Genomic DNA, 144,179 nt, shown 5'->3' with positions numbered 1-144,179 from the left:
TCCTCTTCTTCTCTCTCTGCTTTGTGTAGCTATGAAGCTACATGCCATAAGACTCCTTCATGTAAAAATTGCTTCAAGAACAATCTCCTAAGAGCGGTGAGAAGTTTAAGCGTTCCTCGACCATAATTGTTCTATTCCAATCCCCAGCCTTATCGTCTAATGTTAGACTAAAGACATTAGTCTTGGCAACCTCATTTCATTCTCTTAGGGCCTCACACACTTGATCAAATGCCTCCATATGTCTCCTAGGATCACCATTTCCAATAAATCTCTAAGTTATCTTGGCTATTTGGGTCACCTTTCCATAGCTATATCGAACCCCATCTCTTATAACAGGCACTATGCTCTCAGCTACCGCTCTTCCCAGGGCTTGTACAAAAGCAATTGGTTCTATGGGTGGAGTTTGGCATGACAAGTGCAATAGAGGTGCTGAAGCATCACATAGCAGTGCATAAGAATACATTGGTCCAAATCCAAGTGGAGTTGCATACACAGCATAAGGCGTGTGTCGCACTAGTGCCCCAATAGGTGTTGCTACCAAGTTAAGACACTTTGAGAAAGAAACTCTAATTTCTCAACATAAAAATTAGAGCATAACATATACTTACATAAATTAAAAGCATAAACCTTAATAAATAAAATTAAAAAATTAAAAGAGAGATAGAGTAGAGGTCACCATCGACACAAGAGTGGGTTAAATCTCCCCTGGGGTAGTAGAGTGTGGCCCTTATACCACTCTCCCATATTTATATTTATTTAAAAAATCACTTTCTTTCCAAAACAATAATTCCAAAAACAAAGCCCAAGTGCTTTTGATTTTATGAGCATGCAAGCTCTACAAAAATATAGCAAGAAAAAGTCTTGGGCCTACCAAAAGTATAAAATACTATTTGGTATGTAATAAGGTATGAGGCCTTAACCCTACAAAAATATAGATGTCTGAATATGAAACCATAAAAGGTATTCACATATGTCTTCCCTTACCATAGACTATCTCAAATGGTGCTTTCTTTATACCAGTGTGAGGACAATTAGTATATGTAAATTGTAAAATATATAAATATTTATCCCTTTTCTTAGGCTGAGATGAGACATAAGATCTAAGCAAATTAAGTATTGTGCTATTTGTTACTTCAATTTTTCCATTAGATTTAGGATGAAAAGCAGTAGAGAAATCAAGTTTTGTTCCAAGATTATCAAACAATGTAGTCCAAAAATCACTACAAAACTTTTCTGAAACAATTATCTTTGGTAAATCATGATGTACAAACACATGTTTAATGAACAAATGTGTAGCTTGATATGCAGTCAATGTCTTTTTACAAGCAATAAAGTAAGCATGTTTGCTAGTCCAAATCACATCATTTTTACAAGAAATATAATCCAAATCATATCATTTTTGTTAAAAGTCAAAGAAAATCCAGTTATAAAATCCATACTTATTTGTTCCCATGGTTCATTTTAGGAATGGGCAAAGGAATAAGCAAACCAAACTTCTTTCCTTTATGAATCTTAATCTTTTGGTAAACAACACATTCAAAAACAGACTTAGCAACATCTTTATGCATAGTAGGCCAAAAGAAATCTCTAGCAACTATTTGCAAAGTAGATGATGCTCCTCCATGACCAATGAAAGGAGGTTGATGAGATTAGTCAATAATAGTTTGCCTAAATGATTTAGTAATCCATAATCTCTTTTGGAAGAAAAGAAAACCATCATCAAAATAATAATCAAAATGTGGTAACCAATCATTATCTTTCAATTTGTTATATGCATCAAAAAAATCAAAATCAAAATCATATGTTTTCTTACTATTATCAAAAGAGATGCCTTCAAATGTAGATATATTATTAATGGTAGGTCTCCTACTCAAAGCATCAGCAAAAATTACATTTTCACGTTTAGGTGTATATTGGATAGCAGGCTGAAAACATTAAATAAAAGATGCCCACTTAATGTGTCTATCTAATATTAAAGGTTGTGAAATCAAATGTTTAATACTTTGTTGATCAGCTTTAATGATAAACTCAAAACCCATAAGATAATGTTTCCAAATCTTTAATGCATAAACAATATCAATTAACTCTTTATCACAGGTACTATATTTAAGTTTAGATGGCTTCAATTTTCTACTTTCAAAAGCAATTGGGTGATTATCTTACATAAGCATAGCACCAATACCGTGTCCACCAACATCATTCACTACCACAAAGAATGATCTAAGGAAATCTAGTGTTAATATATAGGCGCATGGATAAGTGTGTACTTAAGTGCATTGAAAGATTTTTCATGCATGTCAGTCCAAAAAAAACTTGTCTTTTTCAATAATTCAATCAAATGATGTGCTTTATAAGCAAAGTTTTTCATAAATCTTCTATAGAAGAAACATAAACCAAGAAAAGATCACAACTCATGAATATCCTTTGGTCTAGGCTATGATCTAATGGTCTCTATCTTTTTGGGATTAACATGAATTCCTTTGGCAAACACAATATGTCCAAGGTATTCAATTTGATTTTAAAATAATTCACTCTTGTCTGGGTTGGCATAGAGTTGATTTTCTTTCAAAAGGTTGAATACTATCTCTAGATTTTTCTTATGTTCATCTTCATCTTTGCCAAAAACTAATATGTCATCAAAGAAAACAACTACAAAATTTTGGTGCTTCAGGAATATACGGTTCATCATAAGACTAAATGTAGCCGGTACATTTGTAGGTCCAAAATATGGAGAAGGATAATCTCATTGCTCTTGGCAAAATTTTGGTATTGTGTGGACTTTTCCACATACACACTTCATCACTTTGTGGGCATCTCATATGTAGTTCACTTCAATCCATAGCTGCTTTGGAACACATTGTCATTATTATGAGGAGTTTTAAAAGAAGATGGTGATACCAATGGGGCATGCAAAGGAGATTCTATGCATGCCATTGTGGCTAAAAAAGAACTTGTGCACAGCCATGACTCTTCAAGTGAAGATGAAGTCGAAGAGGAGCAAAGTAGAAGTCTCTCTTGTGGGGAGTGAGGGGTCCAATCAAAAAAGTGAGAAATGCGGAGCTCTCGTCCGTGCCATAAGCTACCAAGAGAATATCATGCTTGGTAATAAACACTCCTAGGCATTGCAAGGAATAGGGTGAAGGATTGAGGTAAGCCACTCCAGAGGAATGGCAAGGTAAAGGATCGAGGTCAGCCACTCTAGAGGAATGGCAAAGTCGATGTCAAGGCTAAGTCTATCTCTTCCCTAGATCCCAGTCAGGCCTCTCTCTTGAGCCATTGGAGGAAGCTATCTAAATGCAACTGATATCCGAGGGACTTAGTAGGCCTTGTGCTCAAAGCTCCCTAGGATACATGAGGCAAATCCCCAAGCATGTGACCACTAGGTAAGTAGATCAAGGGGTTCAAAATCAAGGGCTATCGAAGACGCTCCTTAGAGGCTATCTACCAGAATAGACTACTAGCCTGAGGTGGTCCCAAGCTCGTAATAAGTTGGCTTAAAATCTATCCTCAAAATATGGGCTAAAGCCATGGGCCCTCATCTTTATGAAGATCCATCTAGTGCTCTGCAACAACAAAGGGCCCCCCGGGCTCGGTGTATCCTAGCTAGGAGGAAATCCTTCCATGCCTCGCCACCCCATCTGGAAGAAGTCCTCTAACATCAGCTTGCCCAACAGGGCACGGCTCTGAATGGCAGGGTTGATGATGCCCAAGCCCCCTCTAGGGTGCGGCTGTATGATCACTCCCTAAGCCACTTTAGACTAAGTAGGCCTCTCGTTCTGCTAGCCCCATAGAAAGTTGTGAATCTGCCACAACATGGTGGCAAGAAGAACTTGGTTTGCCCACCACCACTTGGTCAGCTAAAACAAAAGCCTCGCTGAACTCTAGTATAGAAGCTTCTTACAAATTCTTAGAAGAAGAGGGGCTAACTGTTTGCTGCTCTAGGGAGGTATCAATGCCCACTTGTTTTTTTTTGGCATCCAAGATAATAGACTAGAATGCCCCTCTAGAAAGCCACAAACTAGATGCCAGGTGGTCAGAGAGCCAAACCAAAATTTACACGACTTGTGCCCAGTTGATATGCGCTTGTGATGCACAACAAAAGATCTCTATCACCTCTGCAAATTTCTGAAGATTCCCTACATCTCCGAATAAGTATGTTGTGTCATCTGTGAACCCCTAGATCCTAGTCTCCTGAGCTTAGTCTCTTGAGCTAAGAGAAAACTACTCATGGCATCGATAACAAATAGAAAGAGATAGGGTGCTAGAGGGTAGCCCTGTCAGACCCGGGCAAGAAAGGGGAAATCTTTCACCTCTAGCTCCATGAATGAGAACCTGACTCTGAGAGGCCAAGTAAAGTCCAAAAAAACTACTCATGGCCTTGACAACAAATATAAATAGATAGGGTGCTAGAGGGAAACCCTATCGGACCAAATGAGAAAGGGGAATCTATCACTTTTGGCTCCCCAAATGAGAACTTGCTTGTGAGAGGCCAATTAAAGTGTGGAAACACCACGGATCCACTCCTCTGGAAAACCCATCTGGCACATTATGCCCTCCAAAAAGACCCAACAAACTCTATCATAGGCTTTCTTGAAATCCAAAAGAACAATGAGATCATGATGCCGCATCCAGCCCAATCCAAGCAAAAGGCTAGAGAAGGCTAAGCAAATCATTTAGATGATGAGAGAGCTCGACTTCGTGTCTTCTCCTTCCATCGACGAGGAGAAGCACGAAGATATTTTGGCCATAGTGGAGAAAAGGTGGAAGTGGATGCAAAGACCTATCTAAGGTCTAGCCGCCTTCTTACATCCAGCCTACAAATTACCGACCCTCTTTAGCGACGTGGACCGCAATGCTTTCGGCATTCTTACATCTAGCCTACAAATTACCGACCCCCTTTAGCAACATGGACCGCAATGCTTTCTTGCCGAAAGCATTGCCAAAGGAGCATCATGGGAAGTTCCTAGAGGAACTCCTTAGCTACAAAGACCAAAGAGGGGGAGCTGCACTTGCATCTCCCACATGCTGGAAGAGGGAATCAATGGTGAAGCCTCTCTTTTAGTAGCGGGAGACATTTGGGTATGTGCATAGCCACCTCCAAAAGGTGGCTTTGAGGGTCTTAGCATCACAGGATTGATCTTCGGGTGCATGTGAGAGGAGCTGGAGTTTCTACTCACTTATACACACAAAGATATGCAATAGCTTGAGCATGTGATAGTTTGAGTGGCTAGTGTATTACTATAGCTTACGCATGATGCATGCCATGCACAATATGGAATCACCAAGGCAAGTATAAGGCTTGTCAAGTTGTAACTTGTCATGTGTATAATCATTAATGCAATTCACTGACTATGTAATTTGTAAATTATAGGTCAATATGGATGCATTCAAGCTGACAAGGGACACTCTAAAGACACTCTAAAGAGTGTCTATAAAGAGCAAGTTGATGCATCCATATACTCTTAAAACACTCAAAAACACTAATTTTGACCTCTTCCATGATCAAATTTGACCCCGAAAAAAACATTTTCTAATTTTTTTTGCCTCTTGAACTGGATTAATCACCCCTTAATGATAAAAACCAGTCAATTAAGAAAGATTAATCGATTTCAAGGGTTTTTTAATATTTTTTTAAAAATTAAATAATTAAGTTACTCCTAATACTTGCTAACACTCTAATGCATACAAATCAAACAAAAAACATATAAATCAAACAAAAATTAATAATCTTAGTTCTATGTTTGACTTTAAAAGAGAGCTAAAAATCACTAAAATTTGCATTCTATTGCGCTTTTTGATGCAATGGAAGCAAACAAAGCCTAATACACTCTATGTGCTCACTTAACAAACACTTAAAACAACACATTTAAGCCAAAAAAAACATCCTTTCAAAAGACAAAAAAGAGAGCTATTTCTCACAAAATCACACACATCTCCATCAAAACCACATCTTTTTCATGGAAGCCACTAATCAAGACAATGGGCAATGGTAAATACATAGATTTAAAAAAAATGATAGAAAAAGCTAAGGGATGATTCCCTAGGCACCAAAAATGTTATGGCTCACCCAAACTCCCTTCAAAACACATCCAACAAGGAGATTACCTGGTGAACCGCAACTGTCGTGAAGATCTTTCCATTGGCCGAGCTCATAACCCTTGAGGTCTCCAAGCTCTAAAACTCCTTGAGAAGCAATTCCATCGTAGCCTCCCGCAAGCGTTGTCACACAGCCGCAATAAAACTTTGCCCTGAATGCCCTGGCAAATGTACAGCCTGAATGATTTGGTTGAAGGTCGTTTTATGCACGTGTTCTTTTGTTGGGAGAAAATGCTGAAAATCTAGAGCTTTATAGCAATTGTGTGGTGTGCCGGTGGTTGCTAAAAGTAGAGCACCGAGACTGGGAATTTGATGGCTTGGTAGTTCTGAAGTTGATGATTATGGTTGTGAGCAACCCTAGCATTGTATTGGAGTGTTGTATGCACCATATACTTAGGTGAAACTAGTAGTAAGTGGTGTAGTGTCCGTTAGTGTGGTTTGGGGAAAGAAGTTTTAAAAAAATATATAAAATAAGTGGCCAGCTTGAAGAGATACGTGGAGGCAAAAAAGGGCTGCCAGCTTGCTTCGAGAAGATGGTGAAGGGCTGGAAGGCGTGAAAGAAGCCGAGGCGGCCGTTTGGAAAGAAGAAGGCGCAGAAGGCTGGCTGGCGAAGAGGAGGAGTACCAAGGAAAGGTCGCTTTGCTCTGGAGGCTCTGTGGGCGGCTGCAAGAGAGAGAAAAAGAGAGGCTGGGGCTCTGATCGAACAAAAAAAGCGCAGCTGCAAGATACGTGTGGAAAAAGGAGGAGACTCTCGGGTAGCAGAGGAAGGCAGCCGCCTTGGTAGATGAAGGGTGCGCTAGTGATCCTGCGGAGACAGCGGAAAGGGAAGTCGCCTTGTGCTGGAGGTCACGCTGGAGTGATCGTGTAGAGCAAAGGGGCTGGAGCGCAACCGTAGGCCTAGAGGGAAGCGCTTGCTGCAGTGAAGGCCGCCTGGCAGTCAAGAGCAGCTGGCGGTGAGTATATAAAAGCCAGGGGTCGACCAGAGGGGCTCTAGAGTGCAGAGGAGAGCTGGTCGCAAGGTGAGTGTGTCGCCTGGAGGATGGTAAGTGCCGAGAAGAGACGGAGGGTGATTCGGGGAAGCAGCAAGTGAAGAGTGGCCAGAAAAAAAAGAAAGAGTTGGGGTTGTCTCGTGGAAAAGGAGAAAAACGCCTGGTGTGTGAGGCGCTGAAAAAAGAAAAAGACACCAGGGAAAGCATGGCGCTGGAAGAAATGGTCAAATCCGAAAGCTTGTGAGAAGGGAGCCGTGGGTGAAATGCCTTACTGAAGTGTTGCAGATATTAGAGGCACTACAGCTATTACAAACGAAAGGAAGAGACACAAGCCGCCTGGTACAGAGGGAACCGACTTCCTGGGGAGCTGGCGACTTCAAAAAAAAGAGCTGCAGAGACGAAGAGAGCAGGTGAAGTGAGGAACAGGCTGGATAATAGCAAAGGCGGAGAAGCGGCCCAAGGATTAACAGTCGTGTAGGAGGCTGCATGGGGTGCCGCCTCAGAGGTGACTAGTATTGGTGCAGCTCGCTGGCTTTCTATTGGGAGAGGGCTGTTTGTTCGAGGCCTCTGGTGTGAGACCAAGAGAAGATGTGGACAGTGTGTGTGTGAGCTATGAGAGGGAGTGTGTGATGTGTTATTAACGAAAGTGGTGGCAGTTGTGAACTTGTCTTTGTGTGATTGCTCGTCTGCTGATGGATCAGGCTGGAGCTCGACAAGTTTCTATCACTATTTTCTGTGTTTGTGTTTGAAAAATTGTAAGTTTCCCTCTGTACTCCGCTGATTGAATTGCAGATTAAACAATAGAGGTGTCTTGCTTTCTGTTTTGAGCCTGTGGTGTATGATGTGGTGGATGGATGAGGGTAAAGAAGTAGGGATATGAGAATAGGTCTGGTCTGTGACTGATTTTCCTTCCAGCTAGAGAAGCTGGTGGTGCCCCTTGTGCTTGTGAGTGTTCTGAAGGTGGTGAGTCGGCGAGCTATAGTGGCCTTCTTGTGTTTCTGAGCTGCCTCACATCTTTCTGGTGCCCCCACTGAGGAGTGGCTCTGGTATTTCCTTCAGTTATTAGGGTGTGTGCCCTAGGTGTGGAGAGTTTCAGAGAAGGTGCTTTCTTGGGATCTGAGGTGAAGTTTGGAGGGTGAAAATGATGTCTTATCCAGAGTTTTATGGTAGCCCTAATGAGGATGTGGCAGACTTTTTGGAAAGGATGGAGGTTGCATGCATCAGCAACCATATTAATGAGTCGGTACAGGTGTTGCGGCTTCTGAGCATCTGTTTGAAAGGGGATGCAAGGACCTGGTACAGGACTTATGAAGAATCATTGAGGGCTGCTGTTCCACATCTTGATATGACTGAAAATGGATTAAAGACAGCACTCAGCAACAGGTTCAAGAAGGTGGAAGACCCCGACAAGGTTTGGCATGAGGTGCAAGCTCTGACACAAGGTGAGTTTGAATCATTAGATGATTATATGAAGAAATTTTCTTTGCTTTGGGAAACTCTATGCAGGGCTTTAGGGGAAGACCAGGTGCCACCTGATATGATGAAAAAGAATAAGTTTGTAGCCGGGCTTAAGAGGAGTATTCGCTGGAAAGTGGAATTGAAAAAGCCCAGGTCTTTTGAAGATGCAGTAGAAATTGCTAAGTCAAAAGATTGGAAGCTGCAACGAATGAATCAGCTGGGGATGATTCCAGTTGTAGCACAGCCAGAGATTCGTAGAGTGGAGGCTACACCCATGAGTACAGTGATCGAGAGGATGAAGCCCACTGAAGCCCAAGCTATGCAGATGATGCCTCAAGCTAGTCAAGGAGTACCTATGGTTCCTGCAGGTTCTGATGAGGGATTGCGGCAGGATATGAAACAGATGGTTGATCTTATGAAGAATTTGAGCTTAAATTTAATGGGAAGTGCAGGTGATGGACGCGGTAGAGGCCGTGGCCACAATCATGAGGGGGGAGATGGACAAACAGGGTATGGACGTGGTCGCGGTAGGGGCCGTCGTTTCATCCCTACATGCTGGAACTGTGGTGAGCTTGGTCATCTGAGTACGGATTGTGATAAGCCTCAGCGTATGGGTGGTGATATGTACCCACTACCTTCACAGTTACCTGATAGGTCAAAAGATTATGGTATTGATATCAGGGATCAAGCAGGCCCCAGTGGAATCACAGCTGAGGAGAAGGGGAAGGCAAAGGTTATGAATGTTGTCACACTGGAGAATGTTCAGGTGAGAGAAGAAGGGGATGTGATGCCTGTTGGCAAGCGCACCACAGATGAAAGAGAAGGAAAAGGGGTGGCTGGACCCAGCCGTAAGAAGGGGAAGCAACAGGAAGGAGAAGATGTGAAAGCCAAAAGGAAACGGAAGCCTCGTAGAAAGTTCCAGGTGTCAGACTTCCCACTGGGGGATGGGCAAACCAGCTATGACTTGAAATCTGATTTGGTGAACAGGAAGGCAAACATCACCTTTGGGCAGTTGGTGGAGATGGTGCCAAAATTGAGAAGACAATGGAAGAGACTAGTGAATCCAATGGAAAAGGAGTCAGAGAAGAGGTCAGTCAAGGTACTATCTTTAGAGGAGCTTCCAGATATTTGCCCTATTGTGGAGGTGTGGAGTAAGGGTAAAAACCTTGGTGAGGCCTATATAGATGGAGGGGCTCAAATCTGTGTGATTACCCAGTCATGTGTGGAGCAGTCAGGCTTGAGGGTGTCTGGGGTTTCTGGGTTTCGAATCAGGATGGCTAATCATCAAAAGGTAAAATGTCTTGGTATGATAAAGGAATTGGAAATTGAAGCTTTTAATGTCAAAGCTACTGTAGATTTCCATGTGATGCCTGCGGGTCTTGGTGCTTTTCCAATTATCCTTGGACGACCCTGGTTGCGAGTGGTGGGTGCAGTACAGGATTGGAGGTATGGGACCATTTCTTTACATAATAAGCAGGGTAATAAAAAATCTTTTGAGATGCATAGTAGGAGATCTTTAAATGATGTATGGGAGAGGCCACAGGATTCAAGTGAAGAGGAAACTACCACCACTACTTCTGAATCAGAGACGGATTCATCGACCACTGCTTCTAGTGGAGAAGGGGCAGATGTGGCTTTTCTTTTATCAGAGCAACAAAGTAATGAAGATAAAGAAGTGCATGAAGTGGGTGCTGAGGGAGAAGATACTATGGGGTCATATGAAGTAATCGAGGAATTACTGCAGCCAAAGATAGAAGTGAAGAAGAAGCAAGAGCTGATTGAAGGAATGCTGAGTCCGGATCTCTCAAGTGGAGAAAAGGTTAGATATGTTAATATGCTTTCTCATTTTCCAGAATTGTTCATCACTTCTTATAGAGAGATTCGAGGATTTAAAGGGTCGGACCTGAGGATTGAATTGAAGGAGGGTGTAAAAGCAGTTAGGCAGAAGCTTCGTAGGATGGGACGAGAACAAATGCAGGCCCTGAGAGAGGAAGTTGATAAGCTGTTGAGTGCAGGTTTCATCACACCAGTGGATACAGCTGAGTGGGTAAGTCCTACGGTGGTGAGTCCAAAGAAGGATGGCAGGTGGCGTATATGTGTGGATTTCAAGCCTTTGAATGCTGCTACGAAGAAGGATTCTTACCCTCTACCCTTTTTGGATGAAATCTTGGATACTGTAGCTGGATATGAAAGGTATAGTGTTTGTGATGGATATTCAGGTTATTTCCAGTTAAAGATTGCAGAAGAAGATCAGTGCAAGACGACTTTCATTACACCGTGGGGATGTTTCTGCTACAAAGTTCTTCCTTTTGGATTGATGAATGGACCAGCCTACTATCAAAGAAGGGCAAATTGGGTATTATCTCCTTTTTTGAATAAGTTTGTGAAGGATTTTATTGATGATTTTTGTATATACAGCTCCAGGCAAGAACATTGTGATAAGCTGGCTACAGTCTTTCAGCGTTATGATGAGTGTGGTGGTCAATTAAATCCAAAAAAGTGCTTTTTAGCTCAACCGAGGGTGAAGCTTTTGGGCCATGTTATTTCAGAGAATGGTATTGATCCAGATCCTGATAAAGTCAAGTCTCTTCTTCTTCTTCCTACACCAAAGAATACAAGGCAACTGGCTACTTTTGTGCAAAAGGTGAAGTATATGGCTCGATTCATTTCTTTATCTTCACAGTTGTTATATCCTTTGCAGCAAGCAGCACAGCATGATCCTTTGCATTGGACGGAAGAGTGTAAAGTGGCTTTCCAGAAAGTGAAAGAGGTGTTGGGAGCTATTCCTACAATGCAGGCACCTAATTGGGAACAGGTATTTTATGTCAATCTTTCAGTAGGTGAGGATGCTATTGGAGCTATGCTGTTACAGAAGGGGAAAGAATCACATTACATGCAACCAGTCTACTGTGCTAGCAGAGTAAAACTTGCCAGAGAGAGGTTACTATCAGAGGTGGAACTTGTTATGGTCAGTGTACTTTATGCATGTAGGCGGTTCCGCCATTACTTATTGCCTCGCCCCTTTGTGTTTTTGACAAGCTACACTTTTTTGCCTCAGTTGATAAATGGTACAAATTTATCTAAGGCTATGATGAAGTGGGTGATTGAGCTGCAGGAATTTACTTTTTCATTCTTGGTGGAAGAGAGTACCAGGGCTACCTTAGCGGATCTACTGACATATAAGGAGAGTCCTCTTCTTATAAAGGAGGAAACCATCAAGAAGTCAGTTGAGGATGCGGCTGAGTTGGTGAATGCTCACTTATTATATTTTGATGGTTCTTACAGGAAAAGCCATGATGCAGCCTCAGGAGGTTTGGTGCTTTATGATCCACAGGGTTGCCTGGTTTTTAAAAAGGGTGTTAAAGTGGATGCACATAGCAACAATGAAGCGGAGTATCTGACTCTGGAAGTTGGATTGCAAATATGCTTGAAGCATGGTGTACACAGGATTCGCATTCGAGGAGATGCATTGCTGGTGGTAAAACAGGTATTGGGAGTTTGGAAGTCAAAGAATTTGTTACTCAAAGAAATGTGTTTCAAGATTAAGGGTCTACTGAAGGGATTTGAAGCTTGGAGCCTGAAGCATGTGGATCGAGGCCATAATGAGGAGGCTCATGAAGCAGCCCAGGGAATGATTGGTGAAGTATTTGTTCTTAAAGCTCATGCATCATTTTATTGTGGCAGGGAGAACTTACAGGATGTGGAAAAGTTTTTGTTAACCGGGATGATTCCCAATGGTATTGACAGATCAAAAAAATATGGTTTCATCAGGAAAGCTACAAGGTATGTGATGATTGGTGATGCTTTGTATTTGAAAGGAATTGATTTGATAATGCGACGGGTACCTTGGAAGGAAGAAATCTACAAAATTCTCAAGGAAAACCATGAAGGAGCATGCGGTGGACATTTTGCATCAAAGATTACCTTGCATAAGGTATTACAGGAAGGTTATGTGTGGCCAAGTGTGCATAAGGATATTAATCATTGGTGCAGGTCATGCAAACAATGCCAAGCTCACAGTAAACGGATATTAAAGCCTGAGATGAGGAAGACAATTCTTGCTTATGATGTTTTTGAAAAATGGGGAATTGATGCTGTGGGACCATTGCCTATTACCAGCCGAGGGAAGTGTTACATCTTAACTGCAGTTGATTACCTTTCTAGATGGGCGGAAGCAAAGGCAGTAAAACAAATTACTGCTAAGGAGGTAGCAAAATTTGTATATCAAGATATCTGCTGTAAATTTGGTGTGCCATTGGAATTGCTTTCTGATCAGGGTCCAGGTTTCAGAGCAGAGCTTATGGATTATTTGTGTACAAAAATGAAGATCAGCCGCCGCAGCTTTACTACACCTTACTATCCACAGTGTAATGGCCTGAATGAGCGGTTCAATGGTGAGTTGATCAAGATCTTATCTAAGGTGACAGAGCAACAGGGGAAGAATTGGGATCTGGAGTTGCCTGCTGCCTTGTGGGCATACCGAACAGCCATTAAAACTGGTACGGGTTTCACTCCATTTTGTCTTGTTTTTGGAAAGGAAGCCTTATTGCCTATTGAGGTGGAGATACCAGCTATTAAAATGTTGGGAAAGCTTTTGGAAAAACCTGAAGATGCCTTTAAAGAGCGGCTGTTATATTTACAAGAAGCACAGCTGAACAGAGATAATGCTTTGAAGCATTATGAAGATATGCAGGCAAGGACGCTGGAGAAGTTCAACAAGAAGATTAAAAGCAAAGGAATTATGAAGAATGATCTGGTGTTACGCTATAATAGCAGACTGGATAATGCCTTTCATAAAAAGTTTCAAATTAAGTGGGAAGGACCTTTCTTGGTGATGCAAGGATTTACAAATGGCACTTATCAATTGGCAGATTTAGATGGGACTTTACATGCTTCCAGGGTAAATGGATACAGGCTGAAGAAGTATTATGCACGTCTGATGGTAATTGTGCAGGATGCAGTGTCTGAAGATGTTATTCCAGATGAAGGGCAGTTTTTGGATATGGATTTAAGTCTGGAAATGCTTTTTGCTGCTGATCATGAATGATTCAGCAGGCTGGGGGTTGGGCAAAGTATGTCAGGCTTTTTCTGTAAAGCTGTTTTGAGTCAGTGTACATATGGTGTGGATGGTGTGCAATAAAACTTTGCCCTGAATGCCCTGGCAAATGTACAGCCTGAATGATTTGGTTGAAGGTCGTTTTATGCACGTGTTCTTTTGTTGGGAGAAAATGCTGAAAATCTAGAGCTTTATAGCAATTGTGTGGTGTGCCGGTGGTTGCTAAAAGCAGAGCACCGAGACTGGGAATTTGATGGCTTGGTAGTTTTGAAGTTGATGATTATGGTTGTGAGCAACCCTAGCATTGTATTGGAGTGTTGTATGCACCATATACTTAGGTGAAACTAGTAGTAAGTGGTGTAGTGGCCGTTAGTGTGGTTTGGGGAAAGAAGTTTTAAAAAAATATATAAAATAAGTGGCCAGCTTGAAGAGATACGTGGAGGCAAAAAAGGGCTGCCAGCTTGCTTCGAGAAGATGGTGAAGGGCTGGAAGGCGTGAAAGAAGCCGAGGCGGCCGTTTGGAAAGAAGAAGGCGCAGAAGGCTGGCTGGCGAAGAGGAGGAGTACCAAGGAAAGGTCGCTTTGCTCTGGAGGCTCTGTGGGCGGCTGCAAGAGAGAGAAAAAGAGAGGCTGGGGCTCTGATCGAACAAAAAAAGCGCAGCTGCAAGATACGTGTGGAAAAAGGAGGAGACTCTCGGGTAGCAGAGGAAGGCAGCCGCCTTGGTAGATGAAGGGTGCGCTAGTGATCCTGCGGAGGCTGCATGGGGTGCCGCCTCAGAGGTGACTAGTATTGGTGCAGCTCGCTGGCTTTCTATTGGGAGAGGGCTGTTTGTTCGAGGCCTCTGGTGTGAGACCAAGAGAAGATGTGGACAGTGTGTGTGTGAGCTATGAGAGGGAGTGTGTGATGTGTTATTAACGAAAGTGGTGGCAGTTGTGAACTTGTCTTTGTGTGATTGCTCGTCTGCTGATGGATCAGGCTGGAGCTCGACAAGTTTCTATCACTATTTTCTGTGTTTGTGTTTGAAAAATTGTAAGTTTCCCTCTGTACTCCGCTGATTGAATTGCAGATTAAACAATAGAGGTGTCTTGCTTTCTGTTTTGAGCCTGTGGTGTATGATGTGGTGGATGGATGAGGGTAAAGAAGTAGGGATATGAGAATAGGTCTGGTCTGTGACTGATTTTCCTTCCAGCTAGAGAAGCTGGTGGTGCCCCTTGTGCTTGTGAGTGTTCTGAAGGTGGTGAGTCGGCGAGCTATAGTGGCCTTCTTGTGTTTCTGAGCTGCCTCACACCAAGCACAAGGTGCTTGCTTCAACCCATATAATGCTTTCTTTAATCTACATACATGAGTGGGGTACCTCGGTGTACATATCCTTCTGGCTGTGCCATATAAACTTTCTCTTGTAAATCACCATTTAGAAATGCATTTTTCATATCCATTTGATGCATTTCCCAACCATTTGCTGCAGCCATAGCAATGACTGCTCTCACTGTTCCCATCTTTGCAACTGGACTAAATGTTTCATCATAGTCCAAGCCTTGGGTTTGTGCATAACCCTTAGCTACCAACCGCGCTTTATGGCGCTCAATGGAACCATCTGATTTGCATTTCACCTTATAAACCCATTTGCAACCAATAACATTTTTGCCTTGTGGTGGTAAGGCAACCAAATCCCAAGTTTCATTATGGACCAATGCATCCATCTCAACATCCATTGCCTTCTCCCATACATTCTTCCCAATAGCTTCTATATAGCATGTAGGTTCCACATGCTTCACCAAAGAGGTCATATATGCGTAATGCATAGCAAAGTCACAATATGTCAACCTGTCAACTAGATACCTAACCCTTTGGGATCTCCACAATGCATGCAGATCACTCTGAACACCTATCACTCTAGCATGTGGAGGCACATATCTATCCTGCCTTGCACCTGGTGTGTGTAAAACTGGTATGCCAAGTTCCTCATCCAAACTTTTTGAACTTGACGTCTCATAACCTGTAATGCCAATTTCTTCAACCTTCTTTTTCCCTTTATCCATAGCACTACTCCCAGTGCTGACACTCTAATGTCTCAAGCATCCTGACCATGGACGTATAGTGCTACTCTCAGACTCTGCTGGCCCAGACATAGAAATAGAACTTGTTTGTGGCAAGTACACATGCACATCAGCATATCAACAGAATCAATGACAGCCTCATCCTTTACCTTCTTGTACCAACTATCAAGTTCATCAAACACCACATCTCGTGAGATAACCACTTGCCTAGTATGTGGATTGTAACATTTATATGCCTTGCGATCCTGTGCATACCCAACAAAAATGCACTTTTCTACCTTAGGATCTAACTTCTTCCTTCTCTCATCTGGCACATGCACATAAGCTATGCTACCAAACAGTTTGAGGTGTCCAATGTCTGGCCTAAAACCTGTAAGAAGACACATCTCTGGCATACTTTCATGTATGGCTGTTGTGGGTGTCTTATTAATAAGTACATACACCGCTGTGGCACACACTTCTGCCCAATAATAGTATGGCATGCTCTTTTCATTGAGCATTGCCCTAGCCACATCACCAACAATGACTCTATTTTTCCTCTCAACAACACCATTTTACTGAGGTGTGTACCTGCAAGTTAGCTAACTTCTTATGCCATGCTTTCTCAAGAAATTCTCAAAAGCATGTGAGGTGTATTCACCACCTCCATCTGTCCAAACATTTTATCCAAGAGCCATATTGCTTCTCTGCAAAAGCTTTGAAGTCCATAAACTTTCCCAACACTTCACTCTTCTCTCTAAGAAAGTAAATCCAAGTCATTCTGCTGAAATCATCGATGAATGTCACATAATACAAGCTACCTTTAATGGATGGGTTTTGAGCAGGACCCCATACATCACTATGAACTATTTCAAGTGGCATGCTACTCATGTTGCCTTCTTTAGGAAATGGCAACCTTGCTTGCTTTCCAAACTGGCAAGCATCACAGACATGCATATTCCCATCATACTTAAATCTAGGCAGCCCACCAACAATGCCTCTTGCTTGCATGTTCACCTTTGTATGTTCACATGTCCAGTCTTTTTACGCCACATGTCAATGTCCTGTACCACATTTTGGATTTTAGAGAACATGGCCGGTTTCAACTCAGGGATCCCAGCATCCAACTTAAATAACATGCCTTCTTTCTTGCCTTTGGCAATGACTCTACATCCATTTTTGAAATCCTCAACAAAGCAACCATGCTCGTTGAAACAAACCTGTAAACCTTGTTCAACCATTTGACCAACTGAGGCCAAACTTTTTGTAATAGAAGGTACATACAAGACATCTGCTCATAGACTTTGTTTCACCATTGTGCATCACCAATGGTACACTTCCAACATGAGTGATAGCATGTTGGGAATCATCACCTGTCTCCACATAACCTTTCACATCCATTGGCTTCATATGTTCAAACCATTTGCCATGACAAGTCATATGGTTTGATACTCCAGAGTCCATATACCAAGTGTCATCACTGTCACCATTTGTCATCATAGATCCCACGACATGTTTCATGGTGGCAAACAAGTTATTTGCACTACCATATGACTGCTTGATGCAAAATTTTCACCATTTGCATAATTTCCGCTATGTTTTGCAAAATGTCCATCATGTTGTGCTCTACCCCCTCTCAAATCATTTTGTTTGCGATAACAATCACGTGCCATATAACCAAGCTTTCCACAGTAATGGCATTCCACATTTTGCATAGATGCTTGTTGGCCTTGCCAACGTCCTCTTCCACGAGGATTACCTTTGCCTCTCTAAAGTGTATATCCATGAGACCACCTCTAGCACCATATGAAGGCTGAAAATTCTGTTGCGGTGACCTATCCTGCCATCCACGACCATTACCACGACCTCGTGATGCAAATCTCCCCCTGCCTCTAAATCCCCTCAATAAGCAAGAGTGAAACCAACTCATCAAAATCTGGTAAACCTGTACACTCTGAACAGAGATAGATGTATCAAAAGACTTGTACTCCTTGCCAAGACCACGCAAGGCAATGTCTACCAAATCATCATCAGACATGGGGACACTGATAGTTGCCAATGCATCTGCATACTTCTTTATCTCTTGTACATAATCATGAATACTCCTTCCTTTCTGCTTCACATTATGAATCTGTTGTCTCAACTGAGACTTACGAGCACTAGTATCTGTATCAAACAACTTTACCAACATATCTCATGCATCCTTGGGATTCTCAATATCATGTATATGTATGAGTATAGCATCCGAGATACATATAGACAAGTAATGCAAAACTTTGTATGCTCTCTCTGACCATTGCTTATGAGCTACAACTTGTTGTTGTGTAGGTTGTCGGGATAGATCTGCCGACTCTGGCTCCGCACCTATAACAAGATTCCAAAATCCTTTTCCTTTCAGAAAGCTTTTAATCATGTACTTCCATGCCTAGAAGTTCTTTCTATCCAGCTTCTCACCTACAATCTGTACTGGATTGTCTGACATATTTACTCACAATATGCAAATGCACCTTCTACACACGTCCAATTTTGTAAATGAGCCTTCCTCAGCTCAACCACACTCTAATAAGTGTTCCAGATACTCCAAAGTACTCAACAAACTTCATTGTTGATGTTGAAAATCACTCTGATTACATTCAAATTGAACTGGCATACGCAGTCCAAAGTACCCTATTTTGACGCGCATTCCAAGGCTTTAAATTGTAATGTAGTGGTTCAATCAAGTGTGGATAACTTGCATTGACACCTAAACAAGCTCAATGTTGCATATTAACACCAACCAAGGTGCATACATACCAAAAATATCAAATCCCCTTCTCTGTTTTGAGAAAAACCCGTAAAACCAATAAAAACCAATAGGAAAAGTGCTCTAATTTCTTCAATTCTTATCCAAATTGGGAGACCAGGCATTCATTAGCTTAGCAATGATGTCTACTAACTCCACAAAAAAGGAATTAGACCAATTGTAAAAGTTCAGAGAGTAATTAGCCAATTAATGACTCTCTGTTTCACTAATCAGCTATTTACAGCCTGTTTAATCAGCTCATAATTAGCTCCAAAATACATAATTGCTCCAACCAACCACATAGCAACCTTCTCATCTATGTGTATCACAAAATTGCTAAGAAAATTTTGAAGTTAATCAATCACCAGGCTTGAATTTGGCCTCCACTTTGCAAGACTTCCAAAAAACTGCCTTATTTTTGGCCTTCAGTCTGTGCCGCCTGCTGTGTTTAGAGAGTTAATTGTGGCTATTGAAGATACATGAAGGTTCCCAACACTCCTAGGCATGCACACAATCCACCAATGTGTTGATTTTTGCAAAAGACCAGCTTCAATTTCATCAAAAATGGGCCTCTATTCTCTGTTTTTGTAAGGGCTTCAAAATAGTAATTTTTCAATCACTCCAATGCATCAAACTTGCTCCAAATTCATTGTAGGGCTTGCACATGAGTTGCCAAAACATTCCCATTTTCTAGATACATGATTCTTTGTTAGATTTGCAACAATCATTTGCCTCATACATTCACCACACTCAAGCTTCAATGGAGAGCTTGCAAAACAGATATTTTTTCTTTGCTTTGGGCAACTCAAATATGATGTTGTTTGTGTTTTTACACTTGCAATCCGCTCAAGGATGTTTAGTATTCCTTACTTAGTAGGCCAAGCTCTCAGATTTGATGAAAATCGATAAGCTCCAAGCTTCATAGCTCCAATGGCAAGCTCCACATCTTTTCTTCACAGCTTCTTCTCCCTCTTCTCTCACTCACTCATAAACTGTAATAGAGTGCACCAAGCTCTGATACCATGATGAAAAACAGGTAGAGGGAAAGGCACACACACAGGAGCAAACCCTAATGTATTAATCAAACCCTAACCATAGAGGGAAGCCATGTCCCTTCTCACACAATGCATAAAAGCCATAATCCATAAGCTACAATACACTACATGTGTTGTGTCCACACACAGCTAACCCTAGCTACTGTCCACACACTATGACCAGCTGGATGCGGTCATTTATGTCTCACACATGTTACTACCTAACATGCCAGCACATAGTGCAACTGGCACAAGCTGACATCAAGCTTGAATCTCAACACTCTAAAGCACTTTTGTTGTTGTGGCTAGTCACAAACTGTTGCACAACATAAAATTCGACCAACCCTAATCATATTTGTGCATTTCCTTCATCCAGCAAGATCTAGCTCTTCCCTTGAAATAAGAAGTCACTTTCTTCACTTTGTCAAGCTCACCACAAGGAAAGGCATAAAAATAGGCATCTCGATTACGAATCCAATCCTTGAGTCCCATGTAAGTGACTCTTTACCATCAAATGCAAAAAATGTTTGTGCAAATTGCTCTCCCTCTTTTGAACCATAAACTACCCACTTGAATAGACACCATATTCTCAAGAAATCTTGCACTTTCATTGGTTTCAACAACCTTGTATACATAAGTCCATACATCGTGGTAAACCTAAATGTTGCTTTTGCATCCACAACCTTTTGACTTCGAACAACATTGCCACCATAATGTTCTATACTTCTTGTGTCTTCAAAAGCATATCGTCCTTTGGAGAGAGAGAGAGAGAGAGAGAGAGAGAGAGAGAGAGAGAGAATTCCTACATGTGAAAAAGTGTATGTGGGGGGAGAGAGTGTGTGTTTGCATCTATGCATGTGTGGGTGTATACATGTATGTGTGTGTATATCTCGCTCTCTCCCCTCGCTCTCACACACACACACATGTATGCGAATACATGTGTGTGTGTGTGAGAGAGCGAGGGGAGATATATATATATATATATATATATATATATACATACATATACATACATACATACATACACATACATACATACATACATACATACATACATACATACATACATATATATATATATATATATATATATATATATATATATATATATATATAGTCTCCGGTTGGCCTTGCTTGAGAGAAGTATGGTCCTTATATACCATACATGCTTAAAGAAGGTTGCTTAGTATAAACATTACTTCTTGCTTGCATAGCATCAAAACCCTCTTCATCGTTATCCTCATCAATTGAGTCTGTAAGATCACTCTCAAGGGTGTTGAGTTGAGATTCAACTCCACTTTCTTTATTCCAATCACCATTGCTATGAGTGACCTTGTCTTTGGCATGCTTCAAAGTATAAATTGAGTTCCCATGATGTGATAAAGGTTTGAATTTTTGCATTTTGGAGTAATATTATAAGAATTGAGAGAAATCCTTGTACTCCCACTTGATAAAATTAGGTAGTTCTATCCATCTATCATGTGCATATCCCATTGCCTCTCTATAAAGGACATATGATCCCAATCTTGTGTGTCATGCATGACCTCTTCTTCATCCCAATACATCTTCTCTTCTGCCATCATAGATTGATTGGCTTTTGCAAGGTAAACACCCTCTTAGTATCCTCATAAGATGTATCCAAAGGTTTAAATGGTACTAGTGGTGATTTCCCATTCGATTAAGATGAACCAGCATGGAATGAAGTTGGTCCCACAACCTTTTGACTTTGAACATTGCCACCATAATGTTCTATACTTCTTGTGTCTTCAAAAGCATATTGTCCTTTGTAGAGAGAGAGAGAGAGAGAGAGAGAGAGAGAGAGAGAGAGAGATTTCCTACATGTGAAAAAGTGTATGTGGGGGGAGAGAGTGTGTGTTTGCATCTATGCATGTGTAGGTGTATACATGTATGTGTGTGTATGCGTGTACATGTGTGTGTGTGTGTGTGTGTGTGTGAGCGAGGGGAGATATATATATATATATATATATATATATATATATATATATATATATATATATATATATACATACATACATACATACATACATACATACATACATATACATACATACATACATACATACATACATACATACATACATACATACACATACATACATACATACATACATACATACATACATACATACATACATATATATATATATATATATATATATATATATATATATATATATATATAGTCTCCGGTTGGCCTTGCTTGAGAGAAGTATGGTCCTTATATACCATACATGCTTAAAGAAGGTTGCTTAGTATAAACATTACTTCTTGCTTGCATAGCATCAAAACCCTCTTCATCGTTATCCTCATCAATTGAGTCTGTAAGATCACTCTCAAGGGTGTTGAGTTGAGATTCAACTCCACTTTCTTTATTCCAATCACCATTGCTATGAGTGACCTTGTCTTTGGCATGCTTCAAAGTATAAATTGAGTTCCCATGATGTGATAAAGGTTTGAATTTCTGCATGTTGGAGTAATATTATACGAATTGAGAGAAACCCTTGTACTCCCGCTTGATAAAATTAGGTAGTTCTATCCATCTATCATGTGCATATCCCATTGCCTCTCTATAAAGGACATATGATCCCAATCTTGTGTGTCATGCATGACCTCTTATTCATCCCAATACATCTTCTCTTCTACCATCATAGATTGATTGGCTTTTGCTAAGTAAACACCCTCTTAGTATCCTCATAAGATGTATCCAAAGGTTTAAATGGTACTAGTCGTGATTTCCCATTCAATTAAGATGAACCAGCATGGAATGAAGTTGGTCCCACATCCTTTAAGAGTGGTCTTCAAGCATCCATCATGAATCTGGTTGAGGGAGCCTTAATGTTGAAATCACTTGTAGCCTTCAAGGAAGCCTCTTATCTAGTTGCTTTCCTTCCCTATGGCTTTGAACATATGTTTCTTGGAAGGTTTGCTTGCCAATGCCAACTTTATGCCCACCACTCCTTCCTTCATGATTACCTAGTTGAGGTTGACTCGTGGGTTGGATCAACCTTTCCTCCATAACTCTCATCTTTGTGACCATGGTGCCAAACTTGGAGTTCAAAGTGTAGTTGATAGAATCAAACTTCTCCATGAAAGGTTTGAAGTCAAAATGATCCACTAGTAGTTAAAAGAGAGCATCATTCGATAAGGGTTTGCGCGAGGCTTGAGGGTTCGACTTACGAGCACTCCCCACATTCAACTCCTCTTCAACCTCCCTTAAGGCTTGACCCATAGTGTCCTCCATATTGTGCATAGTGTCATGATTATTCATATCCTTATGTATTCAAAAGCATATTGTCCTTTGTCGAGAGAGAGAGAGAGAGAGAGAGAGAGAGAGAGAGAGAGAGAGAGAGAATTCCTACGTGTGAAAAAGTGTTTATGGGGGGAGAGAGTGTGTGTTTGCATCAATGCATGTGTAGGTGTATACATGTATGTGTGTGTATGTGCATGCATATGTGCACGGGATATATATATATATATATATATATATATATATATATATATATATATATATAAGCATTTCTAGCCCTTTCCCTTGAAGATAAAAAGTCTCCGGTTGGCTTTGCTTGAGAGAAGTCTCGTCCTTGTATACCATACATGCTTAAAGAAGGTTGCTTAGAATAAACATTGCTTCTTGCTTGCATAGCATCAAAACCCTCTTCATCGTTATCCTCATCAATTGAGTCTGTAAGATCACTCTCAATGGTGTTGAGTTGAGATTCAAGTCCACTTTCTTTATTCCAATCACCATTGCTATGAGTGACCTTGTCTTTGGCATGCTTCGAAGTATAAATTGAGTTCCCATGATGTGATAAAGGTTTGAATTTCTGCATTTTGGAGTAATATTGTAAGAATTGAGAGAAATCCTTGTACTCTTGCTTGATAAAATTAGGTAGTTCTATCCATCTATCATGTGCATCCCATTTCCTCTCTATGAAGGACATATGATCCCAATCTTGTGTGTCATGCATGACCTCTTCTTCATCTCAATACATCTCCTCTTCTACCATGATAGATTGATCTGGCTTTTGCTAGGTAAACACCCTCTTAGCATCCTCATAAGATGTATCCAAAGGTTTAAATGGTACTAGTGGTGATTTCCCATTCGATTGAGATGAACCAGCATGGAATGAAGTTGGTCCCATATCCTTTAAGAGTGGTCTTCTAGCATCCATCATGAATCTGGTTGAGGGAGCCTTAATGTTGAAATCACGGGTAGCCTTTAAGGAAGCCTCTTGTCTGGTTGCTTTCCTTCCCTATGGCTTTGAACATATGTTTCTTGGAAGGTTTTCTTGCCAATTCCAACTTTATGCCCACCACTCCTCCCTTCATGATTACCTAGTTGAGGTTGACTCGTGGGTTGGATCAACCTTTCCTCCATAACTCTCATCTTTATGACCATGGTGTCAAACCTGGAGTTCAAAGTGTAGTTGATAGAATCAAACTTTTCCATGAAAGGTTTGAAGTCAAAATGATCCACTAGTAGTTAAAGGAGAGCATCATTCGATGTGGGTTGCGAGGCTTGAGGGTTTGGCTTTATGAGCACTCCCCACATTCAACTCCTCTTCAACCTCCCTTAAGGCTTGACCCATAGTGTCCTCCATATTGTCCATAGTGTCATGATTATTCATATTTTCACGTAGCTTGTAACAACACATGGGAGCTTGACCGGATACGGAGTCCATATGCCGAAGCACGGACGGTGGGTGCATCCATGGTCTAAGGGTGAGAGTGCCCAAGTCGGAGCACTTGGGCGGCCAGGCCCCTATAAATGCCCGGGAGTGTGGTGTTATCCACATTCTCCTCTATGGTGGGTGGTGACTAAAGATCTTGGCCCTCTTTGGCTATGATGGTGGCTACGGTGATGTAACACATATCCCCTCCATCCATTTCTTCAATGGCCAATGACAACTTCCTCAGTCTCTCTTTTGGCTTATCGGCCATGAAAATATAATTTTTCCAAAAGTTGATGATAAAATAGAGTAGAGATTTCGGAATGAGGTGATCTAAGGCTTGTTAGAAAGCTCTTAAGATTCCCTATCCATCTATGGAAAAACAATCAAAATTGGATGTGCCTTAGTATTCTGTGTTTTAGGTTTAACAAGGATATAGTTAAAAAGGAAGATTTGCTCATAAAATCCTCAAAACTTATCAAAATTAAAAGTTTCTTGGCTCTTGAGAATTATAGGAGTGTACTAAACAATGGTATAAGGGGCTTTGACCTTGGTCAATGTGCAACCATTCTCTATTTTGACTTTTTGGTCAAAGTCAACCCTAGAGATTTGACCATCCAAATGACATCAGAATTGGGTGTACTTTGGTGGCTTGTTGGAGAGCTCTAAGATTGTGTAATCATCCCATAATGTCAAATGCCTTTAAATAACTTGTTGTTTTTTATTGCACCAAAGTTTGCCTTTCAGTGAAGTTTAGCAATTTGGAAAGTCAAATGGTGCCTGATTTGACTAGTTGATAGCTTGATGGGAAGATCTAAGGGAATACTTTGAGATTATCTAAATGTCCAAACCTCAATCCAAATGTGAACAGACTGAATTAGGGTTTTCTATTTTTGTAGAAATTATCAAAGTGACTTCAAGTAGATTCTAATTGTCTTCCAATTGCATTAGGTTATCCTCCCTTGCATCATTAGCATAATGAGCATTCTAAAGCACATCATAAACACCATATTTTGCCTTAAATCTCTTATGTGAAAAGAATTTTGAGAAAATATTGACATGGTCTCCTTTGCAATTGGAGCAAAATCTCAATTTTCCTATTACATCCAATCAATCACTTGCACTTGACCACATGGCATGCATCATGTGGCTTCACTTAATGAAAACTCTTTGAACAATTCATGTGTCAATGTGTCCATAAATGGGCCCATTGTCCGTATGCAAGTATCCTTTGAAGTCTTCAAGTATGGAAGAAGCACATTGATGCTTGGTGATCTCCCAACCGAGCAATTCCCACCCTCTTACCAAGTTTATGTCCAAGGCAAGAGTTAGGGCCAAATCTTCACACCAATGTACCTAATCCCCTCCCATACCGCTTTACCAAAGCACTCACAACACAGTTAGTTCAAAACATGCTCCCCTTGGCCTCTCCAAAGTATCCCAAGGTACCCTCACAAATCACTAATATGCTAGGAAGAGTAATGTGTGAGTACAATGTGTAGTGTTGGTGTAGATAAATCCCAATTATAGGAGTAAAGATGCTTACAATAAGTTTAGCATAGCATGAACTCATGTCACAATTTCTTACCACTAACCAACTTAGCATGGACTCATGCTTCCTTCCATTTTCCATAGTAGAGCTCTCCCAAACATCAAAACCACAACCAACAACCACAACTCATGCCAAGTATGAGCACATTGCCATTAATTCTTCATGAATATAATCCTAATAGAATTCCAAGGCATCAAATGAGTTTAGAAGCTTTGATAAATTCCATCTCAGCTCAATGAAACCACAATGGCATGTAGATGGCCATGAATAATCTCATAAGCATGTAAATGGCTTCAATATGCAATCCAAAGCATCAATGTTTGCATACTCTTCTCCTCTTTCAATCCATGGTTTATTTATATGTGTAGGGTAAAATGATTGGAAAAATATGTGGGAATGATAAAGAGCAAGTAGAGGTTCAAAGCAATGCAAGCTATATGTAAGGGAATGATGAGAATCCAAGGATATGCAAGAATTTTTCCCTAAACCCTGTTTTTTCCCAAAACCCTAATTCCCTTGGCCAAATTGATCAAGCAATACATGATTGTGTAGAGGAGATCAAGGAAATAAGGATTATGGATTGAAAACTCAAGAAATCCCACCATAAACCCTAATTTTAAAGGCGATTTCCAAAACCTTGTTTCTCTCAAGAAACCCTAAAATTGTGATCATTATTGCAAATCAATGATATGAGAGAGTAGAGGAGAGATAGGGGAAGAGAACTAACACTCTCGATCTCAAAACTTCTAAGTAGAAATCCTAATTTTAGCAAGAACCCCAAATCCTAAAGTGGCCAATAACCCTTAATTTCTTATCAAGAATGCAACAAGGGTGGAATCTATGGGTAGAGGAGAGTTTAAGGAAGAGTAGAGCAATGTCAATTTCATAAAAATGTGTGGAGAGAACCTAATTTTAAGAGAACCCCCAAATCATTCAAGAGGGCCAAGAAACCATAAATCTTGGTTGGAATCAAGCATTGAAGGTATGAATGGGTAGAGGGAAGTGAGTAGAGAATGAATCATTTTTCCAAAGATGAAATCTCAAGAAAGAGGCTCAAATCTTACCCAAGAAGCTTGCAAACTCCTCCAAAGTAGGAGATAAAGGAAAGAAGGATTATGGATTGAAGGCAATTTCCAAAAACCATAGATGAAATCTCAAGAAAGAGGCTCAAATCTTACCCAAGAAGCTTGCAAACTCCTCCAAAGTCTCCAATGACTTGATTAGTAGCAAACCACCACTTGTTTTGGAGCATGAGAATCATCAAATCATCACCTCCTCTCCACAAAAACACATGCAACTTTCGTAGCCTTACGTGCAGAAATTGATGTTCTTTACTCCACGAAATGCCTTCTTCATGTTGCTTAGACTATGCCCTAACTTAACCCCAAGTTTTGGCAAGTAAAATAGGCAATAATGAAGAACTATGGCTATGGAGAGATCAAGCCACAAAGAGGGATAAGAGGGAAAACGTTTAGATGCAAAAAAATTTCCCAATTTTGATCCACAACTTCCCAAAAATTGGTCCTTGTCCCAAATTTGGTCCAAAAATTACCAAATTTAATGCAAATCTTGCCCACATGCTCCAAACCTTTGCAAATGGATGAAATAAAGCAAAATTTCACCATCTCACCATCTCCCCTATGAACATCAAGAAAATTCAAGAAATAAAGCTTGTGGAAATCAAGAAAATCACTAAAATCACATGTAGATACCTAGTTTCTTACAAATTCCTTGCCCAAATGCATAAGAAAGCACCCAAAATCAAAATCAAGGCTCTGATACCAATTGAAATTGAGAAGCACTAATGCAACATTAGAAGCTAAGATATGGGACAAATCATCATGTAGATTAGCATGCAATTAGCAAGAATCACACATGATGCCTAAGTGATTTAGCCTTTCACTAGAAGCTAAGATATGAGACAAATCATCATGTAGATTAGCATGCAATTATCAAGAATCACACACAAATCACACACGATGATGCGTAAATGATTTAGCCTTTCACCAAAGGATGGAAATAGTGGTCCATGAGCCCATGACCATGGTCCTAGACCTAATCTAAAGTTGTTGCTTCATTACAGAGGAGGTTCTCCCTGAAGATATTGGTGAGATGATCGATTGAAAGGTAACCAAAGCATTGCTGCATAGCCCAAAGGAAATCTTGTTATAAGTGTAGGTAACCCATTGGGTGATGAAGGCTATCAAGGCTATCTCTGGGCGATCATCTAGGTGGATGGAAACCTGGTTGTATGTACTAAATTCATCCATGAAGTTGTACATGGCATGACATCAACATCTTCTAAAACCCAATCCATTAATGGTGGGAGTGGACATCTGTCCTTGATAGTTGTTTTGTTGTGGAACCACAAGTCTACACAAACATGGATCTTGTTGATCTTATTCTTAGGAGAGATGATCATGGGGGAAATCCATTTGGAGTGTTCCATCATGGAGATGATGTGGGATTCCTCCTTTTTGAGCTCCACTTCAACTACTCCTACATACTTTGGGTTAAGCTTGTAGGCTCGCTCACCACAAAACTGGTCGAGTTCCTTCCTAGAGTGGTATGGTGTGAACACGAATTTCGGGACTAGAACACCATCCAAGTCTTTGTATATATCCATGCAAAGACATCCTTATAAGATTAGAAGAAGGTGACGGCTAGGGTTGGGTGGTCCCATAGCCAAGAGGCTAATAGGATGGGATGAGGCTCCTGTCTAGTGCTGAGGTTGAATTCTTGGAAAGGGTCTTGGTGAGAGGGAAGGGAGAGGGGTTTCCATGTCTCAGTAATTTGGAGAGGAGGGTAGGCTTGTGAGGCAACTAGGGATAGATTGGAAAGGTGTCGTAGTGTTCTTGTATCCATTAATTACTATTTAGGACACTCCCCTAGGGGGATTACTGGTTCTTCTGTGAGCACTTGTGTTGATGCTCTATGCTAGTGCAATGGGGGATCAGTTGGGCCCATGTTTGGATTCTTGTTGACCTTATTTGAGAGGGGTTTGCACATCCTATGCCCTCTGTGGTGGGTCCACGATGATAGGTTCCCTTAGGGGGATTGTTGTTTCTTACATGAGCACTTGTATTGATGCTCTATGCTGGTGCAATAGGGGATCAATTGGGCCCATGGTTAGATTCTTGTCGACCTTACTTGAGAGGGGTTTGACCATCCTACGCCCTCTGTGATAGGTTCCCCTAGCCCTATGGCCTCATAGTGCTCTAAGGGAAGGTTGGTGGAGTTGTTTGGCTTGTCCACCATGTAGGATGTTAGGCCTTCCGTTGCTTGGAGCTAGTCAAGTAGTTTTGACTCATCACCATGGGGAACAAGGCCTTCTTCAATCATATGGGTCAAGGTGAATTCCTTTGAGGGGTGGAAGGATGAAGTCGGGGCTACTGTGGCCACGATCCCTTGGTTGAGACCATCCTTCGATTTCAACTCTCCTATGGGGGACCGTGCTCATGGGAAATCCATAAATGGTCAGAACCCAGTCGTGTAGTACACCAACAATGAGTAATGAGTAGGCCCCCTGACTTCAGGGAGCCAGATTACCACAAAGTCAAGTAAGAATGGGATTCCTTGGATTAGTACAGTGACACCTTCCACTAGCCCTATGGAGGTCACCTCCTGTTGGTTAGCCATACAAACATAAAAATTGGTTGGTCTCGTTACCTTGAGACCTAACCTACTACATGGAGTGCAAATCCTGGCATTAGGTTTATCCCAAAGCCACCATCAACAATTGCCTCTAAAAGTGGGGTGCCATGAATTTCAAAGAGGCAGGGACTTTGATAGTCAGTGAGGGAGGGGTTGATGCAACTGATACCCATACAACTAGCAATGCATAACCCTGTAGGGAGTGGGAACCCACAATATTGCCCACCACTAGAATTGGTTGGCATACCGGTGGCAAGCTACTCTAGTAGTGTATTGAGGCATTGTTGAATATTGGGGCTAATATGGAGAAGATCGAAGAGGTTCACTATACCGTCTTATTATCCTTGCGTAGATCTTCCATGGAGAAGGGTGAAAGCTGTGGTTTGGAATGTGGGAGGGAGGGGGTATGTGGTTCATCTGACATAGAGGGGTGGTTGTGGAGGTCCTTGAAGGCTTGTAAGAAGCACTAGTCTATGACTATGCAGGAAGGTGGAAGAGTGGTATCATTGGGCTCATCCCCTCCCTGGGTTAGCTCTTCAAGCATGGCCTTCTTTTGTGATTGGGTGACCACTATGGCTGATGGTGGATCCTCATAAATGGTTGGTGTGGTTGTGAGACAGACACACCAAGGGTGGGGGACGAAGGGGAACAAGTGGGCTGTGGATGTCCTACTAAAAGCAACTGGGTGGTCGGGACTAGTTGGAATGTGAAATCACTTGGGGCAATCCCAAGAATAGTGATCCTTAGATTTTGGACATTACGTCTACAAGACGGTGCACCTTCAAGGAGGGGCAACCGACTTTGGTAGTGGCCATATTCCCCACATGTGTAGCATAGGATGAGGTGATTGTTTACAGGGTGGAGGAGGGCGACTAGGATGATTCATGGTGGGGGCTTCTACCATAATAGTTGGTGAACGAGGATTGAAAATGAACGATGGAAGGCAGGTCACCTGAGGAGTAGGTTAACAAAGGGGAGGTGTAGTAGTGCGGAAGGTTGGCAGCACAGTAAGAGAGGTGGTGGCATAATGGGCAGGGTTGTTGTGGCATGGTGAGGGGCTTGTTGTTGCTGATGAAGTTGATGGAGTTAGATACTATATTATACTAATACTCTTTTATACTATACTATATATACATACATACATGTATATATATACATATACTACTATATAAATATAATTTGAGAGCTAAAGAGTTAGAGAGTGAGAGGGTTAGAGAGACAGAGTTAAAGGGTTAGAGAGTGAGAAGGTTAAAGAGAGTTAGAGAGAGTGAGGTCGAGAGAGAGTGAGAATGAGTTGGAGAAAGGTAAAGAGAGAGAGATATTGTTAGAGAGAGTTGACCAATTTGACACAAATGGAGAGTTAGAGAAAGTAAGAGAGTTTGAGAGAGTTAAAAAGAGAGAGAGAGTTAGTGAGAGAGTGAGTGTTAAAGAGAGATAGAGAGTTAGAGAAAGTGTGTTAGAGAGAGGGTTGGCCAGTTCGAGATGAATAGAGAGAGTTAGAGAAAGAAAGAGAGATTGGGAGTCAGAGAGAGTTGGTAAGAGTGAGATAAAGAGAGAGCTAGATAATTTAGGCTAATTCGATAGAAATAGAGAGAGTTAGAGAAAGAGAGTGAGTGTTAGAGAGAGAGAGAGAGAGAGGGTAAGAGAGATTGAGAGACTTAAAGAGAGAGAGTGTGAGTCTAAGGGAGAGAGTGTGTTACAGAGAGATAAAGAGAGTTGGCTAGTTCAAGAGAAATAGAGAGAGTTAGACAAAGTAAGAGAGAGAGAGAGAGAGAGAGAGAGAGAGAGAGAGAGAGAGAGAGAGAGAGAGAGAGTTAAAGAAAGAGTGATTGACTGAGGTAGAGCGAGAGAGAGAGAGAGAGAGAGAGAGAGAGAGAGAGAGGTAGAGAGAGAAAATTAGAGAGTTAGTTAGAGAAAGGTAAAGAGAGCGAGCGAGAGAGAGAGAGAGAGAGAGAGAGAGAGAGAGAGAGATAGCTAATTTGAGAGAAATAGAGAGTTAGAGAAAGAGAGATTCAGAGAGTTAAAGAGAGAGAGAGTTAGAGAAAGAGTTGGCCAGTTCGAAAGAAATAGAGACATGTAGAGAGATTAAGAGAGATTAAGAGAGAGTGAGAGAGAGTGAGAGAGTGAGAGAAGTATAGAGAGTTAGAGAGATAAAGAGAGAGAAAGAGATCGTAAGAGAGAATTGAGAGAGAGAGAGAGAGAGAGAGAGAGAGAGAGAGAGAGAGAATTTTTTTAAAAGGTATTTTGCTTTGTTTTAAATGGGAAAGATAAAAATGAGACTGTTTTAAAGGGGGGGAACAGAGAGGAGAAGGGAGTGAGTGAGAGAGAGAGAAAGCAGAATTAGTTTTTAAAAATGTTTTTTTTAAGGGGGAAAAATAAAAAAGAGCCAAAGAGAAAACGCCTCCACTCCCCCTTCTAATTCTCCTCCTTACCACTTTCCCACGGCACATGGCAAGGAGAATTCATGGAAAACATTCCCCCATGACTCCTATTCACCTCTAGTCATGGGTACTCTTACCACAACGCAGATTCTAGGAATTGAATTGTGGGTACAAGTGAATTGAGTGTGTAACTTGCTTGAAATGATTGGATGGGATCCACTTACAGTTTCGATGCATGTGCTCATGCAATTTCAACCATATGACATGACTCATGCCCCGTTTTCACCATTCATAGCATACACCATCCATGTCATGATTTCTCCTTTGCTTTCAAAGATCAACAACAAAAGACCAATCCACCAATGCAAAGAAACATGCCAATCAACTTGGATGAAGCATATACAATGCATTTCCATGTTTCCTCTTCTCCCATGTGTAGTCAACATCCCTCTTTAGTCACTTGAGCTGATTAGAGTGGTAAGGAGTGATTAGGTTCAAAGCATATGATTGGGCAAGGCTTTGATGAAGAAAAGCACTCAAGTCAAGATTATAGCCCCAAAACTCTAATTCTTCAAGAAAACCCTAATAGCCTCAACCAAATGAAGTGTGCAATGCATATATGGGAAGAGGGATGCATAGGGAAGAGTTTATCACCCTGGATCTCATGACCCGATGATATGAGTCTCACATGAAGGGTTGGTAGTTTCCCACAGCGGTCTATTTTCCATGAACGCAGCAACCACTACCAAAAACAAAGGTTTTGCGTATATGGATGTTTTAGTACTTGAACTTTTGACCATAATTAGCAATCACACTAGTGCCCCTTTACCATCACCAACTAGTTCTTCTTTGCCAACATCGCTTATATCTTTGAGACTCCAACTCTTCTGCACTACTTCAACTCGAGTCTACACAAGGAGAGAGCAAAAACACAAAGCCTCCCCACACCTCACTCTCTCGCTCTTCCCATCAATTTTCTCATTTCTTGCTCTCTCCCTTTATCTCTCTCTTTTCCCATTACTTTTCTCATACCTCTCTCTCTCTCTATCTCTCTCTCTCTCTCTCTCTCTCTCTCACGTGCTTCAACACATCATTATAACATGTTGACCTATAATCAATTTGACATGGACACTTTGCTCACATTGCTTTGCCTTTCCACGATGCTGGAGTCTTTGGGCATCTACAACTATAATTCCACACCATGTATTCTTAACTTCATCGTACTTTTATTGCCTATTGCCTATTTTTTCCAACCCTTAGATGCTCACTTGGACCTCGTTTCAAATCGTGAATGAGGTGCTTCCAAGGCAGTGCGTATTTTGGCATGGAGTTCAACAACATGTATGTGGGATTTGGACATATGCATGAGACGACTTGTTTCGCAAGCGATATTGTATGCCCTATGATGCTTTTAAAATTTTGTTGCATCAAATTAAGCCACATATGCCCTCCAAATTTATTCACTTTTTTATTAGAGTACCAATAGATCTTGGAAAAAGCCCTTCATGTCACTTTACTTCACCTCGCTCATAATGGTTCCACTTTTCACACGTGGACACTTGGTATTGGTGAATCCACGGTTTGTGAGTATCGTCACATAATTCTCTCCATTTTAGCAACACAATTAAGGAGTGGGTACATTTCTATTGCACATGGCTAGATGCACATGGCTAGAGGCTTTAGGACATTATCACTAATTTTCAAACACTCACGCTCTTCCGAATGTGTCTGGGCGATTGATGGTACCCGTTATTAAACTCTATAGAAAGCCTGGGTCAAAAGACATTCTTGCTTAGTAGTGGCATAGACTTCGCTCCATTTTGTTGCAAGGGATATGTGATGCAAGAAAGAGATTGTGGGATGTATGCATGATGCCCCCCCGCCCCCCCGCCCCCCCCCCCCCCCCCCGAGGCACCAATGGTGCAACTCACTAGAATGGGTCATTAATATACACACCAACATCACAGAGGCAAGTCCTCGTAACATTGATACTCAAATTGGGTGGAATTACCATTTCACCTTATCTAATTATAGATTATGGTGATATGGAGCATCTAACTTTCTCATCACTCGATTTAATGATGCACATCCACTTGTTTTTGCATTGCCCCTATGTGAAATTTGTCCCATACTTAGCATTCAAATCCCTAGCAATGATTTCCCAAAACTTAGTCTCTTAAAGTTCCCTTTGTTAAGGGAGAACCACTTGTCTTAGTACAAGCAAAGTGGAGGTTTGTGCTTGCGGACCATAACTCTAATAGCTTCATCTTTCCAGATGAGGCTTTATCTTTTGGATCACTTTAGCATATAAGAGAGGGAGTTGGAGGTTCTACCTCATGTCCTTGTTGGGAAAGTTGGGCCGCAAGATTCATTTGAATGGGATGCCCATCAAATGTATGTGTGTAATGTTGTCGAGGTAGAGGCATAGATGGAGGAGGAGACTCTTCCATTACTCTGCTACATTGGTTTGAGAAGTTATAATATTTTACATGTAATGAGAGAAAGGAACATCTTTCATACAATGTCAAAAGCAAAAAATGTTATATCACTTTCTTTGGTAACAACAACATCTATAGAGTCATCTTGATCAACAACATGTTAGTTTGATTTTAACAATAACCAAGGTAAGTGGCACTATTAAAGAATAGACAACACCATGTTGATATAACGCAATGTAAAAATGTTGTTTTTAAACATGGGCAATGAATGTAAACACTTGAAGTGTATAAATACCTTGATTTTAATAAGTTGAAATCGGTTGTAAGTGGTCCAATCGAGACGACAGGTAGAGTGTACTTCTTTGTGTACTGAAAAGGGCGTGGCTCTGTTATTAGTGGTTGATTGGAGAGGGTCATACAATTTATTGAAAGTGTTCAAAATCACTCAATTTGGACTTACCTAGCAAGGAAATAAATCTTTTCTTTCAGGCAAACTGATTATGATTGCATCAAAGTGAAGCAGTTTCTAGCAATTGTAAACTCTGCTTTAGGTTAACAATGCTACCATAATCAAGGGGGACATGCTATCATAATCATAGTTTGTAGTCATAAAGGTTATCGTAAGTCTTCTATGCATCTCTCTTCTGCAATGATAATGGCGAAGCAAAGGCTGTGGCCGAACTAACTAGTTGAAGGAGGTGCATGCTATGGATATGTTGACGCTTGGATAGCACCCATTCAAAATTAGCAGCACGGTAGTGAAGTAGGTTTGTCACCCTACGTTAACAAAGTGTTCCCAAATTCGTTGCCTCATCATATCACACCACGTGCCAAACGACAACACAACAAATTATCGATCCTTGTAATAATAAATTTTTTTAATTTAAAAAAAACCAAAGCTCATTCGATAAAAGGGTTTTTATAAATTGTTTTTTTCTTTAGTCACAAGGATGAAAATTACCCCAAAAAAAAACAGTCAATATGCTTCTCTCTCTCTCTCTCTCTCTCTCTCTCTCTCTGTCTATCTTGATGCGCAGGCTGGCAGCACAATGAATCAAAGCGCAATATAATAATAATTATTTTGTTAATCGAAGGCCACCATCCATTCTATGCGCATCTGAATAACAAGCTCTCTTTCTTCATCTCCATCGATTCTCTCTGTCTCTCTCTCTCTATGTACTAGTTATGCGAATCAAGAGACAGAGTCCCCTATGATCAGGGCTTTAGTGTAAATAATACAGATGGAGAAAGAGATATAAATGACAATTGAAAGGGTTTCTGAAAAAGAATGCTATTTAGGCACCTCTCTATGTCCCCCCTCCCCCCTTTCCCTGCAGGCTATAGCAATGCTGCCTCGCTATCCTGCTCTGTCTACATCCTTGGCGCAAGGTTTGCAACTCATCATTGCATTTATATGGCTGTGTTTGGAGCTTTCCCTTATCATCATAACAACCAAAGGTTGTGTTTTCTTCTAAGGTGTTTCCGAAACGGACACCACATGAAGCTATGGATCTTATATCCAGATTTCTCTACAATATTCACCTAGCCTTAGATACACGGCTATAAGTGATGTGTTGATTTTCGACATCTTTATCTGCACTCTTAATTTTGGTTGTTTAGTGCTTACTGACCTGCATTTTTCTCTTGTATCTTGAAGCATGTGTTTAAGGGATGTAAAAGCCCCATAGTTTGAGTGTAGGACATGCTGAGTGTGGCCTTTTCATGCATCCTCTAGCTCTAACTGATGAGGCTTGGGTGACACATGTTGTTGTGTAGCAAGGCTATACATTGCTTTGTTGGAAGTTCTGATAGCTCTAATTTTATGAGGCTTGGGTGAGATGTTGCTAGTGCAGCTAGGGTGTACATTGGTTGCTTTGTTGGAAGTTTTAGCAACACATACTAAGAGCACATACTTCTAGCACAATAGTAGGTCCATCTAGCTCATGAAGCTAAAATGATGTCACTTGTGCATCCCAAACAAAGTAAGAAGCAAAAGACACTTGAACAAGCTCTTAGATTACATGGCCTACATGTAAATGTAAATGCTTTAGCAACTAGGGCCAAACATGGGCATAGCACATAGGGAGCTACTTGAAGCTGGGGATACCTTCAAGATCTTCAAAGAGTTCAAATTCATAGATAAAATAGCAAGGAGACTTTATGAATGGGTTTTGCAAATATGCCAAATGACATGGAATTCTTGTTGAAGTGGTGAAGGCTTTTAGTCTTAGTAGAAATGGGAAACTAAAACTACTAAAAATGCATGATGTGAGGTGGACTTCCAAAGGACAAATCATGGCCAGAATTGTATGGATTATGCCAGCATTGCTCACTATTACAAAGAGCGAAGAAGCAAACTTGTACTCATCACTCAACAACTACAAGGTACAATTTCTTTTACATTTTTTAGCTGATGTACTTAGAGAGCTCAATGTCCTCATTTGTAAACTCCAAGAAGAGCACCCTGACTTTTCCACCATTGGAAGCCACTTGAAATTCATTGTTGAAACCTTTCAATGACATTTCTTAGGAATAGCTTTGGAAATTGATACGAAGCACATTGAAACTTTTGTAAAGATGGCGCATGGTTAAAAGGGAGTGCTGAGATTTCAAGATGCAGCAGGTACTGTTCATTATCATTATTTACATTTGGGACCAAAGTGTGATGGTGATGCGACAGATCCACATGAAACAATTAGTGGCATAGTAAACCATTTGATTTTAATGCCTCACAATTATATTAGAAGCCTGGTTCAAGAATTATGGGTTGTTTTTTGATCTTTTTGAGGCAATAAAGTTTTTTAGTCCAAAGGATTATGATGAGGATTTATTAAAGTTAGATGTTTCGACAAGAGGATAGTTGGAAACTCTATGTGAACACTTTGGGCAAGGTTCATGTCCACTTATTGATGAGATGGAGTGTAGAGGAGAACCCAAGTCTTTTATAACAAGCATGAGGAATTGTTTCAAGAGTAAGGATATGTGCTCAGCTTGGCAAGATTGTTGTAATCATGAAGAATGGGAGCAATCATTTCCATAGGCAATGAAGCTTTGGAGAGTATTAATGGTGTTGCCTCTTTCATTAGTTGCATGTGAGAGGGGATTCTAAAAAATGAACAAGATTAATGACAAGTTTCGAAATAGGTTGTCACTTGACATGTTAAATTTAGTGATGTTTGTTGGATTGAACACTCACTCATAAAACATCCAGAAGAGATGCTTTGGGATGATTGTTTTGAAGTTTGGAAATCCTTGAGGAGCAGAAGATGGGATCCATGCAAACAACGTGACTTGTAGTCACTCATTTTTTTGAATTTATGCCCTTATTGCCCTTATTTTCTCCTCTTCATGAGTGTACATGAGAAGATGTAGCTCTCTTGTATTTTGCAATTGCATCGAATTTAGCTTTGTGATGCTCCAGGTTGTTTTTGGGAATTGTGAAATTCTGAGCATCTGAGACTCCAGTAGAGAAACGCTTTTGTCATTAGCTTCTCAGTCTGGGTCGTGAAAACGGTTTCACTACTTTCTTAAAAGCAAACTTTTAGTGTTGTTAATGCAAGCTTTTGAGAAGAAAACCAATAATCTCTCTCAATCTCTCTCTCTCTCTCTCTCTCTCTCTCTGTGTCATGCCTTCTCTCTCTTGTATGCCGTGAGGCGGCCACCCTGCAGCCTGGCCTTTGCATGCTGTGCGAGCCTACCCTCTCCCCCCTTCCTTTTGAGAGCACATGCACTGAGTAGCAGATGAGCTTGCGCGATGGTAGATCGAGATGCACACACGAACTTCATGCTGTTGATGCTCCATGGGTTGCCGTCTGCTGCCCAGAGTCAAGACGTCAATCGCCTCACCTTGGCGTACTTCCTCATCTCCAGCTTGGATCTCCTCAACGCGCTCCAACAGGTGTATGTCCTCCCCCTTCCTTCCCTTTTACTTGTCTCGCCACAATGTTCTTACTTTTCTTAACACCCCTGTTTGCATTCAGATAGAAGCCGGCCAAGTAATTGATTGGGTGTACGGAGCGCAAGTGCTTCCGTTGACGACAGAAGGAAGCTTGAAAGACATGGGTAATATGGAAGGAATTTCTTTGCGTCCCCTGCATTGCATTGCACTAACAAGGCATTCTTAGGACAAACAATCTCGTGTCTTTGGATACCCTCGACCTCGTCTTAATTTCACACACGCTCACACACACACACACACACACACACACACACACACACGCGTGCGCAGGAGGATGCTTTATGGGCTTTCGAGGATCTTCGTCAGTGGGCACACGATTCAGTTCCTCTGGCGTACGGACTAAAAACTAACTCAAATCTTTGCATTGTATTCAAGGTTAAGATTAAAAGCGTTTGTTTCCAGCGTTCTAAGAAGTGGTGTGACTCAGGTCCATCCTTTACTGCATGATGGAGGTCACCTGGCTAGCACCTATTCAGCACTGGCAATACTCAAGATACTTGGAGATGACCTCTCCCGTGTTCAAAAGGATGCATTGTTGAGTTCTATGAGAACACTTCAACAGCCTGATGGAAGGTTGTTGCTGAATTTGATTCTGCTCTTGTAGTTTTTCAAAGTAAGGGCTAGGGCTTCAGATGTTGCAAATTCACCATGGACTTCAACATTGGATGCACCTTTTCACCATGCCCTAATGCTTGCATGTGTCAAGTTTTCAGCTTTACATCAATGCACATGGGAGCAGAGACAGATTTGCGATTCGTCTATTGTGCTGGTATTGTTCTTTGCATAGTTCACCAGTTTGACTTCCTTCCCCTGATAAATATGCTGATTATCTTTAATGAAGATACCACAATCCTATTCTGAACATTTTAAAGCATGCATTTCAAATCCCTACAGATTGATGAAGACAGAACTATAATAGTTTTGTTGTTAAAATTGGGTCTTTGTTTCCCTATGTCTTGGTTCTCTTTCCTTCTACTCCCCATTGATCGTTTCCTTTCAATTGAGCTGAAGTTTGCAAGGTTAGTTAAATTTTGGTTTTATTAGAGTATGCATATGAGAGTCAAATGAGAGACGTGGTGATAGCATTGACTAACCTGTACATTCTTAGAGTGCAGTGAAGCCTTCAGACTAAGGGATTAAAAAGAATAATTGTACTGACTTAGCTTAGTAACAAATCTTGGCGGCATCATCCCCTAAGTGATTTAAGCTCTCAATGCTAGAGAGCATCATGCTTGAAATGACGTTAAAATTCTGATGGAAATGAGTACATCGTATGGGAGTTAAGTGAATCCTAGTAGTACATGTTCTTTTGCCTTTGCAGTACAAGGAAGAGCCTTTTGGTATTGCCATTTTTGGGCTCACTCGTGACTTGATGGGAGCTTTTTGTGATGTTTTCAGCTGTCCTGAGGATGAATTGTGTTGCTTAGATAGATAGAGATTGATTAATTTTAATGTTGCAGATTGCCAAAATGACATATTGGACTAGGCCTTGAAAGACCTCTTTACAATGAGAGACAGGGAGGTTCAAAGGATGCCAGTTCGTTCCCTTTGTTCCCCTGATGCTGCATGCTCACGAGAGTAGTCAATGTATGTGAGAGATCTAGCTATGCTTGAAATCAACAATTATTTATATTATTGTATTTGGCCTAGTCCCTTAGGCAGTTTATATTTATTTGATTGAACAAGAATACACAGCACTAGGATTTATCAGAGTTTGTACAAGCTTCACGGGTCTTGATGCATCTCGCTATCAAGCCTAGATCCAGATGTAAAAAACTACAAAGAGTTTGATGTAGATTTGATCCTCAAGCATAGCAATTATCAAATGGAGCTGTCACCTGTGATTTCTGGACTAGAGTGTTCGCCACCAAACCTTTGGGCACTAGAGGCCATGCATGGAGCTGCCACATGTGCACACACTAGCCCAAAAGTGTTTTTAGAAATGCAATCCTGAGCTCACACCAAGCTAAGTACTTTTGGTATTGCTCATGTCAGCCCAAATCCAGCCATTTTGAAGTGCCCAAACAGTTTTGGCACACAATGAACAGGCTATACTACAGCTGTGAGGTCTGTACAGAAAATTAGGGTTTTTGCAGCTGATTAGGGTTTTTGCAGCAGTACAAGCCTGAGAGACATGGCACGAGCTTGAGAGAATGGAAGACAAAGAAAGAAGGAAACTCTGTATTACAATCTAGTAAAGCGCCAATGTGTCTATGAGATCAAAATTGTAGTAGATATAATTCATTAGATCATAAAACATGGAAACAAGAAAGAGCTTTTTGCCAAGTGAGGGGTCATGCAGACCTCATTGTTTGTCATTCTCCCCTGCTTCAAGGTACATAATGGGAGACAACTGGCCCACTCAAATGAACCCATTCTCAAGGATGTGCAAAAAATGCTCTGTAGAACTGGAGTATGGTGGGGAGCACTGGCAGGGAGACGTTCCATTTGAAGCCCAGGTGAGTCAAACCACTGATGATGCGGGAGTACCAAGAGCTGCCCTGTCTCTCCTGTGCAAGCTATCTAGAGGACTCAAGTTCCCGGCTAGGTGTTCTTTTGTCAAGAGTGTAGACTCGGTATATGTATGTGAATATCTGGAACATGGCATCTAGGCCAGGGGTGCCGCCCCAAACTCAGCCAAGTCAATTTCATGTGGCAGTGAAGGCTTAATAATCCTGATCATACGTGAGCAAGGGGTGCTGCCCCAAACTCAGCCAAGGCAATTTCATGTGGCAATGAAGGCTTAATCCTAATCATACTTGAGCATCATGATGAACTCTCTCGATCCTCCTCCAGTCCTCTGCTCCCAAGTTTGGTCCCCAAAATGGAGCCTCATACATCACAGCAGGCTTTACTGGAGTGGAGAAGAGCCAACACTGTCAAATCCCCAAGGATCTCCTCGTAGAACGCTCCCGGTTTGAGACTCGAAACCTGCAAACAAACAAACAAACAAGAAGGGGGTGCAGGCCTGACTCACCTCCCAACCATGACAGCCGTGGGCAAGCCCACAGTCTTGGCTGTCCCCGCCGAGCCACGAGCTGAACTAACTAGGTTGACGTACTGACCAGCCTCTACCTCGTTACCGCCACGAAGCTACCCTCGCGGGCCTCGAGATTGCTGCCGGCCTCGGCTGCGTAAAGCAGGTGCACGTCTGCACTAGATCCAGGCTCCAGACCATAGAGCTCTGACAAACTCGCGAGACTCTCTATATGTGACTAATGACTAACCTTGGCCACCCTTTTATAGGCTCTTGGCCGGTCATCGGGCGTCCACACTTGGGCGCCCGCCAGTCCATACTTGGGTGCCCGCCCGTTAGTCTATCCCTAACTCAGCTCGCCAATCAGCCTGCCTAGCTCCAAGCTTCCCCAAACCTCTAAGCTAGTCTTGCGTGCGTGTAGCACACGGTAGATACACACTGTGCAGATGACATACTCCCCTTCCTCTAAGAGCTCACTCCTGAGCTCACTAAAAAGCCAGGGTAATCTCTCTGAAGAGTAGTTAATGTCTCCCATGTAGCGTCCTCCTCAACACGATCCTTCCACTTGATCTTGTATTCCATGATAAGCGTATTACGCAATCTTCTTTCATGAAATCCAAGAATCTTTTCAGGTTCATGCGGAACAAATGTCATGTCCTCGACATCTATAATTTCTTGAGGAGTAACTAACTGATCTGTTCCACCGAGTACTTCCTTAAGTCTACTGATATGAAATACAGGATGAACTTTCACATGAGAAGGCAAATCCAATTCATATGCAACTGAACCAATCCGTCGTGTAATACGAAATGGTCCACAGTATCTAGGGGATAATTTCGGAGATCGACCTATCCGTAAAGTCTCGGAATCTTTCGGAACTCGCAAATACACCATCGTTCCTTCAGAGAACTCTCTGGGTGAACGATGTCTATTAGAATAAAATCTGTCTCGGTCTTGAACACTTCTAATAGATTCCTTCGCAACTTGTAACATTTCCTGCATATCTTGTAAAAAATTACGTGTTGCATCATGCTGAAGTCCTGAGAATCCTACTGTAACACGTGATCGAGGTTGAAAACCATACATAAGCATGAAAGGACTAAAACCTGTACTCGTATGCTTAGTACTGTTATATGCAAATTCTAATATAGGAAGATAATCCTCCCATGAACTCTGTCTTGTGAATACATATGCTCGAAGCATATCCTCCAAAATCTGATTCACTCTTTCAGTCTGGCCATCAGATTGAGGATGATCAGAGGAACTTAAATTCAAAGTTGTTTCCAACTTCTCAAAAACAAGTTTCCAAAAATCACTCGTAAACTTAGAGTCCCTATCACTGACTATGTCCTGCGGTAACCCATACAGTCTAAACAATTGCTCGATAAATTGCCGTGTTAATTGCGTAGCTGTAATAGTCTTCTGGGTCGGTAAAAATCTAGCCATTTTTGTCAAGCGATCTACCACAACCCAAATAGAATCGTGGCCTTGATGTGTTCTTGGCAATCCAGTAATAAAATCCATGGAAATACTTTCCCATTTATTACCTGGGATTTGCAAAGGATGCAACAACCCAGCCTGTCTAAAGCGTTCAGCTTTATTTGCCTGACAAATTTGATACTTGAGAACATAATCTTCTATATACCCTTTCATCTTTGGCCAATAAAAAGTGTGTTTCACTAACGATAGTGTCCTGTGTACCCCAGGGTGTCCAGTAGAAGGGACGTCGTGACACTCCTTAAGATCTTGGACCTAATGTTCGGGGTTTGTGGTACACAAATTTTGTCATTACAGAATAGTAAACCATTCCGAATCATCCAGTGGCCTCCTACAGCCTGAATGGTAGACTGCTCAGTCATTGAGTCTTGGTTAATCAATGAGCTCCCGTCCTGGATCTTCTGCCAAAATGGACCAAAATAACTATAAGTCCTGCAAAGCCCTCTCAATGACTGAAATAAGTTAGTAGAAATCTCGGTGAACGACAAAGTATTTACCTCTCTAATTCGACTAAGCGCATCTGCAACATTATTCATGGACCCTTTCCGATAACGAATCTCAAAATCAAAATCTTGCATTAACTCAGCCCAACGAGCTTTCCTTCCTCTCAAATCATCCGCATCACACACATACTTGATTGACTGATGATCAATCAATACCACAAACTTGGAGCCATATAAATAATGTCTCCAAACCTTGAGAGCATAAATCACAACATAAAGCTCTTTCTTAAGGGTTGACCAACGAGATTGAGTGTCGCATAGCTTTTTACTTTCAAAAGCAACCGGTCTACCATCTTGAAATAGAGCAGCCCTGATAGCATAGTCACTGGCATCAGTTTCAAGAACATAAGGCCGACTAGGATCAGGTAATGCTAAGATAGGTGCTTCCTTGACTTTATCTTTCAAAAGTCTGAAGGCCATATCCAAATCGTTATTCCAAGTGATAGGCTGATTTGACTTACGTCCACGACCTTTCAATAAGTCGGTCATCGGTAGTGTGAGCTGAGAGTACTCCCGTACAGATTTTCGAAGAAAAACAACAAAACCGAGAAAAGAACGAAGTTGTTTCACTGTACGCGGTATAGGCTAGTACAGAACCTTCTGAACTCGGTCATAGTCAATGCTCAATCCATCTCGAGTGATCTTGTGTCCCAAGTAAATGATGTCGGTCATAAAGAACTCACATTTACTTAATTTAGCATATAGTCGATTCTGTCTTAAAATAGATAAGACAATCGTGAGGTGTCTAACATGATTCTCAAGAGTACGACTATATATCAAAATATCATCCAGGAATACCACCACAAATTTTCCCAAATGTTCACGAAAAAGATCGTTCATCATTTGCTGGAAAGTGGCTGGAGCATTGGTTAACCCAAAAGGTAATACAAGAAACTCGTAATGGCCATACCTAGTCCGAAAGGCGGCTCTTTTGACATGCCTTTCATGAATACGTATCTGGTGATAGCCAGTACGTAAATCTATCTTCGTGAAATATTTCGCTCCTGCTAACCGATCAATCAGGTCATCTGATCTAGGGAGAGGATAACGGTTCTTAATTGTCAGCTTGTTCAATCTCTTGTAATCTACACACATTCTCTAGGTGTTGTCCTTCTTTCTCCTAAGCAACATGGGTGCACCCCAAGGTGATTTACTTGGATGGATCTGGCCCATCCTCAAATAATCTTCGAGTTGTTTAGCCAACTCATCTTCCTCAGCTTGGCTTATCCTGTAAGGTGGAATACTGACAGGATGGGCACCAGGGATCAAGTCAATACGATGATTTACGGCCCGTTCAGGTGGTAAACTTGATGGCAGTTCCTTAGGAAATACATCTTGAAACGAATCAAGTATCTTCTGTAATTCTTTGCTTTCAAACACACTTAATTCATTTACATCCATGGAAGGGATGAGAAAGGAAGAAAGTGGAATCAATACACAATGGAAAGCGGTATACAAAGAAGAATCCATTATATTTCGAAAATCAACTGTATTTACAAGAGGTCCCCGAGAGGGATGAATACAATCACCTAAAATACTATACTGGATGTCCCTATGCTGAAAAGAAAAAATATGACTAGACCAATCTATCTGGACTTGAAGAGTCTTAAACCACTCAATCCCTAATAACAAGTCTACATTTTCTAGGTGCATAATATAGCATTCTAGAGTATCTTTGTAGTCCTGAATCTGCATTGGAAGCATCTCCACCTTTCGATCCCATACTTGCCAACCTGCATCATAGGTATGATCGTTGGGTGTCGTATCAAGACTCAATTTCTGCACAAGTTTGTAGTTAACAAAGTTGTGTGAGCTGCCAGGGTCTAGAAGAATGTGGATTCTATGGCCCTTCACTTCTCCATATACTCGGAGAAGATCATGCAAGCCAAAAACTTTAGAGTTGAACAGACAATCAGAACATGAACTAGGGTGAGAAAGTACAGTAACTGACGTACCTGTCAAAGATAACTGGTTAGCTGCCTTCTTGAGCTTTAAAGCCGTGAGGAGTTGTTTCTTCTTCGCTGGAGTCGAATTTGAATTCTTCGAAGGTTGGTCCGAAGACTTGCCTTCAATCGTGTTAGCCATAGGTGCGGAGAGCTTTCTTTTATACTTGTTCCCCTGCACGGTAACGGGTTTAGACTTGGAAGAAACCATTGTATCATCATAGATACGAGCTGAATGAATGGATTCGTCCAATGTTTTGCATTTGTGATTTTTAACCTGTAAACGGTATGAGTCTGGTAAACCAGCTACGAAGAACCTGTAAACGGTATGAGTCTGGTAAACCAGCTGAATGAATGGATTCGTCCAATGTTTTGCATTTGTGATTTTTAACCTGTAAACGGTATGAGTCTGGTAAACCAGTTACGAAGAACCCCCAAAGAGTAGTGGGATCCATCTTTGTAGCTTTCATCTGCAAGTCCCTAAACTTTTGGAGGTAGACCTCATAAGTGAGGTGCTGTGAGGTCATGGTCAAAGCGGTAAACCGGACAACATCATAATCATCCTCTTTCTTGAGGAATTCCTTCTTGAAGACGTCTTCGAATTGTGCCCAAGTTGTTGGCTTAGGGTTGAGTTCCTTCCACCAAAGCAAAGCTTTGCCTGAGAGGAAACCTGCTGCTAACTGGATCTTTTTTCCATCATCATATGGATGAAACTGAAAGTGAACTTGCCACTTATGTAGCCAAGTGTCCACGATCTCCTTGGTACGCTGCTTATGCTCGCCCCCGAACTGTTCCGGAGTAATATTGGGGCCTAAAGCAGAGGCCAAGGTATCCATACCCGATAGAGTAGAGAGGGTAGTGGTCAAGAGAGCGATGGATTTTTGCAAAGCTTGCATCTGGGCTGCGATTTGTGCCTGACGTTTCGACAAAGAAGCTTCGAGAGCTACTTTGAACTCTTGGAAATCTGATTTTGACACACAATCGTCAAAAAGATCGGCATCGGTATCTTCCTTAGCCAGCAAGCCTTTGCGTTCAACAAGGGGCTCCAACTCCGATTCTTGGGTCGACATCTTGAAGAGGGCGAGCGGAGAGAAAATTCGGTCTTGCACAAAAAAATGCGAGTGAACTTGAGAGCTTGAGAGCTTGAAAACTTGAGAGATGTGTGGCAAGAAGTCCACTTAAGGGGTTTATATAGCCTGCCCGAAAAGCTACTTGAGCTTTTGCTTTTGTGTTTTTTTTTTCAATATATATATATATATATATATATATATATATATATATATATATATATATATATATATATATATATATAAGTTTTGTTTTCTTAAAAAAAAGAAAAAAACACGTTGAACCTTAGGGACTCTTAAACTTTTGTAAAAAAAAAGTTTAATAAAAACGCTCAAATCCCCAAGGATCTCCTTGTAGAACGCTCCCGGTTCGAGACTCGAAATGTGCAAACAAACAAATAAACAAACAAGAAGGGGGTGCAGGCCTGACTCACCTCCCAACCATGACAGCCATGGGCAAGCCCACAGTCTTGGCTGTCCCCACCGAGCCACGAGCTAAGCTAACTAGGTTGACGTACCGACCAGCCTCTACCTCGTGACGTCCCATACCGCCACGAAGCTACCCTCGCGGGCCTCGAGACTGCTGCCGGCCTCGACTGCGTAAAGCAGGTGCACGTCTGCACTAGATCCAGGCTCCAGACCATAGAGCTCTCACAAACTCGCGAGACTCTCTATATGTGACTAATGACTAACCTTGGCCACCCTTTTATAGGCTCTTGGCCGGTCATCGGGCATCCACACTTGGGCGCCCGTCAGTCCATACTTGGGTGCCCGCCCGTTAGTCTATCCCTAATTCAGCTCGCCAATCAGCCTGCCTAGCTCCAAGCTGCCCCAAACCTCGAAGCTAGTCTTGCGTGCGTGTAGCACACGGTAGATACACACTGTGCACATGACAAACACCTAGTACTGGGCCTTTGAGAGTGAGCTTGGAAGCACTCTCTCCCCAAACGGGCTAGGGCTGCACGTCCTCTGGCCAAGGGGGCCTGATTGTGAAAATTAGGCTAGTGAAGGTAATCCCGAGATTTATATATGATTCGACAAGCTCAACCTCATCCCCTTTTAATGTGGAAGGACCTGGCTGCGACCTGGTAGGAACCGTTAAAGAGCATGATCTTGGTTTCACCAAGATTCAGTGTGAGGTCTCTCTCATCACAAAAGGCCTGCAAAGTATCCAGATGTCGTAAACCCATGGCAGAGTTTGAGATGAGGACGATGGTGTCAGCAGATAAGAGGATAGGGATCGTCGTTTGTGCCCATTGTGAACCTGTGCTTTGAATTTATATATGAAATATGAGATCTCATCAATGTATAATCCAAATAGTGTCAAAGAGAGTGGGTGGCCTCTGAGTGCCCAGATCCAGCCCATCGCTGACTCACATAATGCCATCACACCCCACAGCATCTTTGGTAGGAAACCGAAACTCCTGCAAGTGGTCCAAGGGTCGTGATCTCGGGACTGAATCAAAGGGCTTCCGGAAGTCCACAAATTAGCAGTATACCTACTGTCTGTATGCCCTGTCCTGGCCCTGAGAGTGAAAATAGTGTCGAATAGTTTTTTATGAACCCGGGCTTTAAGGTCCTCTGCCTCTGTCTCTGCCAACGTGCCAATCTTGGCCTCATGTATTGCTTCATAATGATGTGGCTAATTATAACAGTCTTGTAGCAACCTGGGTCCATGGGGTCTTCTGCATTATGGATCGGGACAACGGTGTTTGTGGTTTAAGAGGAGAGAGAGAGGGGGGGGGGAAGCCTTCACACAAAGCTGTATTGAAGATGTGCACAAAGAGAGGAGCTAGGATGGGATGCTTGTGTGAAGTGCTCTGTGCGAAGGTTCTCATGGTCCTTGGCTCTACCATTGTGCAACCTCGAGAGGGCTTTGGTGACATTGACTATGGTGAAAAGAGTAGTAAATGAGGGGCATGGGGTGTGGGCTAAGTGAGGTGCAGATTAATGTGGGACGTAGAGAGCGTGCATAAGATTCCCATACAAGAGGATCAGTGATTGTTGTGTGACACACCTCACCTGAAGTACACAGAGGATAGCATGTACATGCTCGTGGGTAGGTGCAGGTGCCAAGTGGCAGTGATGTGGCAATGATAATGTGGTGGCGATGACATGTGGCAGGTCATGGACGTAGCCGATAGTAGTAAAACAAACTGACCAGTAGCATTGGTACATATATATACGTGGGTAGCCAAATCATCGTAATCATTTGCGTTTGCGCAGTGCTAGTCTCTAGGAGAGTGTCTGTCTACACAGGCTAGCGAGGAGGTGTGCAGCAGGTTGTTCGGGCTGTGCGTGACGTTTGCACTGTCAGTCTCTCTTGTACGGAGTTTTTAGTTTTAATCGTCCTTTTCTTGTACATAATATAGATAGTAGTTTTAGGACGCTTGTGTGTGCGCATGATTGCGGTGTTCTATAGTTGGTATCAGAGCCTAGTAAACTTGCAAATTTTTTCTTTCATGGCGCCCGTGTGCGTTGACTGCTTGGATAGGGTAGAGTCCCTAGGCTCCATGAGTGGCACAAGAGTGGGTTTGGGAAAAGTAATTATTTGGGCTCTTTCTAGTATTTGTGGTCGAGGACCAACCTCCTCATCCCACCCACCCTTTCTTAAGGGCTTTCATCCTTTGCCATCATTCTTTATCATAAAGTTGCAGAGTGTAGAAGCAAAACAAAGGAGAGAGTGGGAGCAAAGGAGAGAGAGCACTTGTTGACAAGATCACCTTTATCATAGCCATAGTTGTCACGGTACGAAAATACGATACCATACGGGAATTTTTGGTACGATATGAAATTTTCGGATACTGTACGATAAAATACGATTTTTTAAAAACACTTACAAACTCTGGAGCTTCCCAGTCTACCTTGCCAAAATTTTTAGGTCTCTCAGCAACCCCATATGGAATACTCAGTGGACACGAAAGTTGCGAAGTATTGCAAGCATTTGGAATCTTCGTTAAGCAAGATTTCTATACTTTTTTAGCATTTGGAATTTTTTTCTCAAGGTGGGGAAAAAAAAACTCATACCGTACGATATCGGACCGGACAAACCGTACGGTATGAATGGGTTCGTACCGGTACGAGAAACAACTATGATCATAGCATGAGGCTTTTACAATGGCAATAGCCAACCGAGAGTGTTGCGATTGTGATAGGATTGGATGATTAAAGTGAATATGAGGAGGCCTCTTTTATAGTAATAAGAGGAGCTAGCTGACCCACTAAAAGGAGAGAAAAATGGATAAAACCCAATAAATAGGTACAACCTCAATACACTGAGATGCACAATATTCTTACATCCCCTCTACAACTCAGTGTGTGCAAGAGTCTGAAGAAGATAAGCTGATGAAGATGCAACCATGGACCCTCTAGTACTGTAGATACCAGAATCACCTTGGAGAGAGCACCTGCCAACCTGTTTCCTCGAAACACAATGCCACCACAAACAACAAAGAACTTTGCTTGGCTCCAAATTCCCACACCAGTGTGTAGTGAACTCCAAGAATAGAATGATGAGCTGCCCGGACACACCGCGCCCATTATCCCGCAACTCTGGACTGTGAACACATCATGTCCCAAAAACCTCGAACAATGAACTTGGAATAGATCCTGTCCATAGTCTCTCCTACACCAAAAAGCTCACCTTGTCTTGCCAGATTTTTAATGCTCGAAACTCCGACTCATGGTTCCCATGTACTAGAAAATGGAGTTGCTTGCTTACAGCCTCCTCTCTTGCCCACAAGCCTCCTTTGGCTGGAAGCACATGGGGGAAACTTCATGTATACTAGAGAAGAACTCCATCTTGGTCCTCCTGAGCCGGAAGTGCCCTGGGAGCCCTAGATGAGTCACTAGAAGTATCAATATCTGTATCTGTAGCATGCTCCAAGCTAGGACTGTGTGAAACAAGGCCTTCTTTAAACTTGAGTTTAGTGAGGTCTTTAGCAATCCTTTAAAACAGCATACATGTCACCATTTGGTCCATCTCCATTTTTGGTGCAACTCCTACGGGATTGTCACTCCATAGAGCAGCTAGCTTTGTGCCATGTTCACATGAGGCTAGGCCGGTGTCTCATGTGAAAGGGGCCAGTTACTTTGTGTCACATGGACCAGAGTTTCGTGCCACCTGTGTGTGACCAGGATCGTGTCATATGGAAGGGAGCCTATATCGTGCTACGTGTGTATGGCCAAGACGGTGTCTTGTCCATGGGACTGTCACTCCATGGAAGGACCCGTGTTTGTACTGCGTCTTGTCTATGGGACTGTCACTCCATAGGAAGGCCAAGGTTTTCACACTCTGTCGCGCCAGTTTTGTGCCCGACTAGAATGTTTTGTACAAATTTCATGAAAGGGAGATTTTGTCCATTGCATGTGCACATGCATCCATTTTTGCATGTTTGAAATTATTTTCGCGTGACTTGTATTTGTGTAGCTGCTTGCCATGATATGCCACTTATTGAGTGGGGACGCTTGCCAGTGAGCTGTGAAGCTTGCCCTGTCTTCTGACATGTTTTATTGCATGTGAATAGGTGGTAAGTTTGGCAGATTCATTTATTTTAAATGTTGCTATTCTAACCTTTATAGTTATCAAGTTATGTATTTATACTTATTAAAGTTATTGGCCTTGGGCAACAATAAGTGTGGGTGCCCAAAACCCATTTGAAGTAAGTTATGTATTCGCCATAAGGAGAACACGAGGGATGGAGTACGTGGAGGAGAGAAATGCTGCCAACCCGATTCCCTCTCTCTCTCTCTCTCTCTCTCTCTCTCTCTCTCTCTCTCTTCGAAGGGGCCCGACTGCCCACTCTCTCTCTCTTCCATGATGTCGGCATGAAGTAGCAAACCCGACTCCTTTTCTTCTTCTCACCGGCGTATGGAAAACACCCCCCGACTCCATCTACTTGGCATGCTGAAACAGAAGACCCAAAAACTCTTTTTTCTCTCTTTGAAGGTGTTACAGCAAGTACTCGACTTCACTATCTCTTTCTCCCTCTAGCTTGGATACGACGTGCTGAAGCGAACCTAAGACCTGTTGGAAATCCTTATGTACCTGTTGTACTTGCTGGAAGCTTTATTATACAGCCCTCTGTATCTGTTGTACTTGTTGCAAACCCTGCTGAAAAGTCTACTGTACAGGCTGCTCTTGCTGAAAAACTCTACTGTACCTACTGTGCTTACAGTATTAACCTGCTGCACCAGATGTACTTGCTGTGAACCGGCTCTGCATGTACCTATTTGAGTGAAGGTTGTGTCTTAGAGAAGCATAAACTGCTGGTCATGACAACCTACCTTTTCCACCAGGTAAGAGCTGCAAGCAGAATGACACAATAGAGTATTGTTATTATTTTTGTTTTCTTGCTTGATTTGTCTGTAGAGTAGCTGCTATCACACTCTCACCAGGAGTATGTGGGATTATACTTTCCTCGAGCTTGCCTTTACTGTGCTCTCAAGTTTTGAGAGCCAGTGAAGGTCAGGAGGCTTGGGGAATTTGGGAGCAAAGCTTTTATTGGGAGTACCAGGTTTTCCTCCCTCCGTGGTTAATCACCTTGCCAGGTGTTAGTATGGCGTGCCTGCTGGTGCACAGTCCCGGAAAACCAGTGTAGTGCGGGTGTCTAGCCCAATGAAGGTGACAGATTGCCTGTGACATGATCTTCATCTACAAATGGATTCGTCACCGATAACATCTATAGTATTTGTCACACTCCATGTATCGAAAAGTCTGGCTTATAAGCCCTTGAAATTTGTACTCATTAAATACTCCAAGAAATACATATTGTATTGAGGGGGTGGTCGGTCCTTTCCGGCCCCAGTGGTGGTGTCGAATTGAGCATTGTTATTTTCAGAGCAGAAAGCCAATGAGAGTGTGCAACAATATGTAAACAAATTCTGGAAGGTCTTGCTTGAGGTTACTCCTTTTATGTATCTCTTCGAAGATGAGAAGAAAAGGAAGTTTCGCTCCGGGTTGCAACCAGCCTACCGTTCGGGCATCGAATTGCATCCGAAACACACCCTTCAGCAGCTCATAGCATCTGCTCTTGCTACAGAGCAATTGGTGCTTAAAATTAAGCAAGATAATGGGGGTTCTAAGGGCAAAGAGAGGGCTATCCCAAACCTGCAAAAAGGTGGAAAGCCACCTAAAAAGAACTTCCGGGAAGCCCAAAAGGAAGGTAAAGCAAAAAATGCCTCATCTAAGGACAATGGGCCAAAGAAGAACAAGTTTGGCTTGACTCTACATAGATGGTAGCCACCTTGGACATAGAGATTGGTGACATGGGATCCCAGATTGAGGTAGAGGCCGCTTTTGTTGGCAAAGAGGTGTAGGTTACTCCTCTTATTGGGAAGTTGCACATACATATATAGGGTTATTTGGATCATGAGCATTTCTTGATTGCTCCTTTGAATGGATGTGATGTATTGCTTGGTAAGCCTTGGCAGCATAGGCTTGAGTCCCGCAAAGAATATAAAACTAACAGGATCACTTTTATGCATAAAGGTTGCATGCATGTCATTGATGCTGGCAAAGAGGGGGATTCCATCCTAGTTGTATCACACATCCATATTAATAAGGCAATGAAAAAGAGTCTTTCTGTGTACTTGGTTTTTGTTTGTGATAAAATTGAACAAAGTAATGTGAATGTGGATGTATTGACTCAAGATAGGCTGAATTTTCTTCATGCATATAGAGATTATTTTGTCGATGCATCGCCAGGAGAGCTACCTCCTGAGAGGCCTGAGGATCATCGCATAGATCTTGTGCCAGGGAGTTCCCCACCTAACAAACCCGCATACCGTGTGAGTGCCGCACAACAGGAAGAAATCATGAAGCAGGTTAATGAGCTTTTGGAGAAGGGTTTGGTTCAGCCAAGCTCGTCACCTTTGGAAGAACAAATCTTCTTTTATGCGTGGCAATGATGGGGCTTTTGTTGCTCAAGGCAAGGGCAAAGGAAAAGTCGGGTTACTATGTAAATGAGTGCAGAAATTGGCTTGCAAAGAAGAAGAAAAGGAAAGCGGCATGGCTGTAGATTCTTCTTTAACATGTGCAGTGTAAAATGATGCGTTAGTAAATCTTGTGCAGGTTGAGTGGACTTTTCTTACTTGCAATTATGATGCATCATTAGAGCATATGTCTCTCAGTGTCAATGAAAGACTTGACACATGGTACTTTGACAGTGGTGCTTCTAAACACACAACTTGTCAAAGGAATTTGTTTAAGAAAATTATGGTTGCCCTTGAGAGCAAAACGGTAACATGTGCAAACAATTCTTCTTATCCCATCAAGGGAATTGGTGAGGTGATCCTCACAACAGCAGATGGCACAGACCTATGTCTTCCAGATGTATTGTATGTACTTGGGATTAAGAAGAATTTAATGTCAGTCTCCTCTTTTGCTAAAAGAAGATCTGTAGTGAACTTTGAGGATGACAGGTGCACAGTCAAGGACCGTGAAAGTGGCTATGCATTAGTCACATCCAACACATTGTACCATGGGTTATACTAGCTTGATAGGTTTGATAGGAGACCACCAAAACATGTATGTGAAGGGTGCATACTGGGTAAGATGCATGGAAATGCATTCCCAAAAGATGGATCAACAAGGGCTGTTCGGAAATTACAGCTTGTGCATAGTGATGTGTGTGGTCCTATGCGGACACCATCGATTGGGAAGCATATATACTTTGTAACCTTTATCAATGACTACTCTAGATTTGCTTGGGTATATCCTTGAAGGCAAATTTTGATATATTTGCATGTTTTCAGTATTATGTTGCATAGGCTGAAAATCAAAGAGGTTGCAAAGTGCTGACCCTCCGTACAGATGGAGGGGGGGGGGATACATGTCCATTGCTTTCAAAGCTTTTATGGCAGAGAAGGGCATAAAGTATCAATGCACAATGCCATTCACTCCTCAGCAAAGTGGTGTTGTTGAGAGAAAGAACAAGTCATTGATGCATAGTTGTTAGGTACGAAACGAAGGTACTAAAAAAACGGTACCGATACGAAACTTTTAATTTTCAAAAAATAAGTTCACTTGAGGTACGGTCCACTTTAAAAAACACTTGAAAAATAGATATTTGTACAAATTTAGAGATGCAAAGTCTAGAGAAGTTGTCATAAACTAGAAAAAAGTTAAAATAGTACAAAGAGTCGTGAATAGTGAACATATGCATGGGGCATGTCATAAATAAGAGTTGTGGCCTGCGGCCTGCAATAGGAAATACAAAAAAGTGTGTAGTGACTAGTTGTAACACTAAGTACAAAAATGTCTAGACTCTAGTCCACCTCCTGAGAGAAATCACTAGGGGAAGGAATGCCCTCACTAGAGGTACTCCCATCATCAAAGGCCAACCCAAAACTGCCCTCGCTAAGGACATTGCCTTCATCATCATACTCGGGCCTTCTGATGTCGGCAATAGGAGCATCCTCTTCTTTGGCAACAACAGGTGCTAAAGAGCTCCTCGAAGTCGAGCCATATGTAGCCACTGGGCCCGTCAGTAAATTTTTCCTTGCATAGGGAATGGCCGTTCCCGTTCCCATGTTGGGAATGGCCCGTTCTAGACGCTCCGTCTCATCTTAGGCCAATAGAATGATCACTCCAACTTCTCCGACGTACTATTGATACCTTTGTGACCTCCAATGAGAGAGTCATGGGCATCATGAAGAAGTGCCTGTTGCTTTTCCCTTAGAATGCACAGTCGGTTCTTGTAAAATAACCAACCATCATGGATGGTATAGTGACCCGGTTCTGACTGCAGGGCCAATCTATACTGAGTCTCGAATTCCAAAGAGTCCTCGTACTACGCTTTCATATTGTCAAGATCTTTTCCATGTATTTCCAGCATAGTGGACTCCTGCAATTGTGCCTTTTTGACTTAGAGCATTGGCAATGAGGCTATTTGAGCTAGGAATGTAATCAATCATGCCTACAAATTGTTGGAAGGTTTGACTCCACCTGGATTGTTTGTCACTTCATTGTGCTCTAGGCATGGTTTGTAACCATTTAAGTGCCCGATGATCTATCTTAACTGTGAAATCTCTCCCGTAAAGGAAATGCTTAAGAGTTGTCATCACCCCCAATAACTCCGTGTTATACATAGAATAATTCTTTTGTGCATCATTTAATTTCGGGTTGTAATAAGCCACTAGGGGCCCTTCTTATTGGAGGAAAGCTCCTATGGCTAGATTGTTGCGTTGGAGACTCAAAGGTAAGTTTCTTCGTCATGTGAAATGAGTCGAGTGCTTTGCTTGTGACGGACACCTCTTGTCGACGCGTCTTCACATCCTTGAGCATATCTATAAGTGGTACTGCAAGGTTGGAAAACTTATCCATATGGGAACTGCATGCTTGGTAGCGACCTACAAAAGAGTGGATCTCTTGAGCATTTTTTGGAACATCCCATTCGAGAATTGCCCTTACCTTTTCATGGTCGAGGCTGATTCCGTCTGCACTGATAACATATCCTAGATAATGAATTTCTTTGACTCCAAATTTGCTCTTTTTTGCATTGATGTAGAGTGCATTGTCTTGCAGAAGTTGCAAGACCTTTTCAACATTTTACTCTATGCTGCTTTGCAGTCGTAGAAAAGATAAGTATATCATCTAAAAAGATGAACATACACTTTTCTATTAGCTCCACAAAGACTCAAGATAGCATCTTGTTAAACGTTACTGGTGCATTGGTTAGGCTGAATGGCATCACCACAAACTTGTAGTGGCCACATTTAGTCCTAAAGGCTGTTTTTGGAATGTCAGCCGTAAAGATCCGAACCTGAGACAGCCACTCTTGAGGTCTATCTTCGAAAAGAACTTTGCACCATTGAGTTGCTCAAGGATATACTCAATCTTGGGCATTGGGAACTTGTTCTTCACTGTGAGCTTATTAAGAGCCTTCTAGTCCACGCATAATCGTGCGGACTTTTCTTTCTTCTGCACAAACAAGATAGGTGCAGCAAAGAGCGAGGATGAGGGCCAGATAAATCCAGCTCGGAGTAACTCGGAAAGCTGTTGCTCCAGTTTGCCCTTCAATGCCTTAGAAAGGCGATAGGGGAACTTACTGGGTGCTCCATGAGAAGAAATAATTTTTGCCGTTGTTGCTCCATGAGAAGAAATAATTTTTCCAATTCTGAGAGCTCTTTTCGCTTTTCTGCTCTGCTGCTTTGGCTTTTTCAGCCTCCTCCTCAGCTTTGCATATAGACACATGTTATAGTGTGGGTGTCTCTCTCTCCTCAAGGAAGCGCTGAGTCTCCGAGCTGTCCGCACTCCAGAAAAGATGGTAAAACTCATCTTTGCATTTAGCAAGAAAAGCTTGCTTCTTCCGATGGGTGAGGTGATGGAAGCATCTCTGCATTTCACGTGCAGAGATTTGACCACATTCCCGCAGGGGGAAACAGGAATAATGGCTAAGAAGGAAGGGGTCACATGAAGGGTAGGTGTCACGACCCTGTGTTTTTCTCTGGATAGTATGCAGGTGTGCACGGGGACATGGTGGACAGTGTGAATGGCATCAGATTGGAGTTAAAAAGGAAACCCATGTGTGGACAACCCCAAGTGTGAAGGGGGCAAAGAGATTTTAACTCAAAAGGTTTTAAAAACCTTTAAAAACATTATAATGCCCTTTATGAAAGTAAACGTGGCCCATATGCTGTTATTGGGGCCACGTGTGTGCTTTTTGGAAAAAGAGGGGCTGGCGTGCAGAAAAGAGGTGCCTCTCTATTGGTACACAGGCGCTTGGGCTTTTCTCTTTCTCTCTCTCATTTGGAGAGGGGCGAGCAGATGACATGGCAGGCGGCGCATAGGGCTGAACAGCATGCCTCCTCTCTCCTTGCAAAAAGGCTGGCAGGCTGGTTGGACCAGCAGACTGTGTTGCTTTTGGCTGGCGAGCTGGGTGGTACGCTGCGACTTGGGTGCTTTCTCTTGATGGCTGGTCAGCAGGGAGCACAGGCGGACAGACTGCAGGGCAGCGCACAGCCCAGCAGGCCCACCCACGAATGTCTTTCTCTCTCTTGCTTTTTTGAGAGAAAACAGGGGGTTGTCGGGCTGCTTTTGGGCGCTTTTCTATGTGTGCAAAAGCTGAGGGCTGAACAGTAGGAGGAGGGTTGAAGCTGCAGCACATGCTCTTTTCTCTCTCTCTCTCTCTCTCTCTCTCTCTCACTTGGTGCACAAGAGGGCTGGACTGCAGGCACTCAGGGCTGCGTGCTCTTCTCCTGGGTGGCCAGGGGGCTGGTTTCTCTGGACATAAAGGCAGATAGGGGCTGGTTTTTCATGAACATAGACATCATGTCGATGGCGTTCAACTGATGGAACTTTCAGCTTCTCTTTGCTTTGGTTCGGGACTGTTTTGGAAAGGGTTTATGGACTGTTTCGTGGCAGTGCATGTGGCTACGAACATGAGCAATTTTGAGACTGTTTATGGTTGGCTGCAAATTCAGCTATGTGCTTGGGTTTCCGGCTGCAAGTACAGGTCAATTGAAAGTGTTTCTTGGCATGGGAGTGATGCAAGCTCGCATGGCTGCGTGCTCATGGAGTAGATTGTTTTCTTTCTACAGAAGCTTTCTCCCATGATCAGGGTTGCCACAACCATCCATAGCCTCTCACCCTATGAACAGCATCACACTGACACATCCAGTGCTTCTGCATCACAACACACAGACTCCCAAACTGTCTCTCATAAGAGAACTCGCATCACAGCACAGCATACCATACGGTAGACACACATGTACACTCCCTCTCTACCTTCCAAGGATACTATCCATCTCTGTCATGGATTCCTTGTCCCCTGTCCAATCAATAGCAAGGCTGTACCAAACATGTGTCTACTTCTGTGACCTATCTCTTGGAGAGCCATAAACATGTTTCCTCGAGAAACCTACGACCTATTCCACATGAAACCCTTAGGCATGTTTCCCTTTGAAACTTTTGTCCTGTTTTCATACATAACCATTCACAGCACCATTCAACAACAGTGCCAACAACGGCATACATCTAGTTACCTGTTCCCTCATGAAACATCTGGAACATAGAGATGCCCATAACTGTAGGTCCCTCTGTTCCTTTCTAGCAGACTCAATGTGAGAGTCTTTTGATGTGAACAATGGCTAGACTTGTTTGTGGATGCCGAGTGGATATGAAGCCATGATGCAGGGTATTTGCAGGCTTCAGGAGTTCTATTGTGACGGCTGAGTTTCTAGCCTTGTTGTAATCAAAACTCTTATAATCAATTAAAGAAATACGGCAAGGGGTGCCACTGCATTTTGGGGCCAATCGGTGTCCGTGTACTGTTTGTAGGAGCACACTAGCTCCCCCTGTTTGTTTTCCTTTTCTGGGTCCTCGATGGTGTTGAAGTGTTTTGTGTGCAAGTTTGTTTTTGCACCGCCCTTTGGTTTTGTGTGAAGACCGAGGCCGGTTTACAGTAGGTGGGGCGTTGAATGCGAAGGGTGAAGGAGGCAGTGCACAGCAAAGCGCAAGAAGGTGGGGGCTGGATGCAAAGGGGCAGTGCCAGCTGTGTGCAGGAAGGTGGAGGAAACAAGCATGGGCAGAGCAGGTTCACAGCAGCAGAAGGGGGGTGGAACGGGAAGGGAGAGGTGTGAACAGGTGGGAGTGAGAGGCTAGCTCAAGCTTGCAGGGGAAGGAGAGCTGTTTGGGCTAATGGGGGGTACTCCATCTAGATTAAATCATGAAATGAAAAAAGTTCAGGTATGAATCATTCTAGTAACCTTCAGTTTGGTATAATAAGAAATTTCAATGTTTGCAGTGGCCATTTCAGCAATGCTCAACGACTGGGGGGGATTGGATACACACAAGGCATTCAGATACATCCTAGACTGCCAGGTGAGTCCAGGTCATTACATTCAAGGGAGCTTATTACTTCTGTATCTATGATTGTTAGCATTCCAAATGTAATTTTTTGGCCCATTGAAAGCATAGATCTGTACACTTGCTTGCTGGTGGGTAAATTTCTCAAGTAGGACTGTTCTATATTCAGCTCTAATAATGAGAAACACATATACTGAGTCATGCACATTTTCTTTCCTCCTGCAGTCTTACGATGAGGGATTTGGATTGTCTCCAGGCCAAGAATCTCATGGTAATTCACACTGCAACTTTCGCCCTCAGTCAAGGTGTTACTGAGGGGACTTTATATCTGTCTACTTTTTCTGTTTTTGTAGTGATTTAAACAATATATCTATGTTGATGTTGGGCAACAATTGAAAGGGATGGGTTGCTTCCGAAAAGGTTTTGTTGAATGGACTACGTTTCAAAGATGTTGAGTACTAGCTGTCGATAGTTCACCACTTGACAGTTTGGGCAGCAGGAAGGAATTGGAGTAGCAGAGGTCTTCTATTTGGTTGCTATGAGGAGGTGTCTACCACCTTTTATATGGAAACTCCAAGAGAGGTTTTTAGGCAAGTCGGATTAATCATTAGCTTGAAGGGTTGATTAATTATCAGTGAAAGATGCATGCTATCAGTTTTACAATTTACAAAGGTTGAGAAGTGTTCAAAGTTGCTATCACTTTGGGTATCAAACCTTGCTACTGTTATCTTTGGACTCTCGGCCATTAATGAAGAATTTCTGGCTAAGGTATATAAGCATATCAACCATAAAGGTAAGAGATGGTCTCAGGGGCAAAAGGGTAATATGATCTTGGACCATCAATTTATTGTACATAATTATTTTGCCTTTAACTGTATTGGACGTGTCATCACCTTTGCCTTTTACTTCGCCTTAGTTTCTTTGTTTCTTCCCCACAGAAACCTCCCGTCGATGCATCTTAGAGGACAGCCAACACTGAAATGACACCAGAATGTTTGATTATGCTTCATAGCATCGTGCACAGGAGAAAGTACAAAAACTGAACAGAACGTGAATAAAAATGAAAGAGCTGCCCTACAGCTCAAGAGAAGTAGTAAAAATAGAAACTTCTGCCCGGAATCAGAACACAACCCTCTTAAGAGGTGCAAATGCTAGAGAGAGAGGGGGGGGGGGGTGGTGGAGGGGGTTTTCTCCCTCTATGGCTGGCCACTCTCAGTGGGGGACTACATCCTTTGGTGGGGTGTGTGTGTGGGGATTGGGGGGGGTGGGGGGGAGTGGGGGAAGTCACACAAGGGGCGTATAATACCAGAAAAGAGCGCCATCATCTCAGGTGAGAAAGGGAACCAGTCTCCACATGCTGCGTAAAAAGGATGCACACTGCTTGTACATAATCTCTAAATTGCCAGCAGGTGCTGTCAACGTCCTTGGAGATTGTACTAGGGGCCAAAAATGAGCCGGCGCCCCCCACTCCCCCCCTTTCTTTCTCTTTCCTTCATGGTTATATTACAAACATAAGAAAACGAGAGAGTCACCTTCAGTCATGTAGCCAAAAGATACTCACGGGGTTGTGACCACTGGTCACTCCACCTGCATGCCCATGAGGCTGAGCACTCACTAATCCTCGCATGCCCATGTTTATCAAGGCTTCCCACCCTGATTCTCCCAGCACTTCCAACGTCTTCGCAGGTTCCTGCCTAGCTTCTAGCCCGCAGACACACCAGGTGTATCCATGCATGGCTAACTCCTCCTGGAGCTTCCTGACCACACTCGTTGCCCTGAGGTCACCTGAAACACCCCGAGAAATTCACATACGAATGCTGTGCAGCCTGTATGCAACTCGACCAGTCCAAAATAGCATGATGAAGTTTCACATGTGTAAATGCTTGGAGGCCTATAGATGCCCTTGGAGCTGCATGGCCATGTCAGAACAGAAAATCAACCTGCAAACTGCCCAAACAGCACGTAGCCAGGTTATGGCAGCCCAGAAAGAAGTTGACCAGCTCACTGAAGGGTCTGGATGCAGATGTCTAGCACACAGGAGGCTGCAGATGAAGGTGACCATGCCAAACTCTAGATGTAGTTGACGAGCTTTTATCCCTTTAGAAACCGTAGAATCATAGGTGATTAGAAGAGATGGGCTTTCCCTTAAATCAGACTTGCTTTTTCTGGGTGCCTTCATGCTAAAACAGGGTGTTGAGGTGGCCCACATGCAGTGTGTTCACGTAACCAACACCCAGGCAATGGCTTTGTCCTCGTCTTACTAAACTTGGTCCAGTCGGCGCGAATGCTTTATAAGTTGTGGGGCTTCTCATAATGAAGCGTGGGTACTTGTCACCATGAGTAATAAATAACCATAAGCTGTAAATCAAGTTTTGTGGGAACTTACCAACAGCAGAACCCATAAAACATTCTTTTAGGTCCAGACACGTAGTGTATACATGTGTCCACAGGGCGCTTAGGTGTCTGGCCTCGTGAACAATCGCAGGAGATAATAATTGGCATTGTCCACTCAAGAAAACAATGCACACAGAAAAAGAAGGGTCAAAGCATACAACAGGTATGCGTAATGCACTTGTAAACTTGGAGAATCACCCATCTGCCCTGCCCTCTTGTACACCGTGGATACCGCCTTCCATCATAGTATGCCGTGTGTACATGGCCGGACTCCATATAGGCACCATGGATATCGCTTAGCCTTCTCAGTACACTGCATGCACAAGACCCAATATCCATATGGACAGCACTGCACATTAGTTCAAAACATCCTGTCATGCCCTTGCACTCCATATGGGCACCGCCCATATGATCCATAGGCATACACATGCCATCTTGTTATGTCCTTGGACTCTTTATGGGCACCACCCATATGATCCATACACATATCCATGCCAGACATTCACCGCATGTCTAATAGTCAGGGGTTTGTGATACCCTCCTGGCTTCTAATCAGTCGTCCGTAACTGGGAGAGATCTCGGCCAAAAGACACTCAGAAACATGTAGCATCCAGCCACAGTGTTCACGAGGCCCAAATAAGGTAATTACCTGGCCAAAAGACAGGAGGCTTAAACATGTAGCTTCCTGCCACACTGTTTGCATGTCCATGGGGCCTGCATATGGCATCCTACCATCAAGTCTCATGAAACTCAGTAGTCTTCCGACGCTTCTAACACACAAAATATGCATGACCAGTGGTCATAAGTTCCTAATAGCATCGCTGCATCTGCCATCTACTACTCTGTATCTACCCACTATAAAGCCCACATGGCCGTCAGCCGTGCCTCATTGTACCTGTTCATGATACATATCCAACTCCCGTCACAAGTGCTCCATGGTAAGCTTTTCAAAACTTACCCTACCAAGCCACAAACATGGGAGGTTCTCCAAACTTTCTAGAGAATTCACATGGAAACTCCATGCATATCCTATCTCTTTTTGAGTTGCTATACATGATCTTAATATGTTAACATGGCTGTCCGCCACATCTCAAGATGCAAGCGCTTGCATACACACACAAGAAATAAACTGTTGCATGTACGATGGTGGACATTCCTTCAAACATTCATGTAGTCCATGCTGCTTACATGCTTTAAGCATCACATGCTTGGACCATATAGCATTCCCATAATGCTCTCAATAACGATAGGCTGTCTAGTATCTAGCCAGCCTTTTGAGCAAACATGGTGCCCCAAACAGCCCCAAACATCACATGTTTCATGGCTGCAACAACGTAATTACTTCATGAGAAAATGTCAAATACTTCTCACCTGACATGTCTAGTATCATTTTCCAAAAAGCTCATTTACAAAAGAATGATATGTTCCGATCATTGAAAAAAGAATGATATGTAATAATTTATCAATTGCCTCCACGAAGCTATACTAGTAAATATGCAAAAGGCTAAGCATGGCTTTCAACTGGCATGGTACTCCCAGTGGTACTTGCATCTATGGAGTGCTCACAATTGCTAATTTTCTTATTCTTGTAGTCCTTTGTGGGTTCCAAACGGGTGTGCCAGGGCATATCCAACAATACATTACATCTAGTCAGAGGAACAACTAAAAAGCACTCATGATCAAGATAACCTTTTATGTGAATACGGACTACAAAGTTTAAGAATCACGGGTGTCACATTCACCCCTTTGCCTTTAAAGGCTGCATTTGCATTCATTTGTATATCCATGTCTTCCACATCGAGACCTATGGCGGCAGCCACCTGCATGAAGATATGTCACCATTTGGCCATTCAAATGGTTCTCTCGAGTTTCTTGTGCCAGTGTGTGGCCAGTTTATGGATCCGAGTGTCGAGGATCCCAGTTTCTCGCACCTGATTATGGCTAGTGTGTGGATCCAAGTGCCCGGGATTCAAGTTCCATGCCTTCCGATGTGCTTGACTTGTGCCTAGATGGGAGTGCTTTACTTGTGCCTGGATGGGAGTGCTATACTTGTTCCATAACCTGGAGATTTGCTCATAACAAAGTGCACATGCGCACATGTTTGTATGTTTGAAACTGTTTTTTCGCATGAACTGTGTTTGTGTGTTTGCCTGCTATGAATGTCCAGTTCACGGGCAAGGGACGCCTATTCGTGAACCGTGCAATTGGCTTGTATTTTGACGTGTTTGTGGCCTGTGAACAATGTAAGTGCACTCAAAAACCCTTGTATTAGTTTATTTAAATGCTTTGTAATGTTTATAAACTTTGCAGGCTCACATTCATTTAAAATGGGTGGACATTTTTATTAAGTGCCTAGGGCCCAACCCAGTGGGTAACCCCGTTGGCCACCTACCCCATGCATGGTCGGGGGTGATTCGTCATATCTCTTGCACGCCAACCTCTTCATTGTTTTTGCTCACTACAGGTGTTGCACATCCCTGATCGCGATTCCAAACACATAGCTGTGATCAGTAGGCAAAACTTCGTACGCGAAGAACATTCAGGTGCTGATTTTGCATTATGACCAGCCACATAAGGAGGCCGTACAATGTACAGACATGTACGGGCAGATTACTATGCCTGTTCTCCATTGGTCGTCCTGTTTTATTGCTGGCCGCCTGTCATCCAGGTGCTGAATGCTGTCCGGGTGGCCTATACACTTGTTTTGAGGCTGTGGGCGGCACTCGTGTCCAGCAGAGATTGTCCCGTCGTCATCAACAACTCCATCGCTGCCTGAAATCGTGCCTAGGAGTGTACAATGGTGCCAGTTCTCTGTTTTCCAGCATTCACGCGTTGTGAGAGTGCAAGCCAGGTGCTGGTACGGCCACACTAGTGTTGTGTGTGGACCCGGAACACCAGTGTGCAACGACATAGAAGCATATGTACGTGCATATATTACCTGTCCAAAGGTGAAATTTGTTAGGCAAAAGGCCCTTGGATTGATTCAGCAGTTGCCTATTCCCTCACAGCCATGGGAAAGCATTGCTATGGACTTCATAATGGATTTGCCTATTCCCTCACAGCCATGGGAAAGCATTGCTATGGACTTCATAATGGATTTGCCAAGGACCTAGCAGGGTAATGATGATGCTAGTTGGACAATTGTGGACAGGTGTATCAAGCAAATACATTTCTTGCCTATCAAGAAGACAATCAAACCTGAGGATATGGTGAAGGTCTTTCTTGCACAAGTGTTCAAGCACATGATATGCTGAAGTCCATTGTTATTAAAAGACTAAGGTCATGTAAAAGGGTAGGAGAAGGGTGTGTGTGTGAATGGACTTATGGTCCACTAGCTCACCTATTTAAAGGCAAAGCTAGAAGGCATTTGATGGGGTGCAAAAGCCAAGTTGTATTTCTAAGCAACTTAATAAGCAAGATCTCTTCTTGTATTTTGGGTCTCTCTCCTCCACATGTTTGAATCTAGCATGAGCACCACGTTTTCTCAACATGGTATCTAGAGCTTGGGTAGATTAGGTCTCATATTGTGTGGTGTAGGCTAGTTCTCCTTCTATCACTTTTTGTGGATCTGAACCCCTTGCCAATGGAGGAGCTCTAGCAGCTTTTGGAGGCCGAATCGTGGCTTGCTCTCAACTAAAAAGATCAAGAGGACATCTGGGCGCTTCATTTCGTACCGCTAATTGTGCGGTTCTCCTTCAAATTGCTGCAGCATTGTCTATTCAACCCGACGCAGTCTTTTCGCTGTCCTCCACAGTTCGTACAACCATTCGCTGTCACCAATTGGCCGACCATTTGGTCCATTCCCACATTTTTGCGTCTCGTTCACCTGAGGCCAGGCCGGTGTCTCATGTGAAGAGGCCAGTATTTTGCTGACATGGACGGGAGCCAGACTGGTGCCACCCGTGTGTTAGCAGGATGGTGTCGTATGGACGGGAGCCAGATCAGTGCCACCCGTGTATGACCTGGACTGTGTTCGATCCATGGGACTGTCACGCCATGGAAGAGCCAGTATTCGTGCCGTGTTTTACCTATGGGACTGTCACACCTAGGAAAACTCGTGCCTGGAACTGCGTCTTACCTATGGGACTGTCACTCCATAGGAAGACCAGGTTGTTATGTTTTATGTCGAGCCAGTTTTGTGCCGACAAATATTTTGTACATGTTCCATGAACGGGAGATATGTCCATGTTACTTTTTGCACATGCACACATATTTTGTATGCTTGAAACTGTTTTCGCATGACATGTATTCGTGTGTTTGCCTGCCTGACGTGTTACTTACTGAGCGGGGACGCCTGCCAGTGAGTCGTGAAGTCTGCCCTGTATTCTGACAAGTTTCAGTGCATGTGAACAGGTGGTAAGTATGTAGTACATGTTGTTTAATGTTATTAAATTCTAACCCTTTGATTTATAAGGTTAGGGGTCCACACTTATTTAAAAGTGGGCACCCCCTTTGGGCACCCACTTTGGGGCCAAGGTGGGGAGCCTCACTTTTAAGTGAGTGTGGGGGTGGGCATGGTCACCAACCCCCACTAGTCCCCTTCATGCATGCGTGGGAAAACTATAGTGGAAACTCCACATGAATATTATTAAAAAGGACTTCCTCCTTCAAGCGTGGGCATCCATCGTATTATTCTGGGTGGAATCCATCAACCGGTGGCTCATTCAACGCAAAGGAGCTGTCATCTTGCTCTGTATTGCTGCGCATATATCCTCTACAGGCGAGGCCCTCTGTACGGCGGTTCCAGCTCTGCAGGCTGAAGCCAGGCGACTGTTTACAGCAACCAGGCGACTGTTTACAGCAACCAGGCGGCTGCTTTAACCAACGCTGGCAGTTGCGTTGATTTCCCAGCAGGCTGCCCTCTTCGCCAGGCAACATTACCAGCCAATTGTGCCCTGCACACAGGTGGCTCCACCTCCAGCGGACTGCCCTCACCAGCAGATTTCCGCCTGTTCCCTGTATGCGCCTACACCACCTCCTTTTCGAAGCCAGGTGGCTGAGTGCTCTTTGCTGCTGGCTGCAACCCTTACCTACAGGCGGCTGGCTGCAACCCTCTCCTACAGGCGTCTACTCCTCTCTACAGGTGGCTGGCTGTAACTACCCTACAGGCTGGCTGCAAACCACCCTCTACACGGCTGCACCACAGCAGAGGACTTTCTCTCTACAGGTTGGCTGCAACTATCCTACAGGCGGCTGTGCCCTTTTTGGTGGTACTTATCGTGGTGAGTCTTCACGAGGCTACTCTTTCTTCAACAAGGGTGGTTTCATCCTCAGCAAACCACAAGTATTGGTTTCCTATCAACCATATTCAAGTAAGTGATTTTCAGATTTGAGTAAAGCATTTAATGTTTAAATCTGGTAAAAGATTCGTCCCGCTCGGCCTACACCCGTTCGGTGCCGGGTTGTCCAAGCTATATGGGCGAACCTCGGTCCAAAGGTGCTGAGATCGGGAGAGCCAGGCGTTAGTACGAGAGCGCCTGTCTGTGCGTGGTCTCGGAACACCAGTTTGGCGCTCTCCGCGGAGTCCAGTGAAAGCACAGGACCGTAGCGATTGGACCACACCAGTGGTCAATCTGCTTCAAGCTTCTACATCGTAATTCGAGCTATTTGTTTAGTACTGTTTTCATATGTACATGGACATGATCTGGTTCTCAGAACCCATGGAGCATTGTATTCTTTAAATACTCCCAATAAATATATCATATATTGAGGGGGGGGTCGGCCCGTTCCGGCCCCAGTGCTGGTGTCCATCTTTCCATTTCTGTTCATTTAATTTTCAAGTTGTTTTAAGTTGTCCATTTCATATTTGTGGTTTTAAAGTTGTGCTATTAAACGTGTAGGTGTCCAATTGAGTCTTTCCCACTTGATGGGATCGGTTTCATTGGTATCAGAGCACGGTTGTTTCCCTCTCCCTAGTGGGGAAACGAACCTGTGTACTGGACATCCCGCTTTTAGCAAACTTTGAACACAATGGACAGCCAAGGTAACCCTTTGGAAGTACCAAATTCGAGGGGTCCCTCTAGTGCTTCTCGTGGGTCTGATGCCCTGCGAGGTAGACACAAGCCCCTTGAAAGGGTTATGGATAGTGAATCCAAAGGTCAACTGTCTCCAGGAAAGACAGTTATGCTTGAACAAGACCCTGATGCTATGAGGGCTGAAATGGAACATATGAGAAAACTTTTGCAGGCTCAAGAGCAAGAATTGAAGTTTTTGCATGAAGATCCTCATCTGCAAAGTGCTATTGAAGCCAGGAAGGCTGATGCTATGGTTGATGTAACCTTTGAATCAATGGCTCGTGAAGTGGGCAAGAAACCAAGGGAGTTGGCACTTGCCTATCTCCTTCGCAAAGGTGATATCAAAGAGGGGGATGACGGAGAGCTGATTTTCAGAAATCCACCTCGTTTGAAGCATGGAGATCCCGCATCCCAGAGGCTGAAATCTTTTATGCAAAAGGAAGAGGTGACTGTCACCTCTCGTCATGCATCCTCTCCCCAAGGCACTAAGCCTGACAGATTTATGTATGCCAGTGCTCATGGAGGGCACGAAAGTCACATGCATGCAAGATATGTATCTCATGGTGACAGGTCTGCTTCCAGAAAAATTTTGCCTTCTGAGTTGTCTCATGGAGAGACCATGCCATATGCAGGTAAGTCACATGCATCTGAGCTTCGAGTTCGTGGAGCACATGCCACCGTGCCCCATGAAGCTTCTATGACGGCCCATGGAGCCCATGCAGACAGGGCTACCCCGTTGGATAAGGGGAAAAGAAAAAGAGAGGACCATGAGCCTCATGCCAGGAAGCTCAAGGAGTTCAAAGCAGGTGATAAATCTGTCAAATTTGATGTCTTTCATGGTGAACACGATGCTTCTAAGGTGTTAGCGTTTGTGGCACAGTTCGACATTGCTTTTAGCGATGAAGACTTTACAGAAAAGTCGAAGGTGCGCCATGCTAGCATGTTTCTGAAAGGCACTGCTGCCCATTGGTGGATCACCGAAAAGATCACCAAGGATCCCATCTCTACTTGGAAGGAATTCAAAGAAAGATTTTATGCTCAGTTCCTGCCACCCAATGCAGAGCAAACTCTCACCCAAAAGTGGGATAGGCTGGAACAAAAAGACAATGAGAGTGTGCAACAGTATGTTAACAAATTTTAGAAAGTGCTGCTGGAAGTGACTCCCTTCATGCTAATCTCTGAGGAGGAAAGAAAGAGGAAGTTTCGTTCTGGATTGCAACCTGCTTATAGATCGGGTATTGAATTGCACCCAAAACATACGTTGCAACAACTCACAGCTTCTGCCCTTGCTACAGAGCAATTGGTGCTCAAGATCAAGCAAGATCAAGGAGGTTCTAAGGGGAAGGACAAGGCTGTCCCAAATCAGCAAAAGGGCGGACAGCCATCTAAAAAGAACTTCCGGGAGCCTTACAAGGGTGCTAAAGCTGAAAATAAAGAACAGGGCCCAAGAAAGAACAAATTTGGACTAACTCCGGAGCAAAGAGAGCAATATGCTAAGGATGGAAAATGCTTTTCTTGTGGTAGCAAAGACCACATGTTTCGGCAATGCCCAGATCGCAAACCAAAGCACGAGGACAAGCACACCAAAGCAAATGTTCATGCAGTTCCTGATGTGCAAGGTAATACAGGTCATGATGCTAAAGAGAGAATGGTTTGCAAGGCATGGGGGCAAGTTAAGGATCAGCCCGCACTCTTCATGTTTGATGACTGTGCAACTGACAATTTCATCTCTATGCAAATGGCAGCTGCATTGGGAATTGAGGTTGAAAACATGGGACCTCAGATTGAAGCTGAAGCTGCATTTATTGGCAAAGAGGTGCAGGTTACCCCTTTGATTGGGAAGTTGCGTATCCATATACAGGGCTATCTTGATAATGAGCATTTCTTAGTTGCTCCACTGAATGGATGTGATGTATTGTTGGGCAAGCCGTGGCATCATAGGCTTGAGCCCCGCAAAGACTATAAGTCTAATATGATTTCTTTTATGCATAAAGGCCGCATGCACTTTATTGATGCTGGCAAAGAAGGGGATTCTATCCCAGTTGTATCACACATCCAAATTAATAAAGCAATGAAAAAGAGTCTTTCAGCGTACTTGGTTTTTGTGCGTGATAGTCTTGTGCCAAATCATCAAAGTGTGGATGCTATGTCTAATGATAGGCTGAATTTTCTTAATGCATTCAAAGACTGTTTTGCTGACTCGTTGCCAGGTGAATTACCTCCCCAAAGGCCCGAAGATCACCGCATAGATCTTGTGCCAGGTAGTTCTCCACCTAACAAACCCGCATACCGAGTGAGTGCTGCACAACAAGAAGAAATTATGAAGCAGGTCAACGAGCTTTTAGAGAAAGGTTTGGTTCAGCCCAGTTCCTCACCTTACTGCTCTCCTGTACTTCTTGTTCAAAAGAAGGACGGATCATTCCGTATGTGTGTTGACTATAGAGCTTTGAACAAGCTTACCATCAAGAACAGATTCCCAATTCCACGTATTGATGATATCTTGGATAAGCTTGATGGTTCAGCTTGCTTTAGCAGACTTGATTTGAAGAGTGGTTATCACCAGATCCGTGTGGTGCCACAAGATGTCCATAAGACTGCATTCAGGACAGCCTTCGGATTATATGAATTCTTGGTAATGCCTTTTGGTCTCACCAATGCTCCTGCTACTTTTAATCGTATGATGGATAGGATATTCCGATCCCATCGTAAGTTTACAGGAGTCTTCTTTGATGATATCTTGGTTTTCTCCAAGAATGAGCAGGAACACAGAACTCATTTGGTCACAGTGTTCGAAGAGTTGCGGAAGCATAAACTTTTCGTCAATGCCAAGAAAAGTGAGTTTTTCCTTTCAGAGATTCATTATCTGGGACATATTGTATCCAAAAATGGAGTTACAATGGATCCTGCAAAGATAGAGACTATTCGGAATTGGCCCGAATTGCAAAACGTACATCAAGTACGTAGTTTCCTGGGATTATGTTCGTATTACAGGTGTTTCATAAGGCATTTTGCTATGATTGCCACTCCTCTACATGATCTCACGAAGAAGAAAACTGTTTTCAAATGGACTTCAAAGGAACAGGATGCTTTCTTGCAGCTCAAGCATGCGATCATATGTGGTCCAGTATTGATTGTTCCTGACTTGCACAAGTCATTCGTGGTTGAATGTGATGCTTGTGGTGATTGCATAGGAGCTGTCCTAAATCAGGAAGGGCATGCAGTTGCATACGAGAGCCGTCGTTTGCATGACGCTGAGCTTCATATGGATATCTATGAGAAAGAGCTCTTGGCTGTAATTCACGCCTTAAAGATTTGGAAACACTACCTTCTTGGGGCTGAATTTGTAGTCAAGACAGATCATCAAAGCTTGAGATACTTTCTATCTCAAACCAAGCTTTCAGAGAAGCAAATGAGAATGGCGAATTTTCTTTCCATGTTTCATTTTCAGATTGTGCATACTCCAGGAAAGAAAAATGTGGTGGCCGATGCACTATCTAGGAGGCCTTATATTGCTGTAGTCTCAGTGGCCTCTCATGGAGATCTATCTGCTATGAGAGATTTGTATCATTTGGATGCTGATTTTTGCCATATATGGACTGATTTGATGGCTGGTCATTCACATGCCTCTTATGTTATCAATGAGGGTTATCTCATGAAGGATAATTGCCTATGTGTGGTGAAGGATTTGCGTCCAAAGGTTATGGACGAATGTCACGCTCCACCTTATGCTGGTCATAGAGGTATTATGCCTACTACTCGCATGATTCAGAGGTATTTCTTTTGGCCAAGCATGCGTAAAGACATTGAGGCTTATGTGCGTGCATGTATCACTTGCCAAAAGGTGAAATTTGATAGGCAAAAGCCTCCAGGTTTGCTTCAGCCATTGCCTATTCCCTCGCAACCTTGGGAAAGTATCACGATGGATTTTATTATGGATTTGCCTAGATCCCAGCATGGGAATGATGCTATTTGGACTATTGTGGACAGGTTTAGCAAGCAAGCTCACTTCTTGCCCGTCAAGAAAACCATCAAAGCTGATCATATGGTAAAGCTTTTTCTTGCTAATATTTTCAAGCATCATGGTATGCCTAAATCCATTGTTGGGGATAGAGATCCCAGGACTACAAGCCTATTTTGGAGGGCTTTGTTTGACAATATGGGTACTAAGCTTGAGTTTTCATCAGCTTATCATCCCCAAACGGATGGCCAAAGTGAAGCTGCAAATTCAGCTGTGTTGGATTTATTGAAGTGTTATGTGGCAGATCAAAAGAGTGCATGGGAGAAGTATCTTCCACTTGTTGAGTTTGCCTACAACAATACAATCCATGCTTCTACAGGAAAGGCTCCGTTTGAGATTATTTATGGCAGAGTGGTCTTGCCACCCATCCTTCGTACAAAGGATGAGATTTTTGCAGCTGATCATATCCTAAGCTTTCTCCTCGCTATTATGGACCCTTCAAGGTGATTCACAAAATCAATGAAGTGTCCTACAGGCTTGCTTTACCTAGTCATTGGAAGATTCACAATGCTTTTCATGTGAGTCTATTTCGGAGATATGTGGGGCCAGATCCTGATGAGCCTGTCACAGAAGATCCGCCAGAGATTGAAGAGCTTGAGGAGATCCTCCAGCCAGAACAGATTGTTTTTCACAAGGAGAGAAAGCTACCTGCAGGAAAGCTTTCCAGGAGATACCTTGTGAAGTTTAAAAATTATTTGCCTATTGATGCCAAATGGGTAAATGAGGATTATTTTGCAGATTATCCGCAATTGTTGCCGGCATATCTTGAGGCTTTTAAGTTGAGGTCAACTCTTTAGAAGCCCGGGGGGATGTCACCAATTGGCCGACCATTTGGTCCATTCCCACATTTTTGCGTCTCGTTCACCTGAGGCCAGGCCGGTGTCTCATGTGAAGAGGCCAGTATTTTGCTGACATGGACGGGAGCCAGACTGGTGCCACCCGTGTGTTAGCAGGATGGTGTCGTATGGACGGGAGCCAGATCAGTGCCACCCGTGTATGACCTGGACTGTGTTCGATCCATGGGACTGTCACGCCATGGAAGAGCCAGTATTCGTGCCGTGTTTTACCTATGGGACTGTCACACCTAGGGAAACTCGTGCCTGGAACTGCGTCTTACCTATGGGACTGTCACTCCATAGGAAGACCAGGTTGTTATGTTTTATGTCGAGCCAGTTTTGTGCCGACAAATATTTTGTACATGTTCCATGAACGGGAGATATGTCCATGTTACTTTTTGCACATGCACACATATTTTGTATGCTTGAAACTGTTTTCGCATGACATGTATTCGTGTGTTTGCCTGCCTGACGTGTTACTTACTGAGCGGGGACGCCTGCCAGTGAGTCGTGAAGTCTGCCCTGTATTCTGACAAGTTTCAGTGCATGTGAACAGGTGGTAAGTATGTAGTACATGTTGTTTAATGTTATTAAATTCTAACCCTTTGATTTATAAGGTTAGGGGTCCACACTTATTTAAAAGTGGGCACCCCCTTTGGGCACCCACTTTGGGGCCAAGGTGGGGAGCCTCACTTTTAAGTGAGTGTGGGGGTGGGCATGGTCACCAACCCCCACTAGTCCCCTTCATGCATGCGTGGGAAAACTATAGTGGAAACTCCACATGAATATTATTAAAAAGGACTTCCTCCTTCAAGCGTGGGCATCCATCGTATTATTCTGGGTGGAATCCATCAACCGGTGGCTCATTCAACGCAAAGGAGCTGTCATCTTGCTCTGTATTGCTGCGCATATATCCTCTACAGGCGAGGCCCTCTGTACGGCGGTTCCAGCTCTGCAGGCTGAAGCCAGGCGACTGTTTACAGCAACCAGGCGACTGTTTACAGCAACCAGGCGGCTGCTTTAACCAACGCTGGCAGTTGCGTTGATTTCCCAGCAGGCTGCCCTCTTCGCCAGGCAACATTACCAGCCAATTGTGCCCTGCACACAGGTGGCTCCACCTCCAGCGGACTGCCCTCACCAGCAGATTTCCGCCTGTTCCCTGTATGCGCCTACACCACCTCCTTTTCGAAGCCAGGTGGCTGAGTGCTCTTTGCTGCTGGCTGCAACCCTTACCTACAGGCGGCTGGCTGCAACCCTCTCCTACAGGCGTCTACTCCTCTCTACAGGTGGCTGGCTGTAACTACCCTACAGGCTGGCTGCAAACCACCCTCTACACGGCTGCACCACAGCAGAGGACTTTCTCTCTACAGGTTGGCTGCAACTATCCTACAGGCGGCTGTGCCCTTTTTGGTGGTACTTATCGTGGTGAGTCTTCACGAGGCTACTCTTTCTTCAACAAGGGTGGTTTCATCCTCAGCAAACCACAAGTATTGGTTTCCTATCAACCATATTCAAGTAAGTGATTTTCAGATTTGAGTAAAGCATTTAATGTTTAAATCTGGTAAAAGATTCGTCCCGCTCGGCCTACACCCGTTTGGTGCCGGGTTGTCCAAGCTATATGGGCGAACCTCGGTCCAAAGGTGCTGAGATCGGGAGAGCCAGGCGTTAGTACGAGAGCGCCTGTCTGTGCGTGGTCTCGGAACACCAGTTTGGCGCTCTCCGCGGAGTCCAGTGAAAGCACAGGACCGTAGCGATTGGACCACACCAGTGGTCAATCTGCTTCAAGCTTCTACATCGTAATTCGAGCTATTTGTTTAGTACTGTTTTCATATGTACATGGACATGATCTGGTTCTCAGAACCCATGGAGCATTGTATTCTTTAAATACTCCCAATAAATATATCATATATTGAGGGGGGGGTCGGCCCGTTCCGGCCCCAGTGCTGGTGTCCATCTTTCCATTTCTGTTCATTTAATTTTCAAGTTGTTTTAAGTTGTCCATTTCATATTTGTGGTTTTAAAGTTGTGCTATTAAACGTGTAGGTGTCCAATTGAGTCTTTCCCACTTGACGGGATCGGTTTCATTCGCCGTGTGTAGGCCATTGCAGGCTTAGAGGGCTTAGGGCTTTTGAAGCCCGTAGTGTGAAGGCCCTTCTACTCAAGTCTCAGCCCTAATGATCCACCGACGCGAGGGCTAGAGCCAAAAGACCAAGCCTAGGTCTGTGCTTTCCATGGCAGCTTTTATAAAAGCTTCGAAATTAGTGTTTTTTAAGCACTAAAGTGTTATTAAACACAACCTCTATATGCATTAATCTTCAAAGGCATTCTTTTTGAGGCTGAGGAGCAGAACTTCTTCAAGCCAAGAAGAAGTGGATCAAACAAATCCCGGGGTGTATGCCATTGAAGCCATTTGTAAGCTTCAAAATAGTGTTGTTTAATACTAATATTCTTCTTAATCACTATTAATCATCAATACATTTTCTTCTCAAGCCTTTCTAAGTTTTTGGTCAATGTTTTGAAGTGATGGGGCATTCACCATTGATTGGTTCATAAGCCTCGACATTAATAAGCTAATCACCAATGAAAGTGTCATTTGACACTAAAAAAGGTGCTCTTAAGCACTAATAGTGTTTCTTAAACACTGATCATAATCACCAAAGAAAGTGTTCTTTGATACTAATGAAGCTCTCTCCATCAGAATTAGTGGTTGGGCACAAACCCTAAGTGCTAAACCATAAGCTTCATCAACTTAATCTCCTTTTATGCAACATCCTTGGCTTGATTACGGGTTGTTGCACTCTCATAAGCCATTCTATTTCTACTTAAGCCAAAACATCACAAATTTTTTGCTTTTCTTCTTCATAAATCAGTCCATTACACTCTTGTAATCTTCTTTCAATACCCAATGTCAAAGGAAAACACCCAAATTAAGAAGTTCTCATGAGAGGGCTTTCACACTTGGCAAGTTCTTGTCAAGTACAAGATGATGTCCAAAGGTTTTTGGCCATTTATCTCCGGCACTAAGATTATGGATCGAGCTAAAGCTGAAGATATTGAAGATGATGAGAGGGCAGAAGCCATCATCATGCTCCATCTTGATGAGGCTCTTATTCACCATATGGACCGGCTTCCGACTACAAAGGAGAAATGGGATGAGCTTGACAAGCTCTATGGAGCTCGTGGTAAGAATTCCAAGATCTCGCTTAAAATTGAATTTTCTAGCTTGGAGCTCAAAGAGGGAGATGGCATTGGAGCCTTTATCTCTCACTTGAAGGGCCTTATGGCTCAACTTGCATTAGTGAATGCGAGAATGGATGAAGATGATGCAGTGGCTGTTTTGCTAAAAGCAGTCCAGAAGGTGTACCCCCACCTTAGTCACCACCCTGAAGAATATACCTAATCCCACCCTTGAAGGAGTCATTCAATCTTGCCTTGATGAAGAAAAGAGGCCAAAGGGAGGAGCTGAATCTTCAAATGCATCGACTTCATTGAATATCGAACAAGCTTTGTCATATCAAGTGAGCAAAGTAAGGTGTACCCATTACAAAAAGGTAGGTCATTTGGCAAATAATTGTTGGATCAAATATCCCAACAAGATGAAATGTAACAAGTGTAAACAAACGGGGCATATCACTTCTAAATGTCCTAACAAAGAGTTAGAGGCTAACTTTGCATCAGCCTCTAACTCCACTGAGAAATTGTTTTAAATCTCAATGTAACAACACCTATATTCCTAAACCTTGTACGCCTAATGTTATAAAGGCAACCTATGTCCAATACCACCTATTCCAATTTTCTTCATAGTTGGTATTGAGGGGGGGTATTAAAAGACTAAGGTCATGTAAAAGGGTAGGAGAAGGGTTTGTGTGTGAATGGACTTATGGTCCACTAGCTCACCTATTTAAAGGCAAAGCTAGAAGGCATTTGATAGAGTGCAAAAGCCAAGTTGTATTTCTAAGCAACTTAATAAGCAAGATCTCTTCTTGTATTTTGGGTCTCTCTCCTCCACATGTTTGAATCTAGCATGAGCACCACGTTTTCTCAACAATTGTGGGGGATAGAGATCGCAGGACTACGAGCCTCTCTTTGATAACATGGGTACTAAATTGGATTTTTCATTGGCCTATCGCCCTTAAACGGATGGCGAAATTGAGGCTACAAACTTAGCTGTCTTGGATCTTCTGAAGTGCTACATTGCAGACCAAAAGACCGCATGGGAGAAGTACCTACCGCTTGCAGAGTTTGCCTACAACAACACAGTACATGCATCCATGGGAAAGGCTCCATTCGAGATTATGTATGGCAAAGTAATCTTGCCACCCATCCTTAGCACTAAGGATGCGATCTTTGCTACCGATGAATGTGCTAGATCTTTATGTTGCCTTCGCACAGGTGCAGACCACCATTGCTAGGTCCCAAGATAAACATAAAAGGACTACTGACAAGCATAGAAGACCGATGGACATCAAAGAAGGAGAGTGGGTATCATTGAAATTTAAGAAAACAAGACTTTGCAAGAGACCATGTAAACAGGGAGTGTGTCCTAAGCTCTCTACCAGGCATTATGGGCCCTTCAATGTGAGCAGGCAGATCAATCATACCTCGATGCTTTTCAGTTGAGGACAATTGTTTAGAAGCTGGGGGAGGTGGTACCATTTGGCCACCTAAATGGTCCTCCCGAGTTTCTTGTGCCCATGTGTGGTTAGTGTGTGGATCTGAGTGTTCGGGATCCAAGTTTCTCGCGCCGGTTTATGCCCTTGTTCCATAACTAGGAGAGTTGCTCATAACAAAGTGCACATGAACACATATTTTGCATGTTTGAAACTGTTTTCGCGTGAACTGTTTTCGTGTGTGTCCAGTTCACGGGCTCGGGACGCTTACCCGTGAAGTGTGTGATTGCCCTGTGTTTTGACATGTTTTGTGGCCTGTGAACAGGTAGAAAGTGCACTCAAAAACTCTTGTATTAGTTTATTAAAATGCTTTGTATTGTTTATAACCTTTGTAGGTTCACATCATTTAAAATGGGTGGACATTTTTATTAAGTGCTCGGGGCCCAACCTAGTGGGCACCCTGTTGGGCACCTTGGTGGCTTGGAAATGTGGGTGGACACCCCCACAGGCGCAAGTAGTTGGCCACCTACCCCATGCATGGTCGGGGGTGACCTCTCTCCTTGCAAGGAAAAGTGACTATTCTTATCTCCCGCACGCCAACTTTTTCATCGTTTTAGCTCACTACAGGTGTTATGCGTACCTGATCATGATTCTGAGCACATAGCTGTGATCAGCAAGCAAAGGGCGACCAGCTCCTGCACTCCCGTACGAAGAACATTCAGGCGCTGATTCTGCTGTACGACCAGCCATGTCAACATGCCGTATAATGTATGGATCTGTACGGGCAGATTACTGTGCCCTTTCTCCGCTTCTCGTCCTGTTTTGCTGCTGGCCGCCTGTGATCCAGGTGTGGTTTATTGTTCTAGTCATGTCCGGGCAGCCTATACAGTGTACACCTGTTTTGAGCCAATGGGTAGTGCCCGTGACCAGTTGATTGCTCCCATCGCGTCCCGACATCATCAACAACTTCACCGCTGCTTGAAATTGTGCCCAGGTGTGTCCATTGGTGCCAGTTCTCTGTTTTTCAGCATTCCTGTGTTGTGAAAGTGCAAGCTAGACGCTAGTAGGGCACACGAGTGTCGTGTATGGACCCAGAACACCAGTGGCGCGTTTTCATTTTCTAGTGAGTGACGGGGAATTGTTTAAAGTCTACATCAACGAACTCTTCTTTGACAATTCTGTTTGGTATTTTTATTAACTTCTTTGTCTATGGCAAATTTGGCTTTCATAGCCCATGGGACATTGTACAAATAAAATACTCCAATAATATACATGGTATTGAGGGGGGCCGGGTTTCGCCCCCCGTGTGGTGTACTTGTGCAAATTTCAGTTTTCAGCCTTGTTATGCTTCGTGTTGTGTCCATTTCATTAAGTGTTTAAAATTGATTGTTATTTACGAGACGGTGTCCAATATGTACAAGATAAAGTTGTGTTGTTGCGTCATAATAAAGGAGTAAGGTGGGCTGGTCGTGCAATAGCCCCCATGCCTTACATATCATCCTATGATTGGGCAGGTGCTGTGTGTTGCCTTGCATATTTACATCAGGCTTTTCCACATTAGCATCTGTATTCCTTGCATTCTCAATACATTTTTTCATACATGTGCTCTTTTCTACCACATTTAAAATATTTTACATCAGTCATGTGAGCGTCTTTGCTAATTGGATAGCTTAAAGTTAGGGTGGTTACCCCCCGGCTTGGTACTGAGTCATCATGCGCATCTCGGGCATCCTTGGGCACATTTTTGGTGGCGGTCTACTCTTTTTCTGGGCATAACCAGCTTTCTGTATGCCCTTGTGTTGACCTGAAAATGGTGTATGTGCGTAATTTGACCTGAGGCTTGGGGGTGGTTCGAGGTACTGAACCTATGGTTGGGTGGTGAGTGATGAGTTCGACATTGGGTCTATGAAAACCTTGCTAGGGTTCCTCAGGTATGTCTGCTATCCTGAATTCCACAATGGTTCTATGTCGGATAATCCATGGACATAGTCTAGTGAGGCCTTTACATTTGTATCAGAGCCTGGATCTAACAAAGCATGGACCCAAGGCATGAAGGATGTACAGGATCGTACCCTCGTGCAAGTGTGCAAGGAAAGCACACGGAAGGAAGGAGATGCGTGCTGATGGCTATCATTTTTGTGGAAAAGCACACGGTGGGATGCATAAGAGAGAGGCTATGATATGTGTTGGCCATATGGTGGCTAGGTCTACCCTGAACCGGTCAAGAGAGCCTAGCTAGGTGGGAGCCAGCCAAGGGGCAACTAGGCATGGGAGAACGAGAGAAGACACAAATGCATATATATGGGCGGCACGGGCTGGAGGAATGCAGTATCTAGTGTTCCGCATGGGAGGATAGTGTCAAAATCCATGTTAGAATCCGCACACCTTTTGGTGGGTCTAGGAGTGGCTCAATAATTGTGGCTTCCAAGACCCTAACTCATGATACTTGTATTTTGGTATGTTTGTACAACCCCTACTAAATAAAATTTAAATTTTTAGAGGTCTTTTGCTAAACTGTGATGGGATTTATTGTCTTGCGTGCTTTCTACATTAGTGGACATGGCTTTTGTAATAGATGTAGGAAGGATACCGAGATTTATCACGAACCCTTGGTGTTATCCAGATAGCCTCTAGGTAGCTGGTGGTAGGCACTCTTGTCGGGAGTTGGCATAACCAAGGACATGGTGAAGTCAGGCAGTCTTGTGGAGTTGGTCATACTTGGAGATATATAGGCCAAAGTTTTCGGAAGGCTTATAGACATCTAGTTTTGCTGACTATGGGAGCCCGTGACACAGATTAGGGTGTGGTAGTATCTTTTATCTTGGAGTTTGCATGGATTAGATTGACCCTCAGGTTGACTTAATGTTTGACCTTGGTGTTCAAGGGGAAATTCGGTTGCTTCAAGTCTACGTGTTTGCTGACAACTTATGCAAGATGCCATTTGGTATGATTGACGAGTTGTGCTATGGGTCTGTGCTAGGGAGGGTTGTTATGATAGAGCTTGTTGCACTTTGTGACTAGTTGTCCTATTGGGATTCAACTTGTCACATGTAGCCTCTGCCATGTCTAATCCTGAGCATGAACACTAGAATCCTTGATTAAGTTAGCATTTAGAGCATCATCAGGAGCATGTCGTTAGCATCAGCATAAACATTAGTACCATCATCATCAGTAGCAACATCAGCATCATCATCAGCTTCAACACCAGCATCATCGTCATCATCATCACCCTGGAGGGCATGGGACCCCTGTCGGCAGCTAATAGGTGACCTAGAAGGCAACATCAGATTGAAGACCAACAATGTGGGGGGAGCAGTAGAAGTAACCGTAGCATTTTATGGCATTTAATGCCTATTTTCTTGTGCAAAACTAGCTGACAACATCTAGTGCTGGCCGACCAGCACCTCAGCATACTATATAAGAAGAAGTCATCATTCATTCATAAGTTAAGTCATTCAACAAGTTCATTTCATCATTCAAACTAGAAGTCATCATCCATCATGTAGAAGGGGCCAGAGGTCACCCCCTAGGGGCTAACCAAGGGCCTGCATCATGTACATCCATTCAATCACCTTTTTGTACCATATTAAATACAAGAAAACTTGACACCAACCATCTGTCTCTTCTTCTCTCTCCTCTGCCTATGTTTAAATGAGCATCTTGTTCTTAATCAGGCTTAGGGCTGTGGATCAGTACAACAAAGGCTTCCGCGCATGCAGCACAGCTCTTGGATGTTGACAATAAGCAATTGGATATTTATAGCAAGTTCTGCAAGAGGAGTCTTACATTGGCTTAGATAAGAGAGAATAGACTTGAGTAGATGCTATGGATGGATGTTCATATGTTCGGATTTGCTTATAGAAACTTGTTCTGCTTATGCATTCTTGCGAGGGCGTGAATTAAATCAAGGGGGGAAGTCCGTAACGTCCCAACCGGCCTAGGACTAGGGTGGGGAACACGTGGAATTAACGTGTAGACTAACCTAGGGTTAGGGTTAGGATTAACCCAAAATTGGGGTAAAGGCTTAGCCAAGGGCATAGGGGTCACACGTAGGTAAGGGCACTAGCAAGAGGAGGTCTAGATTGGTCGTGGGATTGGAAATAATAGCATGGGCTAAGAATAATAACTAGGGGCTAATAATGGCTAAATAAAGCATGAAAGCTTTACAAATAAAAGCACGCCACTTATAGTGAGGTTATTACTATATAAGTGACTTGGGGTCACTTATTAGACACAAGAGATGAAGTAGCCACGCGGTAGCCTGGGGTTACCAAGGAGCATGGAGGATCTCTTGGCCATGGAGCTGTTAGAGAGTAATTCGTCTTGGTGGTATGGAACGCTTGGTAGTATGGAGCTGTCAGCGAGTGATTCGTCTTGGTGGTATGGAACACTTGGTTGGGGCCATCGATGAATGGCACGCTCACGACAATCTAATCTTAGGTTTGGGAGTGGTTCGAGGTACTGAACCGATGGTTGGGCAATGAGTTGTTGGGCCACAATCTATCGTGGTCACGTGATGAGTTCGACGTTGGATCTATAGAAACCTTGCTAGGGTTTCACAGGTATGTCCTTTGTCTTGATCCATAGTGGTTCTATTTTAAATAATTTATACATGTTCACTGAGATGACACTTGTGGGGTGTGGCTTGGTGGTATGGGACACCAGGTCTTATTGGAGGGAGCTTTTCCAAGCATGTAGCTAAGGTCGTGAGGCCGACCTTGTCGAGGTAAGGAGAAACTTCGCGTAAATGGAATAGGGCATGAGTCATGACATTCTACCTACAGGTAGGCAACCCTAAAGAGGTTTGGGGGGGGGGGGGGTCGACTTGGGCGTGGAGTAGGTAGTCTTGGACGGTGTAGAGCATTTTTGGGTCGAGGGAGCAGGAGTCGTCCTGAATGGTCAAGGACATTTTTGCAAATGGATCCGGAAGATCTAGAGACACTTTCTAGGCTCCCTATGCAGGGGCGACGATGTGGATTTGGCACCATTCGTCATGATGTGCGTGTGAAGGTTCCTGATCATCCAAAGGTGGGATGGGTTCAAAAGGCCGCAACAAGATAGTAATAGTTTTCCACACTTGCCTGTGATGCAAACCCAAGTTATGTTTCAAACAGGCTTGTGGGAAAGGCATCACAAATCCATTATCCGTGACAACATCCGCCACAATGGAAATGCTAATAGAGGCTAAAAAGCATGCCTTTCGTGGTTCCTTTATTGCAAGTGGTTTGAGGAAACACCGACGACAAATGGATGCTTTCCAATAAAAAAGAATTCCCAGTTGGCACATCTCTTCCATGCCAATAGACAGAAGATAGAGCTAATTTCCAATCACGAAGAAGAGAAGATACATAAGGGCATCCCAAAATTTTTCCTTCAAATTTACTAATCTCACTGCTTCCCAGTGAGAAATGTGCCAATTGCCATAAGCTCTAGTTTTGATTGAAGTACACATGTTTGTAAGCAGTATGGCCCATGGCTGCTGAAGTTGAAAGAAAGTGGGAATCATGTTGGCTTTTCTTGCCAAAAGATGATAATGTAGATCAAGTATATTTAATCCACCATGCATTTTAGGAGTGCAGACCAAAGATCGTCTCAAAAGACGTAGCGCTCTCATACGATGCTTGGTTTTCCACAACAATTCCAAGGCATCAGACATAAAAGAATCAATATCAGTTTTACGCCAGATCAACAAAATCAAATAAAACTACACATATGCCATAATGATCGCTTGAACAATTCTGAGATGCACATGTAAAGGCCATGTAGAAAGCTTCCAATATGCTAGCTTGGCCTTTAATTTGTTCAATACCCAAATAATAGCATCCCGCGTAGACATATGCCATGCCAGTGGATATCCCAGATGTCTAATCACGTGGTTTGTTGAAATAATTTGGCCTGACCATAGCAGTGCATGCCAATCACAAGAAGTCAAGGGAAGCAGTTTGGACTTAGAAAAGTTGCTATAAAAGTCTAGCTGCTTTATAAAAGTTGCTATAAAAGTCTAGCTGCTTTATACCAAACAATTCCAAAGATTTCATGATGCACTTGAGATCTTTTGGATCAGTTTGAGGAATGAACAAAGAAGCATTTGCATAGGCTTGAGGCACAAAATGCGAACCATTGGGTAATCGCAAACCATGTACTTGCCCTTGTGTAGTTAAAAGATCCATGCATATCAAAAATGGATGCGTAGCAATCACATAGAGCAATGCACTATGAGGGCATCCTTGACGCACAGATTTTTCTAAAATCCACTTTGATGAAAGATCACGACCAAAAACACACTGAGCAGTACTATCTTTATATAGCGAGAAAATAGCTTGTTGCATTTTACAACCAAAGCCCATTGTAGCCATGACCTGAGCTATGTAATCCCATCGAACTGTATCAAAAGCTTTAGCCACATCCACGTGCATAACAAGAACATCCTGAGAAGTATATTTGGCATATTCCATTTCCAGATATACATTTGCAATATTGTCCATAATTTGTCTTCTAGGGACAAGATACACACCATGGAGAAGCACTTCACCAATACGATTTGCAATCATTTTAGTTGCCGATTTATAAATGACTGGCATCAATGTGATTGGTCTCCAATCATCAAAGGATTGTCCAAATGCTTTTTAAGGCACCAAAGTGACAAGGCCTTCTTTCCAAAGCATCAGGGCAATTGTCAGACCATCCCAACCAAGTGACTTCCAATGCCCCATACCATATAACGCATGTGTAAGCTCTTCCTCAATGAAGGGGAGATCAAGCCTCAAAGCAAATTCATTGTCAAAAATGGAATGCACATAATTCAAGAAAATTCTTCGAGCATCAAGGACATCGGAATCCACACGAGATGAACTTTGAAATATGTGTTGATAATGATTGACGCATTCAGTTTGCAGGCTCCATTTTTGTGGATGTCCATGTGCCATCAAATTTCTTGACATGCACTATTTTATGTTTTTGCCTATCAGCAAGCAAACTTTTTAAAAATTGCTTGGATGAGAAACCTTTAACTTGGAGTTGCTTACATCTCGATCTGATTTGCCATTTTTGTATCTTTCTTTGTTGATTCACAGAGACACACACTTTGTCTTCACATAACACATTTTGTTGAACTCGTGTAAGAGTTTGAAGATGGCTGAGTGACGTTAGTGATTGGATTTGTCTCTTAGCCATTTCAACTCTTTGTCTGACGTCTGCAACATAATAATATCTACCATAGTTAGCAATGACTATTTGCATTCGTTGAACAAAACGAAACCAAGCAGTGTCAACATCATCTAATAACTAAGCAGAAAGGGGAGAAATGGCATCATGTACTAAAACTCTGAAGGCATCATGCGAAAGATAACTATTATTTATGTGTAACAGTCTCTGATGATGTAGAGGAGGTTCCCATAAGGGCATGATTAGAGAGTGTTGAAGCATGATCAACCCAAAGCTTGCATGAAAAAAAGTCATACTATTGAGTATGTAACAAATACCATGTCCAATCTAGCCCACTATTGAGTGAGAGCATTATGGCAATAAGTGAAGCTTGGAGTTCCGCCATAGTAGAAAGCCAAAGATCAAAGGCATTTGTTTGCAAAATGAAATTGTCCCAAGCCTGATGCTCAACATGTAATATATGAGATAAGCCATATGTATTCTCCTCCCTTCGTGGAGAGTTATTAAAATCTCCACAAATGAAAACGTTTGACAACCAGGGATCGGAATTGAAGAAATTCCAAATCCTTTGCCGCTCATGGGAAGGTTGAGATGCATACACTCCTGCAAACTGAAAAATTTCACCCTGCAAAGTACATCGCACAATGATTCATGGGCCCAATGAATCATTATATTCCAATATTGGCTCCAATTCATGTCTCGAAAGAAAAGCAACTCCCGAAAATTGTTTGCTTCTGGCATATCCAGCAAAATGGCCAAATGGAGAATGGTAATCGGTGGGCTGCTGGTGGGAAGCCACTTGAAAAAAAGGAAAATCACGAGGGGATATTGCTTCTTCTGCACCACTTGTATGGAGACATCTAGTCACCTTTTCATTCACTGCATGGTGGCTAGATGTGTCTGGGATTATCTGTCTCGGATCTGGTATTTTGTTCTGCATGCCGAGGTGATGGCACCCATGTGCGTCTTCGGTCCGGCCCCAAGTGGATTGCTCGAGCCAGAGCATGATGTGATTTTTGACTTCTTCCGATGGATTGGGGCATGGCATATATGGTTGACTAGGAATGCTTTCTTTTTTGATGATGGGATGGGCATTCGTGATCACCTTGGCCACATTCGGGGTCTCCTGCTCTGGCAGATTTCTTCCATGATCAAGGGACATGTGATTGATCAGCTTAAAGCTGACCCATGGATTCGAGCATTACGGGCTACTCCTTTCTAGGATTCTAGATTCTTGATGGCAGAGGCTGCTTAGCCTCCTTCCTTTCTTGCATGTGACTTTGGACTTTGAGATGGCAGCCATGTGGCTGTTGTAGATAGCTGTACATAATACATACACATTTCCACAAGAGAGAGAGAGAGAGAGAGAGAGAGAGAGAGAAAGAGAGAGAGAGAGTGCTAGAGAGAGAAAGACTGCTCTAGAGAGAGAGAGTGTATTGCACAACTTAATGATGTGATTGATATATTGATTTTTTTTTTCCATGAAAAGATCCTTTCATTAGTTATAAAAAGAAAAAAGCCCAATGGGCTACAAACCCTCTCCTGCTCATAAGAAGGCAGAGCAGAGATCCAATCAAGGGATTGATATATTGATTTAGCTCAAGTACAATACCTTTATATGTCATGCACAAATAAATATATAGATATTATTCTAGCCACTGTAAGAGTGGGTTCACACAAATAGACACACTTAAAGGGTGGTTACACGTATACTTAGCCCTTTGGGGGCAGTTCACACATGGACATATAAGCGGGGGTACACGCACAAGATGGACACATGCACATGAAGTCTCCGAAATACCCAACAGTTGTATGCCTCTCTCTTCACGACTATGTACTTGCCGAATTTTGTGTGGGTGTTTGCTTCTGCTGCAGGAAGCCCTTGGCTAACAGGGCTTATGTTCAAAAAGCCACCTCGTCCAAACTCTCTTGGAACTGCTTCTGCAAAACAGAAATTTGAGTCAGGGTTTCAACCCATCTTTCAAGATGCACCAACATTGCAGCAAGTCATAAATTTAGCTTTGGCTTCCGAGATTGACTTGCATGGGAAAAGGGAAGGACAAAGCTGTTTTTAAGATGCAAAAAGGTGGATAGCCACCTAAAAGGGCCTTCAAGGACGCAAAGAATGCTTCAAAAGCTGAAAATGCGAGTGAGAAGAAGCCTTGGATCTGGAGGTGGTGGGTATAGATATCTGGAGGTGGGGACATAGGGCTGTCTGGAGGAACTATACCCTATCGCTGGTGACTCCGTGTGTGTGTGGTCTTAGAGGGTTGCATGTTGTTGTTGCAACATGTGTGCTGCCTCTCCATTAGGCGAGCCTGGGTGGTGGTTGCCGTGATTGCGTGATGGGAACCATGTAATGTGTTTTGTCATGTGCACACATGGACATGGCTGATTTCCAATGCTAATCCCTGATTAGGCAGCAAACAAATAGTAGGATTAGAGCAGTAGTAGCTTTGACATGCATGTGAAGGCTTTCCCATGGACCAAGAACCAGTCGGCCAGTTCCATGGACTCATAAATATATGTATACTGCTGACGTGAAGTGTGTCACTTCTTTTACTTGGTCGACTGGTTCTTGATCATGGGAAAGCCTTCACATGCTTGTCAAAGCTGTTACTGTAGCATTGGAAATCAGCCATGTCCATGTGTGCACATGACATTGCTAGACGGCTAGTTCCATGGACTCATAAATATATGTATGCTACCAAGCTGAGGTGTATCACTTCTTTTACCCAGCTGATTGGTTCTTGGTCCATGGGAATGCCTTCACATGCTTGTCAAAGCTGCTACTGCTTTAATCCTATTGATTATCTGTTGCCTAATCACGGATTAGCATTGGAAATCAGCCATGTCCATGTGTACACATGACACTGTTAAATATTAATAGGGATTAATGTGGGATAAACAAGTGCTAAATGGTTGTAAAAACTTACACTCTAGTGTGTAAGCTTAGGTTTAAATAAAGTGGTTCTAGTGTGTGAACAGCCGCTAGTGTGTGGGTTTCTTTGTGTGTGGAAACAACCTCTTAAAGCATCTTATGTAAGCAATGATGTGTAAAGGTGACACCGCTTAGGGACACTTGTCATGATGCCTTGACATGTGGCATGTGTGGTGGCAGCATATGCACACACCTTGTAAAGGGGGGGCTCTCCCATAAAAAGGCCCAAATATCATAATACATAATGCTTTCCACAGCTCCCTTTAATCCCTAGTTAATCCTCTGTTAAGTGTACTGATTATCTTGTTGGTCAACATCACAGTCTATCTTTGCACTTAGTTGTACTCTTGCCTATTCTCAAGTGGGATGAACATAATGGAGATCTGGTTGATCTTGTGTCTACCTGAGTGCCACCTTACTAGAGTTTCACAACGATGGCGAAGCTCCATCAAATACAAGCCCAAACCATAGTCACAAGAAACATTTTGTCTGTTTCATTGTTCGCATTTTGATACGCGTCATTTTGTTTTGTTTTGTTTTGGCCCTATGGACGAAACAGAGAGGTTCCAATGTGACGCTTGTCAAATCAAATTAGGGAAGAGTGAAAATTTACAGAAAACCTAGGAAATTTGAAATTGGGTGTGAAATTAGATGCGATTAAGGTTGGAAGTATGAAATTTGGATTTATAAATTGGAAAAAAGTGAGAAATTGAAGAAAGTGTAAGAAATTCCAACAATTGGGTGTGAAACTAGGTGCAATTGAGGTTGAAGTATGAAATTGGATTTATGAATTGGAAGAAAGTGAAAAATTGAAAAGAGTGGAACACTAGTAAGAAATTTGAAAATTGGGTTTGAAATTTTGATGAAATTGACAAAGAAATTGAATTTGGGTAAAACAGTGTTTCGACCATTGAGGTTGAAATTATGAAATCGGGATTTATAAGTTGGGGGTAAGTGAGAAATTGAAGAGCTAGTGGAATACTTCTAAGAAATTTCAACAATTGAGAACTATTACACATAGTCACAAGAAACATTCCGGCTGTCTTATCATTTTATCTTTACGAGATTTCTTTAGGAAAATTGAGATGAAAGTGAAGGAGAAGAAGAAGATAAGAATAAATTTTTTATTTTTTAAAACAAAATTGGGAAAAAGTTCATTTTTGGGCGAAATAACGTTCGGTTGGGAGTGTTTAGATTCATTTTGAAACGTTCCTATTTCGTGTTTCGTAGGGAAAAACGGGTTTTCATGTGAGTATGGCCTAGATATATGTGATCTCTATATTGGTCGGGCAATGCAATCTTCCGCATATCTTATGGTAGTCTTGGCATTTGCTTATGTAATGCTCCTCCGTCTCAGTCTCCCCAGTTTTGCATAATTTGCATACCCAGGCCTTCCGTGTGTGTGTGTGTGTGTGAGAGAGAGAGAGAGAGAGAGACAATAGCCACAATTTGGTGCGTGGCTCTTGAAACTGTATGTGTGCACACTGCCTCTCAAGTGCCCCCAAGCTGCATGCCCTCGAGCTAATCTAGCTGCTGCTGCCTCCTTCAAGAAGAAACGCGGTCCTGTGAAAGTAACTCCCAAGTAGACATATGACGTGATGTACACTACCGGCTCCCCTCGGAAAGTGAACTGAGGCTCTGATCTCGTCACCCATGCCTGTGTGGTGTTAAACACCATAACCTTACTAGAGAGAGAGAGAGAGAGAGAGAGAGAGAGAGTTTACTAACATCTACTAAAGACACGAAGGGTCTATGAGACCAAAAAGATGTTACATATGATCCATGTGTAGACTGGATTTCAGAACACAAAAAAGAAAAGACCATTCGTCCCCGTGTAGACAATGTAATAATAGACATGGAGAGCTCAAATGTCTGTGGTGGAGAGAGAGAGAGAGAGAGAGAGAGTGAGAGTTTTTTACAATGCAGGTGGTGCAACGTATTGTGCGACTGCGGCATTACTTCTGATGGGATACATTAGACTTGATCCAATTTCCGGGAAGTTGTCATCATCTGTGTTGGATGTGAATGCTCTCATCAAATGGTGTATTCAGGTATCGTGCCAAAACAAGCCTTGTATTGTGGACAACAAACGTTGACAGTGTTGAAATATTTTTAGGAACCTTGAGGTAGTTGTGTTTAGATGTGTTTTACTTGTGCGGATAGTACTGAAATATTTTGGGAGCGGTACACTAGTTGTCTTTGGATTACCATTAAGTGTGTTGGATCTGTGGTGAATTGGTTGATGAGTATGTAGAAAGAATGTTTTATACATTGAAATTACTTGAGGTGCTTCCTCAGTACTTAAACACTGCACAGTGCATTTGCTGTAATAAATGGGAAAACTATTAAGTGTGTTGGATCTGTGGTGAATTGGTTGATTGAGTATGTAGAAAGAATGTTTTATACATTGAAATTACTTGAGGTGCTTCCTCAGTACTTAAACACTGCACAGTGCATTTGCTGTAATAAATGGGAAAACAACTGTACACACAGGTGTTGCTGCATATTTAAGCCTACCAGGTATGCAATTCCTCATCGGTCTTGATGAGTGCAATAATCAGTTGTTTGTATGATTCAGTGAAATGCTGATCATTGTAATAGAAAATGCAACGTGCTTTTTTCAGCCACCTCACACTTGATAGTCACTAGACAAACATCGAGCCCAAAACCATGGTGTGGCTAGGGAGACAAGCATTGCTGTGCGCTTTGAGAAGAGTACTGCTGAGCTCATTCCCCCATGACCCCACATCTAGGAGGAGAAGCAACCTTCTCTCTTCCCATTCATAGTGGAAGATGATCAGCAACTTTATCATGCCATTTGGATTCATGTTCCCAAGTTTTAGGGTTGATAGCACAATAAGCCAAAAGAAAAATTAGCCTCTCTTACATCAAAAGTGTGGCAGTGTGTCACCCCATGAGATGTTGGTGTAGATGAATAAAATAGAAGCTTTCGATGGCAATATCCAACTAGCAATATTTGTGCTCGGCTGCATAGCTCACAGTGATTGTGGGCAAGCCCATATGCAATGTTTTTGTGACTCTGTGTGTCTTTGCAATGTTTACATTAGGCTGGGTTCTGTAGGAGTTTCATGGAAATTCCAACCATGAGGCAATCACCCATATGGCCACCTTACACAGCCTTTTGCCTAGATGATGCCTAGGCACAGCATGCTGGAGTCTCTGCTTTTCACTAACCTAGAACGCACTCATTCAAAGCAATCATAGTGTCATTCACTTTCTTCAAAGGGATAATGCACCATGCAGTATGCCTTCTCAAAACCATAGAGGACTGAAGAATTGTGTACTGCATGGGTGGTCATGCCCTAGATGTGCCAGTTTCAAACAACCATATTAAGAAATAGGCAGTGACTAATAGGCTGGATCTTGGGATTCCTGAATGGATGTAGGAGGTAATTAATAAAAGAGATGTATATGCATGTGTATGATCAAGAGATGAGCGCTATCTTTCGTGCCGTCAAGAAGTGGGATCATTACCTTTATGTGGTAGTTATTTTTATGTGAGAAGTGATCATTGTGTGTTGAAGTAATTCTTCTCCCAACCGAATCTATCTCCTACGCAAAGAAGAAACCTCGCAAAATTATGATTTTGAGATGAGCTATATAAAGGGCAAGGATAATGTAGTGGCTGATGCTCTATCATCTATACCTAAAGTATATAAACATTGGGTCATGGAATTTCAAAAGGAAGATCTCTTAAATAAGGGGGTGTCACAAATGGTGCTGAAATTATGACATGGTTCTCATAAAGAGTTGCCTCGTTTTTTGGCTACAGAATGGTCTCATTTTTACTACAAAGATAGAGTCTACATGGTGCCTACGTCGAAAATTATAACATGGTTCCCATAATGGTCTCATTTTTTACTACAAAGATATCTTGATTTGCAGGCTTCAATGTCAACTTTTAGAGTTGGAGCTTATCTCACCTCTCTGCAACTTCTGTGTTTGATTTTATGTATTGCTATGCAAGAACATTTTGATGACCTGCCATTCCCTTGCTCCTCTTAGTCCTTCGCTCATTGCTCGAAAAATATGGTGAAGGATGTTGGGAAGCTGGATTGGATTAAACATGTGATACACAAGGGAATGCACTGCCACTTCTATCAAGCTACCTCATTGCATGCTGTAGGGTTTCATGAGAGATTTAGCATATGGAAACATGTGATACACAAGGGAATGCTCTTTTTTACATCTATCAAACTACCTCATTGCATGCTGCAGGGTCCCATTATATGGAAACAACGCACATTCACTGATGCACATTGTTTGTTTGTATTGGGTCCTGAGTTTTGTGGGTGTGGGCCAACTTGCATGACCATCAACGAGTCACATAATTTTCTGCAGTGGGACTTCACATATTTGGCCAGCATTGTTTAGAGTTGGTCACAGCAGTAACACTCCAGGGGGCGGTAATATTTCTCAATGCTTGTTGCTTACTTATCTTTGAAGTTTTTGTATACCTTTATGAAGTGATTCTAAGCTTATGGTGCCTCCTCTCAAGGTTTGACACTCACCAACAATAGGTTAGCTTGTTTTTTTAATGTTTCGAAGGGGGTCAAATCCTAGGTACGTGCATACTTAAGATTCAAGTCAGTGGTGTTCAGAAAAATTACGTGGTGTCGCGGTGTACATGATGATTCCAATGATAAAATAGCATTTCCAAAGACATGCCCTAGGTATTTGTTTTCTACATTATTCAAAGTAAAAATAAGTACATGAGCTTATATGCCTGTGCAGAAACAGTCCCAGTCAGGAGGTTTTCAAGGGAGACTGAACAAGTGTCCTGATGCTTGCTATGCCTTTTGGTGATTATTTACCTGATTTTTCCCAGATATCTCAGAAAAAACGAGAGATTCTTTCATGATTTATGTCTGCAATGATATATGCAGGGTGGCAGGTTCACTCCATCTTCTTGGAGCTGGGCATCTTTGCAATGCAAATGCATTACGTGCTTTCCTACTGAGCTGCCAGGATAAGGTAATTTCTGATCAGGTTCTCCTTGTCAGTTCTCTCTCTTAAAGTAAAAGATTGGTACCTATATGCATATGACTCAAATGATTCAGGGAGCAATTCTTATATTAGTCTTGACTGTGTTGTCCAGCATGGTGGTTTCAGCAAATGGCCAGGAGAACTGCCAGATATGTTGCATGCATATTATGGCCTCTGTGGGTTGAGCTTGCTGGGGGAGCAGCATTTGAAGGGTTTGTGCTGCGAGCTGGGTATATCGAGAGCAGCTGTAGGAGAAAAGTTGAAGTGGTTGGAAAGTGGATGAGTAAACTAGGATGGACTTGGGAGTTTATCCTACCTTTCATTATAAAGTAGGATTACATAGTAAACTAGGGTTGTAAGTAGGCCAAAAATATGCATCAAAAGAGGAAGATAAATTGTGAGAATGTTTTTTGCATTTATTCAAATAAACTAGGATTATAGACCTGGGAATGGTAACTTGGGTTGAGCAAGTAAACTAGGGCCTCCATAATTTTGCCGACATATGGTTTTCATGGATACATGCATTCCCCTCGTCCTTAGCACATTTAGTCCATAATGTTCTGCCTATGATAAAGCATTAAATGAATTAGGAAAATAACATTGCACTCAAAAACTCTCATATTTGAAGTATGGGACTTGGGAATGTAAAGTCACATTCTCAACTCAAGGTTCTTATGGATACTGGTATTCACTTCATCCATAGTACATTTAGTCCACAATATCCTACCTTTGATAAAGTAACAAATAAATTAGGAAAATAACATTGCATTTGATAAAGTATCCAAAATATTAGAAGAGCAACATTGCATTCGGTAAAGAAAATTAGGAAGGACTTGGAGAATTTATACATAAGTTTAGAGACAAAGAGGATAGCATTACAATTTAGTAAAGAAACACAGTTTTTATAATGAGCGCATAAGCCTCATGGGATGCAAAAATATTGGTAAGCACTTGACCATCTCCAAGAGTCAAAGAAAAGTGTCAATTCATTATCTTGAGAGCACCATACTCGCAAGATGTGATTTTACAAGATAAGTTACTCAAGATATCACAAACTGTCACATCCCTATTAATAAGGGTGGCTTCAACACCAATTGCAGCATGCCTAAAGGTGAAGGGCAACAAAGCATGGCAAGTGTTGAATGTAGAGGGTCTATCATCAAGTATTTGTGCAACAATGTGGGTAGCAGAAAGATCTAAGATGTTCCACTAAGTTAGTCGTATCAACATTTCCATATTACACAAATGACCAAACTTGGACCACCATCTTTGCCAACATACAATTGTGCCCACACCATGTATATGTGACATCTTTGCACATTGTCATGTAATAATGTCATACAAGATCTTGGTACTTTTGTTTAAGTCAAATTTTGCGACATTGTACTCATTGATGTGTGGATATTGTCTTGCATTTCCTTTGGGACTTGCATTTTCAAAACCCTTTGGAGTCAAACATGAATTTTAAAGATTGTGATCCCTTGCCTTAAGAAGAAGATTTTCCATCCAAGCTTTCTTTGTATAAAACCTACACACTAGATAACATGGCATACAAAATCTAATAATCAAACATGAATTTTAAAGATTGTGAGCCCTTGCCTTTAGAAGTAGATTCTCCACCTAAGCTTTCTTTGTATGAAACCAACACACTCACATGGCATGCAATTTGTTGGCGTAGTCCTTTGTCTTCATAGCACCAACAATGAGGATCTTCATCGACCACCTTCAACATTACCTTTGGTTCTTGTAGGGACTTGATAATCACAAGAGTAGTGGGTTGCACATCATTCATTTCGGATAAAACCATCTTCATTGTTATCTCTAAGGCAACACTTTCTTGATTGGAACCTAGATAAACCAAATTGGTATGCCAATCCCATGTTGGGTTGGTAAAACTGCAACGAACAAAGGGATATCAAATACATTTGTCTTGAGAGTGCTTTCAATGGTCCATGATTTTTTCAGGGAAAAAATGTAGAGACATTTCTACCATCCACTTGTCTTGAATAATAAGAATGAATGGCTTGTCTTTGTCCTCCTCTATACGAGGGTTGTAAGGTTGACAATATCTTATATAGTTGAATTGTCAAAAGAAGCTACCTAATGTTTTTTTTAAAGATAGTAGAGCATACCTTATTTTGTGTCCTCAAAACTAAAGACTCCATGTACATTGCCATCTAATAATCTTTTGAAAGTTTACATGCAATGTGAATAACATCAGTCTCTTCTAAAATTTCATGTATACCTAAAAAAGAAGAATTCAAGCATTTATTATCATGGTACCTTGATTGCATATATTTGGTATGATATTGTAAAGATTGTTTATTAAAGCTACCTCAAACATGACATTTATATCCGAAGTGTAAGGAATTCACTCACGATGAGCATGTATTGTAGTTTGGCCTACGAATTCTACAACTCAATATGAGATTAATTTCATGGGTAAATTTGAGCTTGTATTGTTTTATTTTTTTGAGAACTTAAAACTAAACTTGAGTCTAGAAAGCTTTTGGTCAGGTTTAGACATTTTGAGGGTTTAAACTCTTTTAAGGGCTCCTTCTCTTGTAAGAGTATTGTAAAAGTGTCTTAGGTAATTATTTGCATATGGATTGATAAATCAAGTGCACATCATCCATCAAAATCCATCTAGATGTCACCAATGATGATTTCATCTTAAAGTGTTGCCAGAGCACTCAAAACTTGCATTTCGTGGTGTCCACCTATTGTGAGTATAGTTTTCCTAAAATGGACTAAGATTTGGATAGGTTTCCCTGTATCATTTAGTATAACACAATCTTTAGGGGTGATTGTTGGTTGTTCCAAAGACATCTAGATTTTTGAGGACGTGAAATTTTGGGTAACTTCAAGGCTAACTAAAGCTCTTTTTTGTTCAACATTCTTACCCACTAGAGAACCTAGTCTTTTCCTTATAGTTTTCGTCATCATGGCTCTCAACATTGTCATAAAGGAATCATTCCATTGTGTAGAACGACTCTCAACATTGTCAAGCGTGCCCAATGTGTATAATGGGACTGTAGGTCTACTAACTATCCTTACTGATGAGACATATTTGGAAGTTCATAGTTGGTGTTCAAGTACCCTTCTATATAGTCTATTAGATCTTTGCATAGGATGGAGTTGGAACTTAAGAGCGTTCTAATGGAAACACCATCAGCAACCTCACAAGATAAGAATTCATGTGTCCTTGCGTACTTGTAATGGGTGTAAGAATTCATTTGTCCTTTCGTACTTTTGCAATGGTATATATGTCAAAGATACCATCTTAGCTCCATAGAATTATTTAGTATCACACGATGATGGCTTGCATTTTCATATATAGTTTCTTCCTCAAGCTCTATTTCGTGGTTCGAAGGATGTGTCTTGGTACATGGTTCCCGACAATGGAGACATCACATTTGTTGGTTCACAAGAAGGGGTTTTAGGAATATTTTTTGATTAGGCTCTGGAATTTTCTCCCATATCTTTCAAGCAAGGCTTTATAGAAATCTGCGTTGGACATAGATTTGTTTTTCCTTACTCCTTGTTTCTACTAGTTTAGATGAGGAAGATGCCATTCCACAATTTGTTACCATAGGATTGCATCTTTTTACGACATTGATTATTTTTTTTGGAGGGTTTTAGACAATGATTAAATTATGAAAAGTGTTTTTCTTTAATCCCTCAAGAAGAAATCTATTTAGTTGTCATTGAGTTTCTCGTAGTCCTCTTTCTTACAATTGTCACATCATGAGTTCAAGATTTTCATGTGTAAGATGTGATTAATCCCTTATAGTTTCCTTAGCTCTCTATCTGTTCTCCTATTAAGAGCCTTCATGAAGGCGTCTACACAATTTATCTGGTCTCCCTCTTGTTAAGAGCCACAGCTCTCCATATGGTCCCCTTGTTATATTGAGTGCTTGGTATTATCTGAATACCCACCCAATTTGAGTCACAAAAGCTATTGAGGCTCTGCTCGCAGCATAAGTGATGTTGTACTCCTAAGTATCTTGGATGTGTCTCCACACCCACACACCTACTTTCCAATGATTCTTTTGGGGCTTATTGGAGAACCTGCTCAAAACACCAACAACAAAAATAATGTCTAGTTTAGTATTTCATAAGAAGATAAGACTACCAACTAGTTTCCTGTATCAGTCTCACAAGGTATGAAGTGTCTTTGATTGCGTAAAAAATTATATCAACCTCCATTGGGGTATCAACTGCCTTGCATTCAGTCGTACCAAATGCCTTGCATTCAGTCGTACCAAATGCCTTGAGTATCTCACATGCATATTTCTACTAAGAGTTAAAAATATAATGTGGCTTCTACCAAACCTCAATCGCCAACACTAGTGCATGAGACCAAGATCTGTCATCTCAAACTACTAACACATTCAAAGCTCCAAAATTGTATGTTTTTGGAGTTTGGTCACCTAATCAACATTAGGAAATGTGGGGTAATCTCAATATCTTGGAGGAATGGAAAAAAGATTAGAGCTAAGCGTGTCTTCATCTCGGTGGTGCCAAATATGTTCAAGTCAAGAGCTTACCTTCGCCTTTGAGCCACAATGCAACTTCCCAATGTGAGTGCAATCTTGTGCTTTCCTGGCTCATTGTCACACCAAGAATGCTCCATGGTTAAAGGGGTGAAGGAAGAGCTCTCTTTATATATAGATAGAGGCACGAAGAGAATGGCCTTCTCATCATAGAGGTTTTCTCACCAAAAGGTGGATGGACAAGAAGCTAATGAGAGGGAGAAGTCTATAATTGAATCAATTCAAGCAAGCAACCATCTAGCATGCAAAAATCTAACATAAAACAAGAAAGAGTATAGAAGAATCCAACATAATATAAGCAACAATAGAGAAGAATCCAACACAAACCAGAAAGAATAGAGAAGAAAGAGAGCTCACAATTATTTTATTGGAAGGGAATGCATGTGTATTACTACTCAATGTCAAAAAAGACATATATAAATGGCTAGTGTTCACATTGGGCTAGTGTTTACACTTGGTTGGCCATTTAGAAATAGTACTGGACCACTAGTTCTAGCATTAAGAAGCAAGTATATACACAAATTATGTGACTTTCCTATTTGGCATCAAGGTCAAGGTAAGGCTACTCTATAAAGTCCATCATCATCTTACAAGAATTGAGCTTCTGTTAGCATTCGAGTAAGATGAAGCGCCTTACGGTAGGTTAGGTGGGTGAGGCCATGCTAACCTACGAAGTGGTTCAAGTCAAGAGATCATTACCTTAGCCTATGCCAAATAAGTGTCATTGGGTCTTGCCTTTGAGCTGCAAATGCAAGTTTCTAATGTGGGTGTGCTAGCCCATCCTTTGCATCCTCTCATCGCTATGTTGTCACTCTAGAATGCTACATGGCTATAGGGGTGAAGGAAGGGCTAAAGTAAGATCTCTCTTTGCCAAGATGGAGGCAAGAAGAGAATGGCCTTGCAGTAGTTCTATCTCACAAAAGGTGGATGGAGAAGAAGCTAATGAGAGGGAGAAGTCTATAATCAAACCTATTCAAGCAAGCAATCATCTAGTATGCAAGGATCCAACATGATACAAACAAGAGTAGAAAAGAGGGAGAGCTCACAAATATTCTATTGCAAGGTAATGAATTTGTATTGCTCAATGTAAAAAATGACATATAAATGGTGTTCACACACTTGGCTACCGACAACGGCCCTAACTTAAAAATAGTCCCAAGCCACCAGCTCTAACCTCCAGCTCTAACCTTAAGCAACTATATACATGAAGTTTATGACTTTCCTATTTGGCATTAAGCTCAAGGTAACTTGGCCGCTTTATAAAGTCCAATGTTGTCTTTTACAAGAATTAGGATCTTCTATTACATGCGGGTTAGAAGCACCTTACAGTAGGAGGTCAGGGAGTAAAACCATGTGAAGGTGCTGCCAATTCCACATAGGTGTGGATGATTGAATGGCATAGTTGATGAAGAGGCCAATCCAGGTGCTTATAACATATAAGCTATCCCTTCAAAAACTAACGATAATTTTTTTATAATGGCACAAGGGGCAGTAGTTGAGAAAATATTGTTGACAACAAGATAGTCCATACCACCAGCAAAACACTCATGTAGAGATTTCTAAGCACATGACTAAATTTAATAGAACTAGCGATCCCATTCAAGGGTCCAATAAATTTTTGAAACCTTCAGAAATCCAAATTTTCCCATAAAAGTGCAAGTATTTAGCCTTTCTTGGATTCTCAGAATGTGGTTCCCCGGTGGAAAACAGAGGAAACTATAACATTATACACATGAAAAAAATAAACTTATTATGTGAGATATGGGAGAAACTAAGCGATATAGAGATGACAACTCATTTCTGTGCAGTGCTAAAAAATCAGTTGGAAAACTTGATCGTTATTGTAAATCCAGATTCCTTTGTTAGATCAATGTTGCAAGGAAGCTATTTGTATAACATGGTGACCTTGAAGTCCTTATCTAAACTTGTGGATATAAAAAATGAGGGAAATTTGATTATTAACATAACATTGGAGGAGTTATATGCACCACATTAAGTTATTGAAAAATTGTGCCAAGAGGGTGTTGGAATCAATCCTTAGACCTTCCTAGACCCCCTCCCCAACCCAGTACTTTAGGATGACCCCTTACTCTAGTATTGTTGTAAGGGCATGGACCATGACACCTCATAGGGCTCTTTTCCACATCATAGGGCTCTTTTCCACATCATATGTAGAGGCAAGGGCCTTGAGGTGTTGAAACCAACCAAGGGAAAGGCCCCTAACCAACTCCAAAACCAAAACCACATGGTACTACGACCAAAAATCAAGTCCCATCTGCTACGATTGAAACCAACCAAGGGAAAGGAACCAAAAAGATATTAGCAAAGTTTTCGTTGTAGTGCTTCTACTATAGTGGAATATATATGATTGTGGAGTGCCCAAAACGGACTCCCCTATGTGGCAAAGTGTGGATCTAAGCATCTACCATTAAGATGCTAACATTGTTGCACAACTATGGCGTTGTATACATACCACATTCTCTCATAATAAAACATGACCCTCTTATTTAGCAATTTGAGCTTTGCTCTTGTTATCCCTCTTGCTATTCATTTCTTAATCCATGCTAGTGTGATTGTGTGAGAGGGAGTGTATGTGATGAGAGGGGATGAGAGCGCACTCCCCATGTACAACTCTGGCCTTGTATACATACCAAATTCTCTCATAATAAAGCATGACCCTCTTATTTTTAGCAATTTGAGCTTTGCTCTTGTTATCCCTCTTGCTAATCATTTCTTAATCCATGCTAGTGTGCTTGTGTGAGAGAGAGTGTATGTGAGAGGGGATGAGACATGGAGCCCTACTGGTGTGACAACACATGCAGAAAGGAGTGAAGGAAGGAGCTCTCCACAAGAGAGAGTGGTGGTACCCCTTGAGCTCTCTTAGCTTGTTCTCACTACTAACACCCCATAACATTAAGGGATTTGAGGAGAAGAAGCATCTTTTGGTCTTAACAACACCTAGAATGGATTTGACCATTAAACAGGTGAAGATGTGCTCTTATATATCATCACTTTCTCATAGCAAAATTTATCTTGATTTCTCTGTCCACACACATCAAAATAACTTAGGTGCGGTTGACCGAATTATTTATATCCAAAAAAAGTTACAACTTTTTTTTGTACAAAGAAAATTTTGATGTAGAATAGCATGATACTAAAACCCATGCTTCCAAATAGCCTTGATTAGAGGAAATTTGGACTCAAATTGGGCCCTTTAAGGATTTCTACACATTCTCTCTCTAAAAAAATTAGGCACGTAGTGAAGTTTTTGTAAATCAACTCAAAAGTGAGTGTAAGCTAGCAGTTGAGAAGTCCTATGTAGAGCTTGGGACTCCCCATCCTTTTGCAAGACCATGCTCCACCACATAAGACAATAGTTCACTCTCACTTTGTCACTAGCAAGACATGGTTACACAAAGGGGGCAAGAGGGGAGACTGTCACACACACTCACTTACACAAGCACTACCAAGAGGGCAAGAGGATAGGGTAGAGAGCTAGAGCACAAGGATCAAGAGCACACTCTCAATCAACACTCAAGGGAATGTCCCTTTCTCATTAATTAAAGTCACTTATATACATGCCACTTCTTATTGGCCACAGGCGTTCATACTCACTAAAGTTAGGTGCCAACACTTAAAAAAATGAACTAATGAGGTGCATAGGATGATTCCCTTTATACAAGCTATGCCATCCCCGTTAAGTATAACATGAAGTGAGAATGCAAGATTAGGGCATGTTACATGCATCTAAAGTCGCACCACTTTGGGTGGACATTGCATGGTTTGGGTGATCAATTGATAATTCTTGATGTCCATGGCCACCCCTTCTTGACTGTAAACATCCAAGCCCTTTTCTTAGCTCTTTCACAATATGGATGTGTCTTCTTAGCTCATTTGTTGAGTGGTGATGACTTCTCCATAATGCATTATGTACAAGGTCTTAACAAGATGTTTTTGGTGGTGCCCGTTAACCTTGGATTAACATTCTCCCCTCTCGATTCTAGGTTTGTCCTTGGACCTAGCAATGAATGGTTGGTGGTCTTGAGGGTATTGTGGGTGAGGGCACTGATTTATTTTGGATAGCAACATGGTAAATGCTTTGTTTAAATGTTTTGTGGACAAGATTATTGCTATAGATTCTTGAGTGGTCTATTAGACTAGTGTTGAATGTCTTGTTGTTAATGAGGATGTAGTCGTTGTGTAAATGCAAGTGCATGGGATAAAAAGCACAAAGCATGAGTAATGCATATGCTTGAAAAGTGCAAGCACCTACCTGCTTATATGCATCACAAGATTTAATAAATTATGTTGTGTGAAAAAGATATACGAATAGGGAAAAGCTATTGATGATGAGGCACTAACTACACGCGCACTGAGTGAAAGGTTTTTGTGCGTGGGGTGTAGTTTGAAATTTAGATTTGATTTAGAGATGGATCACCTCACTTTGGGAACAGTTGGATGAAAAGATTGTTTGGAGGTAAATGCAAATTATCACTATCGAGGGTACTAACTTTGTACACATGTATGTGCCTGGGTAGAAAGTAAAAAGAGTGCCAAATGTATGTGCTCAAAAGATGGAGCACCTATGTGCTTATATGCTTGATGAAATATTCAAAATAATATGCAGTGCAAGAGAAACATGAGGAGGGATAAGGCTGTCGGGGTCAAGGATCTAATAAGTGCACCGTTCATGTTTGAATGTGTTATGTGTGGGATGTGTAAGTGCATAAGTGCATGTGTGATGTAGAAAGTGGCACAAAAGTTAATAATAGCTCCTCTTTCCTTCATACAAAGAAGTACCAGTGTTTTGGATTCTTATGCTTGTCTCTTTGGTGCAAGAGACATGACTTGAACTCTTATGCGCACCTCATCTAGCATGCACGACAAAACCAAATTACAATAGACTCAAAGTTTATAACAAATAATACTACGAGTTAGCTCAAATGGAAATTTTAGACCTTCTAAGATACCCCAATCATTTTGGGATTCGAGCAACTTAAATGATTTATGAGTGTATGACTCCCCCCTCCCTAATCTTGGTTTGTGGCTGTCTGTCAATTGGAAGGGTTAGGGAATTGCCTGTTTTTCAAGATGATTATTTTGGAGTAGTCATCATATTCAATATCTCCTCAAAAAGGTGAGGTTGAGGTGGAGGGTCACTTCGCAAAATGAAGCTTTTAATGACCATCTCCTCCTCAAGTGACAGTTGATGGAGAATCTTTTCTTTCCCCTTGTCTAGATCAACTGTCTTTGCTTTGATTTTCTAATGATGGTGCATCTTTTTTGAGACAAATGATGGAAATGGCTTTGTTAGAAGATGTCTGCTATATTGGGGTACCTTCGCTACTTCCTTCGATTTTGTGATGATTTGATCTTGATCTATTGTGATCTAGAAGAGTTGGAGCTAAGGTTCCCTAGTGCTATTGAGAATCAATACCTGACCTGTTGTATAATATCCAAGCTTCAACAAGACTTCCTTATTAATCCATAATTCACATTAATGTTACAATATCCAAGAATGAAAATGTGTGGGCTTATTGTGGCATGTCTAATGATGTTAGCTTGCTTGTGAGGTTTGGAAGTTGACGTCTTGTTTTTGTGTGTCTTGTCCTATTCTGTGATGTTTGGAGTGTTTGATCGGATCTGGATGAAGCAGCAAAAGAGTGCAAGTGTTTTAATGAAGCCGAGACTTTCTTTTGGAGTGTATGGCTCTTCAATGTGTCTTTACGGACCCATCATTTGGCAAGATTGAGCTTGTGGTTATTGAATTGGTTTTTTAAGGGTTTCTTTGCAAGGGTCTTCTTTACTACTTGATTAGGTACTTGCACCCTGAGCAGATTCATATCCTCTGGAGAGGGAAGGGTTTGGTATTCTTTTTGAAGAGGAGTATCTTTTAGAGAAGTTCTTGTAATGATGGGGATGTGGAGTGGAAGTAAGGACATTGAGAGAGCTGCCCGTTGAAGTTGGGTATCAATGACACATTGGTACCGTTGAATCCAATTTTTACTGAACACAATTTCCTCATTTAGGTATCTTGCAGGCAAAACCACAAAAATTCCTTCCACAAACTTATTTCTAAGAAACTATTTGATTAAACAAACTCCTAAACAAGAGTTTAGTCCTTCACTTAGCCCTTTTCTTAAAGAATTTGTGATATGTAGGTTAGGTGAACTTAAAAACAACCATGCTTCTCGACATCAAATTGTAAGAGGCACTCCGATCAAGATTTGATAACAATTGAGTACAACCAGTCTTGGTGGATCCAGTTATCCAAGTGCGAGAGGGAGGCTCATGTTGAGACTTCTTGTGTTTGTATCCACTATGCAGCAGGTGTTGAAGCTTGGTCCTAGCTTAATTGCTTGGTCCTAGCTTAATTGCTTCATAATTTGTTCTCGCTCTCCCCTCCCTTGAGGTTTCTTTGGTTTTCTTGGCCAAAACCTTGATGAGTTTGACCTTTTGCTTTTTTGAGTTTTCTTGAGTATCCACTAACTTTTCCAGGAGACTTAGAGATGACGAGCTTAACTAGGGTGTCTTGTGCCTTTTTTAAGGAGTCTTTGAGCTGTCGATTTTTTAGACTCAACTCTTCGTATATTCACATAGGGGTTCCTAGATCCAAAATAGCATCCATCGTCATGATAGGAGATACTTCCTTTCCATCATCATAAAAAAAGGAGAACTTCCTATTTTAGGTACCGTATTAATCGTTGCTAGGATGTGTAGCCAATTCTCATCTTCTCTAGGTTTGGGAAAGTCATTCACATTAAATAGATGAGAGATCATCCATCAGAACTTTGTCAAAAAGGAAAACACTTTTGGCCTCATCTTTACTTTGTTCAATGGTAGCTAAATCATTATTGTCAAGTGGGTGTTTAGCCATTGGGTGTGATAACTCAAGTTTTGGAGATTGACCTTCATGATGTTATCCTTCTTTTTTGCAAGAAGATGTGGTCAATGACCCAATCATGGATCATCTTCACTTGTCTCATAAAAGGTCTGCCTAACATCACATGGTAACTGGTTGATTTCTTGAAGTCCATGATTACAAAAATATGTGATTAAAAGTCAATCCACATGAGGTCAACCTGCTCACTCTTACCACTTGCATGGTTAAAGTGAGGTTACCATTAGCTAATTTGATCTTGAAAGTGGTTTTCGTGAGTGCATGTGATCCCCATTTTCCCCATTGGTTTTTGGTAGAGCGATACTCACTCCAACCTCGCCATCTAGGATGGCTATGGATGTTTCGGTTTGTAGTCTCAAGGGCAAGGTGGCATTAAGTTCTTTACCTTTAAAGTACTTGCCAAGCTTGTTGATAGGCACATCCTTGTGCAATTCCCTAGGATTGTCATCACTCTCCTTGTCTTTAGTATCTGAGTGGGTATCTTCATTCGGTTTGAGTCCCAAGCATAACGTCCATCCATTCCTTTACATCCTACCAAAGATCGGGGTCTCTTGATAGGAACTCACCTTATGTGATTGTGATTGGAGCAGATAGAACTATAGACATCCCTATTGTGTCCTTTTATTTCTTGGTTTTGCCAAAATTAGGTGCTCTCATTGAGGTAACTGCACCTTTGGAGCCGAGGTACGAGGGAAGAGTCTTTAAAGAGTTAGGCTTAGACTCACCCGGCTCTGATGGAAATTGAGAGGTCTAAGTCTTGGCTTGGTTGATCAGGTAATTATGTAAAAGATGATCTTTTAGAGGTTTGGGTTACCTATGTCTTTTGGTTGAACCAAAGTTGAAACTGGAATTGGTTGGGGCTTTTTGAAAAACTTAGGACGGCCTTCTTTAGAACTTTTTGCTTAGTATCTAAGGAAAATTTGGGCACAAATTTGTATGTATTTGGGTGCCTCCTCTAGCTAGAATTGAGTTTGTTTAACAAGTTCATGGGCCATCTTGAGTCTCACTATTTCTTCTTGGGGATTTGGATATTTGGTCAATTTGTCAGGAAGCACCAAGGATTACTTCCAAACAAGTTTTCCAGCCACAGCTTTTTGGGTCATGTCTAGAATTTCATCTCTATGTGCGTCTTTTGAGGAAGAATAAGTCTTTGTATCCTCATTGTCACTCTCAATGTTATCACACTATCCTCTTTCATAGATCTAGAAATGCGTTCTACAGAGGGTTGACTTTGTAAGTTGTTTCCTTTCTTGCTTCTTTTGTCCTTTGGAACACTTCGTAGAAGCATGCGAGATTTTTTCACTCTCCTTGCCATCTAAGCTACGAAGAGTCCTAGCCTTTGCTTGGGCTTGTGTGAGGACCACCGCATCGATGTAGCCAAAGAGCAGTATGCTTTTACTGCACTTAGCATGTTCAATTGAGTTGTGGGTCCTTGCTCACTTCCCAGGGGAGGTTTGTTGGGGCAATATTATATGATGTGAGTTAGTCCTCCACAACTTAGCATGTTCAATTGAGTTGTGGGCCCTTGATCACTTCCTAGGGGAGGTTTGTTGGGGAAATCGTGTATGATGTGAGTCATGCCACAACTTAGACACTATCATGATAGTGTTGAGATGCTTTTAGCTTTTGCTGAGACTTGATAAGGGCATTCCCTTTTGAGTTGTGCATCCCCACAAGCATAGCAAGCTAAAGGTTGGCCGAGGGTCATAGAGTTCAGCCCCTTGTGCTGTATAACCCATTGGTTGCCCATGGCCATGAGTGCCAAAGTTTGACATCTTGTAAATGGGAGCTAGAAGCTATTGTCAAACATTCTTATAAGCTCTACGTCAGAGTCTGTACTCAACATTGGGTATGAGTTATATCCCAACGGTGCTTGTGTGAGATCTAGTTGAGGCATATAAGTGTCATCAATACTCGGGTAGTCCTACCTCGATGTGTCTCATGGGTGTCACTCCAAGAGCTATAGGTTGAGGTCGTAGAATAGGGGGATGTGTTTTAGGTAACTTAAGAATTCTTCTAGGCAAGGGGTTAATCCTAGAAGGGGGCATAGGATCACCACAACCCATAGTGTGTGGCACAGGGAGTGCTAAAGGTTAGGTGTGGTAGCAAGAAGAGTTGGGATAGCCATACCATGATTTACTGGAGTTTACCTTCAATTATGAGTATCATGATTAGTTTATCTCCTTCAGCAACCACACCACAAGCCTGTCCATCCCCTATTGAATGGATAATCATACTATTGTGATTTCCTCGCAACAACAAGGACACCATGTGCCCTCTCTCCTTGGGTATGCTTTGAAATCTCTAGGATGTACTTTTCAATTCTCCTCCATTTTCTTTAGCATAGTAGAGCAGCCATGTCCTCGAGACTTATTTTATTTGATGTTTTGCTACTGGAGGTTATGCTATGGGGAGCTTCGAATGGTGTACTAGATTTCTCAGACCCTTTTGTGCGCCAGACATGTTATCATCAAAGTAGAGAGCATCGATGTAGCACTCATTAAAGGTTATCTGCCTTTTGTAGATAAAGGTAATTATACAAGTTTTGATCTTTCAAGGCTTCAAGAAACAACGAAATCAATCTTGGTTGACTTGATATCTCATCAATTGAGCAGTAGGAATGATAATATCTAATGCATCAAATATATTCCCGTATTGACTCATTCTCTTATTGCTTTGACATTATTAAGCTACCAGTGTACATGACTCCATTTGGGTCTAGTCTTTGAGAACTCTACCCTAGAAGCATTCTTTAAACGTAAGTGGCCTTATAAGGGGGTAGCAACTCCATTTTGTTGCGGAGTGTATCTGCATGTAAACTGTCTCCGAATACCATTCTTCTTCAAAAATTCAGAGAACTCATTGGAGAAGTACTCTCCCCCTCCATCCCACCTTAGGCACTTTACATATTTCCTTGTTTGCTTTTCAACCATAACTGTGAAATTTTGAAAGTGAGTGAACACCTCACCCTTCTCCTTCATGAAGTATACCCACACTTTCCTTGTGTGGTCATCAATAAATGTCACATAATACCTGCAGCCTCCCATAGACATGGTCTTCGTAGGACCCCATACATCATCTGAATGCACAACATCTAGTGCATTTCTGCTCACATTTCTGCTACGTGGAAATACATGCTTTGTTTGCTTTCCACATTGGCATGCTTCACATATTCTCTCGATACCTTCAACTTTAAACTTTGGCAGCCCTGTCACAATTCCTTTAGTTTGCATAGACTTCTTCTCTGCACATTCACATGTCCAATTCTTTTATGCCAAATGTCTATGTCTGCAACAATTTCTGAACCATTTGCAAACATCGCAGCACTCACTTCAGGCATGTTTACATTCAATGTAAACATTCTGCCCACTCTGGTGCCTTTTGCAACCAACCTGCACTTGTCTTTAAAGTCGTCAACATAACAACCATCAAGGTTAAACCAAAACCTGCAAACCCTGCTTAATCATCTGGCCAACTCAAACTAGATTCTTTGTTATGTTCGGAACATGAAGTACATCTGCAAAGTACTTCACTTTTCCATCATCCTGCAGCATAGACAATGGCACATCTCCAACATGGGCAATTGGATGAGTAGTGTCATCCTCCCTTATTTCCACGAAACCTAGTCTTTCAAGGTTTTTCATCTCCTTGAACCACTCCCCATGACTTGTCATGTGGTTCAAAGCACCTGAATCAATGTACCATACATCATCTTTATGTGCTACTTCAGCATTTTCAGACATGGCATTAATGACATGCTGCATAACAAACAACCTTTCATTATCCTCATTGTTTCTGCTCGAGGATGCATAGTCGTTTTGTTGCAGTTTTCCATTTTGCATGTCAGCCTGCTTCTTATAACAGTCTTCCTGCACATGTCCAGGCTTACCACAATAAAAGCATCCACGTGTATCATTATGCTGCCTTTGCCAATTTCCACGACCTCTTTGACTCCCCCTGCCTTGAATTGGCCTCTTCTACCTGCGTGTTGTTGTTGTTGTTGTGAATTCTGGGACTATTGTTGTTGCTGCTGCTGGCCATAATTTTGATTACCTGTTCGGCCACCTCCTGCCGGGTCCACAGCCTCCTCTACCTCGTCCTCTTCCTGAACTTGTGTAGAAGGCCTGTTGCTCTGAACTGTTTTGGTTTTGTAAAGATTGTTGGTCTTCACCTAAGGCCTGCTGCTCTGAACTGTTTTTATTTTGTGAAGACTGTTGGTCTTCACCTAAGCTCTTCTCTTCTATAATCAAAACATAGACACCAAATCTGTAAAATTGGGAATGTTTTCCCGAGTCTGAATAGACGTCTTGAACACCTTGTATTGTGGCTCGAGACCACGTAGACAGACTTCCACCTTATCATCATCATCTACTAAAACGCCAATAGTAGATGCAAGGGATTTCACAATACCCTTTATCTTCAATGCATAGTCATTCATAGACATACTCTTTTTCTCCACAGTATGAAGTTCATTCTTCAACTGTATCTTTCGTACCTTGGTATTTGTTTCATAGAGTTTTACCAAGGTGTCCCATGCCTCCTTGGGGGACTTGGCATCCTGTATGTGCCCAATCATGGTGTGAAAGGAGAAAATCCCATTTGTCTCACAATTGAGTCTTGCTCTCTCTCTCTCTCTCTCTCTCTCTCTCTCTCTCTCACTCACTCTCTAGTGCTTATGGTTGCATGCTTGTGTTTGTGAATGCTTGCTTGCTTGACTGTTGTGTATGCATGGAAAGGATGGTGTTAGTCTAGCTTCCCTTCTCCTTTCCCTTCTCTTGTCTTCCCTCAAGATACCTCTTGCATGTACTAAGCATTGAGTGGAGGTAGAGCTCTCCATAGCTTCCTTATTCTTTGCTCATTACCTAGCTTGTGGATCTCCACCTGGGTGACACGTGGTGGTGGAGTGAGCCCCTAGCGGCCTCACATAGGGGAGTTAAACCTTATTATGGTTGGCTCAATTCAAGTCTCCGAATTGACCCTTGCATGGAATCATTCTCTTTTTCTCTCCCTCTCTTGTGCACAGTAGTATGTTTTGGTTTACATCTTTGGCATGGCTATTGGGGATGAGCATTTAGCTTAGGGCCCTCCATACATTTCACTTGCTAGAGCCATCACATTGCTTGAAGTGCAAATTCACGGGTGGTTGCTTGTTGGATGTGTTGTTTGCTTGTTTGTGGATTTTGTTTACTCTTACCTTGGAGCAATGGAGATCAATGGATCATGGGAGCATCGGAGTCTTCATCGTATGCGGGAGACATAAGTAGGTGCTTGAACTTTGCACTTGAGATTCATGTAATTTTTGGTTTTGTTCACAACATTTGTTAAGTTTTGCACAACTAGCTTAATCCTCTAATTAATCTCAATTAATTAGGTTTTCCTAGGCATTCTAGGCATCGTTGGGTAGCTAGAGACTAGCTCTAGCCTCTTACAAAAAGAAAAACTCAAAAAAACATTTGGGAAGTACCTAAATCATCGAAAATCTAAGGGGGAGAAGAGGTAAATTTTTCACTATGACTGGTTTTTGAGAAGCGTACGATCGTACCCTTCTTAGTGCCACGGTCATGGGAACTCTGCTACCATGCCCGTTTCATTCTCTAGAGCATATCTTCTAGTATCTCTAGCATTAAATTGTGCAGAGGGCATTTAAAAAGGAATAATCTACATTAATTAAGCATAAAGAACATTAAACAAGGGGTACAATTGTATTGTCAGGGAATCTCAGTACGTACACCATTAAAAATCTCTATGAACTAAAAGTGTATGGCCATACATTTGTTCCTTTCCAGAAGCTACTCCCGTTCCATTCCCTTGTCAGGAAGAGTATGCCCGCTCCTTGAGTACGCTCATTCCTTCTTCCCTGTCGCCATAGCTGAGCGTACGCTTGTTCCTTCTTCTCTACCACAAGCACGTCTTCCATTTTTGAATGCATACGCCTGCACCATCTAGAGTGTACGCTCATTCCTTCATTTTTCATAAATTCACGCTCATATCCTTCTTGTAGCTGCACTCGTGTCTTCCTAGAAGCATACGCATGTGTCATCTCTGCCATGCCCGTTCCATCTAGAGCGTACACCCATGTCCTCATCAAAGCGTATGCTTGCACCATATTGAAAGTGTATGGTCATACCATTCCCAAAAAACAAAAAAATAAAAAACACAGACAGAGAGACTATCCATAGGGAAGTCAAACACTGCTATTCCACACATTCATGCACCTACGCTCAAGAAAATTGGTGCAAAACAACCCTCTATTTGACGATATAAACTCTCTTGACGCTCCCTCACTTATAAGATCAGAACCATCAGTCAAAACACGGCTTGGAGCCAAACAACGTAAGTCGTTGATAGCACTAGTGAGAGTGAGGATCATCCCAACATAGGACGAGTCACTCTTGACCTAGAAGTAGGAGGACCAGAGGCTCAATGCATGGACAAACCACCTATCTTGGAGCCAAACAATGTAAGTCGTTGGTAGCACTAGTGAGAGTGAGGATCATCCCAACATAGGACGAGTCACTCTTGACCTAGAAGTAGGAGGACCAGAGGCTCAATGCATGGACAAACCACCTATCTTGGAGCGAGACCCAGCATCCCCTACCCATTCAAGAGAAGCCTTACTTTGAGGCTCCAGAGATTTATCTTGGGAGCACATAGTCACATGAACCACGTCCTAGGGATGGAGGTATGGAAAACCAACTTGAAAGAGAGCCCACGCCGCCTCTAGATCCTAGAGCAGAGATAGGGCAAAGTGAAAGTATCCAAACCCAGACCCATCCACTGGTCTAGAGGGCCATGTCTGCCTCAGGAATTGTTGGTTCATACCAAGCCCAGAGACTAGTGCTAAACTCAGGACAAGAACTAGCTCTCCAAGGGCTTGGGACGTCCTACCCGTCCCCATCATATCAGCCTGGGGCACCAATGTACCAGCAATACCCGCTTCTCGGGGAGCATACCCAAGATATCATATGGGGCCATATGAGGTACAATCCAATCCTCGCATGAAACAAGGACCCCCAATGGTTTATTATCCACCCGGCCCAGCTTCCCCACCTATTATTCCCCAACCAACACCCACTCCAACTATGGCAGGGCTAACCCTTGAAATGTTAAGGATAGCCATGGAAATAGGGAAGGGGTAGTTGCTAGCATCACACCCCCAACACCAGCTCTCAGCTTGCACAAGAGCCCAGGTAAGAGCGGAACAAACCCGCTAATATCTCTAAACTGATCACTAAGTTTGATGGGACGAGAGACCCCATACTGCACTTAGAGATGTTTAATCAGATCTGTGAAGCATTTGGCCATGTGGATGACCAAGTCAAGGTGAGTGCCTTTGGCCTCTATATCATATGAAAGACAACATATGATAGACAAGATGAATTAGACTATCAATAGGGTTCCTTAAATAAGTGAATGCTCTTTCACTTTCACTTGAACATGTTTATATATATTTGCTTTTATTTTTGTATTGATTTCCCAATGTCTCTCTAATATCATTTGTTTGTGCTTTTATTTTCTAGGTTAGCAATAATGATGTTTGATATTTTTGAACTTATTTTCTCCCCTAATTCTAGAGAATACTTGATTTTATGTCATAATCAAAATACATCTTCTAAAAATGATCTCCATTAGAATACATACAGAAGTAGTCTATAGCTCTCATTTTTCAAAATTTTTTTTTGGTTTTTCATTTTTTCTCTCGATTTGTATATTATTTATATTCTAAGCACACTAATTCTCAAGTGTAACATTATATGTTAAATGGATTATACCATTGCATGTTTTGATTATTGTAAAACATCTATGTTAGATCTATTTTGACATATTTTAACATATGATATATTCAAATTAAATGATGCTAATGCAAAGTAATTTGAAATAGGAAATGTAATTTATGCATTATTACTTATGTTATTAAGAAATACCCTTAGTGGGGCTAGTACCAACATAACATTGTTAATCTATATTATTTAAGGTTCTGACAAACATACATGCTATAGGATCAATTGTGCAAGATTACTATAAATATTTGAGTGCACATTAGTTTAATATTACAACACAATGCTTTAGAAAGTACATTGAAAATGCATTCATCATTTAGTTCATATGATTTGATCTCCATAGAATAAATTATTCTAGCAATTTGTTTTTTTAAAACCAGTTATTCACTTGTAAGAAAGTTTATAGCCTTGATAAGAAAGTTTATAGCCTTGATAAATTTATAATTTATAATTTATAATTTAATGCTTTGTAAAAAATTAACTGAACACTAAATTTATTCACTTGTAAGAAAGTTTATAGCCTTGATAAATTTATAATTTATAATTTAATGCTTTGTAAAAAATTAACTGAACACTAAATTACTTATCAACTTGTTTCAACCATTAGTAAGTTTATAACTTATACAAGAGTACAAAATTTCAAAACTTAAGATTCAATCATCATAACATTTCTTAGTTAAGTATAACATGTCCTTGTAAACTTTATTACTTTTTGATTTAATCTTACTTTTTTTTGAATTAGTTTTATAATAAAATTTACAAAGACATTGTTTTGCACTATAAATTTCCCCATAAAACTAAAAGGGTAGAGTAATTCCTCGAGTTGTATGTTGTGCACTATAAATGGTTGATACACTTGGAAGCCTCAACAAGACACTACACAAACGTAGTCTACATATAGAAGACATAATTGTAGGCAATGCAATAATTATCAATATTGCATTACAAGCACATATGATAATATATTACAACATCCAAATTAATGAAAGATTTAAAAACTTGAACCTACACTATGAAATATATGATTAAAAACAAATTGATTCTTTAAACTTTATTTAGAACATAATTCCTAGTACTAACCTCTTACTGCAAGTTTGAAATTTAAGAGCCTCAAAAGCCTTGCTTTAGTTATAGAGCTCTTAGAGGCACCACGTTTCTCCCCTCTCTAATGATGATAAGCATAACAAAATTCAACTCCCTATAGTATCAATACTCCACTTTGTGGAACATATAAACGGCTTTCCAAAAAAATTTAAGATTCTTAATAACCTTTGTAGAATCACAGTCATGAGAGTATGTCAAAACACCAGTTGTAGTAAAGGACATATGAATATCTATTGTAGTATTTATATTTGATTCAATTTCTTACACTTTATCTTAATAATATCATTCACTATTGCACACCATCCATACTATGAGAGAGTTGTACCTCTTATCATAATAATAATATTCACTATTGCACCATCCATACTATGAGAGAGTTGTACCTTTTAGTTCTATTGCACTCCTACTCTATAAGATCCAAAAGGGTGGTATCAAACCGAACTCTAAGCTTTATTGCAATCTTTCACATGTTATAAAATTAATGTCTCCTAAATTTGAAGAAAAGTGGATAAAACAAGGGTACAATGTCAGATTAGTCTATCTTCCTTATTTTTGTGATGGAAACAAATGATAAATTGATGTACCAATCATCACTAAAAATTTTCTAAAGAAATCCCAAAGTCCTCTACTTTGATGTTATCATCTATCTACCTTAAGGTAATGGGAAAACTCTTTGTAATGAAGTTTACGTATGACCAATATTATAGATCCATCCCCAAATTGTTATCTTAATTCTAGGTTTAGGGACTTTATCCAATTATAGTTTAGACTATTATAAGGTTTCATATTTAGACATATTTTTTTTGAATAAGTTGATAGTTTGAAATTTTTGCATTAAGTTTTATAATTCTAGGTAGGGCACTGAATACTTGTGTAAAATGACTCTAGGAAGATGGAGCAGCCATTGGTGTAGTTAGCAAAGGAAATGGTAGTAGTAGGGTAAGTAGAAGCTTGGTGGTAGAACCTTGGTGTTAGCACCCCCCATCAAATTTGTGCTAGCTTTTCTACATGATAGTTAAGAGAGGGAGGAATAAGCAAATCTATTTAGTTGCCTTATGCCTTGTCAAGCCCACCTCAATAGAGTAGCCGTGCTTATATAGCTAGTGATTACAAACCCTAGGAAAGAGATTGTGTACGTATAGTGGCTAATGCTTCTTATGTACTAGATTCATTGCATTTTAAATAGGGATTTAGTCTATCAAGAGGCAATAATCCTCAGCCAAAATTCAAGTGATTCATAAAGCTGAGGTTCATCATGACACTTAGGGGTTTAGAACGTACATAAGTTGACCTAGATACACTCAAAAGCACCTTACAAGGGAAGGTATATTTTGACCTAGATCCACTTGAAAGAAGGTGACCTTACAAGGGAAAAATAATTTAAGGCCAATTGAGAACACCATCAAAGAGTTCATTAAATTGACCCCCAATAAGGTATATTTTGAGGACCTCTCTTAACTACCAATTTTGTAGCATATTAAGATTCTTAAAACCAAGCTTCAGAGTGACACAGGGACACATCAACTTCAAATTAGATTATAGGTGTGACAATGAATAATATCTAAGGTATTCAAATTCTCATTAAACCACCATCCTAATTGCTTGTAATTTGGAGTGAAATTATGTCATAACTTGAAATGTCTTGCATCATAGCTAAATATGGGGTAGGAAGAGTGGTATAAGGTTATTAGTTTCATCATGTGACATTTTGGAGATAAGCCCCAACATTAATGGTACATTTTAGGTTAAGAGCAAGGAGGAGACACTTATTTTTGGATAAAGAAGAACCCCTGACATGATATAAGCCAAGGCCACTTACCATTGTTAAATACATGGAGAAGTATTAAGGCCATGGGGACATGTTGAAGTACTTGTACCATCTTAAGACCGCATGTGTAATGGTTTTGACTTCCTCACACTAGTGGAAAGGAGGGAAACCATATGTGTCTAGTAGTAGGTACAACCCGTGATTGGTATCGGACCAACTAGATGTTTCTAATAGCATGTTGGTTACAACCTTGAGATGAAGGCATGTGAGAGTGTTCATGGCCTTCATCTCAAGGTTCTAACCCAATAGGTTATTAGAGACATATCTAGTTATCCATCTCTAAAAGGAAGATAAAGTGCATGAATACATTACCAAGGTGGTTTGGAGGGTTTTAAAAAAAATTAAGGGTTGTACCTACTAGATTGAGACTAGTAACATAGATTGAAGGAAGATAAAGTGCATGACTACATTACCAAGGTGGTTTGGAGGGTTTTTAAAAAAATAAGGGTTGTACCCACTAGATTGAGACTAGTAACATAGTTAATAGAGGGGAGTTTTTTAAATTAAGGGACTTACATGTTGTACACATGTAGGAGGTGATTAAATAAATTAATGTTTAATGTAACTCAAGTATGGAAATTTACATAGGGAGGTTTGATATTCATAATTTAAACATGTATACATATAAGATGGGGGTAAACAATCATGTTTAAAAATGTAGAATATATAAAAATAGGAATATATTAAATACATGTCTGCTTGTATATGTGGTTATGTACGTTTTCATAGAGTGTGACCACTATGAGAAAATGTTTTACATGTGGAGAAAGCCATCGTGTTATCAAATGCCCGCCCGAATAAGACTACAAAGGGTTAGTTTTCCCCTTGTGCCAGGATTATGGGCATGGTCCCATATATAGAGATTATCCCTTTGATGATAATTATAGTCAACACTATTGCACCATCTATGCATGTTAGGCTGAGTTCTTATACCTTGCTTAACCTATTGGGTGTGACCATCAAGGTAGTATCAAGGCAACGAAAGATTAAAGAGACCATGTAAGAGTTAGTGGAGCATAAGAAGAAATAAGAAGTTCTTAGTAATCACCTAATTCCATGCATAAATCAAGAGCCAAGCAAGGAGAAACCTCAAGAGAGGAGATGATTTCCAAAGCAAAGAAGGCAAAGCATGCATCTCAACTAAAGACAAGATACTAGAAATTCTAGAAACATAAAGAAGATAAAGAAATCATGCTAGGAAAAAAACTTGGAGAGGAGGCATATGTGCATCATTGAGAAGGCCCGAGAGCTTCATGTTGTGATTGTCAAGAAGGGATTTGAAATCTATCATGTTTTTTAAGAGACTCCAAGCATGGAAATAAGTCATGGTGAATACTCAAAACCAATAGTTTTTTAAATTTGTAAATCACATTGGCTAACATTACTCACGTGCAGCAACTTCTTCAAGCCATATATTTTAAACCGTGCAATGTGCTTCATGTAAAATAATTATAAGAAATCTCCAAGCTTACGACGTGTAATGTCAAAAGATAGTCAAACAATGAGCTTATGACGTGTGTAATGTTGATGTACATTTAGGCTAGGAAATTAGCCTAGAGTAGCTTATTGAACCCTCAAACATTAGTTGGGTGGTGTAAGGTCCCCCCCTTCCTAAATAAAGGAAACCTTTAAGATAGTCTACTAAGTCTAACTTGGGATAATTTTCTACTTGTTGACACCTTGACCATGTAAGATACAAGGATACGATTAGTAAGTAAGACCTAGTTCTATCCCACAGGGGGAGCATGGTCTTTCTAAAGGATTCCTAAAATCAAACCACTCATAGAGTGATCAACCTTAACTCGGGCAACCACTATTCTTGACGTCTAGAAACAACGCTTTTTTTCGCATCTATGCAAGGCACAGCTGTTGACCCAGTTCTCTAGAGTAGGGTTTCCTAGCCAAGGGACTTATTTATCTAATGTAAAGCTTCAATTAATTTATTGGAAAGCTACCCAACTAATAAGGTCCACCCATCCATAGGATGTTGCTGTTAGGGCATTCCATCCTCCCACTTTCCACCCAACTCACATGTCAATTTGTTTTCTAATTAATCCTACCACACTATTTGATATAAATAAATAAGTTCCTTAATTAAAGGCCTTACACATTGTTCATTTAAACAATCTTTATCAATGATACACAATGCTTACTAACAAAGGATTTCATTAAAAAAAATAGATACAATGTTCAAAAATTATTCATAGCCAAATCCAGGCTCTTTACTTTATTCTACCGACGATGATCTAGAATTCAACCTTCTAGTCTCTATAGATTGGGCAATCTCTACGAGACCATACACCTCATTGTCAATAGCTGGCAAGGACTCAAGCTGCTAGCTTGTCGCCCTCTCAGGCTGCATCGCTTGATCCTCCCGCCCCTCATAGGGATGTCTACATGCTAGGGAGGTCTTATTCACTGCACTAGCCTGGGCCCATAGAACTAGGCAGCATCACTATACTCGACTCCATTGGCGAAACCTCATTCTCCCAATGGTACGAAGGGTTGACTCCGGGCCTCGCTAACGTCGCCGCGCGCCTGGCTACACAAACACGAAAACAAGTTTAGCAGTTGAGGCGGGGAGAAGATGTACCTGTGTACTTAACTCAATCAAGATAACAATTTATAAACTAAACCACAAAATATGATAGATATCATCACTTTCTTGAGAAAATAACAATTTCACAGAAATTTTGGTATAAAGGAAAGTGGTTCCTTCTTAATTTCTTAAAGTTAACATTAAAGATTAATAAAAAATCTCCTTTTAAATGATGACCAAGCTAACCTGGCCATTAATTCCTTGTGGGGCTCCCAAGGGAAACGATGGGGCCGCATCTAGAGCAACCTCTCTAGACGACTCGTTGTACGCATCTCTCGAGGCAATATTTTGATGCTTTCATGAAGGAGCCATTTTGCCCGCCTTCTTTTAGCCCACGTTGCCGCAAATCCAATGCTTCAGTCGGATCACAAATCGGAACTCGTTTGCTCAAGTTATGAGCAAAAAACTCCTAGGTGGGAACCACCTCTAAGAGCCAAAAAGCCCTTACTAAAGTCACTACTACTACTGATTGGGGGGGGGGGTGTCCTTAAACTAGATTTTCAAGGAAGAAGGCTACACCTAGAGAGAGAGAAGGGGGAGTCCTCTCTTAAGTCTATTCACACGGGGGGAGGGGGTGGGGGAGAGCAGCTAAGGACACTCTACCCACAAGGGTGAGATGAGGCAAAAAAATTCTCCATAGGCCTTACTTGGAGATGGACAAAAATGGCTTACTAGAAGAGGGGTGTAGAGGGCCGTCGGGTATAGTCCTGCACAAAGTGCGAGGTATGGACGGATTGTCAGCACAGTAGAGTGTCAGGATACAAGTATGGGCAGCACAGAGTGTCCGGGTATTGGTCATGGGGTACTGGGGGGTTTATATAGGTGCAGGTATGGGTACGGGTGCAAGGAAAGGAAGAGAAAAGCGTGGGTGCAAAGGACCATGTATGGTGAAAGTACACCGACCTGTGGCTTGCATGGGTTGGGAAAAAGAATGGTACCTGTGCATGGAAAAAAGCTATGGTGCGCATGTACCTTCCGGTGGATCAGAGACAGCATGGGCGTCCAAGTGGTGGTCTATGTGGACCATATGCTAGGGCGGTCGACCTTTGGTCCTTGCACGGGCGTTCTACAAGCGCCCGGGTGTGTGTACGACATCTTTTTGGGACGATGACCTCGATATGCGTGCCAGAGCGCCCGACAGTGTGAAAATTTATTTTCGGCAAAATTATCTGGGGGGTGTCTCCCTGGTTGTAGGGTTGCAGACCGTCTATCAATCGGACACCCATTCGTGCATTTATTAAGGTTAAAGTTTATTGTATTTTAACTAAAAATAACTAAAAATTTACGTATAGGCTCGATCTGATGTCCGTTTTGGATGCTGTAAAATCCTATATTAGGGTAAAATCACACGCCAGATTCCAAATTTGGACTCAAAATTCTAAGATTCTAAGTGGAAATAGGTCTTTTATCAAAATTGTTGATTTTTACACCATAAAAGACCATAAATTCATGAGCATATATTATTATTGAGGATGGGCATGTTACAGGCGGCTAGGCATTGTACAAAAATGAGTATTATACACAAGACATTTTGACTAATGCAAAAACATATAATCCCATTCTCACACTTGAGTTTGAGTCTTCTTGCTATTGTGATTAAAATTGTTTGTATGCTTTTGTCTCCTCCTTTGTTGCATGCATGCTTAGGGTTTATGTGTGTTGATGGTGTTGATGTATGCTCTCTTATCCCTCTCTCCTTCTCTTGTCTACTCTCTTATGCTTTCACTCACCATGGCATAGAAGAAGAGGTCATATGCTTAGTGATGGTGTTGATGTATGCTCTCTTCTCCCTCTCTTCTTCTCTTGTCTACTCTCTTATGCTTTCACTCGCCATGGCATAGAAGAAGAGGTCATAGCTCTCTCTCTCTCTCTCTCTTTTCTCCCCACCCATTTTCAAAGCTCCTTTATGGTGACAACAAATGAGGCAAGGTTGAGGACCCTAGCTCTCCACAAGAGAGAGTTAATCTACCAAGAGTGGCTTGAGGTATAAACTGTTATAACCCTTGCATTCTCCTCTCTTTATTTCTATCTTGCAAGGCTTAAGTGTTCTCTCTCGTGAACATATTTAGCACCACTTCTATGGGGGGAATTTCCTTTGCTTAGGACTCCCTTTCTATACTTTACATTTGGAGTATTGACATAGCTCGGTTAGAGTGCAAATCCACCAGTTTTAACTCTTGTTTGTTATTATTTTATGGTTTATTTTGTTTACCTTAATGCAATGGAGCATGGACCATTCCTCTAGGCTCAAGTTGCATGGCTATAACTAAGTGTTCAATTTAATGTCCTTTGATTTTGATCGATTCCTTCTTACATTTACAATATTCTAAGTTTTTGTTTATCTTGGGACTTAATCTCACCATTAATCTTTGTATAAAAACCATTAGGTTGCATTGTGCACATCATTAGTAGATAGGTTAGGAAAAGTAAAGCATGCTATCAAATTAAAAGATAAGCCCAAAAATACTCTTAGTTGAGATATTAGTAACATTAGTGAGAGTGTAGGCCACTTCTTCACACATTCAACTTTTTTGGGATCCACAGTGATGCCCTCTTTCCTTCGACTGTGACCAAAATACTCCACTTCTTGAGCCATAAAAGTACATTTGTTCTCTTTTGTATACAAGTGCTTATTCCTCAACACCTCCTCAAGCACTTCTCTTACAGGCATCAAATGCTCATCCTCATTCTTGATCCAGAGGAGGATATCATCAAAGAACACCAACACAAATTTGAAGAGGAAAAATTATAGTACTTTGTTCATCAATGCTTGGAAAGTAGCTCATTGTTGCACAACACAAATGGCATCACCATGAAATGAAATAGCCCTCTTTTTGTTCTAAAAGTTGTTTTAAACTCATTACCTTCCTTCATTCTAACTTGATGGTAACTCAACGTTAAATAAATCTTAGTTGGCATCCTTAATTTCATCAAGAAGATCATTCATCGAGGTATTGGAAACCTATTCTTGATGGTGAGCTTATTGAAATCATGATAGTTAATACACATACGAAATGTTCCATCTTTCTTCTTCAACAAAAGAATGGGAAAGAAAATGGTAATTGACTTGGATCAATCCATCCTGTATCCAAGAGTTCTTTGATTTGTCTTACAACTTCATCCTTTTCAACCTTAGAGAGCCTATATGGGGGCTTATTGATTTCCTTTGAAGCTCAATAGCATGGTCATTAACATCTCTCTTTGGTGGTAAACTCTTGGGAATTTGGAACACATCTTTGTTCTTATCCAAGAGTTTAGCCATAGTCTCATGCATCACTTACTTATCCCCATCCATAACCTCTTCTTTGCATAGTTGTAATGCGTAAACACACTCTAGGCATTTGTGACACATCCTTGTACTCATACATTACTTCCTTATCCCCATCCATAACATCTTCTTTACAAAGTTGTAATGCATAAACACACTCTATTTTCATGAGCTTTCTCTAGAGTTTAGTGCTATTGATCAATATCAACTTAGACAAGCAAGATCCCTTCACAACATAGGACACCCTTCTCCATGAAACCTTCCTTTGCAAATTCATGTTGTGAAAGTCCCAAGTGTGGACAACTAATTATAACCCAACATAATAATGTCCATTGGCCCCATACCCAACACCAGTAAATCAACTTTGCATGTGTATTCATTAGAGGTCATGACATCCACATCATTGCAAAACATTACAATCCTCATTTTCTCCATTTTCCACTTTAAGCATATACAAAGAAGACAAAGTTGTGCCACTCTTCCATTTACCAAAGCTTTAAGTCTCCAGGTATTTATCCCTTTGCAATCCATCATCATAATCTTCATCATGAATACCATTGGGGTCAAAATGAAACTCCCCACTAAGCTCATGGTCATGAGCATCATCCTCATGCTCATTAATAATCCATAAAATTTTCAACATCATCCTTAAGTCCTTCATCATCTTGTTTTATGAGAATCATGCTCAAAAAGATAACTTCTTTGCCTTGCATTCTTAATAGTGATCCTTTCTCCATTTCTCCCCACATTTGAAACATAAGACTTTTCTCTTGAGCTCGTTAATGCAATCCTCCTTAATCACATCATTCTTGGTCACCACTTGAAGGCTTCCCATCACCATTTGGATGAAATTCGATTTTGTATCTATTCCATAGACCGTAGGGTATGTCAAAATAGTCGGTCCCATTTTTGTTGAACCATATGGAGAAGTAGGAGTAGAATCACTCTTTTGACTACCTTTGTATTGCCAATTATAAGCATATTTCTCCTCATAAATCTTGACCAACATCATAGCTTCCTTAAGATAAAGATGTCTTTGCACATTCACATCAGGACCAATGCTAGGCCTCAAGCCCTTGATTAACTTGATCATTTGGTACTTTTCACTCACCCCTTATACATGTAAAGTAAGCTTGAGGAAACATTGTGAGTACTCTTTAACACACCAGTTCCCCTTTGTTCCAACTCATCTAAGCACCAATGACCTTATTGTTGTGCAATTCGGATATGTAAAAATCTCCCTCATTTGTCCAAGTAGTAACCTCATAACATGAGAAGAAATGTGTCTCCACCATGAAGTATGATCCTATCCTTCAAAGTGTAGAGTGACAAAATAGACTTTGGCCTTTTCACTCCTTGGATTGAGCTAAAAATACATGCCCATTTTGTTGACACATTCTTCAAACTCCTCATTGGAATTACTCTCACGTTTGAACTTGTTGGGGTGGTAAGAACTAATTTGTCTTTGACCCCTTTGAATTCATCCTTCTCTTCATTAGTGTTATCCAAATGCATCCTTGTAGAAGGTATTCTATCATTTCAAGTGCCATCCATGCATGTGAAACCATAAGTCACATGTTTTCCTTTGTCTTGATTTTGTAATGAAGAAGGCATTTGGTAATGACTTTCTCCCATGGTTCGTGATGGTGGTGGATGATTCTCCTTATTAGCACGACCACCTTCATTTTTTGCATTGCCAATTGAAATGCCCACGGGTTGCATTAATAGTGATGCCATTTCTTCATACACCCTAGGAGAAGAACCCACTCCCTATGTACCATACATTGGATTTACACCATGAGTCACAACAAGAGATGATTTGCCACCATAATGCATGTCTTCACCCTTAAGCTCATTTCTACGGGAAGATATTTCTCTCATCATTCCTTCAATCAACTTCCCTTATTTCTTGTTGAATTATCCATCATTCCCTCCATCATAGAATGCATCATCATTATCATTAGTGTATCTTTATGCTTATTTGGAGGGTTAGTACTAGTCATCTCCACATGGGTATCCACATTCTCATCCATGTCATGCACTTGTCCCATAGTATTGTGACTACCGTTGCACCCATATACACTTGAGAAACATTATCTTCAATCGATTATATCCATATTGTCAAGCTCCACATTGATTTCTTGTAAAACGTTTCCAAAAACCTCATTGGGTTTCCCCTTAGCATGGTTGAAAACCTATTCCAATTGGATGAACACCAAAATAATGTCAGATTGAGGATTTCTTTAGATTGATGCAGAAAGCTTATGATCTCTATTTTCCCAATATGTATGCTATTTCACTTCAGTCCAAGGGTAACCATTCTCTATTTAGAATTTAGAAAGTCAACTAGTAGTGAGTGCCATCCAAATGAAGTGCTCTTTAGCTTAATAGGAAGCTCATAGGATGTACTTTCAAACCATGTGATCATTTCCTTAAAAAAACATGCCGTTCATTAGCGTGCTCACCACTTCCAAGTTTCAATAAACTTAGCCAAATGGACCCCCATAATGAACTCCAAATTGAGTGCACTATGGCTTGTTAGAAAGCCCCAAGATAGCTCTATTGAGTGCACTATGGCTTGTTAGAAAGCCAAATGGACCCCCATAATGAACTCCAAATTGAGTGCACTATGGCTTGTTAGAAAGCCCCAAGATAGCTCTATTGAACTATATAAATCATTTTAAAACAACCTCATGGTTTTGGATTGAATTAGGGTTTAGTATGTTGTGCAAAAAACTGATAATTTTTACCAAATTTTGCACATAAACCCACCAAAATGCATAGATCAGCAATCCTTGTCATCCGTAACCACATCAAGTGTGGTTTGCCAACACGCATAAAAATTGGCCTCCAAGGCATCATACGTGCAACCTCACATCATATACCTTGCCCACAAACATGTGCCAACCATGTCTTTTGCATTGTAATTGACATTATCATCATTCCTTGTCTATAATGATTGACAAGGCAAGTATCATGCAACTAATGACTTTAAGTAAAATGTCAATGTTGTGCATCTATTTCAATGCCTCCTCACTAGGGTACGTAATCCTCTTCCTTACCACTTTACCAAGGCACTCATGGGGGTAAGGAATCTAAAGCTTATACATAAGCTTATGGTTATGCATAAAGCTTCATGAATAAGCTTTGCACATACCATAAGGTTGTGTGTATAAAAAGCTTATACATAAGCTATATGCATAAATCATAAGATCTAGACATAAATATTTTGCTTAAGCTTTATGCGTAAGCATTATGTATAAAGGTTATAAATAAACTTATGGTTATACATAAGCTTTATGTATAACGCTTATGTAGATTTATGTATGAAGCTTTATGCATAACCATAAGCTTATGTATAAACTTTATGCTAATAATAAGCTTATGTGTAAATCTTATCCTCGTAAGCTTTATACATAAATCTTATGCTCATAAGCTTTACACATAAGCTTATGCTTATGTGTAAAGCTTATGCGTCCATAAAGTTTATATCATAAGATTCATGTCTCTCTTCTCTCCCATAACACCTCCATATCTCCATCAGAATTATGGCATAAAAGGTATGGTCACCTGAATTTCAATAACATGTGTCTACTCTGAAATCAAAAGGCATGGTTTTGGGCATACCATCTTTGCAAAAAGTTGATAAAGTCTGTGAAGCCTATTACATTGGCAACCAGTCTAGAGCACCATTTTCAAAGCACCAGTAGAGAAAGAGGAGTCCTGACCTCATTCACATAGATGTCTATGAGTCAGCCCCCCCACACTCCTTTACTTGGTAATAATACATACTATGTTTCCTTCATAGATGATTACTCCAGATACACTTGGGTCTTCTTCATGAAATCTAAAGCTTAAGTATTTGGTATTTTTAAAGAGTTTCATGTTATGGTTCGGAACATGGCTAGAAGAAGCATCAAGTTCCTTAGGCCAGATAGGAGAATACCTCTCTTCAAAAGACTTCATCAAATACCTTCTTGACTATGGCATCAGGAGGAAGTGACCTGCAGCTATATACCTTCTTGACTATATGGCATCAGGAGGAAGTGACCTGCAGCTATATACCTTCTTGACTATATGGCATCAAGAGGAAGTGACCTGCACCTATATACCTCAACGAAATGGAGTTGTTGTTGAGAGGAAGAACAGAATCCTGTTTGAGTCAGCCAGGTGTATGCTAAAGGAGAAGAACCTCTCCAACACCTGTTGTGCTGAACCCATCAGCAAAACATGCTACCTGATGAATAGACCCCCAACTAAAGCTCTACAGGGCATCACCCCCTATGAAGCTTTTCATGGACTCAAATCTCAAGTATATCATCTTGAAATATTTAGTTGTTTAGCTTTTTCTCATATTCCAGATGCAACTAGGAAGAAGCTTGATGAGACAAGTTAAAGAAAGTGTGTTTTTGTTGGATATACTAGTGAGCATAAGGTTACAAAATATATGATCCAATAAAAAATGAAACATTTATGTCAAGTGATGTGATCTTTGATGAGACTATTAGGTGGATATCATCTCATCCCCATCAAATGCAGACACTCCTTCTTCATCTACCCTAAAAAGGGAGATAGCACCTTTGGAGGACTTTCTTTGAGAACTAGAGGAAGAAGATGATTCCCACCAAGCAACCCTCAAGAGGTCTACCAGAGAGACAGAAGGTATCCCCAAAGGTTAACATATCATAATGGTAGCAATTCAGACTTTGAACAAACAAATTAGGCTCTCTTAATATCACTAAAATGCAGCATGATGAACCACTCCTCTATGAGGATGTGTGTGATAAGAAAGATTGGACAGATACAATGGATAAAGAGATGACTGCCTTACACAAGAATCACACTTAGGATCTATGTGAGCTTCCACCTAACAAGAAAGCCATAGGTTGAAAATGGATCTACAAGCTGAAGTACAACAAGAAAGGAAAGATAGATAGGTACAAAGCAAGACTTGTGGCTAAAAGTTTTTCTCAAAAACATGGGGTTGATTATGAAGATACCTTTGCACCTATGGCCAAGATGAACTCCATCAGGTTAGTTCCTTTGCTAGCCTCTCTTCATAAGTGGAAATTGTGGCAAATGAATGTGAACAATGCCTTCCTCAACAATAGCCAACTTAAGGAAGAAGTCTACATGCCGCAGCAGCCTATGAGTTATGTCAAAGCAGGAACATATCATCTTGTTTGCAAGTTGCAAAGGAGCTTATATGATCCTCTAGCTATAGAGGTTTTAATGAGTTAAACGAGACTATTTAACTCATAAGAGAAAGATGTGGATGTTGAGCCTCTAGCTATAGAGATTTTAATGAGTTAAAACGTTGAGCCTCTAACATAAGAGAAAGATGTGGACATTGAGTCTCTAGCTATAGATGTTTTAATGAGTTAAATGAGACCGTTTCTTATGCAACCCCCTTATCATCCAAATCAATCAATCTTTGAATTCATCCCTCTTTGCACATCCTCTGGTTTGATTGCCATGGAGGCTAGCCTAGACTAAAGCCCCGAGAGTTGGATCTTGCACCATAGCCTTAGCCTCCGTGTTTGTCATCCATTGCTTATTATGTGATGGTCTTGGTCCCCATACTAAATGTGATAGTGTATACTTATCCTTCTGTCTATGTCAATTCTTCAGGTGGACCTCGCTACAATGGAGTAGGCCAAGGAGACCTTATAGATAGGGTTAGAAAAAGGTCCCAATCTAATCAAGTTTAAGTTTGTAACCCAAACACCAGTTGAATCAAGTTTAAACACATTGGACTACGAAGTCCAATAGTTGGGTCCAGGGTCCAATCACCAGAAAAGTCTAATTGCTAGAATTAGGCAAGCATGACTGCAAAGTTTAATTATTGATAATTTTTTTGGTCTACAGAGCTATAATCATATGCACCAATGCTAGGGAGTGGGATAAGACCAAGGCTCAATTTAACCAATGCTAGGGAGTGGGATAAGACTAAGTCTCCCTAATAGCTCCTGATTGCAGTTCAAAAGAAGACCATGAATCCTTCACTAATGGAGGATACCAGATTAGGATTGTGGGGCATTAGCCCGATTTGGCGTTCAAACTCGGATATGATTGAACAAGATCATGTATTATTTAGAGGCAAGTCATCGTAAGGAGCCAAAGGCCCCAAGCCGAAAGACCAATGGGTGAGAGAAGGGCCACAAACTAAACAAGTTAGGGGCCAGGCCAACAACATAGGTGCTAATGAAGCATATATCTTACAATGTTACAACTTCCACATAACTAACCAAGCCCCAATTTTAATTGACACAAATAGGATACTCGTGGAGAGATGGTGGTGGTCAATGCCATCACTACACAAAAATGAGCCATATCTCTTGAATAACCTGTGCAAGTGGTATTCTATCTGGACTTCAATGATGTATATCCCAATAAGGGCTAGGAGATGAGAAGGTTAGATCATTGGCCATGGAAAATGAGATAGAAAAGGACCAAAAGATAGCAAGAAGCTACCAAGGCTCAAACAAAGCCGATAAGAACATCATCCTAATGTCATTGATAAATTCTTTTTGAGGAGGCTTAGAGTCATGGTGAGGAAGGAATGGTGATGTATGAGGATACCTCATGTAACCTCTACACAAACACACTGATATTCCTAGAAAAATTAAAGGATCAGTTTATTTTTGTAATGCACCCCTAGTGTGAGCAAGTGTTACCAACATGCCAAGTCTAATACAAAAATATATATTGATGAGGAAGGTAACACCTATAGCCCAAGACTTATCAAAAGGAGACAAGGAATATAGAAAGATCTAGGCAAGAGGGTGTTACACCACCCCTAGCCTACCAAAGAAAAAGAATAGCATGAGGAAGGAAGTAAGAAAACCGCTCAAGATGATGTAAAATTAAAAACCAAAGGTGTGCACCCACCACCCCAAAAAGGGATCAGCCTGAGAGGAACCAAGAGTGTCCTCTGTGACATACCAGAGAATGTAAAAACAAGTGGATTCAGTATTTCTTAGAGAGGAGTCTAAATTAGTGTGGATTGCCATAGATCTGACTAAAGAGGAGGAGATAAATATTGTAGCAGTCTCTCAAGGAATACCAAGATGTGTTTGCTAGGATCTATGCAGACTTGAAAGGAGTTTTCTCAAGGAATATCTAGATGTGTTCACTTGGAGCTATACTAACTTGAAAGGAGTCCCTCTAGAAATTTTCAAGCATATAATTCCTTTAGTGGATGGTGCTAGGCCAATCAAACAAAGATCATACACGTGTGATGAAACCTACACCAAAGCAATCAAAGATGTATTTGATAGACTTATCAATGCCAAGTTCATTTATGAGATTGAGGACACATATTGGGTATCACCATCATCGTGCCCAAGAAGAATGGTAAGATCCACATGTGTATTAACTTAAAAAATGTAAATGTAGCCATCACTATAAGAGATCATTACCGCTTACCATACACAAAACATATGCTTGAAAGAGTGGTAGAAAAAGCCTATAGCTTCTAGGATGGATTTTTTGGGTATAACTCCAACACAAAACATCATTCGCTACAAAATGGAGAACATTCTCGCAACATATCACTGGTTATGTTTCAAAGACTTATGTGTACAACATACAAGGATTTCCTAAGGAAATTCTTAGAGATCTTCATGGTTGATCTCTATGTAAAAACTCCAAGTTGAGACGAGAGCACATACCCCATCTTCGTCGAGGCTAGTATTGAAAAGGTGCCACAATGATACAGACTAGGCTTGAACTCTAAAAAGTGCAAGATCATGGTTGGACAAGGTATAAACCTAGTGTAGGCATGTGGTCTCTAATAATGGAATCTCCACAGATGAAGGAAAGATTGCTAGGCCACTATATGCCATGTTAGTATGTTTTATGTAGACTAAAGAGTGTGAAGAGTCATTACATAAGCTCAAAGAGGCCTTGATAATAGCTTCAATTCTCATAGTGCTAAGGTGGGATGTCATCTTCCACGTACACATAGATGCATCAGCTTATGCTACATGATGCATACTATCTAACAACTTAGGAAAAATAACATGGATTTTTCTATTAGTTATGCCAGTAGATAACTCAACAATCTTGAGAAAAACTATACCATCATAGAGAGGGATTAAGGCTTTTCATATGTGACGATGAGTACATTCTGGAACAAGCTCATGTGGGAGTTTTAGAGGGCACTTTGGAGGAGACATCACAGTAAGAAAAGTCCTATATGTAGGACTATGCTGGTCAACACTCTTTGGTGATACAATGGAGCATGTCAAATGTTGCAACGATGAGTGTGAGCACTTCGCCATCCCCCAACAAAATGATAGAATGTGCTTATAGCCAATCATATCTCTGTAAGACCTTTTTCCTTGCCACATGGGCCAAAAATTGGTACCTCACCCTTGCCAGCATGAACTAGGAAACACTTAAAAAATCCCTTTAAAAAATGTCAAAGAAAGCAAAAAAAAGCGTTGAAGAAAGTAATGTGAAGAAACAAGAAATAGAAGGTTGCTACTACAAGATGGAGAGTCAACTCGAATGCCCTCATGTGGTACTCTAATCATTATTGGCATTCTTGATACATCTTTGGACCATGGCAAGTGCACCTAACCCATTGTATAGCCCATTGCCTTAATTTCCAGTGATTAGACAACCACCACCTTAGGCATTCCTTAAAAAAAAGTGCAAGATATGCATGTATGTTGACTTATGCACATGCATGTTTACTTCTATGCAGCGGCATGTTTACTTCTACGCATGCATGTTTTCACATTTGTGCACGCACATTTCCACTTGCGCATGCATGTTTCCATTTCTATGTATGCACATTCACACCTTAGCACATGTTTGAATCTTTGAATGCACATATGCCATTTTTTGTATGCGCATTCACACCTTAACACACGTTCAAAGCTCTAAATACACATATGCCATTCTGTGTATGCACATTCCCAAGAATGGCCTGTAAACACATGTACCCACTACATACGTACATCCCAAGTAAAATACTATAAAAACAAGGGGGCCCTCTCTCATTTCCCACTGTTTTCTCTCTGCACACCTAGCCAAACTATTGCCTTCTCTTTGCCTTCTAGCCCTCAGTATCCTCTACTCTCATCATGGGGCAACTGTTTACAAGGACATTTGAGACCTCCTTTGATACAATACTTCTTACTCCCACCAAGGAAGAGAAATGTCACCAAAGTTGCCAAGCTCCTAGAGTATCAGGTAGATGCCCACCACTGGACTTCTCCCCACTTGGCATAAAGTTGCTCCACATGATCCATAGTCAGATCCAATCAGACATGAAAGTTGAGAACAAGCTCATGTACCATACCCAGGAGTGCTACTACTAGGTCATAAGGACCCTAGACATCGTGGAGCACCTTACCAGGCTCGCCCTTGGTAGCCTCGCTACTCTTCCCACTTGTTGGGGCCCTAACCTCACCACCTATTTTTGATTCATTTCTTCCTATGATACTCATCTCAGTATTAAAGCCATCCTTGATACCATAGGCATCAACCTAACCATAGCCCTCATCGTTGGATGTGGTCCGCCTTGCACTTGTGCGGCCAGGGCAGAAAAACATATCAAATGCTCAACTTCCACGTAGGAGATGGTCTGTGATATCATCAGGGGCCTAGTTAAACAAGGATAGCATCAAGTGGGAAGATATCACCCGCCAGGATTTACGCACCCCCTTACCATGTTGAGATTAACCTCTACTGGACGGAGAGGTATAACTGGTGTGCAACCTCTCCCTTCTCACTTGTCTCAAGATGGGTCATGCCATCAATTGGCCCAAACACTTTCATCATGAACTCCATAGTATTTGCGCCAACCCTGCCGCCCTGGCAATTTTGGTGTTACTACGATCCACGGAATCTATTATGCCATCGGTGGGGAATGGGGAATCACCATGGAGTAATAAAAGATAAAGGAGATAATCTCATACGAAAGAGCCATGATGCCTAAATGAATTAACCCTCACCACCCCAAGAGGGTGGAAATAGCCTTCCATAACCCTATGGTAGCCAAAGGCTCCAAGAACATACAAATGTCCAAAAGAGATAATCTCTAAAGATCATAAAAGGGTACCAAATAATATCCCATGAGCCCCTTATATACTTGAGCCCATGAACATGGTCGTAAACCTAATCTAAAAGTTGTTGCTTCATTATAAACCATCCCCTCGTATAATGATTTCCTCCTTAAAATCAAAGGGTGGTTGTGCACAAAATATGCATATAGAAGGCTATATACAAAAGCCAAAAATCACATCCAAAAATTGAATGTCGACATCATCACCAAGGTAGATGAACCTTCCTAGATAAAATGGAAAGGAATGTAGTGCAATACTAATGATGCTAAGGCCAACAATATGTCCTCTAAGATGAATGCAAATCCAAGGAGTCGCATGACTCCCAAGGTCAAATTGAAAGGATAACAGACTCTTGTTGATGATGAAGCTAATCATGTAGTAGCCTGGATCAAAGGGAAATCTAAACAATCCAAACTCTAAAAGAAAAGCCCTCCAACCACCTTGATCAAATGATAAATATGGAGGACCAATGTCGATGATGATGAGGCTAGCCCAAAATCCTCATGGGTCGAAGGGAAGGCTAACAACTAGCCCATCCTCATAGTCATAATGTGAGTCTAGCACTGACAACATTCACACGATGAGCTCAAAACTTGTGGCCAAAATGTCAAACTATCCTATCACAAAAGGACCATTGTGCAAGCCAAGACTAGGATGTGCTACAGGTACATCTGAAGGTTGGGCCACATAGTCAAAAACCATACACTACTGCAAATGGCAAATAATAAACAAAAGGTAAATGTTGTGGCTCCAAAACATAAGGTTGTGTCGATAATCAGAGGAGACAAATGTATATAGCTTGTAGTCAGCATTATGCAAAGTCAGATGGGAAATCGATGCCATCACCAGATGTAGCACAACTTGAAACATTTGAGGCACAATCCACTATATCCATGTGTGTATATGAATGCCCTAATCTATGCATACATCCTCATGTGCAAATCCCTCTATATGTGCATAATCCTCCAAGGTAGTAAGAATATGATCAATAAGATCATCATGAACGTCATCGTCCACCACTGAAGACTGACAATGCATCCACATATAAGAGACAAGTGGAATCATCATCCCAAAAATCACTAACCCTAAAACCTCCAAAGTCATTGAAGTAATCCTTATAGGTAGGGTCTATCTCCATCAATAATGGATCTAAGAAAATATCTACATCAAATGTGAAACTCTTTAGATCCATATGGATAATCATGTGTCTCCTATGAGATCTCACCTTAGTAAAATCAACACTACCCATGTGCACTATACTTGAATACTCATACACATAGACTATACCCAAATGAACACTACCAGATACACTATGAAGGCTAGGAGTAGTGGTATCGTAAACATAGACTATACCCAAATGAACACTACCAGATACACTATGAAGGCTAGGAGTAGTGGTATCGTAAACATCTTCACTATGAAGGCTAGGAGTAGTGGTATCGTAAACATCTTCACATGTAAAATCCTTGGAAGAATAGCCTATCCTATCTAGCAGAAGGAACTCAGGCCTATGCCCATAAGTATCCTAAGAACCCACATATGAAGTAGCACTAATCAAATGCACACTATCCTCTAAAATGATCCCACGATCAACTAATGCATCTACATAATCTATCAAAAGAAAGGCGTGGAAGTATCAATGCTCAATGTGCTCATTGTGCTACCACCGCTGTGCTCAAGATCATGCCCACATGATCCAACTCACACACATCATTGTTATATCATCATGTACATATATGGAAATAGCATCATGTGCATGTGTATCATCACCATAAGTGTGTGTGTGTAGTACATCATCATGTGTACATATATGCATCATAGGGGATGTGGGTGTTGTACATCATCATCTACATCTGTTGATGTAGTCAACGTCCACTTCGGGAACATAATCACATGAGATGACCTGAGAGTGTGGGATACTCAATCAAGTCACCAAAAGAAAAATCATCCCATACCAACAACACCGAACCATCCATCTTGATGTACCCAGGCAATGAAGTGATTAAATCATTGTGCGCGGACCACCTAGACCATATGGCACATATTTCCTCCTCATCGAACAAATTCCCAAAATGGCTAGGTATCTATTAAGAAACATGGATCAAGGCTAGGCTTATGCTAAGGAGGATTAAAGAAAATGCTAAACATGATTAAAATAACATGAGTAAGAGTAGAGAATAACTAAAAAGAGATGAATAAGATATGCAACCAAATGGACTTCCTTGATATTGCTTGAGATGAGTTGATATGTTTACATTGCTTGGAAGTGCCCCTTTTATATGAGGTGGCTACTAAGTTGCTTAAGAGATCATGTGGGATAAATTAGCCTTGATGATGTGGCAACTTGCTAGATGACTTTGTACCTTACTCACTCCCAACCTTTTCCTTGTGCTCAATGAATGGCACCACATTTCTCAACACCCCCCTTGGTGCCATTTTCTTAGGCTACTGCAAGGTGGTTAGATGGGAGTTTTACACCATATTCACCCCCCTCATTTCTAGCTTGGTTGGATAACTCAGAGGCTCTTTGGCTTGGTTACTCTTTAGATCAAAGGTTATTTTAGAGATGTCTGGTTTGATTTTTAGTCCCCCCCACCAGGGTGCTACTTTGGCTACTCTCTAACAGGATTGAGTGTTTTACATTTGCATCACTTCCCCTAGGTGCTCTTTGGCTACTCTTAGGTGGTAAAGTATGCTCAAAACATACCAATTTGCCTACTCATTTGGTGGCTTTTACATCATATGATTTAGGTTAGGGCAGTGGGTTGGTATCTCCTTTGTTGTTGCTTCGGCTCATGGTCTTTTCCTCTTGGCTTTTTCTCCTTGAATCGTTTTCTTCTTTTCTATTTCAGTGTTGTCATCTTCATTTGTGACCACAATTGGGAACAATAGTTTGAAACTCTTGATAAGATTACAAATTTCCTCTTCGTATAATTTTGGATTATGTACATTCATACGCAAATTATTCTTGCATCTCTGGTGCAAGTGGGATCTTGTGTTGGCATACCTTTGGGTCCACATCCCCTTGAGATTGGTGTGTTTCCAAGCAAAGATATCCTTATATTCAAAATTTGAGACCAACTTTTTGAGTATACCTCCAAGTTCACACCCTTGAGATCGGTGTGTTCCCATACTTATACTCGAAAAGTGACCCTTTTGAGCAGGTAATTGTAGGCTCTTCTTCTTTTTCGGTTCTTCAATCACCGACCCTTTTAAGCAAGTGACTACATCGATTGTCAACTCTTCTTACACTATCACTGTGTTGATAGCTTGATGATTGACGAGTCTGCTAAGTGTACGATCCCTCTTTCTATTCCATAAATTTAACTAAGGAATTATTATTTTCTAAAGTGCAGTCTCTAATGAGAGAATACGATTTTTTTAAAAATAAGGTGTGCATTTTAATGGGAAAGACTTGGAAGTCTGAGATAATGTAATTAAAAAAGTTTAAAAAATAAGTTAATTAGCCAAGTTAGCATGTGCACAATTTTAATTGGCACTTTTCCATGTGCACATGTGCATGATTTCAATTGGGACTTTCCCATGTGCAAATGTACACATGGGAATAATTTCAATTGAGACTTTCCTATGTGCACAGGTGCACATGGGCATAATCTAAGAAAAAAATAAATAATAATTATAATAATCCATACACATAAAATGTGCTAAGGTATGTGAGAATTAGCTTTAGGTTAAAAAAATGTAAATAGAAGAGCACATTTTTAATTAGGGCAAGGTTGAGTGGACAAATTCTAAAGTATAAGGTTGGATGGTAAAGTGCAAAGCCTTAGGTTTAACTTTTGGGTTGTAAAACAAATATAAAATAAAGAGATAAGCATGGAGACTAATGGAAAAGTCCAAGCGTGCTTAAATGAGGGAGTTAACTTAATGCCCACTTAATGTAAGAGTTAGATGCATGTGGGAGTGCTTGGATGCATGGAAAATGAGAGGATACATAAAGATTAAGGTTTCATTGCATAGAATTATGGGCTACCAACCTTGAGTTAACTATGGAAGCTTGTGGAGTGGTTAGCTGTCGTTTTCAAGTATATAAAAGCCCCCTAGCCATTGAGAAATCCATGAATTCTTATCTAGGAAGGAGAGCATACATGTATTATTTTCAGCACCTGCACAACACTTTTACCTGATTCAAACATTGTGTTTCACTTTGGGTACTTCATTTACACTTGTGCAAGAAGAGCCTTGGGACCACTACAGCACCTTGAGGGAGCATCAAGAAAAACTCATGAACTTCTAGGGGATTTTGTAGCTTTTCTTCTTCATACATTGTCCCTTCTCCAACCTCAAACCTAGTCCAAAGAGGTACACCCAACTTCATATTAAAAAATTAACATTTTTTGTAAAGATATCAAATGAATAATAATTAAAACTTTCCTTGTTTTATTCAATTCATTGTACCATAGGAGGTTCTATTTTCACCTTAGCATAAGTTTAAATTAAGGCATCACAGTAAGGCTTTAGTAGCCTAAATTGACCATTATATTCATGGAAACATATAATAAATTAAAGTAGACTAATTTTGGGAATAGAAAAGTAAAATAACCAAGTCTAAAGAGAGAAGACAGACATAGAGAGAATATCCTTAAGCCTATAATAGGATTATCAAGTTACCGACAAGAGGTGATGAACCCCAATCAAAAGAAAAGTTCAAGTTTGGAATTGGTTAAGATATTTTGGAGAATTTTAAGTCAAAGACTCCTAACCTTAAGTTGATAGAAGTGAACCCTAATCAAAAGAAAAGTCTTAGTTTGGAATTGGTTAATATATTTTAGAGGATTTTAAGTCAAACAAGACTTCTAATCGTAGGTGCATAGAAGTGCACTAAAGAATGACCATAAGACTCTTAAATGTATCAACATTAAGATGTTGTGAGACAGATAAGAGAAGCAATTAACCTTAGAAAAATCCTCATTGTACGTGAAAGAATCTATCCTAAAATAATTTGGGATGTAAGCATGGAAGGGTGTACATACTATTGGCAAAGTGTGTACTATACTTTACACCTTAAATTTGTAACTTTCCTAGTTGAACCCATGCATATCAAGTAATATCTAAGTAGATTCTACCATGAAACCTTTACTGAAATTAGTCATAGGATCATTTGTACAATTATTGATACTGCCACTCACTCCCATCATCCATTTCAAATTTTTGCATGAGTATACCATTGATCTACATAACATCGTGAGAGAGACTCTTCTCCTACACTGTATGCTTTACAACTTTTGAGATGTAGTTCATTCAACCCACTTGACTGTAAATGATCCATTCTAACAACACACCCAATCAGCAAGATCTCTACAAGTCAGCCCATTTTAGGATTTTTTAACTTTTTTTTTTGTTTTCATTATGTGTTTAGTCTTTTAACTAAATATTCTCACCATCACACCCAATCCTAATGTATAATTCAACCCATTTCATAGTTTTTCTACTTTTATTTTTTTGTTTATGATTTTTGTAAATTATGTCTTATGTAATCAGTGCATGTGTGTAGATTTAGGATGCTACAAATTGTATGCATGTATGTTGCTCCTATATAGCCAAAAACTTATGTGTTACTCCTATATAGCCAAAAGCTTATGTGTTACTTCTATATTTCTAGAAACTTCAAATTGGGCTTTTTGTTCTGCTTCTACATTCCCAGAAGCTTCCAAACTGTATACATTACTCTTCTATTATTATAAGGAAAGCCTTTAAAATCTACCCATTGAACTTTTGTTTTTTGTATGTGGGTTGATAGAGTTTTTAAAGGGTTTTGTGAGTATCAGCATGCATGCTCTGTGTGGGAGGGTAATTGTTGCATGCCTATGTTAATATTCTTGTTGCTGCCAGGGGGAGAGAGCGAGGGAGAGCGACGTTCTTATGTTTCTTTTTCAATGTCATACCTTCACTATTGATAATTCATGCTCAAAATAATGGCCTTCAAAACTAACTATTTTAATTTGTTTGAAAGATTGATGTTTATCTAAATTTATATTTGTTTAAAAGGTTGATGTTTATCTAAAATTACATTTGTTGTCTAATTAGTCACTATTTTTTGCTTGGATTTAGGGCTTGAAGACATGGGCACCCCAAAATCTAGTCAGCACAAGAAGGCCACAAAGACTAGTGAAGGAGAATTTGTGGCCCAAGGATTCTGGTTCACTCAATTGGGCTTTCTTCCTTTAGGGAAAGCCAGAAACATCCGTACACCTTAGAGTGTGGATGGTTGACACGTGGGGCAAGGTGGAAAGAGATAATAGCCATGGTTATATTTTCCATAGCTTAAAGGACTCTTGCAAAAGGGAATTTATGGATCTGTATGCCTCTATATATTAAATTAACATGTATAATAATTAAATAGGTATAGTGATGGTGTATGCATTCCATGACACAAGCACGGAGTGAAAGTGGATTGGGCCAACTTTGCTTCTGATTGGGAATCTAGGGCACATGGACATGACACACATTTGGCCATTGCTTGTGTGAAAGAAAAGGCAGATGTTAAATCACTTAAGTAAGAAAAGGCAAATGTTAAATCATGTGTATCATCACAAACATATAAAGGTGCCTACAAGACAAACGTAGATAAATAGGTTTTGGATTCATGGGGGAAAGTGGTCATGATGAATCTAGGAGATCTGCTTTGCTTTTAGAATTGGTAGATGCTAAAAGTAAATAAAGAGATGTCCAAAAGGAAGTTGAATTCACTGAGGGAACATGCACATGGAGCACAAAAAAAATTCAAGGCATTACGAGCATAAATCATTCGGATGTGATGCTAAACTGCTTGATGAAGGATTTGTCCAATATGCACAACCGCTTGTGCCATGTGTAAAGGAATGCCTCAAAACTGTTTGCACGCAATGGAAAGAGATTGAGGAGATGCTAGATAGGGAGACACTTTTAAACTTCAATCTGTTGGAAGCTGATTGGGACCATCACACATCAGGGATTGCATATTGTGAAGCCGCACAATAACTAACTCAACACATGGCTGTATCCACAAATGTAATTAATGAGCATATTGATATGTACGAATATTTACAAGACACTCATCCGTGCATGATCATGTTTTTTTCATACTCATGGAGCTAATGTTCTTTGCTCTCACCTATATGTCTTGCCACATGTGCAGGTGCATGTTCTACGATTTAAGGTTTCAGCAGCACACTCTAGATGTGGTGGTCACACCATGCTTGCACACATAGCCCTTGTTGTGTGCAAGTATGACATTCTCCAAAGTCTATGTTGTCATGCATCATATTGTGATAGCAAGGAGGCTCCTCATGAGTGGGCGGATGCACTGTTTTGTCCTTGAGGCCTATACTTATTCAATTCTTGGAAACTCTCTTCACATTTATGAAGGGGATCAAGATGATGATGAACTCTTCACCCTTGTCTTACCATACCTGATGCAGCTCAAAATATGATGGAACGATCCCAAAGTTCATAAGAATGACACCATACGAGTACTATAGGTTTAAGGTGGGTAACAACGTGTATAGTATGAGTCTTACCATGTTATTAAAAGATTTCATATGCAACTTGGAAGAGTACAAGGAGCCTTTCTTAAAGGAAAGTCTGGTGGTGGCAGGCAATGTTTGCGGAGCCCATGCCCTGTACCCTTCTAGAATTGGAGTCCAAAGTGAAGATGCTTCTAGTGAAGCAAAGGAAATTCTTTGGCAAAGGAACTCTTTTTATAAGAACTTACCATTTGATTGTAATTAAGAATTATCTTACACTTTTTTGTTCAATCATTCACATAGTTTGTAGCATCTCCAAACCTATACCATATGGCAAAGGGGATTCAGGCTTACTACTATCAGACCTGACTTAAAACATTCCTCTTTAACACAAAGAGACAAAACCTCTGACCCCTATTGGGCCTCAGCTTGTAAGATTCCTCCCCAGCCTCTCAGGATGTCCAATATCTTCCCCTGTAAAATCAATCCCCTCTTCAGAAATATAAAAGATCTTATTTCTACCTGTTTTGGCCTAGAGAGAGAAAATGTTCTAGAGAGAGGTTATTCAGATTTTGAATATTTTTGGATGGAAAAATATCTCTTCTTATTAAAATAAGTTCAAAAAGATTTTCAGAAGGTGCATTAGAAATCAAGTATAATTTGTTCAAGAGGCCTTATCCTAGGGGTCCAGATTTTAAAAAAAAATTAAATTAAGGTTTTGAGAGGCCAATCAGATTCATCCAAATGTGTGGAGAAGATAAATAGGAGAAATAAAGAAAATCCCCTCAAAAATGAGTAAATACTCACATAAGATGAAGAGTGGACTAAGGACCAAAGGAATTACTAAAAAAATGGATTTTCGACACCTCACAATGGAAATTCCCCCCTCACAATGGATTTTTGACACCTCACAATGGGAATTCCCCCCTCATGAAGGAGGTGTCTACTTCACATGTGTGGTGGAGTTTAAAATTATCAAAAATTGAGATATTTCATCTCTCCTCTCTCCTAATTCAAGTGTAGTTCCAAAAAGTAAGCTAAATTGACCTAAAAATGGTCAAAAATTGACCAAACTGATCTGGAAAATTCTAGAATCAGTTTGCTGGTTAGAAGCTCACTTTTTCCTTTAAATAGAAGCCTCCCCCTTTGTTGAAGCTTAATAGTGTTTTATGCACTGTTACTCTACTCCTCCCAAGAGCCAAGAACTGTGAATTTCTTAATAATTCACTAGTTTTTTACCATTCCCTCTTCTAAAGAATTGGTGGCCACTCTTGTTGCAAACAAGAGTAGATCCCTGAAACCATTAAGCCAAAGGAAAGCTCCCAGAATTTCATGTAAGTAAGAAATCTTACTTTTTCTTATTATTTTAATGGTTTTCTAAATTGTTTGTTATCTTAAAATGATAAACAGATGCTATGCCTTCGTGAAAAGGCTTTCCCCCTCTCTCATTCTTAAAATCAACCCTTCTTTATCCTAGTTAAGTGATCTAATTGTTGGAATTAAACTTTTCATATTGTTTCTCTCTTAAAAGTGAAAATTGATTAGTTTAGAATGCTTTAAACCAATTGGGGATAATTCCTAAGTAGATTAAGGTTAGAAAAATTAAAAAATGGTCAGGCATACAAAGGAGGTTATGGCAAAATTTTCTAAAAATTTGTGAAATAAATTTCATCTTTTATTAATAAAAAAGAGTAATCCCCATCGTTTGTGTATTCTAAAAGTGTCATTTTCATTCATGCATAGAAAGATGTATATTTATTTATTTTATTATTATAAAAGATTGATTTTCAATAGAATTAAATTCTATGCATAGAAAGATGCATATTGATTATTTTTTAATTACAAAAGTGTCAATTTCATCAAAATGGATTTTATGCATAAATAGATGTATAAAAGAATATTTTTTTATTATAAAAGTGTTACTTTCATCAAAATGGATTGTTATGCATAGATAGATGCATAAAAGAATATTTTTATTATAAAAGTGTTACTTTCATTAAAATGGATTTTTATGCATAAAATGATGCATAAAAGAAATTTTTTATTGTAAAAGTGTTACTTTCACTAATATTGATTTTTATGCATAAAATGAGGCATAACTTTTATTATTATTACAAAAGTGTTGCTTTCGCCAATTTTGATTTTATGCATAAATAGATGCATAAAGAATTTATTTTTATTCCAAAAGAGTTATTCTCATCAATTTTGATTTTATGCATAGAAAGATGCATAAAGAAATTATTTTTAATTCAAAAGAGTTATTCTCCTTAAAATTAAAATTATGCGTAGATAGATGTGTAAAGAATCTTTATATCAAAAATAAGGATCCTCTTGCATTCTAAGAATAGATGTGACAAATCAAGTAGATGAGAATAAATGGATGGATAGATGTGATGAGAGAGGTAAATAGATGTGATGAGATGGGATGCGAATCAGATAGATGGGAATGAATGGATGGATGGATGTGATGAGAATAGGAGTGATGAGAATGTGAGGTGAATAGATGTGATGAGAAGTAATGTGAATCTGATAGATGGGAATGAATGGATGGATGGATGTGGATGTATGTGAAGAATAGAAGTGGATGTATGTTAAAGAATGGATGTGGATGTGTGTATGTGAAAGGATAGATGTGGATGTGGATGTATGTGAAAGGATAGATGTGGATGTGTTCGTGATAAGTATGGATGTGGATGTATGTGAAAGGATAGATGTGGATGTGTATGTGATAAGTATGGATGTGGATGTATGTGGGAGAATATATGTGGATGTAAATGTGATGGATATGAACGAGAATTGAAGCGATGAGATGTGATGTAAATTGGATAGATATGAATGATAAGGGATGTGAATGGATGTGATGTGATGTGAATCGGGATGTGTATGAATGATAAGGGATGTGAATGAATGATATAGGATGTGAATGAATGTGATAGCATATGAATCAAGATGTGAATGAATGATAAGGGATGTGAATGAATGATATAGGATGTGAATGAATGTGATAGCATATGAATTGGGATGTGAATGAATGATAAGGGATGTGAATGAATGATATAGGATGTGAATGAATGTGATAGCAAATGAATCGAAATGTGAATGAATGATATAGGATGTGAATAAATGATAAGGGATGTAAATGGATGTGATGTGATGTGAATCGGGATGTGAATGGATGTGATGTGATGTGAATCGGGATGTGAATGAATGATATAGGATGTGAATGAATGATAAGGGATGTGAATGGATGTGATGTGATGTGAATTGGGATGTGAATGAACTATTAGGGACATGAATGAATGTGTTAGGATGTGAATGAATGAGATGTGATGTGAAATTAATGCGATAAGATGCGATATAAACTGGATAGATGTTAATGTATGTGAAGTGATGAGATATATGGGTAGATGCAAGTGGGTGAGATCTGATGAGGATAAATGAGGAAATAAGTGATGAGATAGAAAAAGATGTGATTAGATGAGAATGGGAATGCTTATGAAATGAGGTGGATTGATGTGTGGATAATGTGGATTGGATAGATATGAATGATAAGGGATGTGAATGGATGTGATGTGATGTGAATCGAGATGTGTATGAATGATAAGGGATGTGAATGAATGATATATGATATGAATGAATATGATAGCATATGAATCGGGATGTGAATGAATGATAAGGGATGTGAATGAATGATATAGGATGTGAATGAATGTGATAGCATATGAATCAGAATGTGATGTGATGTGAATCAGGATGTGAATGAATGATATAGGATGTGAATGAATGATAAGGAATGTGAATGGATATGAATGTGATGTGAATGAACGATAAGGGACATGAATGAATGTGTTAGCATGTGAATCAGGATGTGAATGAATGAGATGTGATGTGAAATAAATGTGATGAGATGCGATTGAAACTGGATAGATGTTAATGTATGTGAAGTGATGAGATATATGGGTAGATGCAAGTGGGTGATATCTGATGAGGATAAATGAGGAAATAAGTGATGAGATAGAAAAAGATGTGATTAGATGAGAATGGGAATGCTTATGAAATGAGGTGGATTGATGTGTGGATAATGTGGATTGATGTGCATGGATGCTTGGATGATGTGGATTGACGTGTGGATTGATGTGGATGGATGTATGGAAGATATGGATGGATGTGTGGATAATGTGGATTGATGTGGATTGGTGTGTGTATGATGAGTGAATGACATGGATTGATGTGAATGATTGGATCGATGTATGGATGAGGTGGATAATGTGGATTGATGTGCATGGATGTTTGGATGATGTGGATTGACATGTGGATTGATGTGGATGGATGTATGGAAGATATGGATGGATGTGTGGATAATGTGGATTGATGTGGATTGGTGTGTGTATGATGAGTGAATGATGTGGATATGGATGTATGGATGAGGTGGATTGATGTGTGGATAATGTGGATTGATGTGCATGGATGTTTGAATAATGTGGATTGACATGTGGATTGATGTGGATGGATGTATGGATGATGTGGATTGATGTGTGGATGATGCGATTGGATGTGATTTGATGTAGGAATGATGTGATGTGACAGGGATTGATGATGAAAATAAAATTGTGGTAAGATGAAAAAAAAGATGGGGTCTAATGTGAAAGGATGCGGAGTAATGAGAAAAGATGGAAATATTGTTGGAACTGTATTTGTTTGTGAAATCTGTTTTTAAATGACTGTTTTATGTCAAGAATATTGGGGAAGCATTTCGACCGTCTTGTGAATGAGATCGTGGAGACCTATCTGTTAAAGTTGCAACTGCTGACGGAGAGTCATCGGAGGACGTCTCGCGTAGCAAGGTTGGGGGGCCAAGGTCTTGACCAGCCTCGGTTTGATTAAATGGTGAGCTTCCGGTATAGTGCATGAGGGACCAAGGAAGCGACCTATAAGTGAAGCGCTAGGTGACCTACGAAGGATCCTAGAGGGCACTAACCATACGGTGCTCGGGCTCTGGGTCGCCGAAGATACCCACGAGTATGTCAGGGAAGATATTGGAACAAGGAATAAGAGTTGTTTTTTGAATTCGGGCATGGATCTAGTTGATTGACCTTGCTGGTTCTCAACGGATGAGTCCATGGCTCTTTTATATGGATCTGTTGGTTGATCTTGCTAATCTTCAACAGAGATTCCATCTTGATATTTTTATGTGATTATATTGCCGGGTACTATGAGCTAGGAACTATTGAAAAGGCCCCTGAGTAAACAGGTGGTGAGCATTCTTGCCAATGATGCCATAGGTACACCAATGAAGGAAGGAATTGGAAATTTAGGATTCAACTAGATAATTAGAGGATTATGATCAGTAACACTATGGTTTCATTAAATGATTGTTTTAAAGATTGTTGAATCTGTGAAAAAGGCAAGTTCATATTGGGTGTGTAAGTGGTGTGACTAGTTTTATGCTGCATGAATATCCGGCTAGGGGGCCTGGGAACTCTTTTCCCTAGTACCCGAGATAAAACCTAACCAAAATTCTTAATTGGATCCCATCACTACAGTGGTTGGGCGGTTGGCTAACCCATGGGAATGGATGGGGTTAGGCTAGACTGATGGATCCCTAAATCGAGACTCAATTTTTGTATAGTATGATAGATAAAGTAAATCCCGGACAAAAATTGTTCTATGGAAAAGAATCAATGGCTGTCTCGATGAGGAAAAAAGCGTTGGTCTCTATGATCCAAGTACAATCTTTTCCCTGATCTGACTATGGGACTTACGAGCTTGGTCAGATTAGTTCTATTAGTTAAGGCTTTTGACTACGTTAGAGAAAAGTTATCTTGGAGGAATCGCCCGTGCTTTTCGGGTAAGGGAAGTTTTTTCGGGTTGGGTTTTGGAAGAATCGATGGATTAGTCTCTTGTTTGGATATCTGTGGGCAAGGCCTCGAGTGTGGGATCCTGCCCCGCGCAAGAAGTGCTACTTCCGTTGCTAGCACCCCTAAATTCGTTGTACGGTGGGGTCAGGGACTTACACAGTTGATCCTAGCTAACTCTCTTCTAACCAGACACGGTCTTCAATTGACAACTAGACCACTAGCAATGCCCAATTCATCAGACTGACTTCTGACTGGTTCTGATTGTCAGCCTAGACCTCACAAGTGTTAAACAAGATCAGACCAATAATTTAACAACCTTAGCTAGCCTGTCCTGAGACAAAGAACTGATCAAGATTCCTCTATCAAAACCTACTGACTCAAACACAAGCTAACTGACATAGATCTAATTCAACATAAGTTAGCTCTTAACTCACAGTTGTTTATTCTCAAAAAACTCTATCAAAACAGCACAGCTAAAACCAAAGCATAAGATTTCATCATTCCAACACAATCAAACAACCTTGCATATATATATATATATATATATATATATAATTATCCCAACAAAATCTTGTATTCTCAACTTCACAGCAATGAGCCTGAAATGACAACCATAGCTGTAGCTACTCTCTACTACAGACAACCACAACCACCAACAAGCACTATAGAGAATCGTTGTGAATAAGACTTTGAGCTGGTCCAAGTTCCAACAGATTTGCAGCCTCAGAGGTCTTAGGGAACCCACTTTCTACAAGACCCTCTGACCTAAGTAGCCTCTACTCTGGGCAGTCTACTCAAACAAAACCTACGTTGTCTTTTTCTCAAACAGAATAGTC

At 41.1% G+C, this 144,179-nt stretch overlaps 1 protein-coding gene across 2 annotated transcripts; it reads left to right on the top strand.

Annotated features, from left to right (window-relative positions):
- Nucleotides 1-37,386: 37,386 nt before the first annotated feature.
- Nucleotides 37,387-92,419, top strand: PGGT-I (Prenyltransferase family protein). 2 transcript variants are annotated; one of them, XM_086782501.1, is made up of 11 exons: nt 37,387-38,064; nt 38,147-38,228; nt 38,395-38,456; nt 38,552-38,697; nt 38,838-38,893; nt 58,858-58,934; nt 59,145-59,190; nt 88,823-88,947; nt 91,652-91,719; nt 91,804-91,891; nt 92,016-92,419. In XM_086782501.1, the coding sequence occupies exons 1-11, from the start codon at nt 37,921-37,923 to the stop codon at nt 92,184-92,186; spliced, it is 1,065 nt and encodes a 354-aa protein (XP_086638627.1). In that variant the 5' UTR covers nt 37,387-37,920; the 3' UTR covers nt 92,187-92,419. The 2 variants fall into 2 exon arrangements, with proteins under 2 accessions (XP_086638627.1, XP_086638628.1); XM_086782502.1 differs by having other exon boundaries at nt 37,390-38,064; nt 58,870-58,934.
- Nucleotides 92,420-144,179: the final 51,760 nt, after the last annotated feature.

The sequence above is a fragment of the Cibotium barometz genome, chromosome 44, assembly GCF_041138505.1.
Source record: "Cibotium barometz isolate CiBa-2024 chromosome 44, ASM4113850v1, whole genome shotgun sequence".
Classification (NCBI taxonomy): domain Eukaryota; kingdom Viridiplantae; phylum Streptophyta; class Polypodiopsida; order Cyatheales; family Cibotiaceae; genus Cibotium; species Cibotium barometz.
Note: the sequence above shows the minus strand (reverse complement) of the source record. Positions and strands in the feature narration are given on the sequence as shown.

What these genes read in the sequence shown, in the direction of transcription:
- PGGT-I (XM_086782501.1), top strand. Translation starts at nt 37,921, where the DNA reads ATGGTAGATCGAGATGCACACACGAACTTCATGCTGTTGATGCTCCAT. An exon ending in TCCTCAACGCGCTCCAACAG is followed by an intron (nt 38,065 to 38,146) that starts GTGTATGTCCTC and finishes GTTTGCATTCAG; the next exon opens with ATAGAAGCCGGCCAAGTAAT. An exon ending in GCGATTCGTCTATTGTGCTG is followed by an intron (nt 38,894 to 58,857) that starts GTATTGTTCTTT and finishes CAATGTTTGCAG; the next exon opens with TGGCCATTTCAGCAATGCTC.